Source organism: Heterodontus francisci, chromosome 20 (assembly GCF_036365525.1).
Source record: "Heterodontus francisci isolate sHetFra1 chromosome 20, sHetFra1.hap1, whole genome shotgun sequence".
NCBI classification, from domain to species: domain Eukaryota; kingdom Metazoa; phylum Chordata; class Chondrichthyes; order Heterodontiformes; family Heterodontidae; genus Heterodontus; species Heterodontus francisci.
Window position 1 is genome coordinate 86,785,092 of NC_090390.1, and position 136,932 is coordinate 86,922,023.

The following is a 136,932-nucleotide window of genomic DNA, read 5'->3' on the forward strand; positions in this document are numbered from 1 at the left end:
TGATTTCCACATCAATGACTTAAATACTGGGGACAGAAATTGCCTTGAAAGCAGAGGGCACACAAAGTGGCAGGAGTGAAAAAGGTTTTAATGCACACTAAAAATCAAATTGTATCAAATCAATTAGAATCATAGAAACCATTAAAAAAATTACAGCACAGGAGGCCATTCAGCCCATCGTGTCTGTGTTGGCCAAGAAAACTAGCCACCCAATCTAATTCTACCTTCCAGCACCTGGTCTGTAGCCTTGCAGTAAAGGCCTGCTCAGGTTGGAATAAAGAACCCGACCCGGCCCGAGTCCCTTCGATTTTGCCCCGAGCCCGACCTGATCCAAGCCCGACCCCGTCTCGGCCTGACCCGACCATCCCTTCACTTACCTTCGGACTCGGAAACCCAGGAAGCTGCAGAGCATGCGTGATGACATCATAGTGACGTCACTTGCTCACTGCACAGACTCAGTTTCGTCCCGGACTCCCAGCTCAGGTAAGTTTTTTAATTTCAATACTTACCAGCAGAGCACTTACCGTGTGTGTCCGACCCAACCACGACCCAGACTTGGCTCGACCCTGACACATATTGTCAGGTCCCGTCAGGTTCAGGTTGAATAGCAGGCCTTTACCTTGCAGGTTACAGCACTTCAGGTGCAGGTCCAGGTATCTTTTAAAAGAATTGAGGGTTTCTGCCTCCACCACCGATCCTGGCAGTGAATTCCAGACACCCACCACCCTCTGGGTGAAAAAGCTTTTCCTCATGTCCCCTCTAATTCTTCTACCAATCACCTTAAATCTCTGCCCCCTGGTAATTGATCTCTCCGCCAGGGGAAATAGGTCCTTCTTGTCTACTCTATCTAGGCCCCTCATAATTTTGTACACCTCAATTAAGTCACCCCTCAGCCTCCTCTGTTCCAAGGAAAACAACCCTCGCCTATCCAATCTTTCCTCATAGCTGCAACGTTCAAGCCCAGGCAACATTCTTGTAAATCTCCTCTGTACTCCCTCCAGAGCAATTATGTCCTTCCTGTAATGTGGTGACCAGAACTGTACACAATACTCCAGCTGTGTCCTAACCAGCGTTTTATACAGTTCCAGTATATAAAACTCCATTGCCATTGTGTTATTAGGTGTTACTGGCTCGGGATATTAAACATCGTCTCTCTTGTCTCGGTCGGTGTTACTGGGTCAGCATTTTATACGCCATCTCCCATGTCTTGGTCAGTGTTACCACGACTGGATATTAAACATTATTTCTCTTGTGTCAGTCACTGTTACCAGGTCAGTGCATATAGCACAGGCTCACTTGTCTCGGTCGGTGTTACGGGTCAGCATATTAAACACCGGCTCCATTAACTCAATCGGTGTTAGCATTTCAGGATATTAAACACCATCTCCCTTGTCTCGGACAGCGCTATTGGGCCAAGATATTAAATACCACCTCCCTTTTTTCAGTCTGCTTTGTTGGGTCAGTTTATAAAACACCATCTCCCTTGTCTCGCTCGGTGTTAACGGGCCACAAAATCAAACACTGTCTCCTTTCTCTTTATCGGTGTTACTGGGTCAGGAGTGTGATAGGTGTATCCAAGAGTGTGATAGGTATATCCAAGAGTGTGATGGGTGTACCCAAGAGTGTGATAGGTATATCCAAGAGTGTGATAGGTATACCCAAGAGTGTGATAGGTATATCCAAGAGTGTGATAGGTGTACCCAAGAGTGTGATAGGTATATCCAAGAGTGTGATAGGTATATCCAAGAGTGTGATAGGTGTACCCAAGAGTGTGATAGGTGTACCCAAGAGTGTGATAGGTATATCCAAGAGTGTGATAGGTGTACCCAAGAGTGTGATAGGTGTACCCAAGAGTGTGATAGGTATATCCAAGAGTGTGATAGGCGTACCCAAGAGTGTGATAGGTATACCCAAGAGTGTGATAGGTATATCCAAGAGTGTGATAGGCGTACCCAAGAGTGTGATAGGTATATCCAAGAGTGTGATAGGCGTACCCAAGAGTGTGATAGGTATATCCAAGAGTGTGATAGGCGTACCCAAGAGTGTGATAGGTATACCCAAGAGTGTGATAGGTATATCCAAGAGTGTGATAGGCGTACCCCAGAGTGTGATAGGTATATCCAAGAGTGTGATAGGCGTACCCAAGAGTGTGATAGGTATATCCAAGAGTGTGATAGGTATACCCAAGAGTGTGATAGGTATATCCAAGAGTGTGATAGGTATATCCAAGAGTGTGATAGGCGTACCCAAGAGTGTGATAGGTATATCCAAGAGTGTGATAGGTATACCCAAGAGTGTGATAGGCGTACCCAAGAGTGTGATAGGTGTACCCAAGAGTGTGATAGGTATATCCAAGAGTGTGATAGGTATATCCAAGAGTGTGATAGGTATACCCAAGAGTGTGATAGGCGTACCCAAGAGTGTGATAGGTATATCCAAGAGTGTGATAGGTATACCCAAGAGTGTGATAGGCGTACCCAAGAGTGTGATAGGTGTACCCAAGAGTGTGATAGGTATATCCAAGAGTGTGATAGGCGTACCCAAGAGTGTGATAGGTATATCCAAGAGTGTGATAGGTGTACCCAAGAGTGTGATAGGTATATCCAAGAGTGTGATAGGCGTACCCAAGAGTGTGATAGGTATATCCAAGAGTGTGATAGGTATACCCAAGAGTGTGATAGGTATATCCAAGAGTGTGATAGGTATATCCAAGAGTGTGATAGGCGTACCCAAGAGTGTGATAGGTATATCCAAGAGTGTGATAGGTATATCCAAGAGTGTGATAGGTATACCCAAGAGTGTGATGGGCGTACCCAAGAGTGTGATAGGTGTACCCAAGAGTGTGATAGGTATATCCAAGAGTGTGATAGGTATATCCAAGAGTGTGATAGGCGTACCCAAGAGTGTGATAGGTATATCCAAGAGTGTGATAGGTATATCCAAGAGTGTGATAGGCATACCCAAGAGTGTGATAGGTGTACCCAAGAGTGTGATAGGTATATCCAAGAGTGTGATAGGTATATCCAAGAGTGTGATAGGTATATCCAAGAGTGTGATAGGTGTACCCAAGAGTGTGATAGGCGTACCCAAGAGTGTGATAGGCGTACCCAAGAGTGCGATAGGTGTACCCAAGAGTGTGATAGGTATATCCAAGAGTGTGATAGGTGTACCCAAGAGTGTGATAGGTATATCCAAGAGTGTGATAGGCGTACCCAAGAGTGTGATAGGTATATCCAAGAGTGTGATAGGTATATCCAAGAGTGTGATAGGTGTACCCAAGAGTGTGATAGGTATATCCAAGAGTGTGATAGGTGTACCCAAGAGTGTGATAGGTATATCCAAGAGTGTGATAGGCGTACCCAAGAGTGTGATAGGTATATCCAAGAGTGTGATAGGTATATCCAAGAGTGTGATAGGTGTATCCAAGAGTGTGATAGGTATATCCAAGAGTGTGATAGGTATATCCAAGAGTGTGATAGGTGTACCCCAGAGTGTGATAGGTATATCCAAGAGTGTGATAGGCGTACCCAAGAGTGTGATAGGTATATCCAAGAGTGTGATAGGTATACCCAAGAGTGTGATAGGTATACCCAAGAGTGTGATAGGTATATCCAAGAGTGTGATAGGTATACCCAAGAGTGTGATAGGTATATCCAAGAGTGTGATAGGCGTACCCAAGAGTGTGATAGGTATATCCAAGAGTGTGATAGGCGTACCCAAGAGTGTGATAGGTATATCCAAGAGTGTGATAGGTATATCCAAGAGTGTGATAGGCGTACCCAAGAGTGTGATAGGTATATCCAAGAGTGTGATAGGCGTACCCAAGAGTGTGATAGGTATATCCAAGAGTGTGATAGGTATACCCAAGAGTGTGATAGGCGTACCCAAGAGTGTGATAGGTGTACCCAAGAGTGTGATAGGTATATCCAAGAGTGTGATAGGTATATCCAAGAGTGTGATAGGTGTACCCAAGAGTGTGATAGGTATATCCAAGAGTGTGATAGGTATATCCAAGAGTGTGATAGGTATATCCAAGAGTGTGATAGGCGTACCCAAGAGTGTGATAGGTATATCCAAGAGTGTGATAGGTGTACCCAAGAGTGTGATAGGTATATCCAAGAGTGTGATAGGCGTACCCAAGAGTGTGATAGGTATATCCAAGAGTGTGATAGGTATACCCAAGAGTGTGATAGGTATATCCAAGAGTGTGATAGGTATATCCAAGAGTGTGATAGGCGTATCCAAGAGTGTGATAGGTATATCCAAGAGTGTGATAGGTATACCCAAGAGTGTGATGGGCGTACCCAAGAGTGTGATAGGTGTACCCAAGAGTGTGATAGGTATATCCAAGAGTGTGATAGGTATATCCAAGAGTGTGATAGGTATATCCAAGAGTGTGATAGGCGTACCCAAGAGTGTGATAGGTATATCCAAGAGTGTGATAGGTATATCCAAGAGTGTGATAGGCGTACCCAAGAGTGTGATAGGTGTACCCAAGAGTGTGATAGGTATATCCAAGAGTGTGATAGGTATATCCAAGAGTGTGATAGGTATATCCAAGAGTGTGATAGGTGTACCCAAGAGTGTGATAGGCGTACCCAAGAGTGTGATAGGCGTACCCAAGAGTGCGATAGGTGTACCCAAGAGTGTGATAGGTATATCCAAGAGTGTGATAGGTGTACCCAAGAGTGTGATAGGTATATCCAAGAGTGTGATAGGCGTACCCAAGAGTGTGATAGGTATATCCAAGAGTGTGATAGGTATATCCAAGAGTGTGATAGGTGTACCCAAGAGTGTGATAGGTATATCCAAGAGTGTGATAGGTGTACCCAAGAGTGTGATAGGTATATCCAAGAGTGTGATAGGCGTACCCAAGAGTGTGATAGGTATATCCAAGAGTGTGATAGGTATATCCAAGAGTGTGATAGGTGTATCCAAGAGTGTGATAGGTATATCCAAGAGTGTGATAGGTATATCCAAGAGTGTGATAGGTGTACCCAAGAGTGTGATAGGTATATCCAAGAGTGTGATAGGTGTACCCAAGAGTGTGATAGGTATATCCAAGAGTGTGATAGGCGTACCCAAGAGTGTGATAGGTATATCCAAGAGTGTGATAGGTGTATCCAAGAGTGTGATAGGTATATCCAAGAGTGTGATAGGCGTACCCAAGAGTGTGATAGGTATATCCAAGAGTGTGATAGGTATATCCAAGAGTGTGATAGGTGTACCCAAGAGTGTGATAGGTATATCCAAGAGTGTGATAGGTATATCCAAGAGTGTGATAGGTATATCCAAGAGTGTGATAGGCGTACCCAAGAGTGTGATAGGTATATCCAAGAGTGTGATAGGTATACCCAAGAGTGTGATAGGCGTACCCAAGAGTGTGATAGGTGTACCCAAGAGTGTGATAGGTATATCCAAGAGTGTGATAGGTATACCCAAGAGTGTGATAGGCGTACCCAAGAGTGTGATAGGTATATCCAAGAGTGTGATAGGTATACCCAAGAGTGTGATAGGCGTACCCAAGAGTGTGATAGGTGTACCCAAGAGTGTGATAGGTATATCCAAGAGTGTGATAGGTATATCCAAGAGTGTGATAGGTGTACCCAAGAGTGTGATAGGCGTACCCAAGAGTGTGATAGGTATATCCAAGAGTGTGATAGGCGTACCCAAGAGTGTGATAGGTATATCCAAGAGTGTGATAGGTGTACCCAAGAGTGTGATAGGTATATCCAAGAGTGTGATAGGCGTACCCAAGAGTGTGATAGGTATATCCAAGAGTGTGATAGGTATACCCAAGAGTGTGATAGGTATATCCAAGAGTGTGATAGGTATATCCAAGAGTGTGATAGGCGTACCCAAGAGTGTGATAGGTATATCCAAGAGTGTGATAGGTATACCCAAGAGTGTGATAGGCGTACCCAAGAGTGTGATAGGTGTACCCAAGAGTGTGATAGGTATATCCAAGAGTGTGATAGGTATATCCAAGAGTGTGATAGGTATATCCAAGAGTGTGATAGGCGTACCCAAGAGTGTGATAGGTATATCCAAGAGTGTGATAGGTATACCCAAGAGTGTGATAGGCGTACCCAAGAGTGTGATAGGTGTACCCAAGAGTGTGATAGGTATATCCAAGAGTGTGATAGGTATATCCAAGAGTGTGATAGGTGTACCCAAGAGTGTGATAGGCGTACCCAAGAGTGTGATAGGTATATCCAAGAGTGTGACAGGCGTACCCAAGAGTGTGATAGGTGTACCCAAGAGTGTGATAGGTATATCCAAGAGTGTGATAGGTGTACCCAAGAGTGTGATAGGTATATCCAAGAGTGTGATAGGCGTACCCGAGAGTGTGATAGGTATATCCAAGAGTGTGATAGGTATATCCAAGAGTGTGATAGGTGTACCCAAGAGTGTGATAGGTATATCCAAGAGTGTGATAGGTGTACCCAAGAGTGTGATAGGTATATCCAAGAGTGTGATAGGCGTACCCAAGAGTGTGATAGGTATATCCAAGAGTGTGATAGGTGTATCCAAGAGTGTGATAGGTATATCCAAGAGTGTGATAGGTATATCCAAGAGTGTGATAGGTGTACCCAAGAGTGTGATAGGTATATCCAAGAGTGTGATAGGCGTACCCAAGAGTGTGATAGGTATATCCAAGAGTGTGATAGGCGTACCCAAGAGTGTGATAGGTATATCCAAGAGTGTGATAGGTGTATCCAAGAGTGTGATAGGTATATCCAAGAGTGTGATAGGCGTACCCAAGAGTGTGATAGGTATATCCAAGAGTGTGATAGGTATATCCAAGAGTGTGATAGGTGTACCCAAGAGTGTGATAGGTATATCCAAGAGTGTGATAGGTGTATCCAAGAGTGTGATAGGTATATCCAAGAGTGTGATAGGTGTACCCAAGAGTGTGATAGGTATATCCAAGAGTGTGATAGGTGTACCCAAGAGTGTGATAGGTATATCCAAGAGTGTGATAGGTGTATCCAAGAGTGTGATAGGTATATCCAAGAGTGTGATAGGTGTATCCAAGAGTGTGATAGGTATATCCAAGAGTGTGATAGGTGTACCCAAGAGTGTGATAGGTATATCCAAGAGTGTGATAGGTGTATCCAAGAGTTTGATAGGTATATCCAAGAGTGTGATAGGTGTATCCAAGAGTGTGATAGGTGTACCCAAGAGTGTGATAGGTATATCCAAGAGTGTGATTGGTGTATCCAAGAGTGTGATAGGTGTACCCAAGAGTGTGATAGGTGTATCCAAGAGTTTGATAGGTATATCCAAGAGTGTGATAGGTGTGCTCATAGTCTGTTAGCTGTGCCAATGAGAGTGCCAGGGGATAGCAAGATTTTGCTAGGCGATGGCAAGAGAGTGCTGGGGTGCCCAAGAGTGTGTACAGGGTGCTCAGGAGTGTGCTACAGATGCCCAGAGTGTGCTAACAGTGCCCAAGTGTATGCTTGGGGATGGCAACAATGAGGTAGGAGTGTGCACAAGAGAGTGCCAGGGGATAGCAAGAGTGTACTACGGGATGGCAAGTGTGTGACAGGGGTGCCCAAGAGTGTACTAGGTGATGGTAAGAGTGTGTTGGAATGCTCAAGAGTGTGTAGGGGATGGCAAGTGTGACAGGTGTGCCCAAGAGTATTCCAGGAGATGGCAGGAATGTGCTGGGATGCCCAAGAGTGTACCAGGTATGTCCAAGTGTGTGTAATAGGGATGTCAAAGAGTGTACAAGGGATGCCAAAATTTGAAATAGGTGTGCCCAGGAGTGCTCTAGGGGTGACCAACAGTGTGCTAGATGAAGGCAAGAGGTGCTAGAGATTACCAAGAGTGTAATCGGTGTGCCCAAATATGGGCTAGAGGTGCCCAAGAGTATGCTAGGAGTGCCCAGAGTTTGCTAGCGGTGCCCATGAGAGTGCCAGGGGATAGCAAGAGTGTACCAGGGGATGGCAAGTGTGTGACAGGGGATGGCAAGTGTGTGACAGGGGTGCCCAAGCGCGTGCTAAGGGATGGCAAGTGTTGTAGTGGTGCCAAAGAGAGTGCTGGGGTGCCATCGAGTGTGATGGGGCACCCAAGATTGTGCTAGTGGATGGCAAGGATGTATTGCAGATGGCAGGAATGTACAAGAGGATGGCAATAGTATGCCAGGGGTGCCCAAGAGTGTGCTAGGTGTGCGCAAGAATGTGCTAGGAGTGCCATGGAATATGCTAGAGGTGCCCAAGAGTATGCTAGTGGTGCCACAAGTGTGCTAGGTGTGCCCAAGAGTGTGAGATCTTTGTTACTATATATAAATCTGTGCTAGGTGTGACCAAGAATGTTAGTGCCAAGTATGGATCCTCAGTGATTGATTTAGCTGTGTCTTCATACTCTTATCACTTATACAAGTTGGCTGAGTGGATGGGAGGCTGCTGCATATCTTTGTCAGATTACTGAGTGCAGATGTCTTGAGAGATGACCGCAGGTAGCTTGCCCATTCTGCCAACCTCCCTCCCTTCAGGCAGCGGAGTTCAGAGTGGATACTGCAGTACCCTGAGCCTGCAGGAAGACTGCAAAGACTGCCTCTTGCTGTGAGGGTCTGGATGGTGTTTCCCTGAAGGAGGCCACAAACTCCTGTGACACCATGCCACAGATGGCAGAAGTGGACTCACCCTCCTTATCTTCCTCTCTCTTTATTCATTCACAGAATGTAGGCATCACTGGCAATGCCAGCATTTATTGCCCATCCCTATACAACTGAGAAATGTGGCCATTTTATTTATTTATTTATTTTGAGATACAGCACTGAAACAGGCCCTTCGGCCCACCGAGTCTGTGCCGACCAACAACCACCCATTTATACCAATCCTACATTAATCCCATATTCCCTACCACAGCCCCACCATTCTCCTACCACCTACCTACACTAGGGACAATTTACAATGACCAATTTACCTATCAACATGCAATTTCTGAGGGCAGTTAAAAGTCAACCACATTACTCTGGGTCTGCAGGCCAAAATGGGTAAGGACAGCAGATTTCCTTAAAGGACATTAGTGAACCAGATGGGTTTTTATGCCAATCCAGTAGTTTCATGTCTCCATTTCTGATACTAACTTTTTAAAAAAAATTCCAGATGTATTTAACAAATTGAATTTAAATTCCCCGGCTGCCATGGTGGGATTTAAACTCAGGTCTCGGGATCATTAGTCCAGGCCTTTTGGATACTCATCCAGTAACATGACCACTAGGCTACTGTACCTGATTTTCCCTCCTTTGTTCTTTCTTGCATTCTCCCTCCCTCCTTCTATCTGTCCCACAATTGGGAGAGTCTCAGGGTCCTGCTGCTGTAATCCATGTAACAGGGCTGCCACCATGTGGTGGAAGACAGACACTAACCAAGATCAACATTTGGTGAATTAGTAAGATTGGGGTGGGTAATGGGGAGATTGGCAGCTGGAGACTGGGTGCGGGGAATGGGCAGTGAGCAGGTTAGGAATCTGGGTACAGAACTTAATCAATGAGATTCAGCCGAAATCAGTCACGTGTACATTTCCTGGGACAGGGTGGAAGGAAAACACACAAATCGCTAGATAAAAATAAATGAGATCTATGTTACTATAGATAAATCCGTGCTCATTTTTAAAATACATTCTTGGGAGTGGGTGTCACTGGAAAGGCGGGCATTTAGTACTTTCCCTTGGTTGCCCTGAGATGGTGGTGGTGAACTTTACAGGGCAGTTAAAAGTCAACCACATTGCTGTGGGTCTGGAGTCACATATCAGCCCAGACTGGGTACGGGTTTGACTGGGATGCCAGGTTTCCATCCCTAAAGGACATTACTGAACCAGATGGATTTTTATGACAATCTGACAACTTCACGGTCACTTTTACTGAGACCGGCCTTTTATTTTCAGAATTTTGAAACTGAATTCAACTTCTCAGACTGCCATAGTGGGATTTGAACTCAGGTTCTCTGGTTTATTAGCCCACTAACATAATTCCTACATTACCATACCCAGAACAAATTGCAGATTGTTGCATTCAGTTTGCCTGGATTCCATGGCAATACCACAGTGTCAGCCTTAGCTCCAGGTAGCAATCCCACCTCTGCGATCCCCAGATCCCTTTCATACCCTCAGCATGTTTCTCTCAGGGCATTAATCCAGCTCACTCCTGGATTTGCTGACACAACGAGTGCACATTGCTACCCTATGTGCACATTCACCCTCCCACCTCAGGGTCTGAGGCTCAGCTCCCTTGTTACAGAACCTACAACTGTGTTAAATACATTGCAGTTAGTGTGTTTGTGAGTGTGTGAGTCAGTAATTGTGTGAGTGAGTGTGAGTATGAGGTTAATGTGTGTGAGGTGAGTGAGTGTGAAATTAATGACTGAGTGTGAGATGAGTGTGTATGAGGTTAATAAGTGTAAGGTGAGTGTGAGGTCAGTGAGTGTGATCGCTTCTCGGCCTTTTGGCTAAGATCAAATGTAGTATCTGTTCCTATCAGTACTATCTGGCAGGGACAAACCATGATCAGTGGCTTTTGATCCTGGGTACGCTTTCAGTAAAATGGCTATAACCAATCTTCGAGCTTCAGGCCAGGGAGTGCGGAACACCGTTCGGGTGGTGGTGAAGGACAAGGAAGGAGATGCAGCGGTTGATCACACGTTCTTCATTAAGAAAATCCTTATTGATTGCTGTGGATTCCAAGCTACGGACGTTTTCTGCCTGCAGGATTCCCCAGCAGTGGATATTTCGACGTGACGTTCCGGAACGTGGCGGGATGCATCAAGTTCCTGAAGGCGTTCAAGGAGAAAGGGGACCGGGCACCACTGTCGATCCTCACAGCGGAGCCGCTCTTCACATTTCCGTCACAACGGGACCGGGTGGTGACGATTCACCTCTACAACCCCCATGTTCCGGTGGTGGATGTACTCACCTTTCTCGCCAGGTACGTCGAGGTGGCCGGCAGCAGCACTGATGTCAAGGATCCCTTTGGGATTTGGACCAGCAAGCGGCAGGTCAAGGCGACCTTGAAGGTCGATGTCAATGGAGCCATCATCCACCCTCCCTCCAGCTTTGCTATCGGGGGAAGTCAAGGCTTCTTGGTCTACGCTGGGCAGCTCAGAGTTTGTTGCACCTGTGGCAAATCTGGCCACGTGGCAGCAAACTGCAACACGGTTGTCTGCAAGAACTGCAAGGAGGAAGGGCATCAGATCAAGGACTGTAAACAGAGTAAGTGCTGTAACTTGTGCAGTGCAGCAGGCCATCTCTACAAAACCTGCCCCAACCACTGCCTCAGTTATGCTCAGGCAGCAAGATCCAAGGAAAGGCCGGGGGAAGGAATGTCTAAGGTATCCGGTGCAGGAAAGGAGACAAGCAACCTTCTCCGCAGGGAGGAAAGTCTACCTGAGAAGGAGAAGGGGAGGCAGCTGAAACCAGCAACCCAGCACCTACCCTGCGCCCAGAAACCCCTCCTCCACAGACAGAATCAATGGAGGAGGAGGCAGCAGATGGACAAACTGGTCAGTGGCAAGTGGTACAAAGGAAAACCACAAAGAAAAAACCTCCAAAAGCGGAACAGGCCACCATCCAAACCAATGGCAAGAGGAGGCTACCGTCTGAGACAGACTACAGCAGCTCCGCTTCACTGGACGAGGAAGTGCCGGAACGACGGTCCCTTCAAAAGAGACGGCAGAACTCCAAGGAGCTGGAAGAGAAAGCCTCCGAGCCCCCGGGCAGTAGAAGCTGTGATAGGCCCAGCGCGCCCCAACCCCAAAGCGCCACACCTAACGACACAGCCAGCGCATCCCAGCTCTGGGACACCAAGAGCAAAGGCACGTTTGGCGCACCTCAGCTCCGGGAAGCCGGGAGCAGTGATGTTTTCGAGGAGGAACAGAGGGGAACAGCAGAGGACAACCCAATCAAGACCCTGCCTACAAGACCCCCCAGATGTCACCCCAGCGGAACAAACCCTGCATGAAAAACCAGGAGGGGTTTCTGAGCCCAACTAACGTGAAACAGTTTGTGTACTATATGGGTATGCAGGAACATCCCGAAGGACTGGGACTAGCAAGGACAAATGGTATGCGAAGCAACAACTAACTTTAAAAAAATGGGTATAAGAATTGCTTCAATTAATGTGCATAGCATTAAATCCACTACGCGATGTGTTTCAACCTTGGATTACCTCGCCAAGGTCAAAGCCGACCTACTATTTCTGCAGGAGTGTGGAATACCACACCTCAGCACCTACAGGCAGTGGTCGCGATGGTGGTCCCACGGACCATCGGTCTGGTCGGGGGGTAATGATTGCCGTTCCTCCGGCCTGGGTATTCTGCTGCGGGGAGGTAACTTCACCATCTCCGAAGTTAAAGAGGTGGTGGGTGGTCGCCTCCTCGTAGCAGATGTAATGTATAACAGTGCTCCACTCCAGTTGATCAACGTGTACGCCCCGGTACAACGCAGCGAGCGGCTGACCGTCTTCCAGCAGCTCCCACTGCTGCTGGTGACGTCCGGGTCGGTCATCCGAGGCGGTGACTTCAACTGCATCATCGATGCAGCTGGATGATCCGGCAGAGACGACAGCAAACTGGACACTACGTCCAGATTCCTAATAGAAACAGTTAAAGATGCCAAACTGCACGACGTCTTCAGTAAACCAGCAGACGGAGCGCAGCGTAGATACACATGGTCAAGATCGGACAGGTCTGCCCGTTCCAGGATTGACTTCCTGTTTGTGTCCCGTGCTGTCACGGTCAGATCCACCGACGTCAAACCGGTGTTCTTCTCCGACCACTGCCTCTTACTGGCCGACTGTCACTTACAGAATGACCAGCGGGTTGGCAGGGGGATATGGAAGCTCAATGCTACACTGCTAACCCAGAGAACGTTGAGGAACTCAGAAGGGATTACAAAGGTTGGATGACCGTGAAACCCCTCTTTGAGTCTCCAGTTCACTGGTGGGAGGCGATCAAGGAGAACATCATGGAAGGCCTCTACTTTAATGTCAGGAGTATTGCAGGTAAAACGGATGAGTTAAGGGCAATGATTGACACGTGGAATTGTGATATAGTAGCCATCACGGAGACATGGTTGAGGGAGGGGCAGGATTGGCAGCTCAATATCCCAGGATATAGAATCTTCAGGCGAGACAGAGGAGGGGGTAAAAGAGGAGGGGGCATTGCAATATTAGTTAAGGAGTCAGTTACTGCAGTAAGGAGAGATGATACAAAAACAAGAAATGCTGGGTCTTGTTTTGTTACAAGAAATGCTGGATTCACTCAGCAGGTCTGGCAGCATCTGTGGAAAGAGAAGCAGAGTTAACGTTTCGGGTCAGTGACCCTTCTTCGGAACCGAAGAAGGGTCACTGACCCGAAACGTTAACTCTGCTTCTCTTTCCACAGATGCTGCCAGACCTGCTGAGTGAATCCAGCATTTCTTGTAACAAAACAAGACCCAGCATTTCTTGTTTTTGTTTCAGATTTCCAGCATCCGCAGTATTTTGCTTTTATTTAAGGAGAGATGATATCTTGGAGGGGGCATCAAATGAAACTTTATGGCTAGAGTTTAGGAATAAAAAAGGGACAGCCACATTGCTAGGTGTTTATTATAGACCCCCAGATAGTCAGCGGGAAATTGAGGAGCAAATATGTGCGCAATTCGCAGAGGTGTGTAAAAATAATAGGGTAATTATATTAGGTGATTTCAAGTATCCCAACATTAATTGGGATAGTCATCGTGTTAAGGGCTTAGATGGAGTAGAGTTCTTAAAATGTATACAGGAGAACTTTTTAGCTCAATATGTAGAGGATCCAACAAGGGAGGGTGCAGTGCTGGACCTGATTCTGGGGAACGAAGCCGGACAGGTGGTTGATGTTTTGGTGGGGGAACATTTTGGTGATAGCGACCACAACATGGTACAATTTAAGCTTGTTATGGAGAAAGAAATAGACAAGTTGCAGAAAAAGGTTTTGGATTGGGGGAGAGCGAATTTTAGTAAAATAAGGCAGGATCTGGCCAAGGTGGACTGGAAAGAGTTACTTGTCGGGAAATCTACAGAAGAGCAGTGGGGGGGGGGGCATTCAAAAAGGAAATGGGGAGGGTACAGGTCCAACATGTTCCCTCTAGGGTAATAGGTAGGAGCAACAAGCCCAGAGAACCACGGATGACCAGAAACATTCATGGTACGATGAGAAGGAAAAGAGAGGCTTTTAGCAAATACAAGGAGAGCAAATCAATGGAAGCATTAGTGGAGTACAGAAAGTGTAGGATGGAGCTTAAGAAAGCAATTAGGAGAGCAAAGAGGCGATATGAGAAAGCTGGTAAAAGTAGGGAAAATCCCAAGATATTCAATAAGTATATCAATGGGAAGAGGATAACCAGGGAAAGAGTAGGACCCATTAGGGACCAAGGGGGAAATTTGTGGGTGGAGCCAGAGGACATTGGTAGGGTGTTGAATGAATACTTCACATCTGTCTTCACCCAAGAGAATGAGGATGTAGATATGGAACTTAGATAGAGAGACTGTGAGGTTCTTGAGCAAATTGTCATAGGGAGTGACAAGGTATTGGAGGTTTTGGAAGGCTTAAAAGTGAACAAATCTCCAAGTCCGGACGAATTGTGTCCCAGGATGCTGTGTGAGGCGAGGGTGGAGATTGCAGGGGCTCTGACCCTAATTTTTAATTCCTCTCTGGCCACGGGGGAGGTGCCAGAGGACTGGAGAACAGCTAATGTGGTCCCACTATTTAAGAAAGGTTGTAGAGATAAGCCAGGGAACTACAGACCAGTGAGTCTCACGTCAGTAGTAGGGAAACTATTGGAGAAAATTCTGAAGGAGAGAATCTATCTCCACTTGGAGAGGCAAAATTTGATTAGGAATAGTCAGCATGGCTTTGTCAGAGGGAGGTCATGCCTAACAAATTTGATTGAACTTTTTGAGCATGTATAGCTGTGGGTGTGTAGCTGAGGGTTGTGCAGTTGATGTAGTTTACATGGATTTCAGCAAAGCCTTTGACAAAGTCCCATATTTTATTTTTATTCATTCAGGGATGTGGGTGTCGCTGGCTAGGCCAGCATTTATTGCCCATTCCTAATTGCCCTTGAGAAGGTGGTGGTGAGCTGCCTTCTTGAACCGCTGCAGTCCATGTGGGGTAGCTATACCCATAGTGCTGTTAGGAAGGGAGTTCCATGATTTTGACCCAGCGACAGTGAAGGAATGGCGATATAGTTCCAAGTCAGGATGGTGTATGACTTGGAGAGGAACTTGCAGGTGGTGGTGTTCCCATGCATTTGCTGCCCTTGTCCTTCTAGTTGGTAGAGGTCGCGGGTTTGGAAGGTGCTGTCTAAGGAGCCTTCGTGCGTTGCTGCAGTGCATCTTGTAGATAGTACACACTGCTGCCACTGTGCATCGGTGGTGGAGGGAGTGAATGTTTGTAGATGGGGTGCCAATCAAGCGGGCTGCTTTGATCTGGATGGTGTCGAGCTTCTTGAGTGTTGTTGGAGCTGCATCCATCCAGGCAAGTGGAGAGTATTCCATCACACTCCTAACTTGTGCCTTGTAGATGATGGACAGGCTTTGGGGAGGCAGGAGGTGAGTTACTCGCTGCAGGATTCCTAGCCTCTGACCTGCTCTTGTAGCCACCGTATTTATATGGCTACTCCAGTTCAGTTTCTGGTCAATGGTAGCCCCTAGGATGTTGATAGTGGGGGATTCAGCGATGGTAATGCCGTTGAATGTCAAGGGGAGATGGTTAGATTCTCTCTTGTTGGAGATGGTCATTGCCTGGCACTTGTGTGGCGCGAATGTTACTTGCCACTTATCAGCCCAAGCCTGGATATTGTCCAGGTCTTGCTGCGTTTCTACACGGACTGCTTCAGTATCTGAGGAGTCACGAATGGTGCTGAACATTGTGCAATCATCAGCGAACATCCCCACTTCTGACCTTATGATTGAAGGAAGGTCATTGATGAAGCAGCTGAAGATGGTTGGGCCCAGGACACTACCCTGAGGAACTCCTGCAGTGATGTCCTGGAGCTCAGATGATTGACCTCCAACAAACACAACCATCTTCCTTTGCTCTAGGTATGACTCCAGCCAGCGGAGGGTTTTCCCCCTGATTCCAATTGACCTCAGTTTTGCTAGGGCTCCTTGATGCCATACTCGGTCAAATGCTACCTTGATGTCAAGGGCAGTCACTCTCACCTCACCTCTTGAGTTCAGCTCTTTTTTCCATGTTTGAACCAAGGCTGTAATGAAGTCAGGAGCTGAGTGGCCCTGGCAGAACCCAAACTGAGCAGGTTATTGCTAAGCAAGTGCCGCTTGATGGCACTGTTGATGACACCTTCCATCACTTTACTGATGATTGAGAGTAGTCTGATGGGATGGTAATTGGCCGGGTTGGACTTGTCCTGCTTTTTGTGTACAGGACATACCTGGGCAATTTTCCACATTGCAGGGTCGATTCCAGTGTTGTAGCTGCACTGGAACAGCTTGACTAAGGCGCAGCAAGTTCTGGAGCACAGGTCTTCAGTACTATTGCCGGAATATTGTCAGGGCCCATAGCTTTTGCAGTATCCAGTGCCTTCAGTCATTTCTTGATATTACGCGGAGTGAATCGAATTGGCTGAAGTCTGGCATCTGTGATGCTGGGGACTTCAGGAGGAGGCCGAGATGGATCATCAACTCGGCACTTCTGGCTAAAGATTGTTGCAAATGCTTCAGCCTTATCTTTCGCACTGATGTGTTGGGCTCCCCCATCATTGAGGATGGGGATATTTGTGGAGCCACCTCCTCCAGTTAGTTGTTTAATTGTCCACCACCATTCACAGCTGGATGTGACAGGACTGCAGAGCTTCGATCTGATCTGTTGGTTATGGGATCGCTTAGCTCTGTCTATCACATGCTGCTTACGCAGTTTGACACGCAGATAATCCTGTGTTGTAGCTTCACCAGCTTGACACCTCATTTTGAGGTATACCTGGTGCTGCTCCTGGCATACCCTCTTGCACTCTTCATTGAACCAGGGTTGGTCTCCTGGCTTGATGGTAATGGGAGAGTGTGGGATATGCCGGGCCATGAGGTTACAGATTGTGGTTCAGTACAATTCTGCTGCTGCTGATGGCCCACAGCGCCTCATGGATGCCCAGTTTTACATTGCTAGATCTGTTCGAAATCTATCCCATTTAGCACGGTGGTAGTGCCACACAACACGATGGACGGTATCCTCAATGTGAAGGCGGGACTTCGTCTCCACAAGGACTGTGCGGTGGTCACTCCTACAAATACAGTCATGGACAGAAGCATCTGCGGTAGGCAGATTGGTGAGGACGAAGTCAAGTATGTTTTTCCCTCGTGTCGGTTCCCCCACCACCTGCCGCAGACTCAGTCTAGCAGCTATGTCCTTTAGGACTCGGCCAGCTCGGTCAGTAGTGGTGCTATCGAGCCACTCTTGGTGATGGACATTGAAGTCCCCACCCAGAGTACATTTTGTGCCCTTGCCACCCTCAGTGCTTCCTCCAAGTGGCGTTCAACATGGTGGAGTGCTGAGTCATCAGCTGAGGGAGGGCTGTAGGTGGTAATCAGTAGGAGGTTAACTTGCCCATGTTTGACCTGATGCCATGAGACTTTATGGGGTCCGGAGTCAATATTGAGGACTCCCAGGCCAACTACCTCCCTACTGTATACCACTGTGCCACCACCTCTGGTGGGTCTGTCCTGTCGATGGGACAGGACATACCCGGGGATGGTGATGGCAGTGTCTGGGACATTGTCTATAAGGTATGATTCCGTGAGTATGACTATGTCAGGCTGTTGCTTGACTAGTCTGTGGGACAGCTCTCCCAACTTTGGCACAAGCCCCCAGATGTTAGTAAGGAAGACTTTGCAGGGTCGACAGGGCTGGGTTTGCCGTTGTCGTTTCCGGTGCCTAGGTCGATGCTGGGTGCTCCGTCCGGTTTCATTCCTTTTTATTGACTTCGTAGTGGTTAGGTACAACTGAGTGGCTTGCTAGGCCATTTCAGAGGGCATGTAAGAGTTAACCACATTGCTGTGGCGGGCAGCCATAAAGGCGGGGCTAAAGTGTGGCGAGTCGAAGAGCCTTAGCAGTTGGCAGGAAAAAAGACAGAAGCGCAAGGGGAGAGCCAACTGTGTAACAGCCCTGACAAACAAATTTTATCTGCAGCACCCGTGAAAGAGTCTGTCACTCTCGAATTGGCCTTTCTCGCCACTCCAGGCGCTGCTCCACACACCACTGACCATCTCCAGGCGCTTACCCATTGTCTCTCGAGACAAGGAGGCCAAAGACTGTGGGTCTGGAGTCACATGTAGGCCAGACCAGGTAAGGACAGCAGATTTCCTTCCCTAAAGGACATTCGTGAAGCAGATGGGTTTTTACAACAATTGACAATGGTTTCATGGCCATCGTTAGCAGCTTTTAATTCCAGATTTATTAATTAAATTCAAATTTCACCTTCTGCTGTGGTGGGATTCGAACCCATGTCTCCAGAGGAATACCCTGGGTCTCTGGGTTACTAGTCCAGTGACAATACCACTGCGCCACTGCCTACCCTACATGGGAGACTTATCAAGAAAGCAAATGCACATGGGATACAGGGTAACTTGAGAAGGTGGATTCAAAATTGGCTTAGCTGTAGGAGACAGAGAGTGATGACAGACGGCTGTTTCAGTGACTGGAAGCCAGTGTCCAGTGGCGTACCACAGGGATCTGTGCTGGGTCCCCTAATGTTTGTCATTTATATAAACGACATAGATGAATATGATGGGGGTAGGATCAGTAAGTTCGCGGATGACACAAAGATTGGCCGAGTGGTTAACAGTGAGGTGGAATGTCTTAGGTTACAGGAAGATATAGACGGGATGGTCAAATGGGTAGAAAAGTGGCAGATGGAATTTAACGCTGAAAAGTTTGAGGTGATGCACTTTGGAAGGAGTAATGTGACACGGAAGTATTCAATGAATGGCCTGACACTGGGAAGTTCCAAGGAACAAAGGAACCTTGGCGTGTTTGTCCATAGATCTCTGAAGGCAGAAGGGCAGGTTAATAGGGTGGTGAAAAAGGCATATGGGACACTTGCCTTTATCAATCGAGGCATAGATTACAAAAGCAGGGAGGTCATGTTGGAGTTGTACAGAACTTTGGTAAGGCCACAGCTGGAGTACTGTGTGCAATTCTGGTCGCCACATTATAGGAAGGATGTGATTGCATTGGAGGGGGTGCACAGGCGATTCACCAGGATGTTGCCTGGGATGGAACATTTAAGCTATGAAGAGAGATTGGATAGGCTTGGGTTGTTTTCATTGGAGCAGAGAAGACTGAGGGGTGACCTGATCGAGGTGTACAAGATTATGAGGGGCATGGACAGGGTGGATAGGGAGCAGCTGTTCCCCTTCGTTGAAGGGTCAGTTACGAGGGGTCACAAGTTTAAGGTGAGGGGCCGGTGGTTTAAGGGGGATTTGACGAAGAACTTTTTTTACCCAGAGGGTGGTGACGGTCTGGAATGCCCTGCCTGGGAGTGTGGTTGAGGCAGGTTGCCGCATATCCTTTAAAAAGTACCTGGATGAGCACTTGGCACGTCATAACATTCAAGGCTATGGGCCAAGTGCTGGCAAATGGGATTAGGTAGACAGATCAGGTGTCTTTAATGCATCGGTGCAGACTCAATGGGCCGAAGGGCCTCTTCTGCACTGTATTATTCTGTGATTCTGTGAATATCAAGAGGTTCTTTATCTTCAAAGGGGTTCAGAGGGTGAGAGAGAGACAGAGAGAAATGTCCCGACTCCAGAGAAGAATGCAAAGTCTGCTCCGGCTGCAGTCGATGGGGGTCGAGGTCAAGGAGGACCTCCATGAGGTGAAGAGCCAGCAGGCCTCGCTCTTTGCCACGGAGGCCTCCAAGATCATCTTCCGGTCCAGAGTCAGCTCCATTGAGCAGGATGAGACGTGCTCGCGTTACGTCTTCCAAAAGGCACACAGAGAGAGCTCTGTTATCAGCAGCCTGAAGGAAGAGGATGGCTTGGTGACGTCTTTGCAGTCCGACATACTAAGGATCAGCAAATCCTTTTATGCTGGGCTGTATGACGTGAAGCCCACAGACAGCAGAGCCTCCCAGTCCTTCCTGTCATCTATCACAGAGGTCTTAGATGACAGCATGAGGGAGAGATTGGACAAGCCGCTAACTCTGGACGAGCTGACAAAGGCCGTCAAGTCCTTCGAGACGAGTAAAACTCCCGGAAGCGATGGCTTACCGGTTGAGTTGTACTCGGCCCTGTGGGACTGGGTCGGCCCGGACCTGTTGGAAGTATACGAGAGTATGCTCCTGGCCGGCAGCATGTCAGGATCCATGAGAAAAGGCATCATCACCCTCATTTACAAGCGGAAGGGGGAGAGGGCAGAAATCAGAAATTGGCGGCCCATCCCACTGCTTAATGTTGACTACAAAATTCTGTCAAAAGTCATAACCAGTTGAGTCAAGTCTGCTCTGGAGTTGGTGATTCACCCCGATCAGACCTGTACTGTACCCGGCAGGAAGATCTCTGATAGTCTCGCGCTACTCAGGGATACGATCGTCTACGTACGGGACAGGAGGGTGGACACCTGCCTCATCAGCCTGGACCAGGAGAAGGCTTTTGACAGGATATCGCACACCTACATGATGGACGTGCTTTCCAAAATGGGGTTTGGGGAGGGAATCTGCAATTGGATCAAACTGCTCTATACAAACATCAGTAGTGCAGTCTCAATCAATGGGTGGGAATCTGAAAGTTTCCCGATCCAATCTGGAGTCAGACAGGGCTGTCCTCTCTCCCCTGTCCTGTTTGTTTGCTGTATTGAACCTATTAGGAAGGATGCGAGCATAAGAGGTGTGACAATCCCAGGCAGTGGAGGCACTCAGGTTAAAACCTCCCTGTACATGGATGACGTCGCCGTCTTCTGCTCGGATCCACTGTCCGTGCACAGACTGATGAACATCTGCGACCAGTTCGGTCTGGCCTCGGGAGCCAAAGTAAACCACGGCAAGAGCGAGGCCATGTTCTTTGGGAACTGGGATGACCGATCCTTTGTCCCCTTCACCGTCAGGTCAGACTACCTGAAGGTGCTGGGAATATGGTTCGGAAGGGCTGGGGCAAGCACCAAAACCTGGAAGGAGCGAGTAGCCAGGGTACAACACAAGCTGAGCTTGTGGGAGCAACGGTCTCTCTCCATTATGGGTAAGAACCTGGTCATCAGGTGAGAGGCGCTCACGTTGTTGCTGTATGTGGCGCAGGTCTGGCCCGTACCCCACTCCTACGCTGTGGTGGTCCCCCGAGCCATTTTCCACTTCATCTGGGGATCCAAAATGGACCGGGTCCGGAGGGACACAATGTTCAAACCGATGGATAAGGGCGGGAAAAATGTACCCAACATTGCCCTCATCCTGATGACCACCTTCGTGTGCGGCTGCATCAAGCTGTGTGTAGACCTCCAGTACGCAAACTCCAAGTGTCACTACGTGCTGAGGTTCTATCTGTCCCCGGTGTTGTGAAGTTTGGGTCTGATCACATTGCCGCGGAACGCTCCATGCAGTTGGACTGTGCCGTACCACCTCTCCTTCGTGGAACAGTTTCTGCGGAAAAACACCCATGACCACCGATCCATCAGGCAGTGGTCTGCACGGAATGTCCTCAAGGTCTTACGGGAAAAGGAGATGGTGGATCCTGTCGAATGGTTCCCCGAGCAGACCGCCAAAGTCATTTGGCAGAATGCCTCATCACCAGAACTTTCAAACAAGCACCAATATGTGGCTTGGCTGGTGGTGAGAAGAGCCCTCCCCGTCAGATCCTTCCTGCACACTCGGAGTCTCACCACCCTCCGCACAATGCCCTCGAGGAGGCTGTGGTGGGGAAGAGACAGTTGCCCACCTCCTTCTGGAATGTGTCTTTGCACAGCAGGTGTGGAAAGAGATGCAGTGGTTTTTGTCGAGGTTCATCCCAAGCAGCTCTGTAACACAGGAGTCTGTGCCCTACGGACTGTTCCCAGGGACGCACACTGAGACAAACATCAACTGCTGCTGGAGGACCATCAATTCGGTGAAAGACGGTCTGCCCGAAACTTGCTGGTCTTCCAGCGCAAAGAGTTGTCCATGACCGAATGTTGCAGACTGGCACATTCCAAGGTCCAGGACTACGTGCTGAGGGACGCACTAAAGCTTGGGGCAGCCGCAGCAAAGGCTCAATGGGGAAAGACCACAGTGTAAGGTCCCCCCCACCAAGCTGGACTGAGGGGCTGGATCCATGGGAAACCCCTCCAACTGTTTCCGGAAGATATTTGTTTGCTGTAAAATGTATATGGCAGGAAAAGTGAAATGGAAGGGTTGTGAGGCAACTCACTCCTGTATTGAAGGAAACTGATCTCCTTTGCACTGTTTGTATTGTTTTGTCATGTATTTTTTTTACAGATTTTTATGAATAAAGTGTATTTTGGAAAAAAAAAGTGAGGTTAATGAGTGTGAATGAGTGAGTCAGTGAACATGAGTGAGAGAGATCTGGTCCTGCTTTGGGCTCGGGGTTTGGGTTTTAGGATTTAGGGAGTTTGGGGGTTTAGAGGGGTTTTAGAGGTAGGATTTGGGGTCTTCAGATTCAGGGAGTTTGGGGGGTTTAGAGGGGTTTTAGAGGTAGGATTTGGGGTCTTCAGATTCAGGGAGTTTGGGGGTTTAGAGGGGTTTTAGAGGTAGGATTTGGGGTCTTCAGATTTAGGGAGTTTGGGGGTTTAGAGGGGTTTTAGAGGTAGGATTTGGGGTCTTCAGATTCAGGGAGTTTGGGGGGTTTAGAGGGGTTTTAGAGGTAGGATTTGGGGTCTTCAGATTTAGGGAGTTTGGGGGTTTAGAGGGGTTTTAGAGGTAGGATTTGGGGTCTTCAGATTTAGGGAGTTTGGGGGTTTAGAGGGGTTTTAGAGGTAGGATTTGGGGTCTTCAGATTCAGGGAGTTTGGGGGTTTAGAGGGGTTTTAGAGGTAGGATTTGGGGTCTTCAGATTCAGGGAGTTTGGGGGGTTTTAGGATTGCGGGGATTTGAGGGGGTTTTGGAGTTTTTAGAGCTTTTGGGAGTGGGGCTGGTGGCTGTTTAGGGTTTTAGGGGGTTAATTTAGGGATGGGTGTTTAGGGGTCGGGGGTGTTTACGGCTGATGTGTTTAGGGTTTTAGTGGGGTTTAGGGGATGTTTAGGATTTTGGGGCATTTAGGGTTTTCGGGGCGTTTGGGGTAATTTAGGGGGTTTTGGGAGGTGTATAGGCTTTGTGGGGTTTAGGTTTTAGGGGGTTATTGGGGGTTTTGCGGGTTTAGGTTTCTCCGGGTCCGGGAGCGGCTCCGCCCCGCGCTCTGGCGGCGAGAAACCGGAAACAGCGGAGACGGAGGCCGCGGCCTAGAGACTGGAGCCTGAGCCTGGGCCTCAATTAGCGGGAACCGGGGAGAGAGAGAGAAAACACCCAGCGGGGAGAGAGAGAGTGAGTGAGAAAACACCCAGCGGGGAGAGAGAGAGTGAGTGAGAAAACACCCAGCGGAGAGAGAGAGAGAAAACACCCAGCGGAGAGAGAGAGTGAGTGAGAAAACACCCAGCAGAGAGAGAGAGTGAGTGAGAAAACACCCAGCGGAGAGAGAGAGAGAGTGAGTGAGAAAACACCCAGCGGAGAGAGAGAGAGAGTGAGTGAGAAAACACCCAGCGGAGAGAGAGAGAGAGAGAAAACACCCAGCGGAGAGAGAGAGAGTGAGTGAGAAAACACCAGCGGAGAGAGAGAGAGAAAACACCCAGCGGAGAAAGAGAGAGAAAACACCCAGCGGAGAGAGAGAGAGAGAAAACACCCAGCGGAGAGAGAGAGAGTGAGTGAGAAAACACCAGCGGAGAGAGAGAGAGTGAGTGAGTGAGAAAACACCCAGCGGAGAGAGAGAGAGTGAGTGAGAAAACACCAGCGGAGAGAGAGAGAGAAAACACCCAGCGGAGAAAGAGAGAGAAAAAACCCAGCGGAGAGAGAGAGAGAGAAAACACCCAGCGGAGAGAGAGAGAGTGAGTGAGAAAACACCCAGCGGAGAGAGAGAGAGAAAACACCCAGCGGAGAGAGAGAGAGAGTGAGTGAGAAAACACCCAGCGGAGAGAGAGTGAGAGTGAGTGAGAAAACACCCAGCGGAGAGAGAGTGAGAAAACACCCAGCGGAGAGAGAGAGAGAGTGAGTGAGAAAACACCCAGCGGAGAGAGAGTGAGAAAACACCCAGCGGAGAGAGAGAGAGTGAGTGAGAAAACACCCAGCGGAGAGAGAGTGAGAAAACACCCAGCGGAGAGAGAGAGAGTGAGTGAGAAAACACCCAGCGGAGAGAGAGAGAGAAAACACCCAGCGGAGAGAGAGAGAGTGAGTGAGAAAACACCCAGCGGAGAGAGAGAGAGTGAGTGAGAAAACACCCAGTGAAGAGAGAGAGAGAGTGAGTGAGAAAACACCCAGCGGAGAGAGAGAGAGTGAGTGAGAAAACACCCAGCGGAGAGAGAGAGAGAGTGAGTGAGAAAACACCCAGCGGAGAGAGAGTGAGAAAACACCCAGCGGAGAGAGAGAGAGTGAGTGAGAAAACACCCAGCGGAGAGAGAGAGAGAAAACACCCAGCGGAGAGAGAGAGAGTGAGTGAGAAAACACCCAGCGGAGAGAGAGAGAGAGTGAGTGAGAAAACACCCAGCGGAGAGAGAGAGAGAGTGAGTGAGAAAACACCCAGCGGAGAGAGAGAGAGAGTGAGTGAGAAAACACCCAGCGGAGAGAGAGAGAGAGTGAGTGAGAAAACACCCAGCGGAGAGAGAGAGAGAGAAAACACCCAGCGGAGAGAGAGAGAGAGTGAGTGAGTGAGAAAACACCCAGCGGAGAGAGAGAGAGAGAGAGTGAGTGAGAAAACACCCAGCGGAGAGAGAGAGAGTGAGTGAGAAAACACCCAGCGGAGAGAGAGAGAGAAAACACCCAGCGGAGAAAGAGAGAGAAAACACCCAGCGGAGAGAGAGAGAGAGAGAAAACACCCAGCGGAGAGAGAGAGAGTGAGTGAGAAAACACCCAGCGGAGAGAGAGAGAGAGTGAGTGAGAAAACACCCAGCGGAGAGAGAGAGAGTGAGTGAGAAAACACCCAGCGGAGAGAGAGAGAGAGTGAGTGAGAAAACACCCAGCGGAGAGAGAGAGAGTGAGTGAGAAAACACCCAGCGGAGAGAGAGAGAGAGAAAACACCCAGCGGAGAGAGAGAGAGAAAACACCCAGCGGAGAGAGAGAGAGTGAGTGAGAAAACACCCAGCGGAGAGAGAGAGAGAGAGAGAGTGAGTGAGAAAACACCCAGCGGAGAGAGAGTGAGTGAGAAAACACCCAGCGGAGAGAGAGAGAGAGAGAGTGAGTGAGAAAACACCCAGCGGAGAGAGAGTGAGTGAGAAAACACCCAGCGGAGAGAGAGAGAGTGAGTGAGAAAACACCCAGCGGAGAGAGAGAGAGTGAGTGAGAAAACACCCAGCGAAGAGAGAGAGAGAGTGAGTGAGAAAACACCCAGCGGAGAGAGAGAGAGTGAGTGAGAAAACACCCAGCGGAGAGAGAGAGAGAGAGAGAAAACACCCAGCGGAGAGAGAGAGAGAGAGAGAGAGTGAGTGAGAAAACACCCAGCGGAGAGAGAGAGAGTGAGTGAGAAAACACCCAGCGGAGAGAGAGAGAGAAAACACCCAGCGGAGAGAGAGAGAGAAAACACCCAGCGGAGAGAGAGAGAGAGAGAGAGAGAAAACACCCAGCGGAGAGAGAGAGAGTGAGTGAGAAAACACCCAGCGGAGAGAGAGAGAGAGAGTGAGTGAGAAAACACCCAGCGGAGAGAGAGAGAGTGAGTGAGAAAACACCCAGCGGAGAGAGAGAGTGAGTGAGAAAACACCCAGCGGAGAGAGAGAGAGTGAGTGAGAAAACACCCAGCGGAGAGAGAGAGAGAGAAAACACCCAGCGGAGAGAGAGAGAGAAAACACCCAGCGGAGAGAGAGAGAGTGAGTGAGAAAACACCCAGCGGAGAGAGAGAGAGAGAGAGAGAGAGTGAGTGAGAAAACACCCAGCGGAGAGAGAGTGAGTGAGAAAACACCCAGCGGAGAGAGAGAGAGAGAGAGTGAGTGAGAAAACACCCAGCGGAGAGAGAGAGAGTGAGTGAGAAAACACCCAGCGGAGAGAGAGAGAGTGAGTGAGAAAACACCCAGTGAAGAGAGAGAGAGTGAGTGAGAAAACACCCAGCGGAGAGAGAGAGAGTGAGTGAGAAAACACCCAGCGGAGAGAGAGAGAGAGTGAGTGAGAAAACACCCAGCGGAGAGAGAGAGAGTGAGTGAAAAAACACCCAGCGGAGAGAGAGAGAGAGTGAGTGAGAAAACACCCAGCGGAGAGAGAGAGAGAGTGAGTGAGAAAACACCCAGCGGAGAGAGAGAGAGAGTGAGTGAGTGAGAAAACACCCAGCGGAGGGAGGGAGAGAGAGAGAGAGAAAACACCCAGCGGGGAGAGAGAGAGTGAGTGAGAAAACACCCAGCGGAGAGAGAGAGAGTGAGTGAGAAAACACCCAGCGGAGAGAGAGAGAGAGTGAGTGAGAAAACACCCAGCGGAGAGAGAGAGAGTGAGTGAGAAAACACCCAGCGGAGAGAGAGAGAGTGAGTGAGAAAACACCCAGCGGAGAGAGAGAGAGAGAGAGAAAACACTCAGCGGAGAGAGAGAGTGAGTGAGAAAACACCCAGCGGAGAGAGAAAGAGTGAGAAAACACCCAGCGGAGAGAGAGAGAGTGAGTGAGAAAACACCCAGCGGAGAGAGAGAGAGAGTGAGTGAGAAAACACCCAGCGGAGAGAGAGAGAGAGTGAGTGAGAAAACACCCAGCGGAGAGAGAGAGAGTGAGTGAGAAAACACCCAGCGGAGGGAGGGAGAGAGAGAGAGAGAAAACACCCAGCGGGGAGAGAGAGAGTGAGTGAGAAAACACCCAGCGGAGAGAGAGAGAGTGAGTGAGAAAACACCCAGCGGAGAGAGAGAGAGAGTGAGTGAGAAAACACCCAGCGGAGAGAGAGAGAGTGAGTGAGAAAACACCCAGCGGAGAGAGAGAGAGTGAGTGAGAAAACACCCAGCGGAGAGAGAGAGAGAGAGAGAGAGAGAGAGAAAACACCCAGCGGAGAGAGAGAGAGTGAGTGAGAAAACACCCAGCGGAGAGAGAAAGAGTGAGAAAACACCCAGCGGAGAGAGAGACAGTGAGTGAGAAAACACCCAGCGGAGAGAGAGAGAGTGAGTGAGAAAACACCCAGCGGCGAGAGAGTGAGTGAGAAAACACCCAGCGGAGAGAGAGAGAGAGAAAACACCCAGCGGAGAGAGAGAGAGTGAGAAAACACCCAGCGGAGAGAGAGAGAGTGAGTGAGAAAACACCCAGCGGAGAGAGAGAGAGTGAGTGAGAAAACACCCAGCGGAGAGAGAGAGAGGAAACACCCAGCAGAGAGAGAGAGAGAGAAAACACCCAGCGGAGAGAGAGTGAGTGAGAAAACACCCAGCGGAGAGAGAGAGAGTGAGTGAGAAAACACCCAGCAGAGAGAGAGAGAGTGAGTGAGAAAACACCCAGTGGAGAGAGAGAGAGAAAACACCCAGCGGAGAGAGAGTGAGTGAGAAAACACCCAGCGGAGAGAGAGAGAGTGAGTGAGAAAACACCCAGCGGAGAGAGAGAGAGAAAACACCCAGCGGAGAGAGAGAGAGAGTGAGTGAGAAAACACCCAGCGGAGAGAGAGAGAGTGAGTGAGAAAACACCCAGCGGGGAGAGAGAGAGTGAGTGAGAAAACACCCAGCGGAGAGAGAGAGAGTGAGTGAGAAAACACCCAGCGGAGAGAGAGAGAGAAAACACCCAGCGGGGAGAGTGAGAGTGAGTGAGAAAACACCCAGCGGAGAGAGAGAGAGTGTGAGAAAACACCCAGCGGGGAGAGAGAGAGTGAGTGAGAAAACACCCAGCGGAGAGAGAGAGAGTGAGTGAGAAAACACCCACGAGAGTGAGTGAGAAAACACCCAGTAGAGAGAGAGAGAGAAGACACCCAGCGGGGAGAAAGAGAGTGAGTGAGAAAACACCCAGCGGAGAGAGAGAGAGAAAACACCCAGCGGGGAGAGAGAGAGTGAGTGAGAAAACACCCAGCGGAGAGAGAGAGAAAAAACACCCAGCGGAGAGAGAGAGAGTGAGTGAGAAAACACCCAGCGGAGAGAGAGAGAGAAAACACCCAGCGGGGAGAGAGAGAGTGAGTGAGAAAACACCCAGCGGGGAGAGAGAGAGTGAGTGAGAAAACACCCAGCGGAGAGAGAGAGAAAAAACACCCAGCGGAGAGAGAGAGAGAGTGAGTGAGAAAACACCCAGCGGAGAGAGAGTGAGAAAACACCCAGCGGGGAGAGAGAGAGTGAGTGAGAAAACACCCAGCGGAGAGAGAGAGAAAAAACACCCAGCGGAGAGAGAGAGAGAGTGAGTGAGAAAACACCCAGCGGGGAGAGAGAGAGTGAGTGAGAAAACACCCAGCGGGGAGAGAGAGAGTGAGTGAGAAAATACCCAGCGGAGAGAGAGAGAGTGAGTGAGAAAACACCCAGTGGAGAGAGAGAGAGTGAGTGAGAAAACACCCAGCGGAGAGAGAGAAAACACCCAGCGGAGAGAGAGAGAGAAAACACCCAGCGGAGAGAGAGAGAGTGAGTGAGAAAACACCCAGCGGGGAGAGGGAGAGAGAGAGAGAAAACACCCAGCGGAGAGAGAGAGAGTGAGTGAGAAAACACCCAGCGGAGAGAGAAAGAGTGAGAAAACACCCAGCGGAGAGAGAGAGAGTGAGTGAGAAAACACCCAGCGGAGAGAGAGAGAGTGAGTGAGAAAACACCCAGCGGCGAGAGAGTGAGTGAGAAAACACCCAGCGGAGAGAGAGAGAGAGAAAACACCCAGCGGAGAGAGAGAGAGTGAGAAAACACCCAGCGGAGAGAGAGAGAGTGAGTGAGAAAACACCCAGCGGAGAGAGAGAGAGTGAGTGAGAAAACACCCAGCGGAGAGAGAGAGAGGAAACACCCAGCAGAGAGAGAGAGAGAGAAAACACCCAGCGGAGAGAGAGTGAGTGAGAAAACACCCAGCGGAGAGAGAGAGAGTGAGTGAGAAAACACCCAGCAGAGAGAGAGAGAGTGAGTGAGAAAACACCCAGCGGAGAGAGAGAGAGAAAACACCCAGCGGAGAGAGAGAGAGAGTGAGTGAGAAAACACCCAGCGGAGAGAGAGAGAGTGAGTGAGAAAACACCCAGCGGAGAGAGAGAGAGAAAACACCCAGCGGAGAGAGAGAGAGAGTGAGTGAGAAAACACCCAGCGGAGAGAGAGAGAGTGAGTGAGAAAACACCCAGCGGGGAGAGAGAGAGTGAGTGAGAAAACACCCAGCGGAGAGAGAGAGAGTGAGTGAGAAAACACCCAGCGGAGAGAGAGAGAGAAAACACCCAGCGGGGAGAGTGAGAGTGAGTGAGAAAACACCCAGCGGAGAGAGAGAGAGTGTGAGAAAACACCCAGCGGGGAGAGAGAGAGTGAGTGAGAAAACACCCAGCGGAGAGAGAGAGAGTGAGTGAGAAAACACCCACGAGAGTGAGTGAGAAAACACCCAGTAGAGAGAGAGAGAGAAGACACCCAGCGGGGAGAAAGAAAGTGAGTGAGAAAACACCCAGCGGAGAGAGAGAGAGAAAACACCCAGCGGGGAGAGAGAGAGTGAGTGAGAAACACCCAGCGGAGAGAGAGAGAAAAAACACCCAGCGGAGAGAGAGAGAGAGTGAGTGAGAAAACACCCAGCGGAGAGAGAGAGAGAAAACACCCAGCGGGGAGAGAGAGAGTGAGTGAGAAAACACCCAGCGGGGAGAGAGAGAGTGAGTGAGAAAACACCCAGCGGAGAGAGAGAGAAAAAAAACCCAGCGGAGAGAGAGAGAGAGTGAGTGAGAAAACACCCAGCGGAGAGAGAGTGAGAAAACACCCAGCGGGGAGAGAGAGAGTGAGTGAGAAAACACCCAGCGGAGAGAGAGAGAAAAAACACCCAGCGGAGAGAGAGAGAGAGTGAGTGAGAAAACACCCAGCGGAGAGAGAGAGAGAAAACACCCAGCGGGGAGAGAGAGAGTGAGTGAGAAAACACCCAGCGGGGAGAGAGAGAGTGAGTGAGAAAATACCCAGCGGAGAGAGAGAGAGTGAGTGAGAAAACACCCAGTGGAGAGAGAGAGTGAGTGAGAAAACACCCAGCGGAGAGAGAGAAAACACCCAGCGGAGAGAGAGAGAGAAAACACCCAGCGGAGAGAGAGAGAGTGAGTGAGAAAACACCCAGCGGGGAGAGAGGAGAGAGAGAGAGAAAACACCCAGCGGAGAGAGAGAGAGAAAACACCCAGCGGAGAGAGAGAGAGTGAGTGAGAAAACACCCAGCGGAGAGAGAGAGAGAGAGAGAGAGAAAACACCCAGCGGAGAGAGAGAGAGTGAGTGAGAAAACACCCAGCGGGGAGAGAGAGAGAGAGAGAAAACACCCAGCGGAGAGAGAGAGAGAAAACACCCAGCGGAGAGAGAGTGAGTGAGAAAACACCCAGCGGAGAGAGAGAGAGAGAGAGAGAAAACACCCAGCGGAGAGAGAGAGAGTGAGTGAGAAAACACCCAGCGGAGAGAGAAAGAGTGAGAAAACACCCAGCGGAGAGAGAGAGAGTGAGTGAGAAAACACCCAGCGGAGAGAGAGAGAGTGAGTGAGAAAACACCCAGCGGAGAGAGAGAGAGGAAACACCCAGCAGAGAGAGAGAGAGAAAACACCCAGCGGAGAGAGAGTGAGTGAGAAAACACCCAGCGGAGACAGAGAGAGTGAGTGAGAAAACACCCAGCAGAGAGAGAGAGAGAGAGTGAGTGAGAAAACACCCAGCGGAGAGAGAGTGAGTGAGAAAAGACCCAGCGGAGAGAGAGAGAGTGAGTGAGAAAACACCCAGCGGAGGGAGAGAGAGAGAGTGAGTGAGAAAACACCCAGTGGAGAGAGAGAGAGAAAACACCCAGCGGGGAGAGAGAGAGTGAGTGAGAAAACACCCAGCGGGGAGAGAGAGAGTGAGTGAGAAAACACCCAGCGGAGAGAGAGAGAGTGAGTGAGAAAACACCCAGCGAAGAGAGAGAGAGAGTGAGTGAGAAAACACCCAGCGGAGAGAGAGAGAGTGAGTGAGAAAACACCCAGCGGAGAGAGACGAGAGAGTGAGTGAGAAAACACCCAGCGGAGAGAGAGAGAGTGAGTGAAAAACACCCAGCGGAGAGAGAGAGAGAGTGAGTGAGAAAACACCCAGCGGAGAGAGAGAGAGAGTGAGTGAGAAAACACCCAGCGGAGAGAGAGAGAGAGTGAGTGAGAAAACACCCAGCGGAGGGAGGGAGAGAGAGAGAGAGAAAACACCCAGCGGGGAGAGAGAGAGTGAGTGAGAAAACACCCAGCGGAGAGAGAGAGAGTGAGTGAGAAAACACCCAGCGGAGAGAGAGAGACAGTGAGTGAGAAAACACCCAGCGGAGAGAGAGAGAGTGAGTGAGAAAACACCCAGCGGAGAGAGAGAGAGTGAGTGAGAAAACACCCAGCGGAGAGAGAGAGAGTGAGTGAGAAAACACCCAGCGGAGAGAGAGAAGAGTGAGAAAACACCCAGCGGAGAGAGAGAGAGTGAGTGAGAAAACACCCAGCGGAGAGAGAGAGAGAGTGAGTGAGAAAACACCCAGCGGAGAGAGAGAGTGAGTGAGAAAACACCAGCGGAGAGAGAGAGAGTGAGTGAGAAAACACCCAGCGGAGGGAGGGAGAGAGAGAGAGAGAAAACACCCAGCGGGGAGAGAGAGAGTGAGTGAGAAAACACCCAGCGGAGAGAGAGAGAGTGAGTGAGAAAACACCCAGCGGAGAGAGAGAGAGTGAGTGAGAAAACACCCAGCGGAGAGAGAGAGAGAGTGAGTGAGAAAACACCCAGCGGAGAGAGAGAGAGTGAGTGAGAAAACACCCAGCGGAGAGAGAGAGAGAGAGAAAACACCCAGCGGAGGAGAGAGAGAGAAAACACCCAGCGGAGAGAGAGAGAGTGAGTGAGAAAACACCAGCGGAGAGAGAGAGAGAGAGAGTGAGTGAGAAAACACCCAGCGGAGAGAGAGTGAGTGAGAAAACACCCAGCGGAGAGAGAGAGAGAGAGGAGTGAGAAAACACCCAGCGGAGAGAGAGTGATGAGAAAACACCAGCGGAGAGAGAGAGAGTGAGTGAGAAAACACCCAGCGGAGAGAGAGAGAGTGAGTGAGAAAACACCCAGCGGAGAGAGAGAGAGAGTGAGTGAGAAAACACCCAGCGGAGAGAGAGAGAGTGAGTGAGAAAACACCCAGCGGAGAGAGAGAGAGTGAGAGAAAACACCCAGCGGAGAGAGAGAGAGAGAGTGAGTGAGAAAACACCCAGCGGAGAGAGAGAGAGTGAGTGAGAAAACACCCAGCGGAGAGAGAGAGAGAGTGAGAAAACACCCAGCGGAGAGAGAGAGAGTGAGAGAAAACACCCAGCGGAGAGAGAGAGAGAGTGAGAAACACCCAGCGGAGAGAGAGAGAGAGAGAGAGTGAGAAAACACCCAGCGGAGAGAGAGAGAGTGAGTGAGAAAACACCCAGCGGAGAGAGAGAGAGAGAGAGTGAGTGAGAAAACACCAGCGGAGAGAGAGAGAGTGAGTGAGAAAACACCCAGCGGAGAGAGAGAGAGTGAGTGAGAAAACACCCAGCGGAGAGAGAGAGAGAGTGAGTGAGAAAACACCCAGCGGAGAGAGAGAGAGTGAGTGAGAAAACACCCAGCGGAGAGAGAGAGAGTGAGAAAACACCCAGCGGAGGAGAGAGAGAGTGAGTGAGAAAACACCCAGCGGAGAGAGAGAGAGAGAGAGAGTGAGTGAGAAAACACCCAGCGGAGAGAGAGTGAGTGAGAAAACACCCAGCGGAGAGAGAGAGAGAGAGAGTGAGTGAGAAAACACCCAGCGGAGAGAGAGAGAGTGAGTGAGAAAACACCCAGCGGAGAGAGAGAGAGTGAGTGAGAAAACACCCAGCGAGAGAGAGAGAGAGAGTGAGTGAGAAAACACCCAGCGGAGAGAGAGAGAGTGAGTGAGAAAACACCCCAGCGGAGAGAGAGAGAGAGTGAGTGAGAAAACACCCAGCGGAGAGAGAGAGAGTGAGTGAGAAAACACCCAGCGGAGAGAGAGAGAGAGTGAGTGAGAAAACACCCAGCGGAGAGAGAGAGAGTGAGTGAGAAAACACCCAGCGGAGAGAGAGAGAGAGTGAGTGAGAAAACACCCAGCGGAGAGAGAGAGAGAGTGAGTGAGAAAACACCCAGCGGAGAGAGAGAGAGTGAGTGAGAAAACACCCAGCGGAGAGAGAGAGAGTGAGAGAAAACACCCAGCGGAGAGAGAGAGAGTGAGTGAGAAAACACCCAGCGGAGAGAGAGAGAGTGAGTGAGAAAACACCCAGCGGAGAGAGAGAGAGTGAGTGAGAAAACACCCAGCGGAGAGAGAGAGAGTGAGTGAGAAAACACCCAGCGGAGAGAGAGAGAGTGAGTGAGAAAACACCCAGCGGAGAGAGAGAGAGAGTGAGTGAGAAAACACCCAGCGGAGAGAGAGAGAGTGAGGAGAAACACCCAGCGGAGAGAGAGAGAGTGAGTGAGAAAACACCCAGCGGAGAGAGAGAGAGAGAGTGAGAGAAACACCCAGCGAGAGAGAGAGAGTGAGTGAGAAAACACCCAGCGGAGAGAGAGAGAGTGAGTGAGAAAACACCCAGCGAGAGAGAGAGAGAGTGAGTGAGAAAACACCCAGCGGGAGAGAGAGAGAGTGAGTGAGAAAACACCCAGCGGAGAGAGAGAGAGTGAGTGAGAAAACACCCAGCGGAGGAGAGAGAGAGCGAGAGAAACACCCAGCGAGAGAGAGAGAGGAGAAAACACCCAGCGGAGAGAGAGAGAGTGAGTGAGAAAACACCCAGCGGAGAGAGAGACCGAGTGAGTGAGAGAAAACACCCAGCGGAGAGAGAGAGAGTGAGTGAGAAAACACCCAGCGGAGAGGAGAGACGAGAGTGAGTGAGAAACACCCAGCGGAGAGAGAGGAGAGAGGTGAGTGAGAAAACACCCAGCGGAGAGAGAGAGTGAGAAAACACCAGCGGAGGAGGGAGAGAGAGGGAGAGAAAACACCAGCGGGAGAGAGAGAGTGAGTGAGAAAACACCAGCGAGAGAGAGAGAGTGAGTGAGAAAACACCCAGCGGAGAGAGAGAGAGTGAGTGAGAAAACACCCAGCGGAGAGAGAGAAGAGAGTGAGTGAGAAAACACCCAGCGGAGAGAGAGAGAGTGAGTGAGAAAACACCAGCGGAGAGAGAGAGAGAGAAAACACCCAGTGGAGAGAGAGAGAGAAAACACCCAGCGGAGAGAGAGAGAGTGAGTGAGAAAACACCCAGCGGAGAGAGAGAGAGAGAGAGAGTGAGTGAGAAAACACCCAGCGGAGAGAGAGTGAGTGAGAAAACACCCAGCGGAGAGAGAGAGAGAGAGAGTGAGTGAGAAAACACCCAGCGGAGAGAGAGTGAGTGAGAAAACACCCAGCGGAGAGAGAGAGAGTGAGTGAGAAAACACCCAGCGGAGAGAGAGAGAGTGAGTGAGAAAAGACCCAGCGAAGAGAGAGAGAGAGTGAGTGAGAAAACACCCAGCGGAGAGAGAGAGAGTGAGTGAGAAAACACCCAGCGGAGAGAGAGAGAGAGAGAGAAAACACCCAGCGGAGAGAGAGAGAGAGAGAGAGAGTGAGTGAGAAAACACCCAGCGGAGAGAGAGAGAGTGAGTGAGAAAACACCCAGCGGAGAGAGAGAGAGAAAACACCCAGCGGAGAGAGAGAGAGAAAACACCCAGCGGAGAGAGAGAGAGAGAGAGAGAGAAAACACCCAGCGGAGAGAGAGAGAGTGAGTGAGAAAACACCCAGCGGAGAGAGAGAGAGAGAGTGAGTGAGAAAACACCCAGCGGAGAGAGAGAGAGAGTGAGAAAACACCCAGCGGAGAGAGAGAGAGAGTGAGTGAGAAAACACCCAGCGGAGAGAGAGAGAGTGAGTGAGAAAACACCCAGCGGAGAGAGAGAGAGAGAAAACACCCAGCGGAGAGAGAGAGAGAAAACACCCAGCGGAGAGAGAGAGAGTGAGTGAGAAAACACCCAGCGGAGAGAGAGAGAGAGAGAGAGAGTGAGTGAGAAAACACCCAGCGGAGAGAGAGTGAGTGAGAAAACACCCAGCGGAGAGAGAGAGAGAGAGAGTGAGTGAGAAAACACCCAGCGGAGAGAGAGAGAGTGAGTGAGAAAACACCCAGCGGAGAGAGAGAGAGTGAGTGAGAAAACACCCAGTGAAGAGAGAGAGAGAGTGAGTGAGAAAACACCCAGCGGAGAGAGAGAGAGTGAGTGAGAAAACACCCAGCGGAGAGAGAGAGAGAGTGAGTGAGAAAACACCCAGCGGAGAGAGAGAGAGTGAGTGAAAAAACACCCAGCGGAGAGAGAGAGAGAGTGAGTGAGAAAACACCCAGCGGAGAGAGAGAGAGAGAGTGAGTGAGAAAACACCCAGCGGAGAGAGAGAGAGAGTGAGTGAGAAAACACCCAGCGGAGGGAGGGAGAGAGAGAGAGAGAAAACACCCAGCGGGGAGAGAGAGAGTGAGTGAGAAAACACCCAGCGGAGAGAGAGAGAGTGAGTGAGAAAACACCCAGCGGAGAGAGAGAGAGAGTGAGTGAGAAAACACCCAGCGGAGAGAGAGAGAGTGAGTGAGAAAACACCCAGCGGAGAGAGAGAGAGTGAGTGAGAAAACACCCAGCGGAGAGAGAGAGAGAGAGAGAAAACACTCAGCGGAGAGAGAGAGTGAGTGAGAAAACACCCAGCGGAGAGAGAAAGAGTGAGAAAACACCCAGCGGAGAGAGAGAGAGTGAGTGAGAAAACACCCAGCGGAGAGAGAGAGAGAGTGAGTGAGAAAACACCCAGCGGAGAGAGAGAGAGAGTGAGTGAGAAAACACCCAGCGGAGAGAGAGAGAGTGAGTGAGAAAACACCCAGCGGAGGGAGGGAGAGAGAGAGAGAGAAAACACCCAGCGGGGAGAGAGAGAGTGAGTGAGAAAACACCCAGCGGAGAGAGAGAGAGTGAGTGAGAAAACACCCAGCGGAGAGAGAGAGAGAGTGAGTGAGAAAACACCCAGCGGAGAGAGAGAGAGTGAGTGAGAAAACACCCAGCGGAGAGAGAGAGAGTGAGTGAGAAAACACCCAGCGGAGAGAGAGAGAGAGAGAGAGAGAGAGAGAAAACACCCAGCGGAGAGAGAGAGAGTGAGTGAGAAAACACCCAGCGGAGAGAGAAAGAGTGAGAAAACACCCAGCGGAGAGAGAGAGAGTGAGTGAGAAAACACCCAGCGGAGAGAGAGAGAGTGAGTGAGAAAACACCCAGCGGCGAGAGAGTGAGTGAGAAAACACCCAGCGGAGAGAGAGAGAGAGAAAACACCCAGCGGAGAGAGAGAGAGTGAGAAAACACCCAGCGGAGAGAGAGAGAGTGAGTGAGAAAACACCCAGCGGAGAGAGAGAGAGTGAGTGAGAAAACACCCAGCGGAGAGAGAGAGAGGAAACACCCAGCAGAGAGAGAGAGAGAGAAAACACCCAGCGGAGAGAGAGTGAGTGAGAAAACACCCAGCGGAGAGAGAGAGAGTGAGTGAGAAAACACCCAGCAGAGAGAGAGAGAGTGAGTGAGAAAACACCCAGCGGAGAGAGAGAGAGAAAACACCCAGCGGAGAGAGAGTGAGTGAGAAAACACCCAGCTGAGAGAGAGAGAGTGAGTGAGAAAACACCCAGCGGAGAGAGAGAGAGAAAAACACCCAGCGGAGAGAGAGAGAGAGTGAGTGAGAAAACACCCAGCGGAGAGAGAGAGAGTGAGTGAGAAAACACCCAGCGGGGAGAGAGAGAGTGAGTGAGAAAACACCCAGCGGAGAGAGAGAGAGTGAGTGAGAAAACACCCAGCGGAGAGAGAGAGAGAAAACACCCAGCGGGGAGAGTGAGAGTGAGTGAGAAAACACCCAGCGGAGAGAGAGTGTGAGAAAACACCCAGCGGGGAGAGAGAGAGTGAGTGAGAAAACACCCAGCGGAGAGAGAGAGAGTGAGTGAGAAAACACCCACGAGAGTGAGTGAGAAAACACCCAGTAGAGAGAGAGAGAGAAGACACCCAGCGGGGAGAAAGAGAGTGAGTGAGAAAACACCCAGCGGAGAGAGAGAGAGAAAACACCCAGCGGGGAGAGAGAGAGTGAGTGAGAAAACACCCAGCGGAGAGAGAGAGAAAAAACACCCAGCGGAGAGAGAGAGAGAGTGAGTGAGAAAACACCCAGCGGAGAGAGAGAGAGAAAACACCCAGCGGGGAGAGAGAGAGTGAGTGAGAAAACACCCAGCGGGGAGAGAGAGAGTGAGTGAGAAAACACCCAGCGGAGAGAGAGAGAAAAAACACCCAGCGGAGAGAGAGAGAGAGTGAGTGAGAAAACACCCAGCGGAGAGAGAGAGAGAAAACACCCAGCGGGGAGAGAGAGAGTGAGTGAGAAAACACCCAGCGGGGAGAGAGAGAGTGAGTGAGAAAACACCCAGTGGAGAGAGAGAGAGTGAGTGAGAAAACACCCAGCGGAGAGAGAGAAAACACCCAGCGGAGAGAGAGAGAGAAAACACCCAGCGGAGAGAGAGAGAGTGAGTGAGAAAACACCCAGCGGGGAGAGGGAGAGAGAGAGAGAAAACACCCAGCGGAGAGAGAGAGAGTGAGTGAGAAAACACCCAGCGGAGAGAGAAAGAGTGAGAAAACACCCAGCGGAGAGAGAGAGAGTGAGTGAGAAAACACCCAGCGGAGAGAGAGAGAGTGAGTGAGAAAACACCCAGCGGCGAGAGAGTGAGTGAGAAAACACCCAGCGGAGAGAGAGAGAGAGAAAACACCCAGCGGAGAGAGAGAGAGTGAGAAAACACCCAGCGGAGAGAGAGAGAGTGAGTGAGAAAACACCCAGCGGAGAGAGAGAGAGTGAGTGAGAAAACATCCAGCGGAGAGAGAGAGAGGAAACACCCAGCAGAGAGAGAGAGAGAGAGAAAACACCCAGCGGAGAGAGAGTGAGTGAGAAAACACCCAGCGGAGAGAGAGAGAGTGAGTGAGAAAACACCCAGCAGAGAGAGAGAGAGTGAGTGAGAAAACACCCAGCGGAGAGAGAGAGAGAAAACACCCAGCGGAGAGAGAGAGAGAGTGAGTGAGAAAACACCCAGCGGAGAGAGAGAGAGTGAGTGAGAAAACACCCAGCGGAGAGAGAGAGAGAAAACACCCAGCGGAGAGAGAGAGAGAGTGAGTGAGAAAACACCCAGCGGAGAGAGAGAGAGTGAGTGAGAAAACACCCAGCGGGGAGAGAGAGAGTGAGTGAGAAAACACCCAGCGGAGAGAGAGAGAGTGAGTGAGAAAACACCCAGCGGAGAGAGAGAGAGAAAACACCCAGCGGGGAGAGTGAGAGTGAGTGAGAAAACACCCAGCGGAGAGAGAGAGAGTGTGAGAAAACACCCAGCGGGGAGAGAGAGAGTGAGTGAGAAAACACCCAGCGGAGAGAGAGAGAGTGAGTGAGAAAACACCCACGAGAGTGAGTGAGAAAACACCCAGTAGAGAGAGAGAGAGAAGACACCCAGCGGGGAGAAAGAAAGTGAGTGAGAAAACACCCAGCGGAGAGAGAGAGAGAAAACACCCAGCGGGGAGAGAGAGAGTGAGTGAGAAAACACCCAGCGGAGAGAGAGAGAAAAAACACCCAGCGGAGAGAGAGAGAGAGTGAGTGAGAAAACACCCAGCGGAGAGAGAGAGAGAAAACACCCAGCGGGGAGAGAGAGAGTGAGTGAGAAAACACCCAGCGGGGAGAGAGAGAGTGAGTGAGAAAACACCCAGCGGAGAGAGAGAGAAAAAAAACCCAGCGGAGAGAGAGAGAGAGTGAGTGAGAAAACACCCAGCGGAGAGAGAGTGAGAAAACACCCAGCGGGGAGAGAGAGAGTGAGTGAGAAAACACCCAGCGGAGAGAGAGAGAAAAAACACCCAGCGGAGAGAGAGAGAGAGTGAGTGAGAAAACACCCAGCGGAGAGAGAGAGAGAAAACACCCAGCGGGGAGAGAGAGAGTGAGTGAGAAAACACCCAGCGGGGAGAGAGAGAGTGAGTGAGAAAATACCCAGCGGAGAGAGAGAGAGTGAGTGAGAAAACACCCAGTGGAGAGAGAGAGAGTGAGTGAGAAAACACCCAGCGGAGAGAGAGAAAACACCCAGCGGAGAGAGAGAGAGAAAACACCCAGCGGAGAGAGAGAGAGTGAGTGAGAAAACACCCAGCGGGGAGAGGGAGAGAGAGAGAGAAAACACCCAGCGGAGAGAGAGAGAGAAAACACCCAGCGGAGAGAGAGAGAGTGAGTGAGAAAACACCCAGCGGAGAGAGAGAGAGAGAGAGAGAGAGAGAGAGAAAACACCCAGCGGAGAGAGAGAGAGTGAGTGAGAAAACACCCAGCGGGGAGAGAGAGAGAGAGAGAAAACACCCAGCGGAGAGAGAGAGAGAAAACACCCAGCGGAGAGAGAGTGAGTGAGAAAACACCCAGCGGAGAGAGAGAGAGAGAGAGAGAAAACACCCAGCGGAGAGAGAGAGAGTGAGTGAGAAAACACCCAGCGGAGAGAGAAAGAGTGAGAAAACACCCAGCGGAGAGAGAGAGAGTGAGTGAGAAAACACCCAGCGGAGAGAGAGAGAGTGAGTGAGAAAACACCCAGCGGAGAGAGAGAGAGGAAACACCCAGCAGAGAGAGAGAGAGAAAACACCCAGCGGAGAGAGAGTGAGTGAGAAAACACCCAGCGGAGACAGAGAGAGTGAGTGAGAAAACACCCAGCAGAGAGAGAGAGTGAGTGAGAAAACACCCAGCGGAGAGAGAGTGAGTGAGAAAACACCCAGCGGAGAGAGAGAGAGTGAGTGAGAAAACACCCAGCGGAGGGAGAGAGAGAGAGTGAGTGAGAAAACACCCAGTGGAGAGAGAGAGAGAAAACACCCAGCGGGGAGAGAGAGAGTGAGTGAGAAAACACCCAGCGGGGAGAGAGAGAGTGAGTGAGAAAACACCCAGCGGAGAGAGAGAGAGTGAGTGAGAAAACACCCAGCGGAGAGAGAGAGAGTGAGTGAGAAAACACCCAGCAGAGAGAGAGAGTGAGTGAGAAAACACCCAGCGGAGAGAGAGAGAGTGAGTGAAAAAACACCCAGCGGAGAGAGAGAGAGAGTGAGTGAGAAAACACCCAGCGGAGAGAGAGAGAGAGTGAGTGAGAAAACACCCAGCGGAGAGAGAGAGAGAGTGAGTGAGAAAACACCCAGCGGAGAGAGAGAGAGTGAGTGAGAAAACACCCAGCGGAGAGAGAGAGAGTGAGTGAGAAAACACCCAGCGGAGAGAGAGAGAGTGAGTGAGAAAACACCCAGCGGAGAGAGAAAGAGTGAGAAAACACCCAGCGGAGAGAGAGAGAGTGAGTGAGAAAACACCCAGCGGAGAGAGAGAGAGAGTGAGTGAGAAAACACCCAGCGGAGAGAGAGAGAGAGTGAGTGAGAAAACACCCAGCGGAGAGAGAGAGAGTGAGTGAGAAAACACCCAGCGGAGGGAGGGAGAGAGAGAGAGAGAAAACACCCAGCGGGGAGAGAGAGAGTGAGTGAGAAAACACCCAGCGGAGAGAGAGAGAGTGAGTGAGAAAACACCCAGCGGAGAGAGAGAGAGTGAGTGAGAAAACACCCAGCGGAGAGAGAAAGAGTGAGAAAACACCCAGCGGAGAGAGAGAGAGTGAGTGAGAAAACACCCAGCGGAGAGAGAGAGAGTGAGTGAGAAAACACCCAGCGGAGAGAGAAAGAGTGAGAAAACACCCAGCGGAGAGAGAGAGAGTGAGTGAGAAAACACCCAGCGGAGAGAGAGAGAGTGAGTGAGAAAACACCCAGCGGCGAGAGAGTGAGTGAGAAAACACCCAGCGGAGAGAGAGAGAGAAAACACCCAGCGGAGAGAGAGAGAGTGAGAAAACACCCAGCGGAGAGAGAGAGAGAGTGAGTGAGAAAACACCCAGCGGAGAGAGAGAGAGTGAGTGAGAAAACACCCAGCGGAGAGAGAGAGAGGAAACACCCAGCAGAGAGAGAGAGAGAGAAAACACCCAGCGGAGAGAGAGTGAGTGAGAAAACACCCAGCGGAGAGAGAGAGAGTGAGTGAGAAAACACCCAGCAGAGAGAGAGAGAGTGAGTGAGAAAACACCCAGCGGAGAGAGAGAGAGTGAGTGAGAAAACACCCAGCGGGGAGAGAGAGAGTGAGTGAGAAAACACCCAGCGGAGAGAGAGAGAGTGAGTGAGAAAACACCCAGCGGAGAGAGAGAGAGAAAACACCCAGCGGGGAGAGTGAGAGTGAGTGAGAAAACACCCAGCGGAGAGAGAGAGAGTGTGAGAAAACACCCAGCGGGGAGAGAGAGAGTGAGTGAGAAAACACCCAGCGGAGAGAGAGAGAGTGAGTGAGAAAACACCCACGAGAGTGAGTGAGAAAACACCCAGTAGAGAGAGAGAGAGAAGACACCCAGCGGGGAGAAAGAGAGTGAGTGAGAAAACACCCAGCGGAGAGAGAGAGAGAAAACACCCAGCGGGGAGAGAGAGAGTGAGTGAGAAAACACCCAGCGGAGAGAGAGAGAAAAAACACCCAGCGGAGAGAGAGAGAGAGTGAGTGAGAAAACACCCAGCGGAGAGAGAGAGAGAAAACACCCAGCGGGGAGAGAGAGAGTGAGTGAGAAAACACCCAGCGGGGAGAGAGAGAGTGAGTGAGAAAACACCCAGCGGAGAGAGAGAGAAAAAACACCCAGCGGAGAGAGAGAGAGAGTGAGTGAGAAAACACCCAGCGGAGAGTGAGTGAGAAAACACCCAGCGGGGAGAGAGAGAGTGAGTGAGAAAACACCCAGCGGAGAGAGAGAGAAAAAACACCCAGCGGAGAGAGAGAGAGAGTGAGTGAGAAAACACCCAGCGGAGAGAGAGAGAGAAAACACCCAGCGGGGAGAGAGAGAGTGAGTGAGAAAACACCCAGCGGGGAGAGAGAGAGAGTGAGTGAGAAAACACCCAGCGGAGAGAGAGAGAGTGAGTGAGAAAACACCCAGTGGAGAGAGAGAGAGTGAGTGAGAAAACACCCAGCGGAGAGAGAGAAAACACCCAGCGGAGAGAGAGAGAGAAAACACCCAGCGGAGAGAGAGAGAGTGAGTGAGAAAACACCCAGCGGGGAGAGGGAGAGAGAGAGAGAAAACACCCAGCGGAGAGAGAGAGAGAAAACACCCAGCGGAGAGAGAGAGAGTGAGTGAGAAAACACCCAGCGGGGAGAGAGAGAGAGAGAGAGAGAGAGAGAGAGAGAGAAAACACCCAGCGGAGAGAGAGAGAGTGAGTGAGAAAACACCCAGCGGGGAGAGAGAGAGAGAGAGAAAACACCCAGCGGAGAGAGAGAGAGAAAACACCCAGCGGAGAGAGAGTGAGTGAGAAAACACCCAGCGGAGAGAGAGAGAGAGAGAGAAAACACCCAGCGGAGAGAGAGAGAGTGAGTGAGAAAACACCCAGCGGAGAGAGAAAGAGTGAGAAAACACCCAGCGGAGAGAGAGAGAGTGAGTGAGAAAACACCCAGCGGAGAGAGAGAGAGTGAGTGAGAAAACACCCAGCGGAGAGAGAGAGAGGAAACACCCAGCAGAGAGAGAGAGAGAAAACACCCAGCGGAGAGAGAGTGAGTGAGAAAACACCCAGCGGAGACAGAGAGAGTGAGTGAGAAAACACCCAGCAGAGAGAGAGAGAGAGAGAGTGAGTGAGAAAACACCCAGCGGAGAGAGAGTGAGTGAGAAAACACCCAGCGGAGAGAGAGAGAGTGAGTGAGAAAACACCCAGCGGAGGGAGAGAGAGAGAGTGAGTGAGAAAACACCCAGCGGAGAGAGAGAGAGTGAGTGAGAAAACACCCAGCGGAGAGAGAGAGAGTGAGTGAGAAAACACCCAGCGGAGAGAGAGAGAGTGAGTGAGAAAACACCCAGCGAAGAGAGAGAGAGAAAACACCCAGCGGCGAGAGAGAGAGAGAGTGAGTGAGAAAACACCCACGAGAGTGAGTGAGAAAACACCCAGTAGAGAGAGAGAGAGAAAACACCCAGCGGGGAGAGAGAGAGTGAGTGAGAAAACACCCAGCGGAGAGAGAGAGAGAAAACACCCAGCGGGGAGAGAGAGAGTGAGTGAGAAAACACCCAGCGGAGAGAGAGAGAAAAAACACCCAGCGGAGAGAGAGAGAGAGTGAGTGAGAAAACACCCAGTGGAGAGAGAGAGAGAAAACACCCAGCGGGGAGAGAGAGAGTGAGTGAGAAAACACCCAGCGGGGAGAGAGAGAGTGAGTGAGAAAACACCCAGCGGAGAGAGAGAGAGTGAGTGAGAAAACACCCAGCGGAGAGAGGGAGAGTGAGTGAGAAAACACCCAGTGGAGAGAGAGAGAGTGAGTGACAAAACACCCAGTGGAGAGAGAGAGAGAAAACACCCAGCGGAGAGAGAGAGAGAGCGTGAGTGAGAAAACACCCAGCGGAGAGAGAGAGAGTGAGTGAGAAAACACCCAGCGGGGAGAGAGAGAGTGAGTGAGAAAACACCCAGCGGAGAGAGAGAGAGAGTGAGTGAGAAAACACCCAGTGGGGAGAGAGAGAGTGAGTGAGAAAACACCCAGCGGAGAGAGAGAGAGAAAACACCCAGCGGGGAGAGACAGAGTGAGTGAGAAAACACCCAGCGGAGAGAGAGAGAGAAAACACCCAGCGGAGAGAGAGAGAGTGAGTGAGAAAACGCCCAGCGGGGAGAGAGAGAGTGAGTGAGAAAACACCCAGCGGAGAGAGAGAGAGTGAGTGAGAAAACACCCAGCGGGGAGAGGGAGAGAGAGAGAGAAAACACCCAGCGGAGAGAGAGAGAGAAAACACCCAGCGGAGAGAGAGAGAGTGAGTGAGAAAACACCCAGCGGAGAGAGAGAGAGAGAGAGAGAGAGAGAGAGAGAGAAAACACCCAGCGGAGAGAGAGAGAGTGAGTGAGAAAACACCCAGCGGGGAGAGAGAGAGAGAGAGAAAACACCCAGCGGAGAGAGAGAGAGAAAACACCCAGCGGAGAGAGAGAGAGTGAGTGAGAAAACACCCAGCGGAGAGAGAGAGAGAGAGAGAAAACACCCAGCGGAGAGAGAGAGAGTGAGTGAGAAAACACCCAGCGGAGAGAGAAAGAGTGAGAAAACACCCAGCGGAGAGAGAGAGAGTGAGTGAGAAAACACCCAGCGGAGAGAGAGAGAGTGAGTGAGAAAACACCCAGCGGAGAGAGAGAGAGGAAACACCCAGCAGAGAGAGAGAGAGAAAACACCCAGCGGAGAGAGAGTGAGTGAGAAAACACCCAGCGGAGACAGAGAGAGTGAGTGAGAAAACACCCAGCAGAGAGAGAGAGAGAGAGAGTGAGTGAGAAAACACCCAGCGGAGAGAGAGTGAGTGAGAAAACACCCAGCGGAGAGAGAGAGAGTGAGTGAGAAAACACCCAGCGGAGGGAGAGAGAGAGAGTGAGTGAGAAAACACCCAGCGGAGAGAGAGAGAGTGAGTGAGAAAACACCCAGCGGGGAGAGAGAGAGTGAGTGAGAAAACACCCAGCGGAGAGAGAGAGAGTGAGTGAGAAAACACCCAGCGAAGAGAGAGAGAAAACACCCAGCGGCGAGAGAGAGAGTGAGTGAGAAAACACCCACGAGAGTGAGTGAGAAAACACCCAGTAGAGAGAGAGAGAGAAAACACCCAGCGGGGAGAGAGAGAGTGAGTGAGAAAACACCCAGCGGAGAGAGAGAGAGAAAACACCCAGCGGGGAGAGAGAGAGTGAGTGAGAAAACACCCAGCGGAGAGAGAGAGAAAAAACACCCAGCGGAGAGAGAGAGAGAGTGAGTGAGAAAACACCCAGTGGAGAGAGAGAGAGAAAACACCCAGCGGGGAGAGAGAGAGTGAGTGAGAAAACACCCAGCGGGGAGAGAGAGAGTGAGTGAGAAAACACCCAGCGGAGAGAGAGAGAGTGAGTGAGAAAACACCCAGCGGAGAGAGGGAGAGTGAGTGAGAAAACACCCAGCGGAGAGAGAGAGAGTGAGTGACAAAACACCCAGTGGAGAGAGAGAGAGAAAACACCCAGCGGAGAGAGAGAGAGAGCGTGAGTGAGAAAACACCCAGCGGAGAGAGAGAGAGTGAGTGAGAAAACACCCAGCGGGGAGAGAGAGAGTGAGTGAGAAAACACCCAGCGGAGAGAGAGAGAGAGTGAGTGAGAAAACACCCAGTGGGGAGAGAGAGAGTGAGTGAGAAAACACCCAGCGGAGAGAGAGAGAGAAAACACCCAGCGGGGAGAGACAGAGTGAGTGAGAAAACACCCAGCGGAGAGAGAGAGAGAAAACACCCAGCGGAGAGAGAGAGAGTGAGTGAGAAAACGCCCAGCGGGGAGAGAGAGAGTGAGTGAGAAAACACCCAGCGGAGAGAGAGAGAGAAAACACCCAGCGGGGAGAGAGAGAGTGAGTGAGAAAACACCCAGCGGAGAGAGAGAGAGAAAACACCCAGCCGGGGGAGAGAGAGAGAGTGAGAAAACACCCAGCGGAGAGAAAGACAAAACACCCAGCGGAGAGAGAGTGAGAAAACAGCCAGCGGAGAGAGTGAGAAAACACCCAGTGGAGAGAGAGATAGAGAGAGTGAGAAAACAGCCAGTGGGGAGAGAGAGAGAAAACAGCCAGCAGAGAGAGAGAGAGATAGAGAGAGTGAGAAAACAGCCAGCGGGGAGAGAGAGAAAACACCCAGCGGAGGGAGAGAGAGAAAACAGCCAGCAGAGAGAGAGAGAGATAGAGAGAGTGAGAAAACAGCCAGCGGAGGGAGAGAGATAACAACCAGCCGAGAGAGTGAGAGAAAACACCCAGCGGGGAGAGCGAGAGAGTGAGAAAACAGCCAGCAGAGAGAGAGAGTGAGAGAAAACACTCAGCGGGGAGAGCGAGAGAGTGAGAGAAAACACTCAGCGGGGAGAGCGAGAGAGTGAGAGAAAACACCCAGCGGGGAGAGCAAGAGAGTGAGAGAAAACACGCAGCGGAGAGAGAGAGTGAGAGAAAACACCCAGCGGGGAGGTAGAGAAAGAGGGAATGTAGAGATAAGGAGAGAGATATCAAAGCCCTTCATCATTTTAAGGACCTCTGTTGGGTCTCCTCCTCCTCCTCCCCCGCCCCCCCAATTCAGGAGCCGCCAGTCGCTCATTCTCCCCCAAATACATGCAGATTGTTGGATAACTCCAGCTTTTGTGCTGCCAAACATTGACTTTGAGTGAGATAGAGTGAAGAATTAGAGAGAATACTGCAGCTTCATGGTGTTGTTCTCTTCCTCCACAGACCACTGGGCTCCCAGGATGAATTCCCTCATTTCAGACACCGTGACTCCACTGCAGACTGAAGGAGATGAAGAATTCTTAGAGAAAGGTTAAGTTCGGTTGGTGGGACTTGCAGGGAGCAGGACAACGATGGGGAGGGTTGCAGCTTGTCTGGGTATTACATACATATGAACATACATAGGAATTAGGAGCAGGGCTATTTTAGATTTAGCATTATGCAATGAGAAAGGGCTAATTAAGAACCTTGCTGTAAAGGAGCCATTAGGAAATAGTGATCACAATATGATAGAATTTTACATTAAGTTTGAAAGAGATATAGATTTTATTCTGAAACTAGGGTCTTAAATCTGAACAAAGGAAACTATGAAGGTATGAGGGGCAAGTTGGCTGCGGTGGATTGGGAAAAACATTAAAAGATTTGACGGTAGACAGGCAATGGCTAGTATTTAAAGAAGTGTTACGTGGTTTACAACAAATATACATTCCTCTAAGACACAAAAACCCAACAGAAAAGGTGAATCAACCGTGCCTAACAAAAGAAGTTAAGGATTGCATTAGGTCAAAGGAAGTGACTTATAAGTTCGCCAGATTGGGAGCAATTTAAAATCCAACAAAGGAGGACCAAGAAACTGATAAAGGGAAAAGAGATTATGAATCTAAGCTAGTTAGAAAAATAAAGGCAGACTGTAAAACCTTCTTGAGGTTTGTGAAAAGGAAACGATGAGCAAGGAAGAATGTGGGTCCATTGCAGGCGGAGACAGGAGAGTTTGTGGTGGAGAATGAGGAAATAGCAGAGAGACTAAACAATTACTTTGTGTCTCTCTTCACGGAGGAAGACACAGAAAATCTCCCAGAAATACTCGGGAACCGAGGGACTTGTAAAAATGAGGAACTGAAAGTAGTTATTATCAATAAAGAGGTTGTACTCGAAAAATTAATTGGGTTGAAAGTTGATAAATCCCCTGGAGCAGATGAGCTACATCCCAGAGTATTGAAGGAGGTGGCTATAGAGATAGTGGATGAATTGGTGATTATCTTTCAAAATTCTATCGATTCTGGAAGGGTTCCTGCAGACTGGAAAGTAGCAAATGTAACCCAACTATTTAAGAAGGGAGCGAGAGAGAAAACGGAGAACTACAGCCTGTTAGTTTGACATCAGTAGTAAGGAAAATGTTAGAATCTATTATAAAGGATGAGGTAACTAGACACTTGGAAAATAATGATCTGATTGGGCAGAGTCAACATGGATTTGTGAAAGGGAAATCATGTTTGACAAACCTGTTGGTGTTTTTTGAGGATGTTACTTGTAGCATAGATAAAGGAGAACCAGTGGATGTGGTGTATTTGGATTTTCTGAAGGTTTCTGATAAGGACCCACACTGAACATTAGTAAAAATATTAGAACACATGGGATTGGGGGTAATATACTGTGATGGATTGAGAATTGGTTAACAGACAGAAAGCAGAGAGTAGGAATAAATGGGTCATTCTCAGGATGGCAGGCTGTTACCTGTGGGATACTGCAAGGTTCAGTGCTTGGGCCACAGCTGTTTACAATCTATATAAATGATTTGGATGTGGGGACCAAATGTAATATTTTCAGATTTGCAGATGACCCACAACTAGGAGGGAATATAGAAATAGAAGCAGAGAAAGCTCAAGGCACAGAAAGAGGCCACTTGGCCCATCGTGTCTGTGCCGGCCGAAAAACGATCCACCTATTCTAATCCCACCCTCCAGCATTTGGTCCGTGGGTCTACAGCTTGCAGCACTCGAGGTGCATATCCAGACTCCTTTTGAATGGGTTGAGGGTCTCTGCCTCAATTACCTTTCAAGCAGTGAGTTCCAGACCCCCATCACCCTCTGGGTGAAAAGGTTTTCCTCATCTCCCCTCTAATTTTTCTACCAATCACTTTAAATCTATACCCTCTCGTCACTGACCTCTCTGCTAAGGTGAATAAACCCTTCACCGCTATTCTATCCAGGCCCCTCAAAATTTTGTACATTTCAATCAGATCTCCCCTCAGCCTTCTCTGTTCCAAGGAGAACAACCCCAGCCTATCCAATCTTTCCTCATAGCTGCACTTTTCCAGTCCTGGCAACATCCTTGTAAATCTCCTCTGTACTCTCTCTCCAGTGCAATTGCATCCTTTCTGTAATGAGATGACCAGAACTCTAGTTGTGGCCTAACCAATGAGTTATACAGTTCCAGCATAACCTCCCTGCTCTTATATTCTATACCTCAGCTAATAAAGGAAAGGATTCCATATGCCTTCTTAACCACCTTATCGACCTGTCCTGCTAACGTCAAGGATCTGTGGATATTCACTCCAAGGTCCCTCACTTCCTCTACACTTCTCAGTATTTTCCCATTAATCGTGTATTCCTTTGACTTGTTTGACCTCCCCAAATGCAAGAGCTCACACTTCTCAGCATTGAATTCCATTGAATTCTGCCCATTTGACCAGACCATCAATATCTTCCTGCAGCCGACAGCTAGCCTCCTTGCTATCTATGACACGGCCAATCTTTGTGTCATCTGCAAACTTCTTGATGATGCCCCCTACATTTAGTTGCAAATCGTTAATATACACCACAAAAAGCAGAGGACCCAGTACTGAGCCATGCGGAATGCCACTGGAAACAGCCCTCCAGTCGCTAAAACAGCCGTCAACAATTACCCATTGTTTCCTGCCACTGGGCCAATTTTGTATCCACCTTACTGCATTTCCCTGGATCCCATGGGATTTTATTTTTTTAACCAGTCTGCCATGTGGGACCTTGTCAAAAGCCTTGCTAAAATCCATGTTGACCACATCAACTGCACTACCCTCACCCTTATCTTCCTTGTTCTTCAAAACATTCGATCAAGTTGGTCAGACAAGATCTTCCCTTAACAAATCCATGCTGACTATCCTTGATTAACCTGTGCCTTTCTAAGTGGCAGTTTATCCTGTCTCTCAGAATAGATTCCAATAACTTGCCCACTACTGAGTTTAGACTGTAATTATTCGGTCTATCTCTCACTTCCTTTTTAAACAGAGGTACAACGTTAGCAGTTTTCCAATCCTCCTGCACCACTCTGTATCCAGTGAGGACTGGAAAATGATGGTCAGACCTTCCGCTATTTCCTCTCTTGCTTCTTTTAACAGCCTGGGGGTACATTTCATCTGGCCCTGGTGATTTATCTATTTTCAAGGATGCTAATCCCATTAATACTTCCTCTCTCCCTATGTTTCACATTCAATACTTCACATTCCTCCTCCTTAACTACAATATCTGCTTTTGTGAACACAGATGCAAAGTACTCATTAAGAAGCATACCAATATCTTCTGCCCCTACACATAGGTTACCTTTTTGGTCTTTTATGGGCCCTACTCTCTCCTTAGTTATCCTCTTATTCTTAATGTATTGATAAAACATCTTTGGGTTCACCTTGATTTTGCTTGTCAATATTCTTTCATGCCCTCTCTTTGCTTTCCTAATTTCCTTTTTGATTTCACCCCTCCACTTTCTATACTCCTCTCGACTTTTTGTATTATTGAGTTCTCGATGTCGGACATAAGCTTTCCTTTTCTGCCTTATCTTACCCTGTAAGCTCCTTGACATCCAAGGGGCTCTAGATTTGGCCGTCTCACCCTTTTTCTTTGTGGGAACATGTTTACTCTGAACCCCTTGAATCTGCCCTTTGAATGCCTCCCACTGTTCTGACACTGATTTACCTGCAAGTAGCTGTTTCCAGTCCACTTTCACCAAATCACTGCTCAGCTTAGTAAAATTGACCTTGCCCCAATTGAGAACTCTAACTCCATGTTCTGTCTCTGTCCTTTTCCATAATTCTGTTAAAACTGACTGAATTATGATCACATATAAGTTATGAGGAGGATGCAAGGAGGCTTCAAGGAGATTTGGACAGGCTAAGTGAATGGACAAGACTATGGCAGATGAAATATAATGTGAATAAATGTGAAGTTATCCACTTTGGTACAAAAATGGTGAGAGGATGGGAATGTTGATGTCCAAAGGGACCTGGGTTTCCTTGTTCATGAGTCATTAAAAGCTAGTATGCAGGCGCAACAAGCAATTATGAAGGCAAATGGTATGTTGGCCTTCATTGCAAGGGGATTTGAGTGCAGGAGTAAAGATGTCTTGCTGCAGTTGTATAGAGCGTTGGTGAGACCACACCTGGAGTATTGTGTACAGTTTTGGTCTCCGTATCTAAGGAAGGATATACTTGCCATAGAGGGAGTGCAGTGGAGGTTCACCAGACTAATCCCTGGGATGGCGGGATTGTTTTATGAGGAGAGATTGAGGAAACTGGGCCTGTATTCTCTAGCGTTGCAAAGAATGAGAGGTGATCTCATTGAAACTTACAAAATTCTAACAGGGTAGATGTGGATAGGGTGTTTCCCCTGGCTGGTGAGTCTAGAATGAGGAGACACAGTCTCAGAATAAGGGGTTGGTCATTTAAGACTGAGATGAGGAGGAATTTCTTCACCCAGAGGGTGGTGAATCTGTGGAATTCTCTACCCCAGAGGCTGTGGAAGCTCAATCACTGAGTATGTTCAAGACAGAAATCGATAGATTTCTGGATACTAATGACATCAAGGGATATGGGGATAGTGGGGAAAAATGGTGTAGAGGTAGATGATCAGCCATAATCTGTTTGAATGGCAGAGCAGACTTGACGGGCCGAATGGCCTACTCCTGCTCCTATTTCCTATGATCTTAGGCGTAGGCCATTCGACCCCTTGAGCCTGCTGTGCCATTCAATAAGATCATGGCTGATCTGATTGTAACCCCTCGACTCCACATTTACACCGACCTCCAATAACCTTCCACCCCCTTGCTTATCAAGAATCTACCTCTGCCTTAAAAATATTCAAAGACTCTGCTTCCACTGCCTTTTGAGGAAGAGAATTGCAAAGACTCACAACCCTCTGAGAGAAAAAATTTCTCCTCATCTCTGTCATCTGTTAATTGTTAGCTGTGGCTCAGTAAGCATGCCGCTGAGTCAGAAAGTTCAGAACCCACTCCAGAGACTTGAGAACAAAGTCAAGGCTGACACCCCCAGGGCAGTACTGAGGGAGTGCCACACTGTCGGAGGGTCAGTACTGAGGGAGTACTGCACTGTCGGAGGGTCAGTACTGAGGGAGTGCTGCACTGTCAGAGGGTCAGTACTGAGGGAGTGCTGCACTGTCAGAGGGTCAGTACTGAGGGAGTGCTGCACTGTCGGAGGGTCAGTGCTGAGGGAGCACTGTTATTTGGATGGGACGTTTAAACGATCTCCTGTCTGCTATCCCATGGCTTTATTTAGAAGAGTTCTCACTGGTGTCTGGCCAAGATTTAACTTTCAGTCAACATCGCTAAAACAGATGATCTGACCATTTGTCTCATTACCGTTTGTGGGATCTTGCTGTGTGCAAATTGGCTGCTGCATTTCCTACATACAACAATGATTACACTACAAAACTACTTCATTGACTGTGAAGCAGTTTGGGACGTCCTAAGGTTGTGAAATGTACTATAGAATTAAACATTCTTTCTTTTGCCTTCCTTTTCTTTCATGAGGGCAGCTGTCTCACTCTGGTTCTTTCTACTTTCAGGCTGTGAGCACCCCTCGCTGAGTCCCGGAGAGGCAGACGAGTCTGGCTTTTTTGAGTGAGTGGTGTTCTGAGCATTTCTTTGAATGTTAGTGTCTGTCAGTCTTTTAAGCTTCAATGCTCAAAATAAATTTCTCAATTTTTGAAGTCATTAATAAACTGACTTAGCTCTTATCAAGTTCACAAATAACATCCAATCTGACTGTGACAAAGGTAAACTTTCCCTCCCTTGTCCTTCTCGACCTTCTGCAGCCTTTGACACAGTTGACCACACCATTCGCCTCCAACACCTCTCCACTGTCATCCAGCTGGGTGGGACTGCTCTCACCTGGTTCCATTATTATCTGTCAAATCGTAGCCAGAGAATCTTTTCCTGTTCCCACACCGTTACCTCTGGTGCCCCCAGAGATCTATACTTGACCCCCACATTTCTCATTTACATGCTGCCCCTTGGTGACATATTTGAAAGCACAGCGTTAGTTTTCACATATACACTGACGACATCCAGCTCGATCTCAACCACCACCTCTCTCGATTCCTGCACTGTTACGAAACTATCAGACTGCTTGTCCGACATCCAGTACTGGAGGAACAGAAATTTCCTCCAATTGAATATTGGGAAAACTGAAGCCATTGTTTTCAGTCCGTGCCACAAACTCCGTTCCCGAGCTACCGACTCCATCCCTCTCCCTAGCGACAGTCTGAGATTAAACCAGTCTGTTTGAAACCTTGGTGTCACATTTGACCCCGAGACGAGCTTCCGACCTCATCTTTGCACTATCACTAAGATTGTCTATCTCCACCTCTGTATCATCACCCGACTTCGCCCCTGTTTCAGCTCATTTGCTGAAACCCTCATTCATGCCATCGTACCTTTCACTATTCCAACGCACTCCTGGCTGGTCTCCCAAATTCTACCCTCTGTAAACTGGAGATCATCCAAAACTCTGCTGCCTGTGTCTTACCTGGCACCAAGTCCTGTTCACCTATCACCACTGTGCTCGCTGACCTACACTGGTTCCTGGTCAAACAACATTTTAAGTTTTAAAATTCTCATCCTTGTTTTCAAACCCCTCCATGGCCTCGCCCCTCCCTATCTCTTTAATCTCCTCCAGCCTCACAACCTTCCAGGATATCTGTGCTCATCTAATTCTGGCCTCTTGAGCATCCCCGAGTTTAATCGCTTCACCATTGGTGGCTGTGCCTTCAGCTGCCTGAGCCCCAAGCTCTGGAATTCCCTCCCTAAACCTCTCCACCTCTCTTTCCTCCTTTAAGACGCTGCTTAAAACCAACTTCTTTGACTAAGGTTTTAGGCACCTGACCTAATATCTCCTTTTGTGACTCGGTGTCAAATATTGTTTTATTACGCTCCTGTGAAGCACCTTGGTACGTTTTATGACATTAAAGGTACAATATAAATATAACTTGTTGTTATAACTGTGAAGAGGAATGACAACTGCCACATTACAGAAAAGTCAGATGGTCTGAATGGGCCTGGGAGTGATGCAAGGTTTGTATTTGTATTTTCAGAATTAAGAGGCTGTGAAGGGAGACACTAAAGGCTGGAGTTAAAATATATTAACCTTTACTCTGTATCTAATCCCGTTTTGTTTATGTCGAGGGGGCCTTTATTCCTCAGGCCCCCTTTATATACATATTTATATATTTAAAATAACTTTATTAAAAACAGATAAATAAACAAAAAAAAACTCAAATTAAAATGCCATTATCGGCGTCGACAATGCACTCCAGTCCCTGCGGAGCCCACCGGTTGCGGAAGGGCTCAAGCGAACCTGCGCATGCTCCTTCTCCAGGGACACCTGGGCGCGAACGTAACCGCGGAAGAGGGGCAGGCAATCGGGCAGGACGGACCCCCCTGACGACCCGCAACCTGGACCTGTGAATTGCCACCTTGGCCAGGCCCACGAGCAGACCGACGAGGAGATCCTCCTCCCGGCCCAAGCCCCTCTTCACCGGGTGCCCAAAGGTCAGGAGCGTGGGACTGAACTGCAGCCAGAACGTGAGGAGCAGCCCCTTCAGATACTCAAAGAGGGGCTGCAACCTCGTACACTCCATATATACATGGAACATGGACTCGTCCAAGCCGCAGAAAGTACAGGCGGCCTGAGAGTCCGTGAACCTACTTAAAAGTCTATTGCACGGGACTGCCCTGTGCAACACCCTCCACCCCAGGTCCCCGATGTAAAGGGGGAAGACTCCCGCGTAGAGAGACCTCCATCCGGGTTTCCCCTCACTGCCAGATGGCAACGCGGACCGCCAGGGCGTGTCCGGCCGGCTGACGAGGGCGATAAAGTGGAGAGTGTGCAGGAGCAGCCCGTACAGGAAATCCTTCCGCGCCGATTGGAATGGCACGGAGGGCATTTCCGAGAGGCAGCTCGGGTTGTGTGGGACCGGCTCCCGAGGAGGGTTTCGGGGCGTGGGTCCGATCAGCAGTTCCGACCAAGCGGGGTTCAGCTCGGCCGGGATTGTTCCGCACTCCCGAGCCCTCTCGACACCCACAGTGATAGGCGTCCCGGAGGCTTCGGCGACTCCTCCGCCTGCCGGTCCGTCGCCGGAGTCAGCCGCCCGGACAGCCGAGGCGCTCGCCTCCGCCGGCGGGGGAGCGCCCTGACTGGAGGCAACCATGTTCCAGACTCTGAATAGATCCCAGTAAAAGACAGGCAACTCCCTCAGAGAGGCGCGGCTAACAGACTCCACCGGGAGCTGCGTGTCATCTTGAAGGCAGTGACACTGGCGGAAAAAATACGTTGCCAGCGCACACCATCTGGGAGGACGCTCGACGTACAGGTATCTCTGCAGGGTCCGAAGGCGGAGTGTCGCAGCCTGGGTGCGGACGCACACCAGCGACTGGCCGCCCTCCTCGATCGGGAGACTCAGGGCCGCGGCAGAGACCCAGTGTTTCCTCTTGCCTCAGAAGAAATTGATGAGTTTCTTCTGGATCTTGGTGGCGAATGCAGGGGGCGGGGCCAACGTGACCAACTGGTACCACAGCATGGAGGCCACCAGTTGGTTTATGACCAGCGCTCGGCCCCTGTAGGAAAGCACTCGGAGCAGTCCGGTCCAATGCCCCAGCCGAGTGGTGACTTTCGCCTCCAACTCCTGCCAGTTTGCCGGCCAGGCTTCCTCAGCGGGGCTAAGGTGGACTCCCAGATAGAGGAGGTGCGTGGTGCTCCACGCAAAAGGTGTCAACTCCTTCGGCAGGGAGTCCACCCGCCACTGACACACCAGGAGTCCGGAACATTTCTCCCAATTGATCCTTGCGGAGGACGCGGTAGAAAAGGTCTGCTGGCAGTCGCGCATCCTTCGCAAGTCAACGGGATCTGTGACCACGGGGAGCACGTCGTCGGCGTAAGCCGAGAGGATGACCCGCATGGCCGGCTCGCGCAGAGCCAATCCCGTCAACCTCCTGCGAAGCAGGCACAGGAACGGCTCCACGCAGATGGTGCACAATTGGCCGGACATGGGGCATCCCTGACGCACTCTTCTCCCAAAGCGAAGGGCCGCCGTCAAGGACCCGTTAACTTTGACTAGACACTCTGCGGCGGCGTATAAAAGTCGGACCCGGGCCACTAAATGCAGCTCGAGTCCGAAAGCGCGCAGAGTCCCGAAAAGGTAATCGTGATCCACCCTGTCGAACGCCTTCTCCTGATCGAGGGAGAGAAAGGCAACTGACTGACCAGTCCTCTGGGAAAGATGGATCAGGTCCCGGACCAGGTGGATGTTGTCATGGATGGACCGGCCCGGGACCGTGTAGGACTGGTCGGGGTGGATCATGTCGGCCAGCACGGAGCCCAGGCGGGTAGACATAGCCCGGGCAAAGATCTTATAATCCGTGCTGAGGAGGGAGACCGGACGCCAGTTTTTAAGCAGGTGGAGATCACCCCTCTTCGGCAGCAGGACGATGACCGCCCTGCGCCACGAGACGGGCATCTCCCCGGTCGCCGCGCTTTCCCCCAGGACTCGCGCGTAATCGTCCCCCAGGACGTCCCAGAACACCCTGAGGAACTCCACGGTCAGCCCGTCCAGTCCCGGGGATTTGCCCCTCGAGAGCTGGTGGAGGGCACCAGTCAGCTCCACCAGCCCTCTGGGCTGACCTTCGGCAGGTCCTCCCAGAAAACTCAGCGCGCGTCCTCGCTGGACGGATCCGGAGAGAACAACGCACTGTAATAAGTACGGACCAGGAGGCCCATTCCCTCCGGATTCGTGATGGAGGATCCGTCGTCGGCCAGCAGCTCAACGAGCTGCTTACGGACCTCCCGCTATTTATCCAGCGAATACAAGAAGGGTGAGGCACGGTCCAAATCTTCCAGGATCTGGATCCGCGACCTCACATACGCGCCTCGGGACTCTATGAGCTGCAGGTCCCTCAGCGCGCCCTTCTTTTTGTACGCCTGCCACAGGGCCGGGTCTGCGACGGCATGACTGAGGCGGGACTCCAAGTCGAGCACCTCCCTCTTGAGGCGCCCGATCTCGGCTTCCCGCCTCTTGGTCGACCCCTTCGCGTACTGCTGACAGAAGACATGGATGTGAGTCTTGCCCACATCCCACCATAGCCTGAAGGAGGGGAAGCCCCCCTGCTTCCTTCTCCAGTCGGCCCAGAATCGACAGAACGAGTCCCGAAATCGCACGTCCTCCAGCAGCCGGTTGTTAAAGTGCCAGTACGCGGACCCCGCCCACGCGCGGTGCGGAGTGAACTCCGTCCACACCAGATGGTGGTCTGAGCACGGCACCAGCCGCATGGAGACCTCCGAGACGTGGGAGACGTACGCCTGCGAAATGTAAAGGAGGTCGATTCGGGGCCCTCCTCCTCCAGACCTCTACGTGAAGGCGCTGGAGTCGGGATGGAGATTCCGTCAGACGTCCACCAAGTTGAGGGAGCTGATCAGTCCCCTCAACTTCTCCACTGAGCCTGGCCGCGCTGGGGACCGGAGCGATCCCCCACCTCAAGGGTACAGTTAAAATCCCCCCCAAGGATGATGCACTCGCCGCTATCGATGGAGCTCAAGAGAGCGGACACTTCTGCAAAGAAGCGTACTTGCAACGCGCCGGGTCTGGGCGCGTACACGTTCACAAAGTGGAGCGGCACGCTACCCAGGCGAACGGCGAGGTGGAGCAAGTGGCCCGGCACTAGCTCCTTGACCCCCAAGATCTCCGGCTGATAGCCACCCCACTAGAAATAGGGGTGAGATGACTCATGTAGACCCCACCCTGCCACTCCAGGAGCCAGGTGGCTTCGTCTCCCGGAATGGTGTGGGTTTCCTGCAGAAAGCTCACCGCGTATCTCCCTTCCCTAAGGACTGAGAGATTGTGAAATCTGCGGTGAGACCCCCTGCTGCCGTTGATGTTGAGGCTGGCTATGGTTATCTTCATGTCAAAGGTATTTAAAACCATCACCAACACCTCACTGTGAGAAGGGAGCGGAAGTGCACCTGGCCCTCCACTCCCCCAGCAACCTATTGAGGAGTACATTAAATCGGCGCCTCTCAACCAGTTTCACACCCGTGCCCTTGCCCGCTTTCTTGAAGGCGGCACAGACAGACTGGATGATCAGCGCCAGATTCGACCAGCGGTCGAGGGCCAGGTGTACTTTATTGCAGCAACCCCTGCAAACTGCGAGGAAATCCCGGAGTTCCGCCGTGGGGATGAGAGGAGATTCGGTGGGAGGCACAAGGGACTCCACCACCTCACTGGCGATGGAATCAAGGTCGTCTTCCGTGCCCCACACCGAATCCCCATCCTTCTCCGGGTCGTCACTGCCAGCGGCCGACACATCCACCACACACGGTGGGGCGGACGTCCCGGCCGCGCCAGCTGGTCCTGCCTCCATCACGATCCCACCCCCAGGATCAATGGCGGAGGAGTCCTCTCTGAGTTCTGCTGTGAAACTGGAGCCTGTGGGCACCAGCAGTTCAGGACCCCCCTCCACCTCCGTCCCCAGGCCAATGAGTGGTCCAGGGGAGACAGAAGTTCCCGACTCCGGAAATCCACCCGGAGCCGAGACCGGAGGCGGAGAGAGGAGGCCATCTCCCACTCCGCCAGCACCCACAGGCCCAGCAGATGGGGCAGCATTCTCGGTTATAACCGGTTCGGGTGTCTCCTGGTTGGTGGTGGACTCCGGCTGGGAGGGCCGACCCTTTGGGGCCTCGCCCTCCCCTCTACTCAGGGCACCCGACCCAGTGGCAGTGGCAGAATGGGCGGCGTCCTCTGGCTCCCCCACAACAAGCAGGGCCCCACTTACTCCTTCAGGAGGGGCCTCATGTATCGGGGCCTTCCCCTCCCCTCTAGCCTGAGGAATAGGGAGCTCCTGCCCGGACTTTGTAGCCTTGGTGGTGGCGGTAGGGGAAACCTGGGGACCCGAAACAGGAGACAGCTCCCCTCCAACAGATGGACCCTGCGCCTCAGGGCCCCTTGTTATCTCTGTGGAGGGGTGCCTTCTCCTCTTTTTCCCACTAGGGCGCAGAGGCTCAGAGACCTCCATGTGAAAACCACAGCCTCCGGAACCGACTGAGCAGTGTCTGTTGGATGTGTGGGGGGAGTGGGAGGAGGTGCTGTGGAACCACCCTGGGCCGCCGAGGTGGAGCTGGCGGCCGGGAGGTTGGGGCAGTTCTTACGAACATGCCACACCCCCTTGCAGACGTGGCACTGCGCCCCATCCGAGGTCCAAAAGACGCAGTAGGCCGTCCCCTGGAACTCCACATTAAATTGGCCTTCCGAGTCCTCCTCCTGCGCCAGCTGCATAAATAACTGGCGGCGGAAGGAGTTGACATGTTGGAGGCTGTGTTCCTGAAGACCAAGCCGGACTGGGGTGATCCCCGACCTCACCTCCCCCATGTGGTGCAGGTGGGGAAGGAGGAGCTCACTGGGAATAAAGGGCGGGACGTTTGATAACATTATCTGCTGCGCAGTGGCCCCTAGAGGGTCCCCCGGCAGGAAAGTCCCACCCACAGTGAGCCCTTTATTCAGGGCCAGGGACACGGCCCGTTTGGTCTTCAGGAAGAACACAGCCTTCCCGTACATTTTTGAGGCTGCCACAATGGCCGAGGGGCCGACAACCTCGGCCATTGCCTTTACGCAGGCCTCTATAGACATATTGGGGTGGGGATAGCTCTTTACCCCATGGCTTGAAGTAATTAATTTAAAAGGTGACGGGGTCACACGGGCGGCCACAGAGGCTACAGCCGCATTGGTATGAGAGGGCCCCGCCACCAGTGATGATGGGCTTGCCATGGTTCAAGAGCCAAACCCACCCCCAAATTGCAGGCAGGCAAACAAACAAACAAAGAAACCAACTAGGAAGTTTGGGGAGAGGCTGAGGGTACACAGGAAAGGGGAAAGACAGGCTGCAAGCGATGACTTTGCTTTTTTTCTCCTTAAAGGGTGGTACTCTGAGCACTCTAAACACTCCTGGTCTTCCAGTCTTCTGGTTGTGGGAGGGGTCTTCTCCTGGGTCAGCCGAAAGCTGCCCAGGCACTAGTTCGATCCTTCTGTCTCTATCGCCAGGCAGTTTCAGCTGACCCAGGCTGGGCAATTCGGGTGGGGAGGGAGCTTCCTTGTGTATTCAGTGCAATTGCACAGCTCCCTATAGAATTGTACAGCCCCCACCCCTTGTTGTTCCGGCCTCTTCCACCTCCCACAACAGTCCAAATGAAATGAAAGTTTGGTGCTCGACACCCACCTCGAAATACAGCCTTATTGTCAAAGTCTTTCCTCCTCTGCAGCAAAAGTTGTTCAGAGTTTTGCAGTCTGTCCTCAGCAACGTCAGCTGCACCTCGTTGATGCACTCTGGAGTCCCAATTAGGAAGCAGCCAACCCCAGTGCTGTACCTGTCCTGGGAGTGTTTGAATGGACAGTGCAGAGGGAAGTGACACTCTCCAGTTCTGGTGGCCAATCCTGATAGTCCTCAACTTGATAAGTAGAAAAATAGACACCAAAATGTGAATACATTTGAATATTTCTTTCTGTCAAACTCCAGCTTCAAGCCTCGCTGTGACATGATGCAGTGAATCTAATGCCTGCCTGCTTTTCCAACAGGGAACTGCTTTCTGACAGCGATGGAGAAGCTAAGCTCCCCACAGGAACTGAGCCGCTGATTGCGACAGAGAGTGATATAGACCTGACAGCTCAGCTTGTACCATCGGGGGGGCTGCAGAGTCATCCCTATGTGACCACCCTCCCCATCAGTGAGACTGGGCCGCTGGAAGTCTCCACATTTGAGTACACCTTCTCGCGTAGCCCCTGCGTTTATGCAGAAGCTGGCCCAATACGCTCCATCCCACACAGTGACTACACAATCCCTCATGCTCCTGCTGGCCACGACTCCTCAAAGACTCTTTGTGAGGAGATGCCCAATCGAGGCAGCAGCCATGTCAAAACCTTAGCCTCCAGCACCATCCCCTTCAGTTTAGGGACTAGTCCCAAACCAGGTCTCATAAAAGGCAATGTCGGTGATGTGAGTGTACAAGGTCCTATAGGGCGGTTATTCAGAGTCGTACCGGACAACACCATGCAACAAGGTCAGAGGGCACAAGAGCCCACCCAGAACGCCAACTTCATGGATCCTGAGACGGCTGGGATCTTCTCCTCAGATCCCAAGACAGAAGGTTGGATACTGGGGGAAAATGAAGATTTGTATTGTGAAACAGGTGGTTGCGGTAGAGGCTCAGTTGACCTGTACACTGATCCGAGTCAAAAGAGGGAGGAGCATGTTGCCGGGGCAGAGGAAGGTCACGAACCCCAGAGATCGGCATCTGCATTCTTTGAGAATTCTGTCTGTCAAGATAGCCAGTCGCGCAGTGACTTTACATTGCAAACCATGGGAGATGCCTTTCACCCAGAGCGACCTGACACAGAGTCTGACACAGCTGGCTCGCTGGGAGAGAGCCGGATGTCACAGAAAGAGGAGGTAGTGAAGAAGACAAGGAAGAAGAGGCAGAGAAACAGGCAGCCATTCTGTCCATCCAACATGTTTATCAGGAAGTCCATCAAACTGGCACATAACAGGATTACGAGGGAACACACTGCTCAAGTTCTGGATGAGTTCAGACGGATTTACATTGAGGGCTTTTTGGAAAAAAGCCAATTTTTTGACCTGTTGGATTCAGGACTTGCCCTCTCAAACCAAGGGAGGGAACATTTCATGGACAAAGTGATTGTTACCATGGTAAGTGTTTTGAATGATGGTTGCCATTGCTTCAGGAATAGTGTCAGTGGTCCCTGTCCTCCTGAGTCATGGCCTCTGCAGAGATTAGGATTAGAGGGCATGGTGATCCTCAGGTGTGGTGGCAACAATGGGTCTACAGACTAAACCAAGGTGACAGCCCATGGGGATGAAGGAAAAAGTCATAGATAGTTTGCTCCATGGTCACTTCCTTTAGGCAGAAGCTGTAGCTCAGTGGGCAACAGTCTCGTCTTTGAGTCAGAAGGATGTCAGTTCAATCCAGCTCCAGAATCTTGAGCTCATACTCCATGCTGACAGTCCCTGTGCCAGTACTGAGGGAGTGCTGCACTGGCGCAGGTGCTGTCTTTCAAATCAGATGTTTGCCCTGTCGGGCTGATGTAACAAAATCCCACAGCCCACAGAAGAGCAGGGGGGAGTTCTCCCCGGTGTCCCGGCCAATATTTATCCCTCAACCAACATCACTAAAAACAGATTATCTGGGCAGTGTCCCATTGTTGTTGTGGGATCTTGCTGTGTTTACATTAGCTGCTGCGTTTTCTACGTTACAACAGTGACTTCACTTTAACAGTATTTCATTGGCTGTAAAGGGCTTTGGGGATGTCCTGAGGTTGTGAAAGGCTTTATAGAAATGCAAATTCTATCCTTTCTTTCTTCAAGCCTCTAAGCTGTGACACTGCTGACGTGCCCCTGTTAGAAGTGAGGGTTTCAATGGTTTGGCTATAAGTCTGAATTTCATTATTTTCTCCTGTCAGCGAGATGGAAACAGGCTGGCACTGAGTCCAGCCAAACATGGAAGCATCAGTTACTACAGACCCTGTGTGGAGTTTCACTGTGTCCAACAGTTGGGGAATAACTGGTTCCGAGTGAAGGACACGACAACAGGACAACTCCTACTGATGAAAAAGGTCTGTTACTTTTCTTAAAAAGAAACTTCAAGTGGCTCCTCCGCCCCCTCCCCCCCCCCCCCCCGCTCGATGGGTTAGTTAGATGAAGAGTATGGTAATGAGTGGGCTGTGGTGTGGCAGTGAGACAAACAGATCACAAGCTCCCAGTTTCAATCTTATGGACTGGCGAGATTCCAGGTTTGATTCCCGCTCTGTGTTGAGTTAATAGAGCTCATCCAGGACAGCTTTACAACTGCCAAACAACAGAGGGAAATGATCTGGGTTCATTGACCTGTCTGGAAAGAGTGTGTGTATTCTTTGCACATGCGTGTGTATGTACGTGTGTGTGCATTCGTGTATGTGTGTGTGTGCATGCATGTGTACTTTATTGGGGGAGCATGGAATGTGTTTTGGCTGTAAATCCAGCATTGTCTAATAGTTACTGACACTCAGCTTCAACACTAATGTACCAATCAGTCAGAGTGAAGTCCTGACTGATATAGGGGTGATGGGTGTGTGAGTGGCGAGCGGTTTTGTGAACAGGACCTGTTATCCAACAGGAGTCGCTGCTTCCGAAGGGAACAAGAGAAACACTGACAGAAAATAAAACAACCCCGACCAGTTTGAATTCATTCACCTTGATTTAGCTGCAGCCTCCAGTAATCCCTTAACCAGGATTAATTAGAGCCCAGGTTTTCATCCATACAACACCCAGTAAAGTGGGATCTCTGACGCACACCCGAGACAGTTCAGCTTCTCTCTCACTGTAATTAGAGACCTATATTTTCTCACAAGTATTAATGGTGATCATTAGTATGTAAACTGGCTGTCACACTCTGCTCACAATATTGGGCTCATCCTTCTTGTGTTCACTTGGGGACTGAAGCTGCAGCAATGAAGAGTGGAAAAGCAGCAGATATTGATCATTCTGTCCCACCAGCAGTTGGACTGTTTGGGACCTCATCATGATTACAAAGTGTTTCGAGGATTATGGGAATAATAAACAGTAATGCCAACAGGATTTCAGAGAAGTGCAGTGGTAGCTGTAGTGACACCAAGACGGTGAGAAACTCCAAAAGGGCAATTTCTGATGGCTACTTATAACCGTTGGCTGTGGTATAATTCTGCGGAAAGTATTGGGGGTACAGCTCTGTCACTATAGAACACTGGGGTACAGTACTGGTGAGGACAGCTCTGTCACTATAGAACACTGGGGTACAGTACTGGTGAGGACAGCTCTGTCACTATAGAACACTGGGGTACAGTACTGGTGAGGACAGCTCTGTCACTATAGAACACTGGGGTACAGTACTGGTGAGGACAGCTCTGTCACTATAGAACACTGGGGTACAGTACTGGTGGGTTCAGGTCTGTCACTATAGAACACTGGGGTACAGTACTGGTGAGGACAGCTCTGTCACTACAGAACACTGGGGTACAGTACTGGTGAGGACAGCTCTGTCACTATAGAACACTGGGGTACAGTACTGGTGAGGACAGCTCTGTCACTATAGAACACTGGGGTACAGTACTGGTGAGGACAGCTCTGTCACTATAGAACACTGGGGTACAGTACTGGTGAGGACAGCTCTGTCACTATAGAACACTGGGGGACAGTACTGGTGAGGACAGCTCTGTCAATATAGAACACTGGGGTACAGTACTGGTGAGGACAGCTCTGTCACTATAGAACACTGGGGTACAGTACTGGTGAGGACAGCTCTGTCACTATAGAACACTGGGGTACAGTACTGGTGAGGACAGCTCTGTCACTATAGAACACTGGGGTACAGTACTGGTGAGGACAGCTCTGTCACTAGAGAACACTGGGGTACAGTACTGGTGAGGACAGCTCTGTCACTATAGAACACTGGGGTACAGTACTGGTGAGGACAGCTCTGTCACTATAGAACACTGGGGTACAGTACTGGGGGTACAGGTCTGTCACTATAGAACACTGGGGTACAGTACTGGTGGGTTCAGGTCTGTCACTATAGAACACTGGGGTACAGTACTGGTGAGGACAGCTCTGTCACTACAGAACACTGGGGTACAGTACTGGTGAGGACAGCTCTGTCACTATAGAACACTGGGGTACAGTACTGGTGAGGACAGCTCTGTCACTATAGAACACTGGGGTACAGTACTGGTGAGGACAGCTCTGTCACTATAGAACACTGGGGTACAGTACTGGTGAGGACAGCTCTGTCACTATAGAACACTGGGGGACAGTACTGGTGAGGACAGCTCTGTCAATATAGAACACTGGGGTACAGTACTGGTGAGGACAGCTCTGTCACTATAGAACACTGGGGTACAGTACTGGTGAGGACAGCTCTGTCACTATAGAACACTGGGGTACAGTACTGGTGAGGACAGCTCTGTCACTATAGAACACTGGGGTACAGTACTGGTGAGGACAGCTCTGTCACTATAGAACACTGGGGTACAGTACTGGTGAGGACAGCTCTGTCACTATAGAACACTGGGGTACAGTACTGGGGGTACAGGTCTGTCACTATAGAACACTGGGGTACAGTACTGGTGAGGACAGCTCTGTCACTATAGAACACTGGGGTACAGTACTGGTGAGGACAGCTCTGTCACTATAGAACACTGGGGTACAGTACTGGTGAGGACAGGTCTGTCACTATAGAACACTGGGGTACAGTACTGGTGAGGACAGCTCTGTCACTATAGAACACTGGGGTACAGTACTGGTGAGGACAGCTCTGTCACTATAGAACACTGGGGTATAGTACTGGTGGGTACAGCTCTGTCACTAGAACACTGGGGGACAGTACTGGTGGGTACAGCTCTGTCACTATAGAACAATGGGGTACAGTACTGGTGGGTACAACTCTGTCACTATAGAACACTGGGGTACAGTACTGGTGGGTACAGCTCTGTCACAATAGAACACTGGGGTACAGTACTGGTGGGGACAGGTCTGTCACTATAGAACACTGGGGTACAGTACTGGTGAGGACAGCTCTGTCACTATAGAACACTGGGGTACAGTACTGTTGAGGACAGCTCTGTCACGATAGAACACTGGGGTACAGTACTGGTGAGGACAGCTCTGTCACTATAGAACACTGGGGTACAGTACTGGTGAGGACAGCTCTGTCACTAGAACACTGGGGTATAGTACTGGTCAGGACAGCTCTGTCACTAGAACACTGGGGTACAGTACTGGTGGGTACAGCTCTGTCACTATAGAACACTGGGGTACAGTACTGGTGGGTACAGCTCTGTCACTAGAACACTGGGGTACAGCACTGGTGGGTTCAGGTCTGTCACTATAGAACACTGGGGTACAGTACTGGTGGGTTCAGGTCTGTCACTATAGAACACTGGGGTACAGTACTGGTGAGGACAGGTCTGTCACTATAGAACACTGGGGTACAGTACTGGTGGGTTCAGGTCTGTCACTATAGAACACTGGGGTACAGTACTGGTGAGGACAGGTCTGTCACTATAGAACACTGGGGAACAGTACTGGTGGGTTCAGGTCTGTCACTATAGAACACTGGGGTACAGTACTGGTGAGGACAGGTCTGTCACGATTGAACACTGGGATACAGTACTGGTGGGTTCAGGTCTGTCACTATAGAACACTGGGGTACAGTACTGGTGAGGACAGTTCTGTCACTATAGAACACTGGGGTACAGTACTGGTGGGTACAGGTCTGTCACTAGAACACTGGGGTACAGTACTGGTGGGTACAGCTCTGTCACTATAGAACAATGGGGTACAGTACTGATGGGTACAACTCTGTCACTATAGAACACTGGGGTACAGTACTGCTGGGTACAGCTCTGTCACTATAGAACACTGGGGTACAGTACTGGTGGGTACAGCTCTGTCACAATAGAACACTGGGGTACAGTACTGGTGGGGACAGGTCTGTCACTATAGAACACTGGGGTACAGTACTGGTGAGGACAGCTCTGTCACTATAGAACACTGGGGTACAGTACTGTTGAGGACAGCTCTGTCACGATAGAACACTGGGGTACAGTACTGGTGAGGACAGCTCTGTCACTATAGAACACTGGGGTACAGTACTGGTGAGGACAGCTCTGTCACTAGAACACTGGGGTATAGTACTGGTCAGGACAGCTCTGTCACTAGAACACTGGGGTACAGTACTGGTGGGTACAGCTCTGTCACTATAGAACACTGGGGTACAGTACTGGTGGGTACAGCTCTTTCACTAGAACACTGGGGTACAGCACTGGTGGGTTCAGGTCTGTCACTATAGAACACTGGGGGACAGTACTGGTGAGGACAGGTCTGTCACTATAGAACACTGGGGTACAGTACTGGTGGGTTCAGGTCTGTCACTATAGAACACTGGGGTACAGTACTGGTGAGGACAGGTCTGTCACTATAGAACACTGGGGAACAGTACTGGTGGGTTCAGGTCTGTCACTATAGAACACTGGGGTACAGTACTGGTGAGGACAGGTCTGTCACGATTGAACACTGGGATACAGTACTGGTGGGTTCAGGTCTGTCACTATAGAACACTGGGGTACAGTACTGGTGAGGACAGTTCTGTCACTATAGAACACTGGGGTACAGTACTGGTGGGTACAGGTCTGTCACTATAGAACACTGGGGTACAGTACTGGTGGGGACAGCTCTGTCACTATAGAACACTGGGGTACAGTACTGGTGGGTTCAGGTCTGTCACTATAGAACACTGGGGTACAGTATTGGTGAGGACAGGTCTGTCACTATAGAACACTGGGGTACAGTACTGGTGGGGTCAGGTCTGTCAGTATAGAACACTGGGGTACAGTACTGGTGGGTTCAGGTCTGTCACTATAGAACACTGGGGTACAGTACTGGTGGGTTCAGGTCTGTCACTATAGAACACTGGGGTACAGTACTGGTGGGTACAGGTCTGTCACTATAGAACACTGGGGTACAGTAGTGGTGGGGACAGCTCTGTCACTATAGAACACTGGGGTACAGTACTGGTGGGTTCAGGTCTGTCAGTATAGAACACTGGGGTACAGTACTGGTGGATTCAGGTCTGTCAGTATAGAACACTGGGGTACAGTACTGGTGGGTTCAGGTCTGTCACTATAGAACACTGGGGTACAGTACTGGTGGGGACAGGTCTGTCACTATAGAACACTGGGGTACAGTACTGGTAGGTTCAGGTCTGTCACTATAGAACACTGGGGTACAGTACTGGTGGGGACAGGTCTGTCACTATAGAACACTGGGGTACAGTACTGGTAGGTTCAGTTCTGTCACTATAGAACACTCGGGTACAGTACTGGTGGGTTCAGGTCTGTCAGTATAGAACACTGGGGTACAGTACTGGTGGGTTCAGGTCTGTCACTATAGAACACTGGGGTACAGTACTGGTGGGTTCAGGTCTGTCACTATAGAACACTGGGGTACAGTACTGGTGGGGACAGGTCTGTCACTATAGAACACTTTGGTACAGTACTGGTGGGTTCAGGTCTGTCAGTATAGAACACTGGGGTACAGTACTGGTGGGTTCAGGTCTGTCAGTATAGAACACTGGGGTACAGTACTGGTGGGTTCAGGTCTGTCAGTATAGAACACTGGGGTACAGTACTGTTGGGGACAGGTCTGTCACTATAGAACACTGGGGTACATTACTGGTGGGTTCAGGTCTGTCATGGTAGAACACTGGGGTACAGTACTGGTGGGTTCAGGTCTGTCAGTATAGAACACTGGGGTACAGTACTGTTGGGGACAGGTCTGTCACTATAGAACACTGGGGTACGGTACTGGTGGGTTCAGGTCTGTCACTATAGAACACTGCGGTACAGTACTGGTGGGTTCAGGTCTGTCACTATGGAACACTGGGGAACAGTACTGTTGAGTACAGGTCTGTCACTATAGAACACTGGGGTACAGTACTGGTGAGGACAGGTCTGTCACTATAGAACACTGGGGTACAGTACTGGTGGGTTCAGGTCTGTCACTATAGAACACTGGGGTACAGTACTGGTGAATTCAGGTCTGTCACTATAGAACACTGGGGTACAGTACTGGTGGGTTCAGATCTGTCACTATAGAACACTGGGGTACAGTCCTGTTGGGTACAGGTCTGTCACTATAGAACACTGGGGTACAGTACTGGTGAGGACAGGTCTGTCACTATCGAACACTGGGGTACAGTACTGGTGGGTACAGGTCTGTCACTATAGAACACTGGGGTACAGTACTGGTGAGGACAGGTGTGTCACTATAGAACAATGGGGTACAGTACTGGTGGATACAGGTCTGTCACTATAGAACACTGGGGTACAGTACTGGTGGGTTCAGGTCTGTCACTATAGAACACTGGGGTACAGTACTGCTGAGGACAGGTCTGTCACTATAGAACACTGGGGTACAGTACTGGTGGGTACAGGTCTGTCATTATAGAACACTGGGGTACAGTACTGGTGAGGACAGGTCTGTCACTATAGAACACTGGGGTACAGTACTGGTGGGTTCAGGTCTGTCACTATAGAACACTGGGGTACAGTACTGGTGAGGACAGGTCTGTCATGATAGAACACTGGGGTACAGTACTGGTGAGGACAGGTCTGTCATGATAGAACACTGGGGTACAGTACTAGTGGGTTCAGGTCTGTCACTATAGAACACTGGGGTACAGTACTTATGAGGACAGGTCTGTCACTATAGAACACTGGGGTACAGTACTGGTGGGTTCAGGTCTGTCACTGTAGAACACTGGGGTACAGTACTTATGAGGACAGGTCTGTCACTATAGAACACGGGTACAGTACTGGTGAGGACAGGTCTGTCACTATAGAACACTGGGGAACAGTACTGGTGGGTACAGGTCTGTCACTATAGAACACTGGGGTACAGTACTGGTGGGTTCAGGTCTGTCACTATAGAACACTGGGGTACAGTACTGGTGAGGACAGGTCTGTCACTATAGAACACTGGGGAACAGTACTGGTGGGTTCAGGTCTGTCACTATAGAACACTGGGGTACAGTACTGGTGAGGACAGGTCTGTCACGATTGAACACTGGGATACAGTACTGGTGGGTTCAGGTCTGTCACTATAGAACACTGGGGGACAGTACTGGTGAGGACAGTTCTGTCACTATGGAACACTGGGGTACAGTACTGGTGGGTACAGGTCTGTCACTATAGAACACTGGGGTACAGTACTGGTGGGGACAGCTCTGTCACTATCGAACACTGGGGTACAGTACTGGTGGGTTCAGGTCTGTCACTATAGAACACTGGGGTACAGTATTGGTGAGGACAGGTCTGTCACTATAGAACACTGGGGTACAGTACTGGTGGGTTCAGGTCTGTCAGTATAGAACACTGGGGTACAGTACTGGTGGGTTCAGGTCTGTCACTATAGAATACTGGGGTACAGTACTGGTGGGTTCAGGTCTGTCACTATAGAACACTGGGGTACAGTACTGGTGGGTACAGGTCTGTCACTATAGAACACTGGGGTACAGTAGTGGTGGGGACAGCTCTGTCGCTATAGAACACTGGGGTACAGTACTGGTGGATTCAGGTCTGTCAGTATAGAACACTGGGGTACAGTACTGGTGGGTTCAGGTCTGTCACTATAGAACACTGGGGTACAGTACTGGTGAGGACAGGTCTGTCACGATTGAACACTGGGATACAGTACTGGTGGGTTCAGGTCTGTCACTATAGAAGACTGGGGGACAGTACTGGTGAGGACAGTTCTGTCACTATAGAACACTGGGGTGCAGTACTGGTGGGTACAGGTCTGTCACTATAGAACACTGGGGTACAGTACTGGTGGGGACAGCTCTGTCACTATAGAACACTGGGGTACAGTACTGGTGGGTTCAGGTCTGTCACTATAGAACACTGGGGTACAGTATTGGTGAGGACAGGTCTGTCACTATAGAACACTGGGGTACAGTACTGGTGGGTTCAGGTCTGTCAGTATAGAACACTGGGGTACAGTACTGGTGGGTTCAGGTCTGTCACTATAGAATACTGGGGTACAGTACTGGTGGGTTCAGGTCTGTCACTATAGAACACTGGGGTACAGTACTGGTGGGTACAGGTCTGTCACTATAGAACACTGGGGTACAGTAGTGGTGGGGACAGCTCTGTCACTATAGAACACTGGGGTACAGTACTGGTGGGTTCAGGTCTGTCAGTATAGAACACTGGGGTACAGTACTGGTGGGTTCAGGTCTGTCACTATAGAACACTGGGGTACAGTACTGGTGGGGACAGGTCTGTCACTATAGAACACTGGGGTACAGTACTGGTAGGTTCAGGTCTGTCACTATAGAACACTGGGGTACAGTACTGGTGGGGACAGGTCTGTCACTATAGAACACTGGGGTACAGTACTGGTAGGTTCAGGTCTGTCACTATAGAACACTGGGGTACAGTACTGGTGGGGACAGGTCTGTCACTATAGAACACTGGGGTACAGTACTGGTGGGGACAGGTCTGTCAGTATAGAACACTGGGGTACAGTACTGGTAGGTTCAGGTCTGTCACTATAGAACACTCGGGTACAGTACTGGTGGGTTCAGGTCTGTCAGTATAGAAAACTGGGGTACAGTACTGGTGGGTTCAGGTCTGTCACTATAGAACACTGGGGTACAGTACTGTTGGTTCAGGTCTGTCACTATAGAACACTGGGGTACAGTACTGGTGGGGACAGGTCTGTCACTATAGAACACTGGGGTACAGTACTGGTGGTTCAGGTCTGTCAGTATAGAACACTGGGGTACAGTACTGGTGGGTTCAGGTCTGTCAGTATAGAACACTGGGGTACAGTACTGGTGGGTTCAGGTCTGTCACTATAGAACACTGGGGTACAGTACTGGTGGGGACAGCTCTGTCACTATAGAACACTGGGGTACAGTACTGGTGGGTTCAGGTCTGTCACTATAGAACACTGGGGTACAGTATTGGTGAGGACAGGTCTGTTACTATAGAACACTGGGGTACAGTACTGGTGGGTTCAGGTCTGTCACTATAGAACACTGGGGTACGGTACTGGTGGGTTCAGGTCTGTCACTATAGAACACTGGGGTACGGTACTGGTGGGTTCAGGTCTGTCACTATAGAACACTGCGGTACAGTACTGGTGGGTTCAGGTCTGTCACTATAGAACACTGAGGTACAGTACTGTTGGGTACAGATCTGTCACTATAGAACACTGGGGTACAGTACTGGTGAGGACAGGTCTGTCACTATAGAACACTGGGGTACAGTACTGGTGGGTTCAGGTCTGTCACTATAGAACACTGGGGTACAGTACTGCTGAATTCAGGTCTGTCACTATAGAACACGGGGGTACAGTACTGGAGGGTTCAGGTCTGTCACTATAGAACACTGGGGTACAGTCCTGTTGGGTACAGGTCTGTCACTATAGAACACTGGGGTACAGTACTGGTGAGGACAGGTCTGTCACTATCGAACACTGGGGTACAGTACTGGTGGGTACAGGTCTGTCACTATAGAACACTGGGGTACAGTACCGGTGAGGACAGGTGTGTCACTATAGAACAATGGGGTACAGTACTGGTGGATACAGGTCTGTCACTATAGAACACTGGGGTACAGTACTGGTGGGTTCAGGTCTGTCACTATAGAACACTGGGGTACAGTACTGGTGAGGACAGGTCTGTCACTATAGAACACTGGGGTACAGTACTGGTGGGTACAGGTCTGTCATTATAGAACACTGGGGTACAGTACTGGTGAGGACAGGTCTGTCACTATAGAACACTGGGGTACAGTACTGGTGGGTTCAGGTCTGTCACTATAGAACACTGGGGTACAGTACTGGTGAGGAAAGGTCTGTCATGATAGAACACTGGGGTACAGTACTGGTGAGGACAGGTCTGTCATGATAGAACACTGGGGTACAGTACTAGTGGGTTCAGGTCTGTCACTATAGAACACTGGGGTACAGTACTTATGAGGACAGGTCTGTCACTATGGAACACTGGGGTACAGTACTGGTGGGTTCAGGTCTGTCACTATAGAACACTGGGGTACAGTACTTATGAGGACAGGTCTGTCACTATAGAACACGGGTACAGTACTGGTGAGGACAGGTCTGTCACTATAGAACACTGGGGTACAGTACTGGTGAGGACAGCTCTGTCACTATAGAACACTGGGGTACAGTACTGCTGAGGACAGGTCTATCACTATATAACACCGGGGTACAGTACTTATGAGGACAGGTCTGTCACTCTAGAAAACTGGTACAGTACTGGTGGGTTCAGGTCTGTCACTATAGAACACTGGGGTACAGTACTGGTGAGGACAGGTCTGTCACTACAGAACACTGGGGTACAGTACTGGTGAGGACAGGTCTGTCACTATAGAACACTGGGGTACAGTACTGGTGGGTTCAGGTCTGTCACTATAGAACACTGGGGTACAGTACTGGTGAGGACAGGTCTGTCACTATAGAACACTGGGGTACAGTACTGGTGGGTTCAGGTCCATCACTCTCGAACACTGGGGTGCAGTGCTGGTGGGTTCAGGTCTGTCACTGGAACACTGGGGTACAGTACTGGTGGGTTCAGGTCTGTCACTATAGAACATTGGGGTACAGTACTGGTGGGTTCAGGTCTGTCAGTATAGAACACTGGGGTACAGTACTGGGGGTACAGGTCTGTCACTATAGAACACTGGTGGGGACAGATCCGTCACTGTGTAACACGGGGATCTGTACTGGTGGGCACAGGTCTGTCACTGTATAACACTGGGTTACAGTATTGGTGGGTACAGGTCTGTCACTGTATAACACTGGGGTACAGTACTGGTGGGTACAGGTCTGTCACTATAGAACACTGGGGTACAGTACTGGTGAGGACAGCTCTGTCACTATAGAACACTGGGGGACAGTACTGGTGGGTACAGCTCTGTCACTAGAACACTGGGGTACAGTACTGGTGGGTACAGCTCTGTCACTAGAACACTGGGGTAGAGTACTGGTGAGGACAGGTCTGTCACTATAGAACAATGGGGTACAGTACTGGTGGGTACAGGTCTGTCACTATAGAACACTGGGGTACAGTACTGCTGAGGACAGGTCTGTCACTATAGAACACGGGTACAGTACTGGTGAGGACAGGTCTGTCACTATAGAACACTGGGGTACAGTACTGGTGGGTTCAGGTCTGTCACTATAGAACACTGGGGTACAGTACTAGTGAGGACAGGTCTGTCACTATAGAACACTGGGGTACAGTACTTATGAGGACAGGTATGTCACTATAGAACACTGGGGTACAGTACTGGTGAGGACAGGTCTGTCACGATAGAACACTGGGGTACAGTACTAGTGGGTTCAGGTCTGTCACTATAGAACACTGGGGTACAGTACTTATGAGGACAGGTCTGTCACTATGGAACACTGGGGTACAGTACTGGTGGGTTCAGGTCTGTCACTATAGAACACTGGGGTACAGTACTTATGAGGACAGGTCTGTCACTATAGAACACGGGTACAGTACTGGTGAGGACAGGTCTGTCACTATAGAACACTGGGGTACAGTACTGGTGAGGACAGCTCTGTCACTATAGAACACTGGGGTACAGTACTGCTGAGGACAGGTCTATCACTATATAACACCGGGGTACAGTACTTATGAGGACAGGTCTGTCACTCTAGAAAACTGGTACAGTACTGGTGGGTTCAGGTCTGTCACTATAGAACACTGGGGTACAGTACTGGTGAGGACAGGTCTGTCACTACAGAACACTGGGGTACAGTACTGGTGAGGACAGGTCTGTCACTATAGAACACTGGGGTACAGTACTGGTGGGTTCAGGTCTGTCACTATAGAACACTGGGGTACAGTACTGGTGAGGACAGGTCTGTCACTATAGAACACTGGGGTACAGTACTGGTGGGTTCAGGTCCATCACTCTCGAACACTGGGGTGCAGTGCTGGTGGGTTCAGGTCTGTCACTGGAACACTGGGGTACAGTACTGGTGGGTTCAGGTCTGTCACTATAGAACATTGGGGTACAGTACTGGTGGGTTCAGGTCTGTCAGTATAGAACACTGGGGTACAGTACTGGGGGTACAGGTCTGTCACTATAGAACACTGGTGGGGACAGATCCGTCACTGTGTAACACGGGGATCTGTACTGGTGGGCACAGGTCTGTCACTGTATAACACTGGGTTACAGTATTGGTGGGTACAGGTCTGTCACTGTATAACACTGGTGTACAGTACTGGTGGGTACAGGTCTGTCACTATAGAACACTGGGGTACAGTACTGGTGAGGACAGCTCTGTCACTATAGAACACTGGGGGACAGTACTGGTGGGTACAGCTCTGTCACTAGAACACTGGGGTACAGTACTGGTGGGTACAGCTCTGTCACTAGAACACGGGGGTAGAGTACTGGTGAGGACAGGTCTGTCACTATAGAACAATGGGGTACAGTACTGGTGGGTACAGGTCTGTCACTATAGAACACTGGGGTACAGTACTGCTGAGGACAGGTCTGTCACTATAGAACACGGGTACAGTACTGGTGAGGACAGGTCTGTCACTATAGAACACTGGGGTACAGTACTGGTGGGTTCAGGTCTGTCACTATAGAACACTGGGGTACAGTACTAGTGAGGACAGGTCTGTCACTATAGAACACTGGGGTACAGTACTTATGAGGACAGGTATGTCACTATAGCACACTGGGGTACAGTACTGGTGAGGACAGGTCTGTCACGATAGAACACTGGGGTACAGTACTGGTGGGTACAGGTCTGTCATTATAGAACACTGGGGTACAGTACTGGTGAGGACAGGTCTGTCATGATAGAACACTGGGGTACAATACTAGTGGGTTGAGGTCTGTCTCTGTATAACACTGGGTTCCAGTATTGGTGGGTACAGGTCTGTCACTGTATAACACTGGGGTACAGTACTGGTGGGTACAGGTCTGTCACTATAGAACACTGGGTTACAGTACTGGTGGGTACAGCTCTGTCACTAGAACACTGGGGTACGGTACTGGAGGGTACAGCTCTGTCACTAGAACACTGGGGTAGAGTACTGGTGAGGACAGGTCTGTCACTATAGAACAATGGGGTACAGTACTGGTGGGTACAGGTCTGTCACTATAGAACACTGGGGTACAGTACTGCTGAGGACAGGTCTGTCACTATAGAACACGGGTACAGTACTGGTGAGGACAGGTCTGTCACTATAGAACACTGGGGTACAGTACTGGTGGGTTCAGGTCTGTCACTATAGAACACTGGGGTACAGTACTGGTGAGGACAGGTCTGTCACTATAGAACACTGGGGTACAGTACTTATGAGGACAGGTCTGTCACTATAGAACACTGGGGTACAGTACTGGTGAGGACAGGTCTGTCACTATAGAACACTGGGGTACAGTACTGGTGGGTACAGGTCTGTCATTATAGAACACTGGGGTACAGTACTGGTGAGGACAGGTCTGTCATGATAGAACACTGGGGTACAATACTAGTGGGTTCAGGTCTGTCACTATAGAACACTGGGGTACAGTACTGGTGAGGACAGGTCTGTCATGATAGAACACTGGGGTACAGTACTGGTGAGGACAGGTCTGTCATGATAGAACACTGGGGTACAGTACTAGTGGGTTCAGGTCTGTCACTATAGAACACTGGGGTACAGTACTTATGAGGACAGGTCTGTCACTATAGAACACTGGGGTACAGTACTGGTGGGTTCAGGTCTGTCACTATAGAACACTGGGGTACAGTACTTATGAGGACAGGTCTGTCACTATAGAAACTGGGGTACAGTACTGGTGAGGACAGGTCTGTCACTATAGAACACTGGGGTACAGTACTGGTGGGTACAGGTCTGTCACTATAGAACACTGGGGTACAGTACTGGTGAGGACAGGTCTGTCACTATAGAACACTGGGGTACAGTACTGGTGAGGACAGGTCTGTCACTATCGAACACTGGGGTACAGTACTGGTGGGTACAGGTCTGTCACTATAGAACACTGGGGTACAGCACTGGTGAGGACAGGTGTGTCACTATAGAACAATGGGGTACAGTACTGGTGGATACAGGTCTGTCACTATAGAACACTGGGGTACAGTACTGGTGGGTTCAGGTCTGTCACTATAGAACACTGGGGTACAGTACTGCTGAGGACAGGTCTGTCACTATAGAACACTGGGGTACAGTACTGGTGGGTACAGGTCTGTCATTATAGAACACTGGGGTACAGTACTGGTGAGGACAGGTCTGTCACTATAGAACACTGGGGTACAGTACTGGTGGGTTCAGGTCTGTCACTATAGAACACTGGGGTACAGTACTGGTGAGGACAGGTCTGTCATGATAGAACACTGGGGTACAGTACTGGTGAGGACAGGTCTGTCATGATAGAACACTGGGGTACAGTACTAGTGGGTTCAGGTCTGTCACTATAGAACACTGGGGTACAGTACTTATGAGGACAGGTCTGTCACTATAGAACACTGGGGTACAGTACTGGTGGGTTCAGGTCTGTCACTGTAGAACACTGGGGTACAGTACTTATGAGGACAGGTCTGTCACTATAGAACACGGGTACAGTACTGGTGAGGACAGGTCTGTCACTATAGAACACTGGGGAACAGTACTGGTGGGTACAGGTCTGTCACTATAGAACACTGGGGTACAGTACTGGTGGGTTCAGGTCTGTCACTATAGAACACTGGGGTACAGTACTGGTGAGGACAGGTCTGTCACTATAGAACACTGGGGAACAGTACTGGTGGGTTCAGGTCTGTCACTATAGAACACTGGGGTACAGTACTGGTGAGGACAGGTCTGTCACGATTGAACACTGGGATACAGTACTGGTGGGTTCAGGTCTGTCACTATAGAACACTGGGGGACAGTACTGGTGAGGACAGTTCTGTCACTATGGAACACTGGGGTACAGTACTGGTGGGTACAGGTCTGTCACTATAGAACACTGGGGTACAGTACTGGTGGGGACAGCTCTGTCACTATCGAACACTGGGGTACAGTACTGGTGGGTTCAGGTCTGTCACTATAGAACACTGGGGTACAGTATTGGTGAGGACAGGTCTGTCACTATAGAACACTGGGGTACAGTACTGGTGGGTTCAGGTCTGTCAGTATAGAACACTGGGGTACAGTACTGGTGGGTTCAGGTCTGTCACTATAGAATACTGGGGTACAGTACTGGTGGGTTCAGGTCTGTCACTATAGAACACTGGGGTACAGTACTGGTGGGTACAGGTCTGTCACTATAGAACACTGGGGTACAGTAGTGGTGGGGACAGCTCTGTCGCTATAGAACACTGGGGTACAGTACTGGTGGATTCAGGTCTGTCAGTATAGAACACTGGGGTACAGTACTGGTGGGTTCAGGTCTGTCACTATAGAACACTGGGGTACAGTACTGGTGAGGACAGGTCTGTCACGATTGAACACTGGGATACAGTACTGGTGGGTTCAGGTCTGTCACTATAGAAGACTGGGGGACAGTACTGGTGAGGACAGTTCTGTCACTATAGAACACTGGGGTGCAGTACTGGTGGGTACAGGTCTGTCACTATAGAACACTGGGGTACAGTACTGGTGGGGACAGCTCTGTCACTATAGAACACTGGGGTACAGTACTGGTGGGTTCAGGTCTGTCACTATAGAACACTGGGGTACAGTATTGGTGAGGACAGGTCTGTCACTATAGAACACTGGGGTACAGTACTGGTGGGTTCAGGTCTGTCAGTATAGAACACTGGGGTACAGTACTGGTGGGTTCAGGTCTGTCACTATAGAATACTGGGGTACAGTACTGGTGGGTTCAGGTCTGTCACTATAGAACACTGGGGTACAGTACTGGTGGGTACAGGTCTGTCACTATAGAACACTGGGGTACAGTAGTGGTGGGGACAGCTCTGTCACTATAGAACACTGGGGTACAGTACTGGTGGGTTCAGGTCTGTCAGTATAGAACACTGGGGTACAGTACTGGTGGGTTCAGGTCTGTCACTATAGAACACTGGGGTACAGTACTGGTGGGGACAGGTCTGTCACTATAGAACACTGGGGTACAGTACTGGTAGGTTCAGGTCTGTCACTATAGAACACTGGGGTACAGTACTGGTGGGGACAGGTCTGTCACTATAGAACACTGGGGTACAGTACTGGTAGGTTCAGGTCTGTCACTATAGAACACTGGGGTACAGTACTGGTGGGGACAGGTCTGTCACTATAGAACACTGGGGTACAGTACTGGTGGGGACAGGTCTGTCAGTATAGAACACTGGGGTACAGTACTGGTAGGTTCAGGTCTGTCACTATAGAACACTCGGGTACAGTACTGGTGGGTTCAGGTCTGTCAGTATAGAAAACTGGGGTACAGTACTGGTGGGTTCAGGTCTGTCACTATAGAACACTGGGGTACAGTACTGTTGGTTCAGGTCTGTCACTATAGAACACTGGGGTACAGTACTGGTGGGGACAGGTCTGTCACTATAGAACACTGGGGTACAGTACTGGTGGTTCAGGTCTGTCAGTATAGAACACTGGGGTACAGTACTGGTGGGTTCAGGTCTGTCAGTATAGAACACTGGGGTACAGTACTGGTGGGTTCAGGTCTGTCACTATAGAACACTGGGGTACAGTACTGGTGGGGACAGCTCTGTCACTATAGAACACTGGGGTACAGTACTGGTGGGTTCAGGTCTGTCACTATAGAACACTGGGGTACAGTATTGGTGAGGACAGGTCTGTTACTATAGAACACTGGGGTACAGTACTGGTGGGTTCAGGTCTGTCACTATAGAACACTGGGGTACGGTACTGGTGGGTTCAGGTCTGTCACTATAGAACACTGGGGTACGGTACTGGTGGGTTCAGGTCTGTCACTATAGAACACTGCGGTACAGTACTGGTGGGTTCAGGTCTGTCACTATAGAACACTGAGGTACAGTACTGTTGGGTACAGATCTGTCACTATAGAACACTGGGGTACAGTACTGGTGAGGACAGGTCTGTCACTATAGAACACTGGGGTACAGTACTGGTGGGTTCAGGTCTGTCACTATAGAACACTGGGGTACAGTACTGCTGAATTCAGGTCTGTCACTATAGAACACGGGGGTACAGTACTGGAGGGTTCAGGTCTGTCACTATAGAACACTGGGGTACAGTCCTGTTGGGTACAGGTCTGTCACTATAGAACACTGGGGTACAGTACTGGTGAGGACAGGTCTGTCACTATCGAACACTGGGGTACAGTACTGGTGGGTACAGGTCTGTCACTATAGAACACTGGGGTACAGTACCGGTGAGGACAGGTGTGTCACTATAGAACAATGGGGTACAGTACTGGTGGATACAGGTCTGTCACTATAGAACACTGGGGTACAGTACTGGTGGGTTCAGGTCTGTCACTATAGAACACTGGGGTACAGTACTGGTGAGGACAGGTCTGTCACTATAGAACACTGGGGTACAGTACTGGTGGGTACAGGTCTGTCATTATAGAACACTGGGGTACAGTACTGGTGAGGACAGGTCTGTCACTATAGAACACTGGGGTACAGTACTGGTGGGTTCAGGTCTGTCACTATAGAACACTGGGGTACAGTACTGGTGAGGAAAGGTCTGTCATGATAGAACACTGGGGTACAGTACTGGTGAGGACAGGTCTGTCATGATAGAACACTGGGGTACAGTACTAGTGGGTTCAGGTCTGTCACTATAGAACACTGGGGTACAGTACTTATGAGGACAGGTCTGTCACTATGGAACACTGGGGTACAGTACTGGTGGGTTCAGGTCTGTCACTATAGAACACTGGGGTACAGTACTTATGAGGACAGGTCTGTCACTATAGAACACGGGTACAGTACTGGTGAGGACAGGTCTGTCACTATAGAACACTGGGGTACAGTACTGGTGAGGACAGCTCTGTCACTATAGAACACTGGGGTACAGTACTGCTGAGGACAGGTCTATCACTATATAACACCGGGGTACAGTACTTATGAGGACAGGTCTGTCACTCTAGAAAACTGGTACAGTACTGGTGGGTTCAGGTCTGTCACTATAGAACACTGGGGTACAGTACTGGTGAGGACAGGTCTGTCACTACAGAACACTGGGGTACAGTACTGGTGAGGACAGGTCTGTCACTATAGAACACTGGGGTACAGTACTGGTGGGTTCAGGTCTGTCACTATAGAACACTGGGGTACAGTACTGGTGAGGACAGGTCTGTCACTATAGAACACTGGGGTACAGTACTGGTGGGTTCAGGTCCATCACTCTCGAACACTGGGGTGCAGTGCTGGTGGGTTCAGGTCTGTCACTGGAACACTGGGGTACAGTACTGGTGGGTTCAGGTCTGTCACTATAGAACATTGGGGTACAGTACTGGTGGGTTCAGGTCTGTCAGTATAGAACACTGGGGTACAGTACTGGGGGTACAGGTCTGTCACTATAGAACACTGGTGGGGACAGATCCGTCACTGTGTAACACGGGGATCTGTACTGGTGGGCACAGGTCTGTCACTGTATAACACTGGGTTACAGTATTGGTGGGTACAGGTCTGTCACTGTATAACACTGGGGTACAGTACTGGTGGGTACAGGTCTGTCACTATAGAACACTGGGGTACAGTACTGGTGAGGACAGCTCTGTCACTATAGAACACTGGGGGACAGTACTGGTGGGTACAGCTCTGTCACTAGAACACTGGGGTACAGTACTGGTGGGTACAGCTCTGTCACTAGAACACTGGGGTAGAGTACTGGTGAGGACAGGTCTGTCACTATAGAACAATGGGGTACAGTACTGGTGGGTACAGGTCTGTCACTATAGAACACTGGGGTACAGTACTGCTGAGGACAGGTCTGTCACTATAGAACACGGGTACAGTACTGGTGAGGACAGGTCTGTCACTATAGAACACTGGGGTACAGTACTGGTGGGTTCAGGTCTGTCACTATAGAACACTGGGGTACAGTACTAGTGAGGACAGGTCTGTCACTATAGAACACTGGGGTACAGTACTTATGAGGACAGGTATGTCACTATAGAACACTGGGGTACAGTACTGGTGAGGACAGGTCTGTCACGATAGAACACTGGGGTACAGTACTAGTGGGTTCAGGTCTGTCACTATAGAACACTGGGGTACAGTACTTATGAGGACAGGTCTGTCACTATGGAACACTGGGGTACAGTACTGGTGGGTTCAGGTCTGTCACTATAGAACACTGGGGTACAGTACTTATGAGGACAGGTCTGTCACTATAGAACACGGGTACAGTACTGGTGAGGACAGGTCTGTCACTATAGAACACTGGGGTACAGTACTGGTGAGGACAGCTCTGTCACTATAGAACACTGGGGTACAGTACTGCTGAGGACAGGTCTATCACTATATAACACCGGGGTACAGTACTTATGAGGACAGGTCTGTCACTCTAGAAAACTGGTACAGTACTGGTGGGTTCAGGTCTGTCACTATAGAACACTGGGGTACAGTACTGGTGAGGACAGGTCTGTCACTACAGAACACTGGGGTACAGTACTGGTGAGGACAGGTCTGTCACTATAGAACACTGGGGTACAGTACTGGTGGGTTCAGGTCTGTCACTATAGAACACTGGGGTACAGTACTGGTGAGGACAGGTCTGTCACTATAGAACACTGGGGTACAGTACTGGTGGGTTCAGGTCCATCACTCTCGAACACTGGGGTGCAGTGCTGGTGGGTTCAGGTCTGTCACTGGAACACTGGGGTACAGTACTGGTGGGTTCAGGTCTGTCACTATAGAACATTGGGGTACAGTACTGGTGGGTTCAGGTCTGTCAGTATAGAACACTGGGGTACAGTACTGGGGGTACAGGTCTGTCACTATAGAACACTGGTGGGGACAGATCCGTCACTGTGTAACACGGGGATCTGTACTGGTGGGCACAGGTCTGTCACTGTATAACACTGGGTTACAGTATTGGTGGGTACAGGTCTGTCACTGTATAACACTGGTGTACAGTACTGGTGGGTACAGGTCTGTCACTATAGAACACTGGGGTACAGTACTGGTGAGGACAGCTCTGTCACTATAGAACACTGGGGGACAGTACTGGTGGGTACAGCTCTGTCACTAGAACACTGGGGTACAGTACTGGTGGGTACAGCTCTGTCACTAGAACACGGGGGTAGAGTACTGGTGAGGACAGGTCTGTCACTATAGAACAATGGGGTACAGTACTGGTGGGTACAGGTCTGTCACTATAGAACACTGGGGTACAGTACTGCTGAGGACAGGTCTGTCACTATAGAACACGGGTACAGTACTGGTGAGGACAGGTCTGTCACTATAGAACACTGGGGTACAGTACTGGTGGGTTCAGGTCTGTCACTATAGAACACTGGGGTACAGTACTAGTGAGGACAGGTCTGTCACTATAGAACACTGGGGTACAGTACTTATGAGGACAGGTATGTCACTATAGCACACTGGGGTACAGTACTGGTGAGGACAGGTCTGTCACGATAGAACACTGGGGTACAGTACTGGTGGGTACAGGTCTGTCATTATAGAACACTGGGGTACAGTACTGGTGAGGACAGGTCTGTCATGATAGAACACTGGGGTACAATACTAGTGGGTTGAGGTCTGTCTCTGTATAACACTGGGTTCCAGTATTGGTGGGTACAGGTCTGTCACTGTATAACACTGGGGTACAGTACTGGTGGGTACAGGTCTGTCACTATAGAACACTGGGTTACAGTACTGGTGGGTACAGCTCTGTCACTAGAACACTGGGGTACGGTACTGGAGGGTACAGCTCTGTCACTAGAACACTGGGGTAGAGTACTGGTGAGGACAGGTCTGTCACTATAGAACAATGGGGTACAGTACTGGTGGGTACAGGTCTGTCACTATAGAACACTGGGGTACAGTACTGCTGAGGACAGGTCTGTCACTATAGAACACGGGTACAGTACTGGTGAGGACAGGTCTGTCACTATAGAACACTGGGGTACAGTACTGGTGGGTTCAGGTCTGTCACTATAGAACACTGGGGTACAGTACTGGTGAGGACAGGTCTGTCACTATAGAACACTGGGGTACAGTACTTACGAGGACAGGTCTGTCACTATAGAACACTGGGGTACAGTACTGGTGAGGACAGGTCTGTCACTATAGAACACTGGGGTACAGTACTGGTGGGTACAGGTCTGTCATTATAGAACACTGGGGTACAGTACTGGTGAGGACAGGTCTGTCATGATAGAACACTGGGGTACAATACTAGTGGGTTCAGGTCTGTCACTATAGAACACTGGGGTACAGTACTGGTGAGGACAGGTCTGTCATGATAGAACACTGGGGTACAGTACTGGTGAGGACAGGTCTGTCATGATAGAACACTGGGGTACAGTACTAGTGGGTTCAGGTCTGTCACTATAGAACACTGGGGTACAGTACTTATGAGGACAGGTCTGTCACTATAGAACACTGGGGTACAGTACTGGTGGGTTCAGGTCTGTCACTATAGAACACTGGGGTACAGTACTTATGAGGACAGGTCTGTCACTATAGAAACTGGGGTACAGTACTGGTGAGGACAGGTCTGTCACTATAGAACACTGGGGTACAGTACTGGTGGGTACAGGTCTGTCACTATAGAACACTGGGGTACAGTACTGGTGAGGACAGGTCTGTCACTATAGAACACTGGGGTACAGCACTGCTGAGGACAGGTCTATCACTATAGAACACTGGGGTACAGTACTGCTGAGGACAGGTCTATCACTATAGAACACTGGGGTACAGTACTTATGAGGACAGGTCTGTCACTATAGAACACTGTGGTACAGTTCTGGTGGATTCAGGTCTGTCACTATAGAACACTGGGGTACAGTACTGGTGAGGACAGGTCTGTCACTATAGAACACTGGGGTACAGTACTGGTGAGGACAGGTCTGTCACTATAGAACACTGGGGTACAGTACTGGTGGGTTCAGGTCTGTCACTATAGAACATTGGGGTACTGTACTGGTGGGTTCAGGTCTGTCAGTATAGAACACTGGGGTACAGTACTGGGGGTACAGGTCTGTCACTATAGAACACTGGGGTACAGTACTGGTGGGTTCAGGTCTGTCAGTATAGAACACTGGGGTACAGTACTGGGGGTACAGGTCTGTCACTATAGAACACTGGGGTACAGTACTGGTGGGGACAGATCTGTCACTATAGAACACTGGGGTACAGTACTGGTGGGTACAGCTCTGTCACTATAGAACACTGGGGTACAGTACTGGTGGGTACAGCTCTGTCACTATAGAACAATGGGGTAGAGTACTGGTGGGGACAGCTCTGTCACTATAGAACACTGGGGTACAGTACTGGTGGGTACAGCTCTGTCACTATAGAATACTGGGGTACAGTACTGGTGGGTAAAGCTCTGTCACTATAGAACACTGGGGTACAGTACTGGTGGGTTCAGGTCTGTCACTATAGAACACTGGGGTACAGTACTGGTGAGGACAGGTCTGTCACTATAGAACACTGGGGTACAGTACTTATGAGGACAGGTATGTCACTATAGAACACTGGGGTACAGTACTGGTGAGGACAGGTCTGTCACTATAGAACACTGGGGTACAGTACTGGTGGGTACAGGTCTGTCATTATAGAACACTGGGGTACAGTACTGGTGAGGACAGGTCTGTCATGATAGAACACTGGGGTACAATACTAGTGGGTTGAGGTCTGTCACTGTATAACACTGGGTTACAGTATTGGTGGGTACAGGTCTGTCACTGGATAACACGGGGGTACAGTACTGGTGGGTACAGGTCTGTCACTATAGAACACTGGGGTACAGTACTGGTGAGGACAGCTCTGTCACTATAGAACACTGGGGGACAGTACTGGTGGGTACAGCTCTGTCACTAGAACACTGGGGTACGGTACTGGAGGGTACAGCTCTGTCACTAGAACAGTGGGGTAGAGTACTGGTGAGGACAGGTCTGTCACTATAGAACAATGGGGTACAGTACTGGTGGGTACAGGTCTGTCACTATAGAACACTGGGGTACAGTACTGCTGAGGACAGGTCTGTCACTATAGAACACGGGTACAGTACTGGTGAGGACAGGTCTGTCATTATAGAACACTGGGGTACAGTACTGGTGGGTTCAGGTCTGTCACTATAGAACACTGGGGTACAGTACTGGTGAGGACAGGTCTGTCACTATAGAACACTGGGGTACAGTACTTATGAGGACAGGTCTGTCACTATAGAACACTGGGGTACAGTACTGGTGAGGACAGGTCTGTCACTATAGAACACTGGGGTACAGTACTGGTGGGTACAGGTCTGTCATTATAGAACACTGGGGTACAGTACTGGTGAGGACAGGTCTGTCATGATAGAACACTGGGGTACAATACTAGTGGGTTCAGGTCTGTCACTATAGAACACTGGGGTACAGTACTGGTGAGGACAGGTCTGTCATGATAGAACACTGGGGTACAGTACTTATGAGGACAGGTCTGTCACTATAGAACACTGGGGTACAGTACTGGTGGGTTCAGGTCTGTCACTATAGAACACTGGGGTACAGTACTTATGAGGACAGGTCTGTCACTATAGAAACTGGGGTACAGTACTGGTGAGGACAGGTCTGTCACTATAGAACACTGGGGTACAGTACTGGTGGGTACAGGTCTGTCACTATAGAACACTGGGGTACAGTACTGGTGAGGACAGGTCTGTCACTATAGAACACTGGGGTACAGTACTGCTGAGGACAGGTCTATCACTATAGAACACTGGGGTACAGTACTGCTGAGGACAGGTCTATCACTATAGAACACTGGGGTACAGTACTTATGAGGACAGGTCTGTCACTATAGAACACTGTGGTACAGTTCTGGTGGGTTCAGGTCTGTCACTATAGAACACTGGGGTACAGTACTGGTGAGGACAGGTCTGTCATGATAGAACACTGGGGTACAGTACTGGTGAGGACAGGTCTGTCACTATAGAACACTGGGGTACAGTACTGGTGGGTTCAGGTCTGTCACTATAGAACATTGGGGTACAGTACTGGTGGGTTCAGGTCTGTCAGTATAGAACACTGGGGTACAGTACTGGGGGTACAGGTCTGTCACTATAGAACACTGGGGTACAGTACTGGTGGGTTCAGGTCTGTCACTATAGAACACTGGGGTACAGTACTGGTGAGGACAGGTCTGTCACTATAGAACACTGGGGTACAGTACTTATGAGGACAGGTCTGTCACTATAGAACACTGGGGTACAGTACTGGTGAGGACAGGTCTGTCACTATAGAACACTGGGGTACAGTACTGGTGGGTACAGGTCTGTCATTATAGAACACTGGGGTACAGTACTGGTGAGGACAGGTCTGTCATGATAGAACACTGGGGTACAATACTAGTGGGTTCAGGTCTGTCACTATAGAACACTGGGGTACAGTACTGGTGAGGACAGGTCTGTCATGATAGAACACTGGGGTACAGTACTGGTGAGGACAGGTCTGTCATGATAGAACACTGGGGTACAGTACTAGTGGGTTCAGGTCTGTCACTATAGAACACTGGGGTACAGTACTTATGAGGACAGGTCTGTCACTATAGAACACTGGGGTACAGTACTGGTGGGTTCAGGTCTGTCACTATAGAACACTGGGGTACAGTACTTATGAGGACAGGTCTGTCACTATAGAAACTGGGGTACAGTACTGGTGAGGACAGGTCTGTCACTATAGAACACTGGAGTACAGTACTGGTGGGTACAGGTCTGTCACTATAGAACACTGGGGTACAGTACTGGTGAGGACAGGTCTGTCACTATAGAACACTGGGGTACAGTACTGCTGAGGACAGGTCTATCACTATAGAACACTGGGGTACAGTACTGCTGAGGACAGGTCTATCACTATAGAACACTGGGGTACAGTACTTATGAGGACAGGTCTGTCACTATAGAACACTGTGGTACAGTTCTGGTGGATTCAGGTCTGTCACTATAGAACACTGGGGTACAGTACTGGTGAGGACAGGTCTGTCACTATAGAACACTGGGGTACAGTACTGGTGAGGACAGGTCTGTCACTATAGAACACTGGGGTACAGTACTGGTGGGTTCAGGTCTGTCACTATAGAACATTGGGGTACTGTACTGGTGGGTTCAGGTCTGTCAGTATAGAACACTGGGGTACAGTACTGGGGGTACAGGTCTGTCACTATAGAACACTGGGGTACAGTACTGGTGGGTTCAGGTCTGTCAGTATAGAACACTGGGGTACAGTACTGGGGGTACAGGTCTGTCACTATAGAACACTGGGGTACAGTACTGGTGGGGACAGATCTGTCACTATAGAACACTGGGGTACAGTACTGGTGGGTACAGCTCTGTCACTATAGAACACTGGGGTACAGTACTGGTGGGTACAGCTCTGTCACTATAGAACAATGGGGTAGAGTACTGGTGGGGACAGCTCTGTCACTATAGAACACTGGGGTACAGTACTGGTGGGTACAGCTCTGTCACTATAGAATACTGGGGTACAGTACTGGTGGGTAAAGCTCTGTCACTATAGAACACTGGGGTACAGTACTGGTGGGTTCAGGTCTGTCACTATAGAACACTGGGGTACAGTACTGGTGAGGACAGGTCTGTCACTATAGAACACTGGGGTACAGTACTTATGAGGACAGGTATGTCACTATAGAACACTGGGGTACAGTACTGGTGAGGACAGGTCTGTCACTATAGAACACTGGGGTACAGTACTGGTGGGTACAGGTCTGTCATTATAGAACACTGGGGTACAGTACTGGTGAGGACAGGTCTGTCATGATAGAACACTGGGGTACAATACTAGTGGGTTGAGGTCTGTCACTGTATAACACTGGGTTACAGTATTGGTGGGTACAGGTCTGTCACTGGATAACACTGGGGTACAGTACTGGTGGGTACAGGTCTGTCACTATAGAACACTGGGGTACAGTACTGGTGAGGACAGCTCTGTCACTATAGAACACTGGGGGACAGTACTGGTGGGTACAGCTCTGTCACTAGAACACTGGGGTACGGTACTGGAGGGTACAGCTCTGTCACTAGAACAGTGGGGTAGAGTACTGGTGAGGACAGGTCTGTCACTATAGAACAATGGGGTCCAGTACTGGTGGGTACAGGTCTGTCACTATAGAACACTGGGGTACAGTACTGCTGAGGACAGGTCTGTCACTATAGAACACGGGTACAGTACTGGTGAGGACAGGTCTGTCATTATAGAACACTGGGGTACAGTACTGGTGGGTTCAGGTCTGTCACTATAGAACACTGGGGTACAGTACTGGTGAGGACAGGTCTGTCACTATAGAACACTGGGGTACAGTACTTATGAGGACAGGTCTGTCACTATAGAACACTGGGGTACAGTACTGGTGAGGACAGGTCTGTCACTATAGAACACTGGGGTACAGTACTGGTGGGTACAGGTCTGTCATTATAGAACACTGGGGTACAGTACTGGTGAGGACAGGTCTGTCATGATAGAACACTGGGGTACAATACTAGTGGGTTCAGGTCTGTCACTATAGAACACTGGGGTACAGTACTGGTGAGGACAGGTCTGTCATGATAGAACACTGGGGTACAGTACTGGTGAGGACAGGTCTGTCATGATAGAACACTGGGGTACAGTACTAGTGGGTTCAGGTCTGTCACTATAGAACACTGGGGTACAGTACTTATGAGGACAGGTCTGTCACTATAGAACACTGGGGTACAGTACTGGTGGGTTCAGGTCTGTCACTATAGAACACTGGGGTACAGTACTTATGAGGACAGGTCTGTCACTATAGAAACTGGGGTACAGTACTGGTGAGGACAGGTCTGTCACTATAGAACACTGGGGTACAGTACTGGTGGGTACAGGTCTGTCACTATAGAACACTGGGGTACAGTACTGGTGAGGACAGGTCTGTCACTATAGAACACTGGGGTACAGTACTGCTGAGGACAGGTCTATCACTATAGAACACTGGGGTACAGTACTGCTGAGGACAGGTCTATCACTATAGAACACTGGGGTACAGTACTTATGAGGACAGGTCTGTCACTATAGAACACTGTGGTACAGTTCTGGTGGGTTCAGGTCTGTCACTATAGAACACTGGGGTACAGTACTGGTGAGGACAGGTCTGTCATGATAGAACACTGGGGTACAGTACTGGTGAGGACAGGTCTGTCACTATAGAACACTGGGGTACAGTACTGGTGGGTTCAGGTCTGTCACTATAGAACATTGGGGTACAGTTCTGGTGGGTTCAGGTCTGTCAGTATAGAACACTGGGGTACAGTACTGGGGGTACAGGTCTGTCACTATAGAACACTGGGGTACAGTACTGGTGGGTTCAGGTCTGTCAGTATAGAACACTGGGGTACAGTACTGGGGGTACAGGTCTGTCACTATAGAACACTGGGGTACAGTACTGGTGGGGACAGATCTGTCACTGTGTTACACGGGGAACTGTACTGGTGGGGACAGGTCTGTCACTGTATCACACTGGAGTACAGTACTGGTGGATACAGGTCTGTCACTGTATAACACTGGGTTACAGTACTGGTGGGTACAGGTCTGTCACTATAGAACACTGGGGTACAGTACTGGTGAGGACAGCTCTGTCACTATAGAACACGGGTACAGTACTGGTGGGTACAGCTCTGTCACTATAGAACACTGGGGTACAGTACTGGTGGGTACAGCTCTGTCACTATAGAACAATGGGGTACAGTACTGGTGGGTACAGCTCTGTCACTATAGAACACTGGGGTACAGTACTGGTGGGTACAGCTCTGTCACTATAGAATACTGGGGTACAGTACTGGTGGGTAAAGCTCTGTCACTATAGAACACTGGGGTACAGTACTGGTGGGGACAGGTCTGTCACTATAGAACACTGGGGTACAGTACTGGTGGGTTCAGGTCTGTCACTATAGAACACTGGGGTACAGTACTGGTGAGCACAGGTCTGTCATTATAGAACACTGGGGTACAGTACTGGTGGGTTCAGGTCTGTCACTATAGAACACTGGGGTACAGTACTGGTGGGGACAGCTCTGTCACTATAGAACACTGGGGTACAGTACTGGTGGGTTCAGGTCTGTCACTATAGAACACTGGGGTACAGTATTGGTGAGGACAGGTCTGTTACTATAGAACACTGGGGTACAGTACTGGTGGGTTCAGGTCTGTCACCATGGAACACTGGGGTACAGTACTGGTGGGTTCAGGTCTGTCACTATAGAACACTGGGGTACAGTACTGGTGGGTTCAGGTCTGTCACTAGAGAACACTGGGGTACAGTACTGGTGGGTACAGGTCTGTCACTATAGAACACTGGGTTACAGTACTGGTGGGGACAGCTCTGTCACTATAGAACACTGGGGTACAGTACTGGTGGGTTCAGGTCTGTCAGTATAGAACACTGGGGTACAGTACTTGTGGGTTCAGGTCTGTCAGTATAGAACACTGGGGTACAGTACTGGTGGGTTCAGGTCTGTCACTATAGAACACTGGGGTACAGTACTGGTGGGGACAGGTCTGTCACAATAGAACACTGGGGGACAGTACTGGTGGGTTCAGGTCTGTCAGTATAGAACACTGGGAAACAGTACTGGTGGGTTCAGGTCTGTCAGTATAGAACACTCGGGTACAGTACTGGTGGGTTCAGGTCTGTCAGTATAGAACACTGGGGTACAGTACTGGTGGGTACAGGTCTGTCACTATAGAACACTGGGGTACAGTACTGGTGGATTCAGGTCTGTCAGTATAGAACACTGGGGTACAGTCCTGTTGGGGACAGGTCTGTCACTATAGAACACTGGGGTACAGTACTGGTGGATTCAGGTCTGTCAGTATAGAACACTGGGGTACAGTACTGGTGGGTTCAGGTCTGTCAGTATAGAACACTGGGGTACATTACTGTTGGGTACAGGTCTGTCACTATAGAACACTGGGGTACAGTACTGGTGAGGACAGGTCTGTCACTATAGAACACTGGGGTACAGTACTGGTGGGTTCAGGTCTGTCACTATAGAACACTGGGGTACAGTACTGGTGAATTCAGGTCTGTCACTATAGAACACTGGAGTACAGTACTGGTGGGTTCAGGTCTGTCACTATAGAACACTGGGGTACAGTACTGGGGGTACAGGTCTGTCACTATAGAACACTGGTGGGGACAGATCTGTCACTGTGTAACACGGGGATCTGTACTGGTGGGGACAGTTCTGTCACTGTATAACACTGGAGTACAGTACTGGTGGGTACAGGTCTGTCACTGTATAACACTGGGTTACAGTATTGGTGGGTACAGGTCTGTCACTGTATAACACTGGGGTACAGTACTGGTGGGTACAGGTCTGTCACTATAGAACACTGGGGTACAGTACTGGTGAGGACAGCTCTGTCACTATAGAACACTGGGGGACAGTACTGGTGGGTACAGCTCTGTCACTAGAACACTGGGGTACAGTACTGGTGGGTACAGCTCTGTCACTAGAACACTGGGGTAGAATACTGGTGAGGACAGGTCTGTCACTATAGAACAATGGGGTACAGTACTGGTGGGTACAGGTCTGTCACTATAGCACACTGGAGTACAGTACTGCTGAGGACAGGTCTGTCACTATAGAACACGGGTACAGTACTGGTGAGGACAGTTCTGTCACTATAGAACACTGGGGTACAGTACTTGTGGGTTCAGGTCTGTCACTATAGAACACTGGGGTACAGTACTGGTGAGGACAGGTCTGTCACTATAGAACACTGGGGTACAGTACTTATGAGGACAGGTATGTCACTATAGAACACTGGGGTACAGTACTGGTGAGGACAGGTCTGTCACTATAGAACACTGGGGTACAGTACTGGTGGGTACAGGTCTGTCATTATGGAACACTGGGGTACAGTACTGGTGAGGACAGGTCTGTCATGATAGAACACTGGGGTACAATACTAGTGGGTTGAGGTCTGTCACTGTATAACACTCGGTTACAGTATTGGTGGGTACAGGTCTGTCACTGTATAACACTGGGGTACAGTACTGGTGGGTACAGGTCTGTCACTATAGAACACTGGGGTACAGTACTGGTGAGGACAGCTCTGTCACTATAGAACACTGGGGGACAGTACTGGTGGGTACAGCTCTGTCACTAGAACACTGGGGTACGGTACTGGAGGGTACAGCTCTGTCACTAGAACACTGGGGTAGAGTACTGGTGAGGACAGGTCTGTCACTATAGAACAATGGGGTACAGTACTGGTGGGTACAGGTCTGTCACTATAGAACACTGGGGTACAATACTGCTGAGGACAGGTCTGTCACTATAGAACACGGGTACAATACTGGTGAGGACAGGTCTGTCACTATAGAACACTGGGGTACAGTACTGGTGGGTTCAGGTCTGTCACTATAGAACACTGGGGTACAGTACTGGTGAGGACAGGTCTGTCACTATAGAACACTGGGGTACAGTACTTATGAGGACAGGTCTGTCACTATAGAACACTGGGGTACAGTACTGGTGAGGACAGGTCTGTCACTATAGAACACTGGGGTACAGTACTGGTGGGTACAGGTCTGTCATTATAGAACACTGGGGTACAGTACTGGTGAGGACAGGTATGTCATGATAGAACACTGGGGTACAATACTAGTGGGTTCAGGTCTGTCACTATAGAACACTGGGGTACAGTACTTATGAGGACAGGTCTGTCACTATAGAACACTGGGGTACAGTACTGGTGGGTTCAGGTCTGTCACTATAGAACACTGGGGTACAGTACTTATGAGGACAGGTCTGTCACTATAGAAACTGGGGTACAGTACTGGTGAGGACAGGTCTGTCACTATAGAACACTGGGGTACAGTACTGGTGGGTACAGGTCTGTCACTATAGAACACTGGGGTACAGTACTGGTGAGGACAGGTCTGTCACTATAGAACACTGGGGTACAGTACTGCTGAGGACAGGTCTATCACTATAGAACACTGGGGTACAGTACTGCTGAGGACAGGTCTATCACTATAGAACACTGGGGTACAGTACTTATGAGGACAGGTCTGTCACTATAGAACACTGTGGTACAGTTCTGGTGGGTTCAGGTCTGTCACTATAGAACACTGGGGTACAGTACTGGTGAGGACAGGTCTGTCACTATAGAACACTGGGGTACAGTACTGGTGAGGACAGGTCTGTCACTATAGAACACTGGGGTACAGTACTGGTGGGTTCAGGTCTGTCACTATAGAACATTGGGGTACAGTACTGGTGGGTTCAGGTCTGTCAGTATAGAACACTGGGGTACAGTACTGGGGGTACAGGTCTGTCACTATAGAACACTGGGGTACAGTACTGGTGGGGACAGATCTGTCACTGTGTTACACGGGGAACTGTACAGGTGGGGACAGGTCTGTCACTGTATCACACTGGAGTACAGTACTGGTGGATACAGGTCTGTCACTGTATAACACTGGGTTACAGTACTGGTGGGTACAGGTCTGTCACTATAGAACACTGGGGTACAGTACTGGTGAGGACAGCTCTGTCACTATAGAACACTGGGGGACAGTACTGGTGGGTACAGCTCTGTCACTAGAACACTGGGGTACAGTACTGGTGGGTACAGCTCTGTTACTAGAACACTGGGGTACAGTACTGGTGGGTACAGCTCTGTCACTATAGAACAATGGGGTACAGTACTGGTGGGTACAGCTCTGTCACTATAGAACACTGGGGTACAGTACTGGTGGGTACAGCTCTGTCACTATAGAACACTGGGGTACAGTACTGGTGGGTAAAGCTCTGTCACTATAGAACACTGGGGTACAGTACTGGTGGGGACAGGTCTGTCACTATAGAACACTGGGGTACAGTACTGGTGGGTTCAGGTCTGTCACTATAGAACACTGGGGTACAGTACTGGTGAGGACAGGTCTGTCATTATAGAACACTGGGGTACAGTACTGGTGGGTTCAGGTCTGTCACTATAGAACACTGGGGTACAGTACTGGTGGGGACAGCTCTGTCACTATAGAACACTGGGGTACAGTACTGGTGGGTTCAGGTCTGTCACTATAGAACACTGGGGTACAGTATTGGTGAGGACAGGTCTGTTACTATAGAACACTGGGGTACAGTACTGGTGGGTTCAGGTCTGTCAGTATAGAACACTGGGGTACAGTATTGGTGAGGACAGGTCTGTTACTATAGAACACTGGGGTACAGTACTGGTGGGTTCAGGTCTGTCACTATAGAACACTGGGGTACAGTACTGGTGGGTTCAGGTCTGTCACTATAGAACACTGGGGTACAGTACTGGTGGGTTCAGGTCTGTCACTAGAGAACACTGGGGTACAGTACTGGTGGGTACAGGTCTGTCACTATAGAACACTGGGTTACAGTACTGGTGGGGACAGCTCTGTCACTATAGAACACTGGGGTACAGTACTGGTGGGTTCAGGTCTGTCAGTATAGAACACTGGGGTACAGTACTTGTGGGTTCAGGTCTGTCAGTATAGAACACTGGGGTACAGTACTGGTGGGTTCAGGTCTGTCACTATAGAACACTGGGGTACAGTACTGGTGGGGACAGGTCTGTCACAATAGAACACTGGGGTACAGTACTGGTGGGTTCAGGTCTGTCAGTACAGAACACTGGGGTACAGTACTGGTGGGTACAGGTCTGTCACTATAGAACACTGGGGTACAGTACTGGTGGATTCAGGTCTGTCACTATAGAACACTGGGGTACAATACTAGTGGGTTCAGGTCTGTCACTATAGAACACTGGGGTACAGTACTGGTGAGGACAGGTCTGTCATGATAGAACACTGGGGTACAGTACTGGTGAGGACAGGTCTGTCATGATAGAACACTGGGGTACAGTACTAGTGGGTTCAGGTCTGTCACTATAGAACACTGGGGGACAGTACTTATGAGGACAGGTCTGTCAGTATAGAACACTGGGGTACAGTACTGGTGGGTTCAGGTCTGTCACTATAGAACACTGGGGTACAGTACTTATGAGGACAGGTCTGTCACTATAGAAACTGGGGTACAGTACTGGTGAGGACAGGTCTGTCACTATAGAACACTGGGGTACAGTACTGGTGGGTACAGGTCTGTCACTATAGAACACTGGGGTACAGTACTGGTGAGGACAGGTCTGTCACTATAGAACACTGGGGTACAGTACTGCTGAGGACAGGTCTATCACTATAGAACACTGGGGTACAGTACTGCTGAGGACAGGTCTATCACTATAGAACACTGGGGTACAGTACTTATGAGGACAGGTCTGTCACTATAGAACACTGTGGTACAGTTCTGGTGGGTTCAGGTCTGTCACTATAGAACACTGGGGTACAGTACTGGTGAGGACAGGTCTGTCACTATAGAACACTGGGGTACAGTACTGGTGAGGACAGGTCTGTCACTATAGAACACTGGGGTACAGTACTGGTGGGTTCAGGTCTGTCAGTATAGAACACTGGGATACAGTACTGGTGGGTTCAGGTCTGTCAGTATAGAACACTCGGGTACAGTACTGGTGGGTTCAGGTCTGTCAGTATAGAACACTGGGGTACAGTACTGGTGGGTACAGGTCTGTCACTATAGAACACTGGGGTACAGTACTGGTGGATTCAGGTCTGTCAGTATAGAACACTGGGGTACAGTCCTGTTGGGGACAGGTCTGTCACTATAGAACACTGGGGTACAGTACTGGTGGGTTCAGGTCTGTCAGTATAGAACACTGGGGTACAGTACTGGTGGGTTCAGGTCTGTCAGTATAGAACACTGGGGTACATTACTGTTGGGTACAGGTCTGTCACTATAGAACACTGGGGTACAGTACTGGTGAGGACAGGTCTGTCACTATAGAACACTGGGGTACAGTACTGGTGGGTTCAGGTCTGTCACTATAGAACACTGGGGTACAGTACTGGTGAATTCAGGTCTGTCACTATAGAACACTGGAGTACAGTACTGGTGGGTTCAGGTATGTCACTATAGAACACTGGGGTACAGTACTGGGGGTACAGGTCTGTCACTATAGAACACTGGTGGGGACAGATCTGTCACTGTGTAACACGGGGATCTGTACTGGTGGAGACAGTTCTGTCACTGTATAACACTGGAGTACAGTACTGGTGGGTACAGGTCTGTCACTGTATAACACTGGGTTACAGTATTGGTGGGTACAGGTCTGTCACTGTATAACACTGGGGTACAGTACTGGTGGGTACAGGTCTGTCACTATAGAACACTGGGGTACAGTACTGGTGAGGACAGCTCTGTCACTATAGAACACTGGGGGACAGTACTGGTGGGTACAGCTCTGTCACTAGAACACTGGGGTACAGTACTGGTGGGTACAGCTCTGTCACTAGAACACTGGGGTAGAGTACTGGTGAGGACAGGTCTGTCACTATAGAACAATGGGGTACAGTACTGGTGGGTACAGGTCTGTCACTATAGCACACTGGAGTACAGTACTGCTGAGGACAGGTCTGTCACTATAGAACACGGGTACAGTACTGGTGAGGACAGTTCTGTCACTATAGAACACTGGGGTACAGTACTTGTGGGTTCAGGTCTGTCACTATAGAACACTGGGGTACAGTACTGGTGAGGACAGGTCTGTCACTATAGAACACTGGGGTACAGTACTTATGAGGACAGGTATGTCACTATAGAACACTGGGGTACAGTACTGGTGAGGACAGGTCTGTCACTATGGAACACTGGGGTACAGTACTGGTGGGTACAGGTCTGTCATTATGGAACACTGGGGTACAGTACTGGTGAGGACAGGTCTGTCATGATAGAACACTGGGGTACAATACTAGTGGGTTGAGGTCTGTCACTGTATAACACTCGGTTACAGTATTGGTGGGTACAGGTCTGTCACTGTATAACACTGGGGTACAGTACTGGTGGGTACAGGTCTGTCACTATAGAACACTGGGGTACAGTACTGGTGAGGACAGCTCTGTCACTATAGAACACTGGGGGACAGTACTGGTGGGTTCAGGTCTGTCAGTATAGAACACTCGGGTACAGTACTGGTGGGTTCAGGTCTGTCAGTATAGAACACTGGGGTACAGTACTGGTGGGTACAGGTCTGTCACTATAGAACACTGGGGTACAGTACTGGTGGATTCAGGTCTGTCAGTATAGAACACTGGGGTACAGTCCTGTTGGGGACAGGTCTGTCACTATAGAACACTGGGGTACAGTACTGGTGGGTTCAGGTCTGTCAGTATAGAACACTGGGGTACAGTACTGGTGGGTTCAGGTCTGTCAGTATAGAACACTGGGGTACATTACTGTTGGGTACAGGTCTGTCACTATAGAACACTGGGGTACAGTACTGGTGAGGACAGGTCTGTCACTATAGAACACTGGGGTACAGTACTGGTGGGTTCAGGTCTGTCACTATAGAACACTGGGGTACAGTACTGGTGAATTCAGGTCTGTCACTATAGAACACTGGAGTACAGTACTGGTGGGTTCAGGTCTGTCACTATAGAACACTGGGGTACAGTACTGGGGGTACAGGTCTGTCACTATAGAACACTGGTGGGGACAGATCTGTCACTGTGTAACACGGGGATCTGTACTGGTGGGGACAGTTCTGTCACTGTATAACACTGGAGTACAGTACTGGTGGGTACAGGTCTGTCACTGTATAACACTGGGTTACAGTATTGGTGGGTACAGGTCTGTCACTGTATAACACTGGGGTACAGTACTGGTGGGTACAGGTCTGTCACTATAGAACACTGGGGTACAGTACTGGTGAGGACAGCTCTGTCACTATAGAACACTGGGGGACAGTACTGGTGGGTACAGCTCTGTCACTAGAACACTGGGGTACAGTACTGGTGGGTACAGCTCTGTCACTAGAACACTGGGGTAGAGTACTGGTGAGGACAGGTCTGTCACTATAGAACAATGGGGTACAGTACTGGTGGGTACAGGTCTGTCACTATAGCACACTGGAGTACAGTACTGCTGAGGACAGGTCTGTCACTATAGAACACGGGTACAGTACTGGTGAGGACAGTTCTGTCACTATAGAACACTGGGGTACAGTACTTGTGGGTTCAGGTCTGTCACTATAGAACACTGGGGTACAGTACTGGTGAGGACAGGTCTGTCACTATAGAACACTGGGGTACAGTACTTATGAGGACAGGTATGTCACTATAGAACACTGGGGTACAGTACTGGTGAGGACAGGTCTGTCACTATAGAACACTGGGGTACAGTACTGGTGGGTACAGGTCTGTCATTATGGAACACTGGGGTACAGTACTGGTGAGGACAGGTCTGTCATGATAGAACACTGGGGTACAATACTAGTGGGTTGAGGTCTGTCACTGTATAACACTCGGTTACAGTATTGGTGGGTACAGGTCTGTCACTGTATAACACTGGGGTACAGTACTGGTGGGTACAGGTCTGTCACTATAGAACACTGGGGTACAGTACTGGTGAGGACAGCTCTGTCACTATAGAACACTGGGGGACAGTACTGGTGGGTTCAGGTCTGTCAGTATAGAACACTCGGGTACAGTACTGGTGGGTTCAGGTCTGTCAGTATAGAACACTGGGGTACAGTACTGGTGGGTACAGGTCTGTCACTATAGAACACTGGGGTACAGTACTGGTGGATTCAGGTCTGTCAGTATAGAACACTGGGGTACAGTCCTGTTGGGGACAGGTCTGTCACTATAGAACACTGGGGTACAGTACTGGTGGTTTCAGGTCTGTCAGTATAGAACACTGGGGTACAGTACTGGTGGGTTCAGGTCTGTCACTATAGAACACTGGGGTACAGTACTGGGGGTACAGGTCTGTCACTATAGAACACTGGTGGGGACAGATCTGTCACTGTGTAACACGGGGATCTGTACTGGTGGGGACAGTTCTGTCACTGTATAACACTGGAGTACAGTACTGGTGGGTACAGGTCTGTCACTGTATAACACTGGGTTACAGTATTGGTGGGTACAGGTCTGTCACTGTATAACACTGGGGTACAGTACTGGTGGGTACAGGTCTGTCACTATAGAACACTGGGGTACAGTACTGGTGAGGACAGCTCTGTCACTATAGAACACTGGGGGACAGTACTGGTGGGTACAGCTCTGTCACTAGAACACTGGGGTACAGTACTGGTGGGTACAGCTCTGTCACTAGAACACTGGGGTAGAGTACTGGTGAGGACAGGTCTGTCACTATAGAACAATGGGGTACAGTACTGGTGGGTACAGGTCTGTCACTATAGCACACTGGAGTACAGTACTGCTGAGGACAGGTCTGTCACTATAGAACACGGGTACAGTACTGGTGAGGACAGTTCTGTCACTATAGAACACTGGGGTACAGTACTTGTGGGTTCAGGTCTGTCACTATAGAACACTGGGGTACAGTACTGGTGAGGACAGGTCTGTCACTATAGAACACTGGGGTACAGTACTTATGAGGACAGGTATGTCACTATAGAACACTGGGGTACAGTACTGGTGAGGACAGGTCTGTCACTATAGAACACTGGGGTACAGTACTGGTGGGTACAGGTCTGTCATTATGGAACACTGGGGTACAGTACTGGTGAGGACAGGTCTGTCATGATAGAACACTGGGGTACAATACTAGTGGGTTGAGGTCTGTCACTGTATAACACTCGGTTACAGTATTGGTGGGTACAGGTCTGTCACTGTATAACACTGGGGTACAGTACTGGTGGGTACAGGTCTGTCACTATAGAACACTGGGGTACAGTACTGGTGAGGACAGCTCTGTCACTATAGAACACTGGGGGACAGTACTGGTGGGTTCAGGTCTGTCAGTATAGAACACTCGGGTACAGTACTGGTGGGTTCAGGTCTGTCAGTATAGAACACTGGGGTACAGTACTGGTGGGTACAGGTCTGTCACTATAGAACACTGGGGTACAGTACTGGTGGATTCAGGTCTGTCAGTATAGAACACTGGGGTACAGTCCTGTTGGGGACAGGTCTGTCACTATAGAACACTGGGGTACAGTACTGGTGGGTTCAGGTCTGTCAGTATAGAACACTGGGGTACAGTACTGGTGGGTTCAGGTCTGTCAGTATAGAACACTGGGGTACATTACTGTTGGGTACAGGTCTGTCACTATAGAACACTGGGGTACAGTACTGGTGAGGACAGGTCTGTCACTATAGAACACTGGGGTACAGTACTGGTGGGTTCAGGTCTGTCACTATAGAACACTGGGGTACAGTACTGGTGAATTCAGGTCTGTCACTATAGAACACTGGAGTACAGTACTGGTGGGTTCAGGTCTGTCACTATAGAACACTGGGGTACAGTACTGGGGGTACAGGTCTGTCACTATAGAACACTGGTGGGGACAGATCTGTCACTGTGTAACACGGGGATCTGTACTGGTGGGGACAGTTCTGTCACTGTATAACACTGGAGTACAGTACTTGTGGGTTCAGGTCTGTCACTATAGAACACTGGGGTACAGTACTGGTGAGGACAGGTCTGTCACTATAGAACACTGGGGTACAGTACTTATGAGGACAGGTATGTCACTATAGAACACTGGGGTACAGTACTGGTGAGGACAGGTCTGTCACTATAGAACACTGGGGTACAGTACTGGTGGGTACAGGTCTGTCATTATGGAACACTGGGGTACAGTACTGGTGAGGACAGGTCTGTCATGATAGAACACTGGGGTACAATACTAGTGGGTTGAGGTCTGTCACTGTATAACACTCGGTTACAGTATTGGTGGGTACAGGTCTGTCACTGTATAACACTGGGGTACAGTACTGGTGGGTACAGGTCTGTCACTATAGAACACTGGGGTACAGTACTGGTGAGGACAGCTCTGTCACTATAGAACACTGGGGGACAGTACTGGTGGGTACAGCTCTGTCACTAGAACACTGGGGTACGGTACTGGAGGGTACAGCTCTGTCACTAGAACACTGGGGTAGAGTACTGGTGAGGACAGGTCTGTCACTATAGAACAATGGGGTACAGTACTGGTGGGTACAGGTCTGTCACTATAGAACACTGGGGTACAGTACTGCTGAGGACAGGTCTGTCACTATAGAACACGGGTACAGTACTGGTGAGGACAGGTCTGTCACTATAGAACACTGGGGTACAGTACTGGTGGGTTCAGGTCTGTCACTATAGAACACTGGGGTACAGTACTGGTGAGGACAGGTCTGTCACTACAGAACACTGGGGTACAGTACTGGTGGGTACAGGTCTGTCATTATAGAACACTGGGGTACAGTACTGGTGAGGACAGGTCTGTCATGATAGAACACTGGGGTACAATACTAGTGGGTTCAGGTCTGTCACTATAGAACACTGGGGTACAGTACTTATGAGGACAGGTCTGTCAGTATAGAACACTGGGGTACAGTACTTGTGGGTTCAGGTCTGTCACTATAGAACACTGGGGTACAGTACTTATGAGGACAGGTCTGTCACTATAGAAACTGGGGTACAGTACTGGTGAGGACAGGTCTGTCACTATAGAACACTGGGGTACAGTACTGGTGGGTACAGGTCTGTCACTATAGAACACTGGGGTACAGTACTGGTGAGGACAGGTCTGTCACTATAGAACACTGGGGTACAGTACTGCTGAGGACAGGTCTATCACTATAGAACACTGGGGTACAGTACTGCTGAGGACAGGTCTATCACTATAGAACACTGGGGTACAGTACTTATGAGGACAGGTCTGTCACTATAGAACACTGTGGTACAGTTCTGGTGGGTTCAGGTCTGTCACTATAGAACACTGGGGTACAGTACTGGTGAGGACAGGTCTGTCACTATAGAACACTGGGGTACAGTACTGGTGAGGACAGGTCTGTCACTATAGAACACTGGGGTACAGTACTGGTGGGTTCAGGTCTGTCACTATAGAACATTGGGGTACAGTACTGGTGGGTTCAGGTCTGTCAGTATAGAACACTGGGGTACAGTACTGGGGGTACAGGTCTGTCACTATAGAACACTGGGGTACAGTACTGGTGGGGACAGATCTGTCACTGTGTTACACGGTGAACTGTACAGGTGGGGACAGGTCTGTCACTGTATCACACTGGAGTACAGTACTGGTGGATACAGGTCTGTCACTGTATAACACTGGGTTACAGTACTGGTGGGTACAGGTCTGTCACTATAGAACACTGGGGTACAGTACTGGTGAGGACAGTTCTGTCACTATAGAACACTGGGGTACAGTACTTGTGGGTTCAGGTCTGTCACTATAGAACACTGGGGTACAGTACTGGTGAGGACAGGTCTGTCACTATAGAACACTGGGGTACAGTACTTATGAGGACAGGTATGTCACTATAGAACACTGGGGTACAGTACTGGTGAGGACAGGTCTGTCACTATAGAACACTGGGGTACAGTACTGGTGGGTACAGGTCTGTCATTATGGAACACTGGGGTACAGTACTGGTGAGGACAGGTCTGTCATGATAGAACACTGGGGTACAATACTAGTGGGTTGAGGTCTGTCACTGTATAACACTCGGTTACAGTATTGGTGGGTACAGGTCTGTCACTGTATAACACTGGGGTACAGTACTGGTGGGTACAGGTCTGTCACTATAGAACACTGGGGTACAGTACTGGTGAGGACAGCTCTGTCACTATAGAACACTGGGGGACAGTACTGGTGGGTTCAGGTCTGTCAGTATAGAACACTCGGGTACAGTACTGGTGGGTTCAGGTCTGTCAGTATAGAACACTGGGGTACAGTACTGGTGGGTACAGGTCTGTCACTATAGAACACTGGGGTACAGTACTGGTGGATTCAGGTCTGTCAGTATAGAACACTGGGGTACAGTCCTGTTGGGGACAGGTCTGTCACTATAGAACACTGGGGTACAGTACTGGTGGGTTCAGGTCTGTCAGTATAGAACACTGGGGTACAGTACTGGTGGGTTCAGGTCTGTCAGTATAGAACACTGGGGTACATTACTGTTGGGTACAGGTCTGTCACTATAGAACACTGGGGTACAGTACTGGTGAGGACAGGTCTGTCACTATAGAACACTGGGGTACAGTACTGGTGGGTTCAGGTCTGTCACTATAGAACACTGGGGTACAGTACTGGTGAATTCAGGTCTGTCACTATAGAACACTGGAGTACAGTACTGGTGGGTTCAGGTCTGTCACTATAGAACACTGGGGTACAGTACTGGGGGTACAGGTCTGTCACTATAGAACACTGGTGGGGACAGATCTGTCACTGTGTAACACGGGGATCTGTACTGGTGGGGACAGTTCTGTCACTGTATAACACTGGAGTACAGTACTGGTGGGTACAGGTCTGTCACTGTATAACACTGGGTTACAGTATTGGTGGGTACAGGTCTGTCACTGTATAACACTGGGGTACAGTACTGGTGGGTACAGGTCTGTCACTATAGAACACTGGGGTACAGTACTGGTGAGGACAGCTCTGTCACTATAGAACACTGGGGGACAGTACTGGTGGGTACAGCTCTGTCACTAGAACACTGGGGTACAGTACTGGTGGGTACAGCTCTGTCACTAGAACACTGGGGTAGAGTACTGGTGAGGACAGGTCTGTCACTATAGAACAATGGGGTACAGTACTGGTGGGTACAGGTCTGTCACTATAGCACACTGGAGTACAGTACTGCTGAGGACAGGTCTGTCACTATAGAACACGGGTACAGTACTGGTGAGGACAGTTCTGTCACTATAGAACACTGGGGTACAGTACTTGTGGGTTCAGGTCTGTCACTATAGAACACTGGGGTACAGTACTGGTGAGGACAGGTCTGTCACTATAGAACACTGGGGTACAGTACTTATGAGGACAGGTATGTCACTATAGAACACTGGGGTACAGTACTGGTGAGGACAGGTCTGTCACTATAGAACACTGGGGTACAGTACTGGTGGGTACAGGTCTGTCATTATGGAACACTGGGGTACAGTACTGGTGAGGACAGGTCTGTCATGATAGAACACTGGGGTACAATACTAGTGGGTTGAGGTCTGTCACTGTATAACACTCGGTTACAGTATTGGTGGGTACAGGTCTGTCACTGTATAACACTGGGGTACAGTACTGGTGGGTACAGGTCTGTCACTATAGAACACTGGGGTACAGTACTGGTGAGGACAGCTCTGTCACTATAGAACACTGGGGGACAGTACTGGTGGGTACAGCTCTGTCACTAGAACACTGGGGTACGGTACTGGAGGGTACAGCTCTGTCACTAGAACACTGGGGTAGAGTACTGGTGAGGACAGGTCTGTCACTATAGAACAATGGGGTACAGTACTGGTGGGTACAGGTCTGTCACTATAGAACACTGGGGTACAGTACTGCTGAGGACAGGTCTGTCACTATAGAACACGGGTACAGTACTGGTGAGGACAGGTCTGTCACTATAGAACACTGGGGTACAGTACTGGTGGGTTCAGGTCTGTCACTATAGAACACTGGGGTACAGTACTGGTGAGGACAGGTCTGTCACTATAGAACACTGGGGTACAGTACTGGTGGGTACAGGTCTGTCATTATAGAACACTGGGGTACAGTACTGGTGAGGACAGGTCTGTCATGATAGAACACTGGGGTACAATACTAGTGGGTTCAGGTCTGTCACTATAGAACACTGGGGTACAGTACTTATGAGGACAGGTCTGTCAGTATAGAACACTGGGGTACAGTACTTGTGGGTTCAGGTCTGTCACTATAGAACACTGGGGTACAGTACTTATGAGGACAGGTCTGTCACTATAGAAACTGGGGTACAGTACTGGTGGGTACAGGTCTGTCACTATAGAACACTGGGGTACAGTACTGGTGAGGACAGGTCTGTCACTATAGAACACTGGGGTACAGTACTGCTGAGGACAGGTCTATCACTATAGAACACTGGGGTACAGTACTGCTGAGGACAGGTCTATCACTATAGAACACTGGGGTACAGTACTTATGAGGACAGGTCTGTCACTATAGAACACTGTGGTACAGTTCTGGTGGGTTCAGGTCTGTCACTATAGAACACTGGGGTACAGTACTGGTGAGGACAGGTCTGTCACTATAGAACACTGGGGTACAGTACTGGTGAGGACAGGTCTGTCACTATAGAACACTGGGGTACAGTACTGGTGGGTTCAGGTCTGTCACTATAGAACATTGGGGTACAGTACTGGTGGGTTCAGGTCTGTCAGTATAGAACACTGGGGTACAGTACTGGGGGTACAGGTCTGTCACTATAGAACACTGGGGTACAGTACTGGTGGGGACAGATCTGTCACTGTGTTACACCGTGAACTGTACAGGTGGGGACAGGTCTGTCACTGTATCACACTGGAGTACAGTACTGGTGGATACAGGTCTGTCACTGTATAACACTGGGTTACAGTACTGGTGGGTACAGGTCTGTCACTATAGAACACTGGGGTACAGTACTGGTGAGGACAGCTCTGTCACTATAGAACACTGGGGTACAGTACTGGTGGGTACAGCTCTGTCACTAGAACACTGGGGTACAGTACTGGTGGGTTCAGGTCTGTCACTATAGAACACTGAGGTACAGTACTGGTGGGTTTAGGTCTGTCACTAGAGAACACTGGGGTACAGTACTGGTGGGTACAGGTCTGTCACTATTGAACACTGGGTTACAGTACTGGTGGGGACAGCTCTGTCACTATAGAACACTGGGGTACAGTACTGGTGGGTTCAGGTCTGTCAGTATAGAACACTGGGGTACAGTACTGGTGGGTTCAGGTCTGTCACTATAGAACACTGGGGTACAGTACTGGTGGGGACAGGTCTGTCACTATAGAACACTGGGTTACAGTACTGGTGGGGACAGGTCTGTCACTATAGAACACTGGGTTACAGTACTGGTGGGGACAGGTCTGTCAGTATAGAACACTGGGGTACAGTACTGGTGGGGTCAGGTCTGTCACTATAGAACACGGGGTTACAGTACTGGTGGGGACAGCTCTGTCACTATAGAACACTGGGGTACAGTACTGGTGGGTTCAGGTCTGTCAGTATAGAACACTGGGGTACAGTACTGGTGGGTTCAGGTCTGTCACTATCGAACACTGGGGTACAGTACTGGTGGGGACAGGTCTGTCACTATAGAACACTGGGGTACAGTACTGGCGGGTTCAGGTCTGTCAGTATAGAACAATCGGGTACAGTACTGGTGGGTTCAGGTCTGTCAGTATAGAACACTGGGGTACAGTACTGGTGGGTACAGGTCTGTCACTATAGAACACTGGGGTACAGTACTGGTGGATTCAGGTCTGTCAGTATAGAACACTGGGGTACAGTCCTGTTGGGGACAGGTCTGTCAGTATAGAACACTGGGGTACAGTACTGGTGGGGTCAGGTCTGTCACTATAGAACACTGGGTTACAGTACTGGTGAGGACAGGTCTGTCACTATAGAACACTGGGGTACAGTACTGGTGGGTTCAGGTCTGTCAGTATAGAACACTGGGGTACAGTACTGTTGGGTACAGGTCTGTCACTATAGAACACTGGGGTACAGTACTGGTGAGGACAGGTCTGTCACTATAGAACACTGGGGTACAGTACTGGTGAGGACAGGTCTGTCACTATAGAACAATGGGGTACAGTACTGGTGGGTACAGGTCTGTCACTATAGAACACTGGGGTACAGTACTGCTGAGGACAGGTCTGTCACTATAGAACACGGGTACAGTCCTGGTGAGGACAGGTCTGTCACTATAGAACACTGGGGTACAGTACTTATGAGGACAGGTCTGTCACTATAGGACACTGGGGTACATTACTGGTGGGTTCAGCTCTGTCACAATAGAACACTGGGGTACAGTACTGGGGTTACAGGTCTGTCACTATAGAACAGTGGGGTACAGTACTGGTGGGGACAGATCTGTCACTGTGTAACACGGGGAACTGTACTGGTGGGGACAGGTCTGTCACTGTTTAACACTGGGGTACAGTACTGGTGGGGACAGATCTGTCATTATATAACACTGGGATACAGTACTGGTGAGGACAGGTCTGTCACTGTGTAACACGGGGAACTGTACTGGTGGGGACAGGTCTGTCACTGTTTAACACTGGGGTACAGTACTGGTGGGGACAGGTCTGTCACTATATTACACTGGGTTTCTCGTACTGGTGGGTTCAGGTCTGTCACTGTATAACTCAGGTCTGTTTGAGTAGTTGAATACGTGGGGAACTGTCTCACTGTTCTCTGTGTAGTATTTGGTTGATGCGGAGTTAAGTTGAACATTTGTCCAGGGTCTGCCTGTGTTCGGTGTTTGTCCGACCCCATCTAATCCCCTTCTCTCTGTTCCCAGGAGACAGTTCTCTCAGACTGGCGGAAGGGACTGCAGAACTTCTTGAGACTGCAGCCAGATATGGTCATACTTGTGCCCTACGCCGTGGTGTGTGACCGCAAGGGATCAATACTCTATTTAACACAAGACAGAGAAGTTATTGGTGGGTTGCAAAGTTATTCTTTTTAAACTTTGAAAAATTCAAGGTAATCAGGCAGAGTCAACATGGTTTTGAGAAAGGGAAATCATGTTTAACCAATTTATTGGAGTTTTTTGAATAAGTAATGTGTTGTGGATAAAGGGGAACTGGTGGATGTATTGTACTTAGATTTCCAGAAGGCATTTAATAAGGTGGCACATCAAAGGTTATTGCGGAAAATAAAAGTTCATGGTGTAGGGGGTAACATATTGGCATGGATAGAAGACTGGCTAGCTAACAGGAAACAATGGTTCATTTTCTGGTTGGCAAGATGTGTCACAGGAATCTGTGCTGGGGCCTCAACTTTTACACTTTATATAAATGACTTGCATGAAGGGACTGAAGGTATGGTTGCTAAATTTGCTGATGACACAAAGATAGGTAGGAAAGTAACTTGTGAAGAGGACATAAGGGGGCTACAAAGGGATATAGATAGGTTAAGTGAGTGGGCAAAGACCTGGCAAGTGGAGTATAATGTGGGAAAATGTGAAATTGTCCATTTTGGCAGGAAGAATAAAAAAGAAGCATATTATCTAAATGGTGAGAGATTGCAGAGCTCTGAGATGCAGAGGGATCTGGGTGTCCTAGTGCGTGAATTGCAAAAGGTTGGTATGCAGGTACAGCATGTAATTAGGAAAGCTAATAGAATGTTATCATTTATCGCGAGGGGAATTGAATACAAAAGTAGGGAGGTTATGCTTCAGTTATACAGGGCATTGGTGAGACCATATCTGGGGTACTGTGTACAGTATTGGTCTCCTTATTTAAGGAAGGATGTAAATGCATTGGAAGCAGTTCAGAGAAGGTTTACTAGACTGATACCTGGAATTGTCAGGCTGTCTTATGAGGAAAGGTTGAACAGGCTCGGATTGTATCTGCTGCTGTTTAGAATAAGAGGCTACTTGATTGAAACATATAAGATCCTGTGGGGTCTTGACAGGGTGGATGTGGAAAGGATGTTTCCTCTTGTGGGAGAATCTAGAATTAGGGGTCACTGTTTAAAAATTTAAGACAGAGATGAGGAGAAATGTTTTCTCTCAGAGGGTCGTGAGTCTTTGGAATTCTCTTCCTCAAAAGGCGGTGGAAGCAGAGTCTTTGAATATTTTTAAGGCAGAGGTAGATAGATTCTTGATAAGGTGGGTGAAAGGTTATCAGGGATTGGTGGGAATGTGAAGTTGAGGTTACAATCAGATCAGGCGTGATCTTGTTGAATTGCGGAGCAGACTCGAGGGGCCTACTCCTGCTCCTAGTTCGTATGTAAACTAAAAAAACACATTTTTTCCCCAGTGTTTTTTTTTAAAGGCTATTTCAAGTCTTCTTGATTTTCCCCATCTTCGCTGTCCCTCTTTCCAACTTTCAGACTGCAGTGAACTTTGCTTCTTCACTTGGGATGAAAAGTTGGAAAGAGGGAGATAGGAAAGTTCCAAACAGACCCACAACTGGAATAATGTGGCTACAGTTTTTGACTCATTTAATCTCCTCCCACAGTCCATCTACGTTATCGCCTATCATGGGCTCTCCCCTACCCTCGGTCCAGTAATAAATTACCTGTGGTTTACGTTCCAGGATTTGGAAGACCGAGAGGATTGGGCATGGACCACAGAAAGCTTCTCAAGCGATGCATAAGATTCCTGAACTTTTGCTGGTATCATGGTCTTCACCCTGGGGATTTTAATTCCAACATTGTATACTGCAGAGAGGTAGGATCTAGAGACAGACAGATGTTGGGAAAGAACAGACAGCTTTGCAAAGCTCTTGGTAACTCTGTATGTGTGTTTTATATTTGCCTTACAGAGCATTTATTTTGACCCTACGAGTTTAACTGGGCTGGAGGACCAGTACACCTTCAGCAAGAGTCTGAAAGCTGCCTACAGTCTGCTGGTTGAGACTGGGTTTCAGGTACTTGAACTACATTCTGGTCCTTTTTGAGGCTAACCAGTGGGAGATGAATATTTTGGAACAATTCGTTCGGCAGGAGTTGACAAAGTCTCAAAAGGTCAATATTGAAACCAATGGGTGCAAAAAAAAAACATAGAAAAGGTTAGGAAAGAAAGAACATGCATTTCTGTAGCAACTTTCACCATCTCAGGATGTCTCAAACTGCTTTACAGCAGAAGTGTAGTCACTGTTGTATAAAACACGGCAACTAAATTGTGCACAGCAAGCTCCCAAAACCAGCAGTGAGGTAAAGGACCAGATCATCTGTTTTTGTGATGTTGAAAGATCAATATTGGCCAGGACACCGGGGAGAGCGCCCCTGCTCTTCTTCGAAATAGTGGCCCCTGGGATCTTCTACATCCGCCAGAGGGCTTCGGTTTAAGGTCTTCCGAGAGATGATACCTCTCTCATGGACTGCTCCCTCAATACTTCACATCCTATATTTGGAACTCAAGCTCCTGGAGTGGGACTTGAACTCACGATCTTATAACTGAGAGGCTAGAGAGTGCAACCCATTGAGCCTTGGCTGTCACATTTCCGAATGGTCCCAAGGCCCCATAGTGAACAGTATCTAGGGAAGGCCCCAGTCCTGGGCTCTCTGCCTTCCTGTTCCTCCAAGGAAGATGTATTGCATGTCAAGGCCCAACAAATACCACCCCACAGCCCAGACCTGTCCTCGGCCAGGGTTTGAGGTCTGTGTGTGTGGAGGGAGGTGGGGGCGCGGTGGGATAGGGAGTAGTCTGCACCCAAAACAAAAACTTTAAAATATTAGTATCTCAAAAATTCAATCGGGGCAATATGTTTTTTCTCTCCCTCTACCTGCAAGGAAATGTCATTTGATTCGTTCCTGGACACAGTGTGGCACGGCGGTGAGGACACAGACTCTGAGAGTGAGAGGCTGCTTCTGGACTGACTAGAGGTGGCCCAGGATCCCATCAATGGCCAAAGCTTTGGAGACTGACCAAGGAGCCTCGCCAACAGTCTGAATGGACACTGGTGTTTCTGCAGAAACTCACTGCTACAGCCGGGAGTGAGCGGATCCCCTCTTTTGTGCATTGCTGTTTCACTTGGAGTTCCAGGTCAACTCTCCCCATCTGTCTGAATGTTCTCCGATTGTAGTAAGAGAATCTCCTGCGATGGCTCCTGTTCCACCTTGTGCAAATTACTTCTGGGGTCCCCCAAGGTCCTCTCCTTGACCCCCTCCTCTTCCTCATTTACATGCTGCCTCTCAGCAGAGCTATATGGTTCAGCTAACACGTGCACACTGACAACACCCAGCTCTGTCTATCTCCTCTCTCGACCCCTCCAATGCCTCACTGCTGTCAGACCACTGGGTATCATTGAAACTTACAGCACAGAAGGAGGCCATTCGACCCATCATGCCTGTACCGTCTCTTTGAAAGAGCAATGCAATGCTCCCCTGCTCTTTCCCCATAACTCTGCAAATTTTTCCTCTTCAAGTATTGATCCAATTCCCTTTTGGAAGTTATTGAATCTGTTTCCACCGCCCTTTCAGGCAGCGCATTCCGATCAAAAAATATTTCCTCATCTCCTGTCTGGTTCTTTTTCCAATTATTTTAACTCTGCGTCCTCTGGTTAACGACCCTCCTGCCAGTGGAAACAGTTTCTCCTTATTTACTCTATCCAAACCGTTCACGATTTTGAACATCTCGATTAAATCTCTTGGATCAGTTGTAGTTTCTTACAGCTCAGTCTTCTCTGTGTCTCCATTCCTGTGATGCAGGTGTCTTTGTGTACCTCCGGTTCCTTTGCCCCACTGTTGGTGGCCATTGCCTTCAGCTGCCTCAACCACGTGCTTTGGGATTCTCTCTCTAAACTTCCTTTGTCCTTCACCTTGTTAAAACCAACCTCTTTGACCAAGCTTTGAGTCACCCCTCTGAATTTCTCCTCCTTTGGTCTGGTGTCCACTTTCAGATTACCCCACCCCTGTGAAGCACCTTGGGATGTTTTTCTATGTTGAAGGTATAAATGCACCTTGTTGTTCACTCAGCCTGATCGTAAAGGCCAGTAATTAACTCCTTCTCTGTCAACTTGTGTACTGCAGCAGCTTGGCTTGTTGGATGACACTCTCACCTCTGGGTGCAAAGGTTGCAGTTTTGAGGTCAGTTCTAAGACTTTGCATAATCCAGGTCGACACTCCCAGAGCAGTACTGAGGGAGTGCAGGCAGCACTGTCGGAGGGTCAGTACTGAGGGAATGCTGCACTGTCGGAGGGTCAGTACTGAGGGAATGCTGCACTGTCAGAGGATCAGTACTAAGGGAGTGCTGCACTGTCGGAGGGTCAGTACTGAGGGAGTGCTGCACTGTCAGAGGGTCAGTACTGAGGGAGTTCAGTACTGTCGGTGGGGCAGTACTGAGGGAGTGCTGCACTGTCAGAGGGTCAGTACTGAGGGAGTGCTGCACTGTCAGAGGATCAGTACTAAGGGAGTGCTGCACTGTCGGAGGGTCAATACTGAGGGAGTGCTGCACTGTCAGAGGGTCAGTACTGAGGGAGTTCAGTACTGTCGGTGGGGCAGTACTGAGGGAGTGCTGCACTGTCAGAGGGTCAGTACTGAGGGAGTGCAGCACTGTCAGATGGTCAGTACTGAGGGAGTGCAGCACTGTCAGAGGATCACTACTGAGGGAGTTCAGTACTGTCGGAGTTGTAATCTCTCAGAGATGTTAAACCAAGGCTCTGCTATTATGTGAATACTGAAGACATTAATAGGCTGAAATTATGATATTCCATGAGGAAATAGACTTTCACCTGAAGCTATCTTAAAAATGTTTAAATTGTGTTCCAATAATTGTCCTGAGATCTGTCTTGCACTGTAAACTGTATGAAGCACATCAAAAAACATGCAAAGAGGAATCAGTTCTCCAATAAAAATGATGTGAAAATGAGATATTTTTCTGTATGTGAGAGAAAATCTGGTGTAGGTGTGTGAATTAATACAAAATAATTAACTCCACCACAAAGCAATCAAGAGCAAGAAAAGGGGGAACAGGTTCTAAACTAATGAAAAGCAAACCTAGAGCTGGTATCACCAGGTTCTTAACACAGCGAGAGAGAGACCAATGTCGTGTGTTTATTTAAAGCAGCCTTACTGTCCATCCAGATGGATTGAATCCAATGCGTTGAGCTTAGGCTACAGCTGGTTGTTTATCTTATTGCTGTGTGTGGGATCTTGTTTTGTGCAAAATAGCTGTTGTTTCCTACATTACAACAGTGACTACATTTCAAAAATTACTTCATTGGCTACGAAGTGCTTTGGGATGTCCTGAGGTCATGAAAGACACAAGAGAGAATCTAACCAACTCCTGTTGACATTAAATGGCATTACCATCATTGAATCCCCCACTATCAACATCGTGGGGGTTACCATTGACCAGAAACTGAACTGGAGTAGCCATATAAATACTGTGGCTACAAGAGCAGGTCAGAGGCTGGGAATCCTGCAGTGAGTAACTCACCTCCTGACTCCCCAAAGCCTGTCCACCATCTACAAGGCACAAGTCAGGAGTGAGATGGAATACTCTCCACTTGCCTGGATGGGTGCAGCTCCAACAACACTCAAGAAGCTCGACACCATCCAGGACAAAGTAGCCCACTTGACTGGCACCCCATCCAGCACCGACGCACAGTGACAGCAGTGTGTACCATCTACAAGATGCACTGCAGCAATGCACCAAGGCTCCTTCGACAGCACCTTCCAAACCCGCGACCTCTACCATCTAGAAGGACAAGGGCAGCACATGCATGGGAACACCACCACCTGCAAGTTCCCCTCCAAGTCACACACCATCCTGACTTGGAACTATATCGGCCATTCCTTCACTGTCGCTGGGTCAAAATCCTGGAACACCCTAACAGCACTGTGGGTGTACCTACCTCACATGGACTGCAGTGGTTCAAGAAGGCAGCTCACTACCACCTTCTCAAGGGCAATTAGGGATGGGCAATAAATGCTGGCCTAGCCAGTGAAGCCCACATCCTGTGAAAGAATAAAAAAGTCCCTTCTGCCCTCTCAGATGGATGTAAAAGATCCCATAGCTTTATTTGTCGAAGAGCAGGGGAGTTCTCCCTGGTGTTCTGGCCAACATTTATCCCTCAACCAACATCACTGAAACAAATAATCTGGGTGTGAGAGAGAATCTGGTGTAGGTGTGTGTTATACAAAATAATTAACTCCACCACATAGCATCAAGAGCAGGGGAAAGGGGCAACAGGTTCTAAACTAATGAAAGGCAAACCTGGAGCTGAAATCACAACATCGCTGCTTGTGGGATCTTGCTATGCACAAATTGGCTGCTGTGTTTCCTACATTACAAAAGTGACTACACTTCAAAAGTACTTCATTGGCTGTAAAGCGGTTTGGGACATTCTGAGGCGGTGACAGGCGCTATAGAAATACAAGTTCTTTGTTTTCTGTGTGTTTTACTGATTTCGATAATTTAAAGTGGTAATGGTAGGAGCCACCAGCAGAGGGTGGCAAGTGAACACTGAATTGCATTCTTTGTTGTAGCTTCTGCTCCGTCTGCAGTAATGTACGTCCGTCTAGCTTGTGTTACTGGACTAATAGCCTTGGGGATGTGAGGCCAGATCCCAACACTGCATTTTGAGAATTTGAATTCAGTTTTTAAAAACGTGAAAATAAAAAGGAGAGTCAGTGAAAGTGACCGTGAAGCTGTCGGATTGTTGTATATCCCAGTTGATTCACTACTGTGCACTTACATAACCATTTATGTATGAGAATGTCCGTAGGCAGGTCACAGGAGCAATTATCAAACAAAATTTGACACTGAACCACATAAGGAGATATTAGGGCAGATGATCAGAAATGTGATCAAAGAGGTTTCGGGAGCATCTTAAAGGAGGAAAGAGAAAGGCGGAGAGGTTTAGGGAGGGAATTCCAGAGCTCAGGGTCCAGGTAGCTGAAGGCACGGCCACCAATGGTGGAGCGATGGAAATCGGGGGATGGACAAGAGGCCGGAATCGAAGGAGTGCAAATATAAGGAGACAAGCCCCTCTCAGCAGCCAATGAGCTGCAATCCTGGGCTGATTTAATATATTTTGATTATACAACTAGTTTATTTGTAGCACAAGCTTTTGCCTGCTTTGAGTTCTTACAGGGCTGAGTCCAGGGTGAACTCCTGACTGTCGAAAACAAGCCAGCATTTAGGTTTTGTGTCCGTCACCCCTCTGCTCGCTGACCTACATTGGCTCCTGGCCCAGTCCTCGTGTTGAAAGCCCTCTCTGACCTTTGCTGCCTTCTTATTTCTGTAAACTCCTCCAGCCCTACAACTTCCAAGATATCTGTGTTCCTCCAATTCTGCCCTCTTCACATCCTCAATTGTAGTCACTCCACCATTGGCGACTGTACCTTCAGTTCCTCCTTTAAGATGCTCCTTAAAACCTACCTCTTTGACAAGCTTTTGGTCGGCTGTCCTAATGTCTCCTTATGTGACTCAGTGCCAACCTTCGTTTGATAATGCTCCTTTGAAGTGCCTTGGTGTGTTTCACTATGTTAAAAGCGCTATATAAATCTGAGTGGTTGTTGTTGTACAGTAGCTGGTTTGATCAGAACGTCTAAACCCCACTTTCCTCTTCTCAATGACCTATGTTGGTGAATCCTTTTCCACCTTTAGTCATTACCCAGCTTTCATGTGCCAATGGTAAATTTTCCACATTAAAACCCATCTGCAGTCTGTCAGCTTAGTCCCCCTACCCTAATCACCTGACCAGGTAGCTTGATGTCATCTCCATCTATTCATTAGCATTGAGAGACTTGCTTCAAATTCTCTTGATGAATTGTGTGAACTGCAATAAAGTGTGGAGTGTCACTGGTCTCGGACCCCAGACTGACCAGTTACCCTCCTCTCTGTTGCCAGCCCAGTGTCCAATCCTACCAATGATCTACCAATAATTCCATCAACCTTAGTCTTTTTTTGAAAGTCTTGAATTGAAGATCTTATCAAGTAGCTCTGAAAATCCACCTGATGTCAGTGTCAGAGACTTGTCTGTATAAGGCTGGTGCTGGTGGAGGGTGCATTGAGTGTGCTTTGGGTGAGGAAAGGACTGGGTTGGGTTGAAATATTCTGTGGTGCACTCCAGGTTTTCTGCCATGGCTCAGTGGGTACTGCACATGCCTTTGAGTCAGAAGGTTGTGGGTTCGTGTCCCCACTCCAAAGACTTGAGCACAAAATCCAGGTTCTGAGGGAGTGCCGCACTGTCAGAGGTGTTTCTTTCAGATAAGGCTGCCCTCTTGGGCAGATGTAAAAGACCCCGCCGCTGCTATTTTGAAGACGAGCAGGGGAGTTCTCCCTGGTGTCCTGACCAATATTTATCCCTCAATCATTACGTAAAAACTGGCCATCATACCACTGCTGTTTTTTTAAAAAATTCATTCATGGGATGTGGGCGTCGCTGGCCAGGCCAGCAATTATTGCCCATCCCTAAATGCCCTTGAGAAGGTGGTGGTGAGCTGCCTTCTTGATCCGCTGCAGTCCAATTGGGGTAGGTACACCCACAGTGCTGTTAGGAAGGGAGTTCCAGGACTTTGACCCAGCGACAGTGAAGGAACGGCAATCAACAGGGCTGGGTTTGCCGTTGTCGTTTCCGGTGCCTAGGTCGATGCCGGGTGGTCCGTCCGGTTTCATTCCTTTTTATTGACTTCGGAGCAGTTAGATACAACTGAGTGGCTTGCTAGGCCATTTCAGAGGGCATGTAAGAGTCAACCACATTGCTGTGGGTCTGGAGTCACATGTAGGCCAGACCAGGTAAGGACAGCAGATTTCCTTCCCTAAAGGACATTAGTGAACCAGATGGGTTTTTACAACAATCGACAATGGTTTCATGGCCATCATTCGACTAGCTTTTAATTCCAGATTTACTAATTAAATTCAAATTCCACCTTCTGCTGTGGTGGGATTCGAACCCATGTCCCCAGAGCAATACCCTGGGTCTCTGGGTTACTAGTCCAGTGATAATACCATTACCCCACCGCTGTTTGTGGGAGCTTCCTGTGCACAAAGTGGCTGCACAGTTCCTACATTACAACAGTGACTACACTTCATTGGCTGTAAAGCATTTCGGATGACCTGAGGTGGTGAAACTACGGAAATACGAACATACGAAATGCAAGTCTTCCATTTGTGTGGTGAGGTGATAATGTCTGAAAGTGGTTATGCGATGTTAAACTAACACGAGTCAGTGCAAAAACTGGAACAAATGCAATAATTCTTCACTTGTACGTTCCCTTCACCTCTGGTTTCTGTGTCCCTGGTTTCTTCCCCCTTTTTCTCACAGTGAATAATCTCCTTTCCACATCTCTTAATGGACTCTGAAAAGCTTTCATTTATCATCAGCATTGTTTATAATTTGATGTCTTGACCTGTTCTCCCACTCCTAGAGTCTGATCCTCTGCAGTCTTACACGTAAAATCAAGTAGAATCTTACAGCACAGAAGGAGGCTATTCGTCCCATCGAGCCTGTGCTGGCTCTTTGAAAATGCTATCCAGTTAGATCCACTCCCCCCTGCTCTTTCCCCAAAGCCCTGCAAACATTTCCTTTCCAAGTATTTATCCAATTCCCATTTGAAATTCACTGTTGAATCTGCTTCCACCACCCTTTCAGGCAGTGCATTCCCTGTGACAGCAGCTTCTATGGATGGGTTATGTCACTGGACTAATGATTTGGAGACATGAGTAAAATCCCACCACAGCAGCTGGGGAATTTAAATTCAATTAATTAAATAAAAAGCTGGAATAAAAAGTTAGTGTTAGCCAACTACTGGATTGTTGGAAAAAATCCCATCAGCTTCGCTAATGCCTTTCAGGGAAGGCAATCTGCTGTCCTGACACAGTCTGGCCTAAACGTGACTCCAGACCCACAGCAATGCGGTTGATTCATAATTGCCCTCTAAAATGGCCTAGCAAGCCACTCAATAGTCATCTTCTCAACCTGTGAATGAACTAAAAATACTTGCTGCCAAAAGATATTCTCCTCATCTCCCCTCTGTTTTCTGATTATAGAAATGGGAGGGTAGTGCAGATGAATGCGTGGCTGGAAAGATGGTGCAGGAAGGAGGGCTTTAGATTCCCGGGACACTGAGATCTGTTCCGGAGAAGGTGGGATATGTACAGGCTGGATGGGTTGCAACTGAACAGAGCTGGGACAAATTTCCTTGTCAGGTGATTTGCTAGTGCAATCAGGGAGTGTTTAAACTAACTTTGCAGGGGTGTGGGAACCGGGAGGAAATATCAGGGAGGAATACCAAGGTGCACAGAATACTGGGAGAGATAGATGGCACTAGAGTATGGAATAGTAAGTTATTAGGTGGGGTCAGAGTAAGGGAGAAAGTAATAAAGTCTAAATCAGGGTTAATGTGCATGTATGTGAATGCACGGAGGTTAGTTTAGATTAGATTAGATTAGAGATACAGCATTGAAACAGGCCCTTCGACCCACCGAGTCTGTGCCGAACATCAACCACCCATTTTATACTAATCCTACACTAATCCCATATTCCCAACAAACATCCCCACCTGTCCCTATATTTCCCTACCACCTACCTATACTAGTGACAATTTATAATGGCCAATTTACCTATCAACCTGCAAGTCTTTTGGCTTGTGGGAGGAAACCGGAGCACCCGGTTTGGTGAGGTACAGGCGCAGATTGACGTGGAAATGTGGTGTTGTGGCTCAGGGAAGGGCAGGACTGGGTGTTGGATATTCCTGGATGTGGGGTGTTCATAGAAAGATAGAAAAGGAGAAGGAGTGGCAGTATTGATTAAGGACAGCACTGCAGTGCTGGAGAGAATTTCCCAGAGGGATCAAGGAAGGAATCTATTTGGCTCGAGCTAAGGAACAAAAAAAGTTCAATTACATTGCTCAGTGTTGTCTATAGGTCACCAACTAGTGGAAAGGATGAAGAGGAACAGATTTGCAAGGAAATTACAGAGAGATACAAGAATTATAGTTATTATGGGGTCTTTAATTTTCCAAATATAGACTGGGAAACTAGTAGTGTAAAGGGCAGAGAGGGGCAAGAGTTTCTAGTGTGTGTTCAGGAAAATTTTCTACAGCAGTATGTTTCCAGTCCAACAAGAGGGGAGGCAAATGGAATTCAATCCGGAGAAGTGTGAGGTAATGCATTTGGGGAGGGCAAATAAAGCGAGGGAATACACAATAAACAGGAGGATATTGAGAGGGGTCGAGGAAGTGAAACTTTGGAGTGTATGTCCACAGATACATGAAGGTGGCAGGACAGGTAGATAAGAGTGATGAAGAAGGCATATGGAATGCTTTCCTTTATTGGCCGAGGTATAGAATACAAAAGCAGGGATGTAATGCTGGAACTGTATAAAACGTTGGTTACGACACAGCTGGAGTATTGTGTACAGTTCTGGTCACCACATTACAGGAAGGACATAATTGCTCTGGAGAGAGTACAGAGGAGATTTACAAGAATGTTACCAGGGCTTGAATACTGCAACTATGAGGAAAGATTGGATAGGCTAGTGTTGTTTTCCTTCGAACAGAGGAGGCTGAGGGGCGACTTAATAGAGCGTACAAAATTATGAGGGGCCTAGATAGAGTAGACAGGAAGGACCTATTTCCTGTAGCGGAGAGGTCAATTACCAGGGGCACAGATTTGAGGTGATTGGTAGAAGGATTAGAGGGGACATGAGGAAAAACTTTTTCACCCAGAGGGTGGTGGGTGTCTGGAATTCACTGCCAGGAATGGTGGTGGAGGCAGAAACCCTCAATTCTTTTAAAAGATTCCTGGACCTGCACCTGAAGTGCTGTAACCTTCATGGCTATGGACCAGATGCTGGAAGATGGGATTAGAATGGTGGGCTAGTATTTTCAGCCGACACAGATATGATGGGCTGAATGGCCTCTTTCTGTGCTGTAACTTTTTTACGGTTCTATGACACTGCTGGACCTGGTTCATGGGAATGAGGTGGGCCAAGTGGATCAAATATCAGTAGGAGAGCATCTAGGGGACAGTGATCATTATATCACAAGGTTTAGATTGGTTATGGAAAAGGACAAAGAACAATCCAGAGTAAGAATAATTAACTGGGGGAAAGCCAACATCAATGGGGTAAGAATGGCTCTGGGACGAATAAATTGGAATCAAAGATTGGAAGGAAAAACAATAGCTCAACAATGGGCTACCTTCAAAGAAGACATAGTTCGGGCATAGTCAAGGTATATTCCCTTGAAGGGGAAAGGTAGGGTAAATAAATCCAGAGCTCCCTGGATGACAAAAGAGATCGAGATGAAGATGAAGAAGAAAAATGACAGGTAGATAATAAGTGGAGAACCAGGCTGAATATAGAAGGTCCAGGGGGAAGTGAAAAAGCAAATAAGGGAAACAAAGAGAGAGTATGAAAAGAGACTGGCAGCTAATATAAAGGGAATCCCAAAGTCTTCAATAGGCATATAAATAGTAAAAGGGTGGTAAAAGGAGGAGTGGGGATGATTAGGGACAAAAAGGGGGTTTACACATGGAGGCAAAGGGAAATAGCCGAGGTATTAAATAAATACTTTGCATCTGTCTTTACCAAGGAAGAAGAAACGACCCAGGCCACAGTGAAAGAGGAGGTAATTAATACACTAGAAGGATTTAAAATAGACAAGGGGAAGGTTGCTTCACATCCTTTAAAAAGTACTTGGATGAGCACTTGGCACGTCATAACATTCAAGGCTATGGGCCAAATGCTGGCAAATGGGATTAGATAGACAGGTCAGGTATTTTAATACATCGGTGCAGACTCGATGGGCCGAAGGGCCTCTTCTGCATTGTATTATTCTGTGATTCTGTGAAGGTATTAGATAGGCTGTCTATACTTAAAGCTGATAAAGCACCATAGCTGGATGAGATGTATCCAAGGATACTGAGGGAAGTGAGAGTGGAAATTGTGGAGGCACTGGCCATAATTTTTCAGTCTTCCTTCGATTCAGGGATGGTGCCAGAGGACTGGAGAATTTCAAATATTACACCCTTGTTCAAAAAAGGGTGTAAAGATAATCCCAGCAACAGCAGGTCACTCGTTTTAACTTCGTTGGTGGGGAAACTTCTGGAAACAATAATTCGGGACCAAATTTATAGTCACATGGACAAATGTGGGCTAATTAAGGGAAAGCCAGCATGGATTCGTAAGGTGAAATATCATGTTTAACTAACTTGCTGGAGTTTTTGAGGAGGTAACAGAGAGGGTTGATGAGGGCAATGCTGTTGATGTGGTGTACATGGACTTTCAAAAGGCATGTGATACAGTGCCACACAACAGACTTGTGAGCAAACTTGTAGCTCATGGAATAAAAGTGGCAGTAGCAACATGGATATGAAATTGGCTGAGTGACAGGAAACAGAGTAGTGGTTAATGGATGTTTTTCGGGCTGGAGGAAGGTTTGTAGTGGAGTTCCCCAGGGGTCAGTGTTGGGACCCTTGCTTTTCCTGATATATATTAATGACCTAGACCTTGGTGTACAGGGCACAATTTCAAAGCCTGCAGATGATACGAAACTTGGGAGCATTGTGAACTGTGAGGAGGATAGTGTAGAACTTCAAAAGCACATAGACAAGTTGGTGGAATGGGCAGACAGGTGGCAGATGAAGTTCAATGCAGAGAAATGTGAAGTGATTCATTTTGGTAGGAAGAACATGGAGAGAGAATATAAAATATAGGGTACAATTCTAAAGGGGGTGCAGGAGCAGAGGGACCTGGGTGTATATGTGCATAAGTGATTAAAGATGGCAGGACAGGTTGAGAGAGCAGTTAATAAAGCATACAGTATCCTGGGCTTTATTAATAGGGGAATAGAGTACAAGAGCAAGGAGGTTATGTTGAACTTGTATAAGACACTAGTTCAGCCTCAGCTGGAGTATTTCATCCAACTCTGGACGCCGCACTTGAGGAAAGATGTGAGGGCATTAGAGAGAGTACAGAAAAGATTCATGAGAATGGTTCCAGGGATGAGGAATTTCAGTTATGAAGATAGATTGGAGAAGTTAGGACTGTTTTCCTTGGAGAAGAGAAGGCTGAGAGGTGATTTGATAGAGGTATTCAAAATCATGAGGGGTCTGGACAGAGTAGATAGAGAGAAACTGTTCCCACTTGTGAAAGGATCGAGAACGAGAGGGCACAGATTTAAAGTGATTGGCAAAAAAAACCAAAAGTGACACGAGGAAAAACTTCATCATGCAGGAATGCACTGCCTGAGAGTGTGGTGGAGGCAGGTTCAATTGAAGCATTCAAAAGGGAATTAGACAGTTATATGAAAAGGAAGAATGTGCAGGGTTACTGGGAGAAGGCAGGGGAGTGGCATTAGGTGAATTGCTCATTCGGAGAGTCGGTTTAGTTTAGTTTAGATATACAGCACTGAAACAGGCCCTTCGGCCCACCGAGTCTGTGCCGACCATCAACCACCCATTTATACTAATCCTACACTAATTCCATATTCCTACCACATCCCCACTTATCCCTATATTTCCCTACCACCTACCTATACTAGGGGCAATTTACAATGGCCAATTTACCTATCAACCTGCAAGTCTTTGGCATGTGGGAGGAAACCGGAGCACCCGGAGGAAACCCACGCGATCACAGGGAGAACTTGCAAACTCCACACAGGCAGTACCCAGAATTGAACCCGGGTCGCTGGAGCTGTGAGGCTGCGGTGCTAACCACTGCACCACTATGCAGACACGATGGACTGAATGGCCTCATTCTGCGCTGTAACAATTCTGTGATTTTGTGGGTTTTTTTGATAATTAAATGTGTGGTAATAACTTTGGTTCTCAGGATGTAAGTGTCATTGATAAGGCCACTTTATTGTCCTTTTATAAGTTACCCTGACAATGAAGCTGTGAGCTAGGGTATTAAGAGTCAGCTATGCTGGTGTGGGACTGGAGTCACATAAAGGCCCAGACTGTGTAAGGATGGCATGTCCCCTTTCCTGAAGGATATAACAACAATCCAGCAACTTCCACGGTGATTTTGCCTGGTGCATGCTCAATAATGACCAAATTTATTAAGTTCAATGACACAACATCCTGATGTGTTGCTAGTTCAGTAAATAAACTCAATACATCCTCACTGCTTATGGTTGGTCTTAAAATGAATCAGCTATAAGCATTGGACAGTATAGTGTCATTTAGAGACAAAGAGTGGAGCAGAGAAGGGAAACTTATGGCTGACTGCATTCCAGTTCTCTCCCGCCTGTTCCATTTTCACTTGGGATCAACAGATGGCTTGTCAGAATTTAAACCAAGCGGTTTGCCAATATTCCCAGATTACTGACTGGTAAAATGCAATAGAGACATTAACTGAGACACGGGTAGGATTCAAACGGGTGATTATTGACAATGAGAGAGATCATGGATTCACAGCAGCCATGGACACAGAATGATCCAGGGAGGGGTTTAAATAGAAATACAGGCTGGAATTTTATGTTGGGCGGGAGGCCCAGCCCACCAGCTGAAAAGTTGGGGGCAAGCCCACCTTCGCCAGGCCTGGGGAGCCAGGCTGGGAGTTTTCACTCCCCAGGCCCTTAATTGGTCTTGGGTGGGAATTCCACCTCCTTGAGACAGGAAGTCCCGCCTAAAGGAGCTGCCGGCCAATCAGCGGGCTGGCAGCTTAGTCCCAGCAAGGCCCCGGCAAGGCAAGTGGCGGGGGGGGGTAGGGAGCTCACTTAGGAGTGGGAGGGGAGTGTTTTTCAGTGGGGGGGGTCCTCCATGAGGATCAGAGTGCCTGATCATGAGGGCCCCTCCCAAGCCCGCAAGAAGGCTGCCAGGTTCTACCTGGTTGTGTTCTGGGGGTCTTTGCCACCCCTCCCGCCGAGGGTAAAATACCAGCGGCGGTGGGAGGAGGCCCTTAAGTGGCAGTCCCCCCACCTATATGCAGCCCCCCCCGCCTTCCATTCAATTTTACGGCCCCCCCTGCCACCAGCCCACTGAGTGGGGAGGCCGTAAAATTCCAGCCATGATATAACAAAGTGCTAAGAAGTTATTCGACTACCTAAATATATTATAAATGGCATCATTGTAATTGACTCCCTGCAGTGGTGCCCAATTATAAGGGGCTGTCGGTGATAAACATGGATGGTATAAGTGCTGGGGCCTCTAACTCCATTCTAAAAGATGATTCGGACATTCCTCACAATTCCCTGTTCCACATGTGTTAAGATGCAATTCCTGATGAAACCACTTCTACCAGTGCATAGACCCGACTTGCATTCCCATGGATTTAGCAGGTTAAGGGTGTTTAAAATGATGAAGGGATTTAATAGAGTAGGTAGAGGGAAACTATTTCCAAAACTAAAGGGCATAAGCTTAAAATTCGAGCCAGGCTGTTCAGGGGTGATGTTAGGAAGCACTTCTTCACGCAAAGGGGAGTGGAAATCCGGAACTCTCTCCCAAGTAGTCTGCGGATGCTGGGGGTTCATTGAAAATGTCAACACAGAGATTGATTTTTTGTTGGGTAAGGGAATCAAGGGGTATGGATCAAAGGTGGGTAAATGGGGTTAAGATACAGATCAGCCATGATCTAACAGAATGGCAGAGTAGGTTCGAGGAGCTGAATGGCCTCCTCCTGTCACGATATGCCATCCCTTGTGCTGCAATTAATGGGTGGATGTCCAGTCTGAATCTGTGAACCAACAGAACAGGGGTGGCACAGTGGCGCAGTGGTTAGCACCGCAGCCTCACAGCTCCAGGGACCCGGGTTCAATTCTGGGTACTGCCTGTGCGGAGTTTGCAAGTTCTCCCTGTGTCTGCGTGGGTTTTCTCCGAGTGCTCCGGTTTCCTCCCACTGCCAAAGACTTGCAGGTGATAGGTAAATTGGCTGTTATAAATTGCCCCTAGTGTAGGTAGGTGGTAGGGCATATGGGATTACTGTAGGGTTAGTATAAATGGGTGGTTGTTGGTCGGCACAGACTTGGTGGGCCGAAGGGCCTGTTTCAGTGCTGTATCTCTAAAAAAAAAGATCCTGTTTGCCATTTTTGAAAAGCAGAGATTATAAGAACATAAAGATAGGATCAAGAGTAGGCCATTCGGCCCCTCGAACCTGCTCCACCATTGAATAAGATCACGGCTGATCTTTAGCCTCAGCTCCATTATCCTGTGCAATCACTATGTCCCTTGATTCCTTTACAGTCTGAGAATCTATCGATCTCAGCCTTAAATATACTCAACAACTGACCATCCACAACTCTCTGAGGTAGAGAGAATTCCAAAGATTCACAACTCTCTGAGTGAAGAATTTTCTCCTCATCTCAGTACTAAATGCCCGACCCCTTATCCCGAGACTCTGTCCCCAAGTTCTAGACTCTGCAGCCAGGGGAAACACCCTCTCAGTCAAACACTCTCATATGTTTTATGTTTCTCTTATATGTTTTTACTTGGCATCAGGTGGCAGGACCGTATCTCCAACACAGAAGTCCTCGAGGTGGCCAACATCCCCAGCATATACACCCTACTGAGCCAGCGGCGCTTGAGATGGCTGGGCCATGTGAGCCGCATGGAAGATGGCAGGATCCCCAAGGACACATTGTACAGCGAGCTCGCCACTGGTATCAGACCCACCGGCCGTCCATGTCTCCGCTTTAAAGACGTCTGCAAACGCGACATGAAGTCCTGTGACATTGATCACAAGTCGTGGGAGTCAGTTGCCAGTGATCGCCAGAGCTGGCGGGCAGCCATAAAGGCGGGGCTAAAGTGTGGCGAGTTGAAGAGACTTAGCAGTTGGCAGGAAAAAACACAGGAGCGCAAGGAGAGAGCCAACTGTGTAACAGCCCCAACAACCAATTTTATCTGCAGCGCCTGTGGAAGAGTCTGTCACTCCAGAATTGGCCTTTATAGCCACTCCAGGCACTGCTTCACAAACCACTGACCACCTCCGGGCACTTACCCATTGTCTCTCGAGATAAGGAGGCCAAAGAAGAAGATATATTTTAATGAGATCATCTGTCATTCTTCGAAACTCTGGAGAATATCGGCAAATTTTACTTAATCTCCTCTCATGGGACAACCTTCTTCTCAACCTAGAGAACCTTCATGCACTCCCTTTAAGGCAAGTATGTCCTTCCTTAGATGAGGAGACCAAAACTATACAGTACTCCAGGTGTGGTCTCACCAAAGCCCTGTACAATTGTAGCAAGATTTCCTTATTCTTATTCTGCAACCCTCTTGCAATAAAGGCTAACTTACCATTTGCCTTCCTAATTGCTTGCTGTACCTGCTTGTTAACTTTCTGGGCTAGAAATTTGCTTGCCCCAATTTTCGGGCACGTGGGTGACGATTCGCGACATTCCCGCACCTGTTCAGATCGAGGTGGGTAACACACAAAATTCATGTACGCTGCAGTCTGTTTCTTTACGCTGCCAGTGAGCTCTGCACATAGCAGGTGGCCCCGGCAACTTTGTTTACAGACCATGTGGTACAGGCAGCCTGACTCTTAAAGGGAAGCTGCACAATAAGATTGCTGCAATGGAAATTCTTAGAAACTGAACCCCAGGGCAGACAGAGGGATCCAGACTGACAGATGCAGTGCTGGAGGCATTAGTGGTTCTGGTGGGCAGGAGGAGCAATCCCATGGTCCCACCATGGGGCCAGGAGACCCTCAAGGACCACCCTCAGAATAGAGTGGGAGCAGGTGGCCAGGAAGGTCAACACCCGGAATCTGGACCTTTACCTGGCAGTGGTGCCACAGGAGGGTTAATGAACTTGTACGGGTGGTCAAAACATCAGTGAACGCATCTTCACATGACATCTCCTACCCAATGCATCACCAACCTCTCACGCTGCTCAATGCACCATGCTCCCATTATCTATCAGCACCTCCTGACACTCAGCACTCACACCTAACATCCAGATACTCCACCTCACCCTCGCACAACTACCAGAGCTGCCAGCTTCACACCCATTTCTCACTGCTTCCACGTAGCTATTCAGCTATGGCAGGCACATCACCCAAACACATTGCTACACAATCACTGACGTCTCTCTTGCAGGACAAGGTGGCTCACAATAGAAGGGAGCAGAGTGGGGGGGACAAGGACACCTGCATCTTCTCAGCCCTATGGAGGAGATGGTTCTCTGCCTCATGGGGTCAGCTGTGACTGAGCTTGTGGCATCTAATGTCACTGAGAACATTGAGGATGACCGTATGTTCCTGCCTGATTCCTTTTCTCAATCCCAGCACACCCTCATCCAGCTATCTGACATGATGAGTGAGCTGCTGATGGTTTGAACATGGCCTTCTTGCTTCCCATCCACCCTCTTCTCTCAAACCAATCCTCTCCTTTGGAGTTCCTGCTTTCAGACACCCAAGAGCTGCTGTCTGCCCAGCTGCAGTGGCCCAAAGAAGAGGAAAGGGAGCAACAGCACAGCTCTCAGTCACCAGCTCAGATATTGGCACTGCACTTACCTTGGAGGCCAGTATAGAGTTGGGATCAGCACGTGGTGAGACACCTTAAACAAGTCGTCTGTAACCAGACCAGGGGGATAGGTCAGCCCACCGGAGGGCCAGGTCTTAGACGTGTTCTGCTGCAGAGGATTCACTTGAGGACCTCGATGGGTCAGTTTACAGGACAGCACTGAATGGGTATGCACACTGAGATGCTAGTTGTATTGGCTGGCCTGCCAGACAGCCTCCTGTCATTGTCAAGGAGCATGGAGGAGTCTGGCTCCAACTTAGCGGAGGGCATTGTGCAGACCTTGCCCTCATGCAGCTTCTGCAGACCCAAAGGCAATGACACTGCAGCCTCCATACCTGTTGTAGCCTTTCAGTGCACAGGTCACCTACTTCTCTGGCCTCCCTGTAAGGATGCTGCCACACTCTCTGGCACATGCAGGAACTCACCAAAACACCTCCAAGAACACTCCCAAGTACTTTCAGACACATTGCAATGGTGAAAGTTCCAAAACTTTAACTTCGCTGCAATCAGGGTGCCTGGCCCTTTAAATAAAACTATTGCAGGGTCCATCTTGTTGCTTAATGCTCCTTTTGTCAAGAGTGTTACCAGGACTTGCATTGTCCAAATTTGGGATGGGTTGGGCATTGTAACGTCAGGATAGTACTAATTCAACATATTCCAGTGCACACAGGGATGCACCTGCGTGTATCCATTACCTTGGAGAGAGCCCCACTGGCTGCATAGGTAGTGGTGGGTGGTGCAGCCTGTCCCCAGGAAACCCAGGTGGACCGTGCACTTATGGATTTCGTGCCCTCTGTGTTTTGTGTACAAGGACACGGAAATCCCTCTGAACTTCAACATTTAATAGTTTCTCACCTTTTAAAAATATTCTGTTCTTCTATTCTTCCTAACAACGTGAGTAACCGAACATCTCTCCACATTATACTCCACTTGCCACTCACTTACCCTGTCGAGATCCCTTTGCCGACCCTTGGGCGTGATTTTAACTCACTCAAAACCCATTCACTTAGAGTTAATATCGGACCCTTTGTGTCTCTCTCACAGCTTATTTTCCCACCTAGCTTTGTATCATCAGCAAATTTGGATATATTACATCTAAATCATTAATATAGATTGTAAATAGCTGAGGTCCCAACACTGATCCTTGCAGCACTCCACTAGTTACAGCCTGAAAATTACCTGTTTAATCCGAATATCTGTTTTCTGTCCTTTAACCAATGCAGGCTAATATATTACCCCATTTCCGTGTGGCACCTTATCGAATGCCCTTTGAAAATCCACATATACTACATCACCTACTTCCCCTTTATCTACTCTGTTAGTTACACCCTCAAAAAACTCTCATAGATTTGTCAAAGCACAGTCTTCGGACTAGCATCTTCTGCCCTGGTGTTGCTCAGAGGATTCAAACTCCCGACTGAATGGTAACACTGAGACTCATACTAACTGGATAAAGATGGAAATGTAATGTAATTTAAATTACTGTCATCTGTCGAGTGATTAATGCTCCAAACTCCACACTGATGGCATCTCATGTACTTTGCCTTCATTGTGCTTGACACCTATCAGGTCCAATCAGATTCCTGACAACTCTTCATTGGAGCTCAGAGGGTTTTAGGTGGAGGGGGTCTAATCAGGAGGAGGACGCAGGTTAGTAAACAAGCCATTGTGCCTCAAAGCTGCAGAATTTTAATTTGTTCTCAAATTTTTCTTCTATTCCTCTTATTCTTTCTGTTCTTTTCTCCTCCCTGTTGTTTAATCTCTCTCTCCCCCCCCCCACCCCCAGCAACCCCCCCTCGCTGTTTCACTTTTCACCTTCTATCTTTCTTTATCTTTTCCCTCTGTCCAGATCCCACTTTTCAAGAGAGAGTCTCGTCACCAGAAGACTCACTTTCTTAAAAACTAAAACAGGTTTTCCAGTTGGACTCGGTGCCTGTGTGCTGAGGAGGAGAGAGTTGGTCACAGTTCCTGCTCCTGATCACTAACCAATGCCTCCTGCTGAAGTGTGAGTGTGAGTAGGAGAGTGAGTGAGTGTGAGTAGGAGAGTGAGTGAATGTGAGTGTGAGTAGGAGAGTGAGTGAATGTGAGGAGGAGGAATCATAGAATGCTTACAGCATAGAAGGAGGCCATTCAGTCCATCGAGTCCTTGCTAACACTCTGCAAGAGCAATTTAGCCACTCCCCTGCCTTTTCCCTGTAGTCCTGAAAATTTTACTCTAATCAGATAATTATCCAATTCTCTTTTGAAAGCCATGATTAAATCTGCCTCCACCACACTCTCAGGCATTCCAGACCTTAAACACTCGCTGTGTAAAAATGTTTTTCCTCATGTCTCTGTTGCTTCTTTTGCCCGTCACCTTAAATCAGTGTCCTCTGGTTCTGGATCCTTCCGCCAATGGGAACAGTTTCTCTCTATCTACTCTGTCCAGACCCCTCATGATTTTGAACACCTCGATTCAATCTCCTCTCAACCTTCTCCAAGGAGAACAGCCCCAGCTTCTCCAACCTATCCACGTAACTGAGGTTCCTCATCCCTGGAACCATTCTTGTGAATCTTCTCTGCACTCTTTCTAAAGCCTTCACATCCTTCCTGAAGTGCGGTGCCAAGAATCGAACACAATACAGTTCAGGCTGAACAAGTGCTGGAAAATGGGATTAGAATAGTTAGGTGCTTGATGGTCGGCACGGACACAATGGGCTGAAGGGCCTGTTTCTGTGCTGTATAACTCTATGACTCTATATAAAGGTTCATTATAATTTCCTTGCTTTTGTACTTTATGCCTCTATTTATAAAGCCCAGGATCCCGGATGCTTTTTTAACTACTTTCTCAACCAGCCCTGACACCTTCAATGATTTGTGCACATCTACCCCCAGGTCCCTCTGCTCCTGCACCCCGTTTAGAATTGTATCCTTTATTTTATATTGCATCTCCTCTGCTGACCAAAATGTACCACTTCAAAAAAAAAACTTGCATTTATATCACACTTTTCATAACCACCAAACATCCCAAAGCACTTTGCAGTCAATGTTGTAATGCAGGAAACACAACAGCTAATTTGCAAACAGTATTGTGATGACCAGATAATCTGTTTTAATGATGTTAATTGAGGGACAGATATTGGCCAGGACACCTCTGCTGCTCTTCTTTAAAATAGTGCTGTGAGATCTTTTATATCCACCTGAGTAGGTAGGTGGGACCTTGGATTCATACCTCACCTGAGAGGCAGTATTCTCTCAGGACTACACTGGCCTGTCAGCCTTGATTTTTGTGCTCAAGCCCTGGAGTGGGACTTGAACTCATAACCTTATGGTTTAGAGATAAGAGTGCTACCAACTGACCACCACTCCATCCGCTCCACCAGCCTGTCCTTATGGTTCACAATACTTCTGAGATTTGTGTCATCTACAAATTTGTAAATTGTGCCCTGTACACCCAAGTCGAAGTCATTAATATATATCAAGAAAAAATTTGGTCTTAGTACCGACACCTAGGGAACCCCACTTTATACCTCCCTCCAATCTGACAAACAACCGTTCACCACTACGCTCTGTCTCCTGTCCAGCCGTGAATGGTGGTGGACAATTAAACAACTAACTGGAGGAGGTGACTCCACAAATATCCCCATCCTCAATGATGGGGGAGCCCAGCACATCAGTGCGAAAGATAAGGCTGAAGCATTTGCAACAATCTTCAGCCAGAAGTGTCGAGTTGATGATCCATCTCGGCCTCCTCCTGAAGTCCCCGGCATCACTGATGCCAGACTTCAGTCAATTCGATTCACTCCGCGTGATATCAAGAAACGACTGAAGGCACTGGATATTGCAAAGGCTATGGGCCCTGACAATATTCCGACAATAGTACTGAAGACCTGTGCTCCAGAACTTGCTGCACCCCTAGCCAAGCTGTTCCAGTACAGCTACAACACTGGCATCTACCCTGCAATGTGGAAAATTGCCCAGGTATGTCCTGTACACAAAAAGCAGGACAAGTCCAACCCGGCCAATTACCGCCCCATCAGCCTACTCTCAATCATCAGTAAAGTGATGGAAGGTGTCATCAACAGTGCCATCAAGCGGCACTTGCTTAGCAATATCCTGCTCAGTGATGCTCAGTATGGGTTCCGCCAGGGCCACTCAGCTCCTGACCTCATTACAGCCTTGGTTCAAACATGGACAAAAGAGCTGAACTCAAGAGGTGAGGTGAGAGTGAGTGCCCTTGACATCAAGGCAGCATTTGACCGAGTATGGCATCAATGAGCCCTAGCAAGAATGAAGTCAATGGGAATCAGGGAAAACCCTCCGCTGGCTGGAGTCACACCTAGCGCAAAGGAAGATGGTTGTGGTTGTTGGAGGTCAATCATCAGAGCTCCAGGACATCACTGCAGGAGTTCCTCAGGGTAGTGTCCTGGGCTCAACCATCTTCAGCTGCTTCATCAATGACCTTCCTTCAATCATAAGGTCAGAAGTGGGGATGTTCGCTGATGATTGCACAATGTTCAGCACCATTTGTGACTCCTCAGATACTGAAGCAGTCCGTGTAGAAATGCAGCAAGACCTGGACAATATCCAGGCTTGGGCTGATAAGTGGCAAGTAACATTCGTGCCACACAAGTGCCAGGCAATGACCATCTCCAACAAGAGAGAATCTAACCATCTCCCCTTGACATTCAATAGCATTACCATCGCTGAATCCCCTACTATCAACATCCTGGGAGTTACCATTGACCAGAAACTGAACTGGAGCAGCCTTATAAATACCGTGGCTACAAGAGCAGGTCAGAGGCTAGGAATCCTGAAGCGAGTAACTCACCTCCTGACTCCCCAAAGCCTGTCCACCATCTACAAGGCACAAGTCAGGAGTGTGATGGAATACTCTCCACTTACCTGGATGGGTGCAGCTCCAACAACACTCAAGAAGCTCGACTCCATCCAGGACAAAGCAGCCTGCTTGATTGGCACCCCATCTACAAACATTCACTCCCTCCACCACCGATGCACAGTGGCAGCAGTGTGTACCATCTACAAGATGCACTGCAGCAACTCACCAAGGCTCCTTAGACAGCACCTTTCAAATCCGCAACCTCTACCAACTAGAAGGACAAGGGCAGCAAATACATGGGAACACCACCACCTGCAAGTTCCCCTCCAAGTCACACACCATCCTGACTTGGAACTATATCGCCGTTCCTTCACTGTCGCTGGGTCAAAATCCTGGAACTCCCTTCCTAACAGCATTTTGGGTATACCTACCCCAAATGGACTGCAGCGGTTCAAGAAGGCAGCTCACCACCACCTTCTCAAGGGCAATTAGGGATGGGCAATAAATGCTGGCCTGGCCAGCGTCGCCCACATCCCATGAGTGAATGAAAAAAACCGTACAATTACACACTCAGAACATAGCACATCATATTTACACACTTCGCAAATATCCAGTGTAAGGTTGCACCCAGGACAGGAACACGCAGAACAGGATCCAGCTAATGATGGGTCTGAATAGCATTGATTGTTTTTTGTGTTCTGACTGAGGAGGGGGCAACTTGCCTTTGTTTCTATCTGAGGGAGAGGACAGAGCAACGAGAATCGCAGGTAAAGGGCAAACGCAAAGGAGGGCAGAAGAGGTGTCGGGGATCCCTGTGTGCGGAGGGCTCAGGTGGCATCCTGGTGTAAGTGCCCAGATACATTTGAAAGAAAGACTTACATTTCTGTAGTGCCTTTCACGAATATAGGATGTTCCAAAGCGCTTTACAGCCAATTAAGTACTTTTGAAGTGTAGCCACTATTGTAATGTAGGAAAAGCAGCAGCCAATTTGCAACACAGCAAGATCCCACAAACAACAATGTGAAAATGACCAGGCAATTTGTTTTTGTAACGTTGATTGTGGGATAATTATTGGCCAGGACACTGGGGATAATGTTTTACGACAGTAAAGTGGCCAAAGAAGTTTCTGTTGTGTAGCAGCTTCTGCCTTGCTGGTATCAAGATAGCATTGTCACCAGAAGCTCTTATCATTCTGTTGCTGTGTGAATCTGTGAACTGGTGCTTGGAGAGAGTGGACTCTGGCATAGTCTAGGTCTCTCTCATCCTGCCTAACGCTCAACGCTCCCAGCAGCAACAGGTCGACTTTCTCCACGGTCTTCCAGTTGATTGAATCAGCTGCCATTGTGTCTCTTCACTGGGACTCACTCTACTGTATCTTCTGTTGTCTTCTTCTGTGGCCTGCTTGTCTCGAGAGACAATGGGTAAGCACCTAGAGGTGGTCAGTGGTTTGTGGAGCAGCGCCTGGAGTGGCTATAAAGGCCAATTCTAGAGTGACAGACTCTTCCACAGGCACTGCAGATAAAATTGGTTGTCAGGGCTGTTACACAGTTGGCTCTCTCCTTGCGCTTCTGTCTTTTTTCCTGCCAACTGCTAAGTGTGTTTGACTCGCCACTCTTTAGCCCCGCCTTTATGGCTGTCTGCCAGCTCAGGCAATCACTGGCAACTGACTTCCACGACTTGTGGTCTACAAGCAATGTTACTCTGCTTTTCTCAGTGACTGCCAGAGAGAAAGAAAGATGTTTATATATATTTCACAACTTCAGTTTGTTCCAATGCGCTTTATAGCCAATTAAGTACTTTTGAAGTGGTCCCTATTATAATGTAGCAGCCAATTTTCACACAGCAAGATCCCACAAATAAAAATGTGATAATGACCAGATAATCTGTTTTTGTGATGTTGATTGAGGGACAAACATTGACTGGGACACAAGGGAGAACTCCCCTGCTGTTAGAAACATGGGAAAAGGAAGAGGTCATTTAGCCATTCCAGTAAGATCATGATTGTATGGGGGTGGGCTCAGGGATCATCTGCAACCTAACTCCTGATACCCACCTTTGCCCCATATCCCTCAATACCCACCTTTGCCCCATATCCCTCAATACCCACCTTTGCCCCATATCCCTCAATACCTTTGGCTAATAAAAATCTATCAATCTCAAGTTTTAAAATTAACAACTGATCTAGCATCAATTGCCATTTGCAGAAGAGAGTTCTTCTTCATAACAGTGTCATGAGATCTGAGAGGGCAAACGGAGCCTCAGTTTAACATCATGTGAAGGATGGCACCTCTGACAGTGCAGCACTCCTTTGGTATCGCACTGGAGTGTCAGCCTGGATTTTGTGTTCTCTGGGGTTGGGACTGTGAACCCACGGCCTTCTGACTCAAAGACGAGAGTGCTACCCACTGAAGCTAATTGTGGCGTCCCAGCAGATCTCAGGCAAGTCAGCACAGGCCAGGGATTGAACCTGAGACCAGCACCATGCCAGGTGATGTGATTTGCTATGGGAACTCTATTGAGAAGGAACTGAAAACAATTCAGAGCCAGGCAGGGGTTAAGTAGACGGAAAAGCTGGGATGTGCCAGTCGCCTGAAAGAACATTGCTGGCCTGTGATCTGAACTTTTAATTGATATTATTGAAGCAGGAAGGAGTTTAACTCGAGGGCACAAAGCAACTGACAAGTTCTCAGTGCCAAGCCCAACTGACCAGGTGTAACCATAGCTGATGGCTATTGTGTGAGCCCACCACAGAGGTGCCAACTCTCGTGCTATCTGTCTGCATTGTCACAGGATCCGATATTGGGTGTTGGGTGTGGGTGGACCTCGTGAGAACATCGTACATCTCCCCAAGGTCAGCTCAAGGACACAGCCTATATTGTTCGTGTTCCAGACACAGACTGACAGAGAGAGTCACTTGGACATGGTAACACACACACACGTGCATGCACACACACATGTATGCACACTTGTATGTATACTCGTGCACACACAGATGCATACACACACAGCACTTTCACAGACTGTAACTGGGAATCTATTCAGAGCTGACTAAAAGCCTCTGATTCAGCCTTTCTGCTGTTGCTCTGTGCTGGAACTGGGCTGCCCTGTTGGTTCCAAGTTTAATAAAGCAGTTTCCAGTTATTTATGGGAGATGCAGACCAATGCTGACCTTGTACTTGCTCTCAACTGTGATAAATAATGGCTGGTCAGTGCGATATAGACAGGAGAGAGTGGGGGAGGGAGCTACGGCCTGCAGTAACTGGCAGTCACATTACCGCTGTCATTCCCATATGCAAAAGTCTCGTGCTAACCCCACTTAAAAGAGCCGTGGTCATTGTTGCAGAGACTGCAGAATCAAAAAGCCCCATTTTAATTTTATTCCACCTCCTTGAACATAGAAACAGCAGTTGGCCATTCAAACCCCTCCAATCTGTTCTGCCATTGAATGAGTTCATGGTTGATCTGTATCTTAACTCCATCCACCCGCTTTGGATCCATATCCTTTTATCCTCCTGTCCAGCAAAAATCTATCAATCTCAGATTTAAAATTATTAATTGATCCCTGGCATCTATTGCTTTTTGATGGAGGGAGTTCCACAGACCTACCCCCTTTACAGGAAGAAGCGTTTCTCTCCTGGCTCTGATTTTAAGGTCATGTTTGCTTGTCCTAGACTCCCCCACCAGCAGAAAATGTTTTTCTCCAACTACCCTATCAATTACTTTCAAAATCCTAAAAACCTTATTCAAAATACCCCTTAAACTTCTATATTCTTTGGCTACTGCCCATCCTTCAGTATAGGAGGTAGTGGCTTGGGGCGGTGGGATGCTGTGTGTGTATGTGTGTGTGTCTCTGTGTGTCTGTGTATGTGTGTGTGTCTCTCTCTATGTCTGTGTATGTGTGTGTGTGTCTCTGTGTGTCTGTGTATGTGTGTGTGTCTCTCTCTATGTCTGTGTATGTGTGTGTGTGTCTCTGTGTGTCTGTGTATGTGTGTGTGTCTCTATGTCTGTGTATGTGTGTGTGTGTCTCTGTGTGTCTATCTGTGTGTATGTGTCGTTGTGTGTGCCTCTCCGTATCTTTGCGTGTGCATGTGTGTTTCTGTGTGTGTATTTATGTGTCTCTCTGTGTCTGTGCATGTGTGTGTCTCTGCGTGCGAAATGTGTGCGTACATTCGCGTATGTGTGTTTACATGCATGTGTGTGTGAGTGTGTTTGTGTGTCTTTGTCTCTGCGTGCATGTGTGTGTTCATGTGCATGTGTGTGTCTTTGGGGGCGCGATGAGAAGGGAGAAGGCACAGCTCAGTTGCATACTGCCCTCCTCTGAGATCACCAGAGGCACTTCTCAACAGGGGCACTGGATGGCAATCGGGTGTGGGACCACACCCTGTCTCAGATCTATGCTGTAAACTCAATGCAGTGTAAAAGTACGTTTGGGAAAGCAACAGGACACCTGGTGTGGGAAATGGGAAAGGTACTGGTGTTAAGATGGTGTACTTATGAATTAAGAATGAGGCACATTGCTACCATTGAGCAGCGTAGAAGTTGCATTCCTCTCTATCTAACCCCATGCTGTACCTGTCCTGGGAGTGTTTGATGGGACAGTGTAGAGGGAGCTTTACTCTGTATCTAACCCTGTGCTGTACCTGTCCTGGGAGTGTTTGATGGGGACAGTGTAGAGGGAGCTTTACTCTGTATCTAACCCTGTGCTGTACCTGTCCTGGGAGTGTTTGATGGGACAGTGTAGAGGGAGCTTTACTCTGTATCTAACCCTGTGCTGTACCTGTCCTGGGAGTGTTTGATGGGGACAGTGTAGAGGGAGCTTTACTCTGTATCTAACTCCCGTACTGTACCTGTCCTGGGAGTGTTTGATGGGGACAGTGTAGAGGGAGCTTTACTCTGTATCTAACCCTGTGCTGTACCTGTCCTGGGAGTGTTTGAT

General features: G+C 49.2%; 1 protein-coding gene and 1 pseudogene across 1 annotated transcript; both read left to right on the forward strand.

Moving 5' to 3' along the window:
* The first annotated feature begins 10,437 nt into the window (after positions 1 to 10,437).
* On the forward strand, positions 10,438 to 10,544 carry LOC137381012 (U2 spliceosomal RNA; annotated as a pseudogene).
* A 34,981-nt stretch (positions 10,545 to 45,525) lies between these two features.
* On the forward strand, positions 45,526 to 112,593 carry LOC137380982 (uncharacterized). Its single transcript, XM_068053398.1, has 9 exons — positions 45,526 to 45,551; positions 46,407 to 46,493; positions 52,013 to 52,067; positions 60,062 to 61,190; positions 61,961 to 62,113; positions 107,610 to 107,751; positions 109,354 to 109,487; positions 109,582 to 109,686; positions 110,552 to 112,593. Exons 2-9 carry the CDS (start codon positions 46,424 to 46,426, stop codon positions 110,636 to 110,638), a joined length of 1,875 nt encoding a protein of 624 aa, XP_067909499.1. The 5' UTR covers positions 45,526 to 45,551; positions 46,407 to 46,423; the 3' UTR covers positions 110,639 to 112,593.
* Positions 112,594 to 136,932: the final 24,339 nt, after the last annotated feature.

Excerpts from the sequence above, each read along its gene's own strand:
- LOC137380982 (XM_068053398.1), top strand. The coding sequence starts at position 46,424 with ATGAATTCCCTCATTTCAGACACCGTGACTCCACTGCAGACTGAAGGA. Across the intron at positions 52,068-60,061 it reads GACGAGTCTGGCTTTTTTGA|GGAACTGCTTTCTGACAGCG; the intron begins GTGAGTGGTGTT and ends CTTTTCCAACAG. Across the intron at positions 109,488-109,581 it reads ACATTGTATACTGCAGAGAG|AGCATTTATTTTGACCCTAC; the intron begins GTAGGATCTAGA and ends TTTGCCTTACAG.